Source organism: Pogona vitticeps, chromosome 6, assembly GCF_051106095.1.
Source record: "Pogona vitticeps strain Pit_001003342236 chromosome 6, PviZW2.1, whole genome shotgun sequence".
Lineage (NCBI taxonomy): Eukaryota > Metazoa > Chordata > Lepidosauria > Squamata > Agamidae > Pogona > Pogona vitticeps.
In genome coordinates this window covers 16,935,401-17,079,579 of record NC_135788.1, presented here as the reverse complement: position 1 = coordinate 17,079,579, position 144,179 = coordinate 16,935,401, and the positions used below count along the sequence as shown (strand labels likewise).

The following is a 144,179-nucleotide window of genomic DNA, read 5'->3' as shown; positions in this document are numbered from 1 at the left end:
AAACTGCTAAAGGCTTCATGAGAACAATATAAGGAATTTAATTATGAGGATTTGCAAGCAGAGGCATCTTAATGATTGTATTAATTTAACATTTAAATGCAGCATTAGATTGCTATTGTTCTAAGACCATGCATACAGGGAAATGAGGAGCTAAAGATACAAATTCACCAATTTTGAAATTGTAGACTGCTATCAGGAAGCTTCCCAGGGCCAGTCGTACGACTGGGCAGAGGGAGCAAACTGTCTTGAATAGCAAATGCAGCGGCAGGGGGACAAGTGTATTAAAAAGTAGCATGGGCAGGGAAGAGTAATAAGGCATTCTCTGGCGTTCCTTAACTTACAGGGCTAAAACGGGTTTCCTGGTTACCATAGGCAGGAGGAGGAGTGAGTGAGAAAGGACCAATATATGAACTGGTCAGGAGGTTCAGTAGCTGCAGTCTGACATTGCCACCTGAGAACATTTAAACCTCTGGGTTTCGCCTCTAGGTGAGAATCTAGCATTTCTCCTTCTTGATAAGGGCTGGGGAAGAATCGCCCTCCAGATGTTGTTTGATTACAGCTCCTATCCACCTTTTTAGCCAGAATCATGAGGAAAGAATTGGATTTCCAGCCCAGCAACTTCTCTGTCCCTGTCTTAGAAATAAAATGGTCCTGTTTACTTCAACATTAAAACAACTGGAGAGAAATAGTACAACTGTAGTGATTTTGCCTGCAGAAACAGTCTTATATAGTAAATGTATATACAAATATTTGAAGAACTGTTGATGTTGTTATGGGCCACCAAGTTACCCGCAACTTAAGAAGACTTCATGGATGAGTGCTCTCCAAAGTGTCCTGTCTTCAACTGCCCTGCTCAACTCTTCCAAACTCAAGCTTGTGGTTCCTTTAGGGAGCTAATCCATCTCACATGATATTTGCCTCTTCTCCTGCTGCCTTCAACCTTTCCCAGCATTCTTGTTTTTCCAAGAGAATCCTGCCTTCTCACAATGTGCTCAAAGTGGAACAGCCTTAATATTTTTTTGCCTCCAGAGACAGTTCAGGCTTGATTTGATCTAGGACCCATTTGTTTGTCTTTCTGCCAGTCCAGGGTTTCCACAAAGCTCTCCTCAAGCACCACATTTCAAATGAAAGATTTTTGGAGGTATAGAATAGGGACAGAAGCCCTAGTTTATAAAGCTCAGGACGAAGATGGGCTTGCATTTCCTCATCAGTATGAGAAGTAGGCTGCAGAGAAGTTATGTCAACTGGCCCTAAATTAGGAACTGTAGATGTTTTGGACTTCCGCTCCCAGAACTCCTAGCCCTCTGAGCCAAAGACAAGGGATGGTGGAGAACAAAGTCCAAACCTTCGAGAGGGATATCCTAAACCTTTAGAGCACATAAAACTTTGTAAGTTCTACGTAGAATTGAGACTCTGATCTTCTGGTTCTATTCCTGTTGGAGACTGGACATGATCATGACTATTTTGACTTTGGATGTGACTGTTTGAAACAATGTAGTCAAGCATCCAAACCTGCCTCCGAGGTTCTTACTCTAATACATTCTTCTCCATCCCCACCCCCCACCCCCGCATTTGTTTTATTCACAGGATGATCAGCTGTAACAACTTCCTGCTATCTCATTATATGACCCAAGTATTCTGGTTTCTCACACTTCACATGTTTTATTATTCGGACATTCAAGCCCAAGTGTTGCTTGGATATTTTGGTCCCGATGAAGACATGAACAGAATTGCAGTATATAGAAATCACAAGCGGAGTAAGGACAAGATAGACACTGAAACACATAGCAGATATTACAGCGCCACCTGCTGTTTCATTGCATGGATGCCTCGAATCCTGGATGGCCAGCCCATTTTCTTCATGTTGGGAAAATTCTTTCTCAGGATTTCTGGTAAGCAAAATGAAAAGCAAATTTTTGGGGCCTAAGGGGCAATAGAGACACATGGTCATTTTGAATTTTAACTGAATCTTGATAACTTTATACCACAATTAGCATAAGCTGTGTTATACTACTACACTAAACATGTATGATCCCCAAGGGTAAATTATGTGGCAAGCCGACATAATTGTTTTTAAAGGACATGATTGAAATAAAAGCTTTTCACATGAAAGGAATGCAGAATTTATATTTTCTCAAAGCAGACGAAGCCGTTCCTGCCTCTGTGCTTGATAGATGTAATTGTGTGCCTATAAACTGCCATTGTGCCCAACCAACATGGGTGCTGATGGTAGCTAGAGCACAGCACATGTAGAAAACAGAAGGTTGGGGGGGGGGGCGGTAGGCTGGCATAATGAACATCCTGAGGGTGCCACATCCTCAGTCAGACCAAAGGTCATGTCCTTCTGTTGCCAACTGTAAGGCTGGCCCAAGACATTTTGCTCCTTGAGGCACAGCAAGAAGTGACACTTTTATTCACTCAGGTCAAGGTGCATGATGACCTAAACTAGCTAAATTATTTTTGAATAATATTGACAGAAAATCCTGCAAATGCCTCTTCCTCATCCCTGGTAGCAAAATAGACAATAATAACCAACTAAGTGACTAACAACCTGTTTCCCTTTCATGATACCTTGCTGCTTAAGGCAGTTGTCTCACTCTACCTCAGGACAGGGGCCAGCTCCGCCAGCTGTGGCCACCTCGACACCCCTTTGGAAGCTGTGGAGGAACCAGGGAGGACATGATGACTGGGCTGTCCCCTGTGCCGGATGCAGCATTTCACCCCTGGGCCATCTGTGGCCACACAGAAGGAGCTTGACCTCCAGAGGTAAACCTTCCCAGGTACCAACAACCTCCCCCAAAATGGGTGCTCCGGAAGATGGACTGATCTCTGCAAACCACACTTGATAGCTATCACTTCCAAGGGACACTGAGCTCAGAGATCCACCTTTGTGTCCCTCACTGACCTAAAACGGAGAAGGAAAAGGCAGGAGGCAGACATGATCCTAAATCACTGCACCCAGTGATGAAATTAGAGAGGTACAGGACCTTAAACCTTGTCCTGGCCCTGTTGAATGAAAAGGTAAAGGTTCCCCTTGACAATTTTTGTCCAGTCATGTTCGACTCTAGGGGGCGGTGCTCATCCCCGTTTCCAAGCCATAGAGCCAGCGTTTTGTCCAAAGACAATCTTCCGTGGTCACATGGCCAGTGCGACTTAGACACGGAACACTGTTACCTTCCCACCGAGGTGGTCCCTATTTATCTACTCGCATTTGCATGCTTTCGAACCACTAGGTTGGCGGGAGCTGGGACAAGCGATGGGAGTTCACTCCGTCGCATGGATTCGATCTTGCGACTGCTTGGTCCTGCTTGACCCTGCAGCACAGGCTTCTGCGGTTTAGTCCGCAGCGCCACCACGTCCCTCTCTGTTGAATGAAACTCGGGGTATAATTCCATAAATTTCTCTTGATTCTAGTTCTCAGAATAACCGGGAGTTATTCTGCCGGGAGTTCTGGAAATACCTCTCCCAGAAAATTCTAGCCAGTTGAAATGTAACATTTCCCCAGGTAAACCAAAATGTTTTGGGCCTACTCTATTCTCTCCACATATTTTTCAGAAGTATTGAAGAAAAAACCTGGAAGGAGGGGCAGATCATGTTTCAGGACATTGTGGCAGCCCTCCCTTGGAATGCCAAAACACCAACATCTAGAGTCCAGGGGTTCAAGCCCGTCCCCTCACAGCATCTTGACAAAAGGAAGTGACACATAAAATTACACAACAGAACAAAAGCAGAGGTATTAGAACACCTTTAAGACTATCAGATTTATTCCACTGTGAGCTGCTGTAGTTACAATCACTTCATGGAAATGTACAGAAAAATAAATGTTAGCCTTAAAGATACCACAGTAATTTTCTTTTGTTTTGTTATACATAATGAGAGAGACCTAGCATGGCTGCTGCTCTAAAAACACAGAATTGTATATACTTAAGGCAAAATAGGAAACTCTGAATTCATTTTAAGTAACTGATATCTAGTAAAAACATTTTCTTTGCATTTTAGGAAAACAAGCTTTGCCCTTTTTTTCAGAACACAATTCCCTGAAAATTCTATGGGAGATTCTAAAGCTGTAAAATTACATGCTGGAGGTAATCAAAGTGTATTGCCAAAATAGACATATATAAATAAATAACTAAAAATGAGGTGCTTACCCCTTTGGGTTGACTACAAATAAGCTAAAAAAGGCTGACTGCTCCTTTTCTTTCAAGTTAGCTATATTGGTGGTGAATGAATTTCTCAAAATAACCCAGCAGCTTAAACCTCTCTACTTCCACTAAGGAAAATGCAGCGCTTGGACCTGGGGGTGGAGAAACATAAACAATTCCATCTGTGTTTCCAAATGCAGAACTTAATTTACTGCAGACAATCTTATATTTACTGTAAACGGCCACATTTTGTTAGTGAAAACAACACATTGCAGTGAAGAAGAAATTATGTGTCTCATCTAATCAGATTGAACACAGACGCCTGCTGTTGGAAGATGCTTGGTTTAAAAGACTTATTTTTCCGTGATGTGCCAATCAGAATTAAAAAGAAAAAAAGAAGGAAAAACTTCCTTAAGTTTGTGTCGGTATAAGAAACTCCATGAAAGGCAAGAAGCCAACCCAGCTGCCACACGGAGTGCAGTTGGTTAGAATCAGACCTTCAAGGTTGTTTTTGAAGTGACCCAAACTCCTAGCTGGGGATTCTGTGATTTGTAGTAAAATGAAAAGATGTATAAACTCTGGTCAGAAGATGAATGGCAAACTGGAAAAAAACAGATTTCAGCAGAGTAGAATATTTCATCATCGTGGATACTACTATCACATGTTTATTATTGCAGGCTGTAGAAACTGCTGAAAAGATTTGTCATTAAGAACACACCACAAGTACTTCTCATGTTGATTGCAGCAATTTGACTCCCGCATAACATCTAACATTATTATCTGATCACACTTTCTTTGATTGTGTAAGCCATCTTGAGGGCTTTCATACTGGAAAGGCAGGGTGGAAGTGCCTTAAGTACTGTACATGACTAAACGAGCCAGAATATCTGCATATCAAAGGCAAGAAGAAGGAATGATGTTAAACAGTGTGTGTTCAAAGTTTCTTGCCCTTTGCAATTTTCCTTTGAAAGCTCCCCCTCTCCCACTTCCTAACCAGGTTTATTAAATGTTCTGGAGCCCACCTATGAGAAAGTGGGCTCCTCTCCTTTGCATTAGGAGAGGAGAATCAGTGAATGGAAGGTCAATGGGAACTCCGTGCTAAGGAACGGAGATGCCTTAAACCAACTTGAACAACTAGTCCTTCAGCAATACTGTATACGGTGATGTAGCTTGGCTAGCCTGTTGCAGCAGAACGAAGGGCTTGTCTAGATGGGGAAAGGTTCTGCACTAAATGAGCATGGCTGTTTTGGCTCCTATGGAAGAGGACCAGGACTTACTAGTACAGTGGTGCCTCGCTTAACGATTTTAATTGGTTCCAAAAAAATCATTGCTATGGGAAAACATCGTTAAGCGAAACGCGGTTTCCCATTGAAATGCATTGAAAACCGGATAATCTGTTCCAATGGGAACAGATTGCCATCCTTAAGCGAAAATCGCCATAGGAAACATTGCTAAGCGAAACACGGTTCCCCAATTGAAATGCATTTAAACCTATTCAATGGGGGGAAAAATTACAACAAATTTATAAAGAGTCGGAACAAAGTCAAATTAGTGTAACAAAGGGTTTATTAAGTGCACTTATGATTTCAAGCATTCTAAACATTTTAAAACATTTTTAAACATATAAAAAACAGCCAACATGAGGCTGTCAAAGCCATCGTGAAGCGAACCAGGGGGACCCAAACTGTCATCGCTATGCGAAGCATGGTCCCAAACATTGCTATGCAAAAATCGCCCATAGGGAACATTGTTAAACCGAGCGCAAGATCGCTCCGAAAAAGTCATCGCTAAGCGAATTCGTCGTTAAATGAAGCGCTCGTTAAGCGAGGCACCACTGTATTTGCACCAATTCTGCACTTCCAGAATGGAAATCCTTACAAGTCCAGGTCTTTTCTTCAGCTTTGCCTTCCACCTTAAAAGTAATTTTAAAAGCTAGTCAATGTGGCTTCCAGTTAGGAGACTATGGGACAGAAATGAACTCTGTGTAATAAGTATTTGTTCACTAAATTCTTGTCTCTCCAAACAACTACCATCCCTGCTACTACACAAACACAAAACCCACTTTCTCTGGAAGAATGAAAAGGCAGGGGAAATGGCACCTTGTGTTTCTTGAAAGTAGAGTAGGATCCTGAAGTGACCTGTGCTGAACCATGTACTTTTGCTAGAACAATGCTTTATCTGGACAAGCCCAAAGAATCTGGTGGGGCCTCAAGGACACAGATTTGATTTGTCACTGTCTTCCATGAACTGCAGCCCAATTCTTCAGATACAGGTCTGTTAAGACCAGTATTCTTCAGAGGTGGTGTTGGTCATGCTGGCCAGGGATGGTAGGAGCAAGTCATTCAACACATCTGGAAGATCTCAAGTTTGGAAAGACAGCTCTATGTATGGCCAGACAGCAGTTTTCTCCAAGGTTTTCTATTAATGTTTGATTTATTTCTAACTTTATCTGGTGATGCCAGGGATGGAACCTGGGACCTGCTGCATGAAAAGCATGCGCTTTGCCACTGAGCTGTAGTGCTTCCTTGCACAAGTTATGCCTTGATGTGCTGTGAAAACACCCTTAGAAACAAAGGACCTTGGAAGACAGCAGCAACCATTCTTACCACTCTCTTCCTCTGAGCTGGCTATGATTTCTCAACATTATTAATTTCTACAAACTTGGCCACACTGTTGCATCCCCTTTCCTTTGACCAATCCGTGGTATCGGGGCACACAACATTTTCCTTTCAGTGGTCCCCCTTGGCTTAACAACAAAGATTTTGAGAAATCAGCCCCCCTCCAACCAACAGCAGCACAGTCCAGGCAATGGTGCTTTTAGTCACATCTTTTTTTAAAAAAAAATATTGTTTGCCATCTGCCTCTGTTTAAACTGATGTTCGTCAATATTCTGGAGGATGGTGCGGAATAAAAAATGTGGAGTCTTCCAGCCAAAGGATGCGCCGAGAACAGAACATGACAGAGACAAAGAAAAGAGCGAGGCTTTGAGAAGTAAATGTGATTTTTATTTTTATGGAATGCAAAATGAAAGGCAAAACGTGATTTTGTCCCTGAGGGAAGAAAGAGGTCAAGCCCCTCGAATGATTTGTGAATGCTGTTGCAGTTCATCCTGCAGCATCAAAAAAATGGAGGTTGACAAGGTCAAAGCAAAGCTGTCCCCCAAATTGAAACCAGATCTTAATAAGTTTCTTTTTTGAACTACAGCCACTAGAATCCAACAGCCAGCAATGCCAACGCAAAGCTGTCAACCAAATGGAAGCTCAGGCTTGAAATTTTCCTTATTTCTAGACTATCATTCTCAGGATCCCCAAGCCACGATGATCAAAGAAAAGTCACTGGCAAACTGGAAACTGAAGCTTGGAAAAAATGGCATTTTTGGAGTATAGCATCCAGAAACCAGGCTATGAGATTCTGGGACTGCAGTCCAAAAACAGAAGCTTTTCACACTCTGATGGAAATAAATCACAGCATGTGTCCTGTGCCCATACATGTTTGGGAGTTGGCAGACTTTGATATTTGATCATGACCTTTCACCTGGAAGCATCTGGCCCTGATCAGGCTCTCTCCTAATGGGAAGCCCCTGAGTTTGGCAAAAAAAGAGAGGGGGGGGAGGGAGAGAGAGGAAAAAAACTGTATCTTGCAGGCAGCTCTGAAGGAGAGACTCCTGTCCATAGCGTGAAAGCATGAAGTGACTTTTTAAAAGAACCGTCACAGCAGGGCCAGCTATGCAACTCGTATTACAGGCAGACATTCCACTAAGCCCAATGCTGTAGCAGCTGTCATGTTTGCTCCCCCCCCCTTGTGAAGGGGGGGAGGGAGAAGCGGTGTGACATGTATGTCCGTTATTCGCCCTGTTTCTCCTCCATTAGAAACAATTTTTGCAAAGATTCCTGGACTGCTCTGGAGATTGCAAGATGGTGATGTGTGTGTGTGTGTGTGTGTGTGTGTGTGTGTGTGTGTGTGTGTGTGTGTGTGTGTGTGTGTGTGTGTGTGTGTGTTGGGCGGGTGTTCTTCACCCTATTATTTACTCTATAACTATAGACAGCAACTGTAAGTAAAGATACATTTTTTCCCACTTAAAATGCTTCCAGAATGATTTTAAACATATAAAGTGCTAGTCACCATGAAAAGGGGTGGGCTACTGAAACTTAAGCTGTTCTTTCATGCTTAGTCTGTGCAGTTGTTCTTTGTATATGATAGGCTGCTAACTATAAGAGGAATCAACCAAATTCTCCAATAAAACATTTATTCACAGCAAAGCTGTACTCAAAACCTATCCAAACGGTGACATTTCCCAATTTTACTGCCCAGTAGAGATAAACACAGCAAAAGGCTTTTGAGACTGAAGATAAGTGTGTGGGTGTGGGTGTATAAGGCCATGCGTCCTCATGTGATTACAGCTAGAGATAGACTTTGCTTTTGAGTTTTGAACATGGTTTGGAAGAGGTATTGCTTCTCATAGTATAGATACATAGGAGTCCTTCAGACTGGCATTTGTTCTGCTATATGGTGCACTTTGGGGGTGGATTAATTTACTCTTTTTTTTCCTGCAACTATACAATGCAATCACTACAGCAGATAAAATTGCCTCAATTTGCCCCCAGGGCACCTCAACCAGTACCTTGTTGAGCCCCTGTGAAGGACTTCTGTTTTGTGTTTGTGTGTGTGTGAGAGAGAGTGGGTTGCTGTGCTCTAGTTTAGTCAATTTCAAGTGCTTGTGATTGCTGGGAATGGATTAAAATCAAGCCTTGCAGCGGTCAAAGCTGCCAAGGCTTCCTTTCCAATTTGAATTCCCATTATCGTGAAGTGGCTTAATAAATAAGCCACTTCAAAATATTGGCAAATTGAATGCTTTGCCTGTTCCTCTGCAGAGGGCTAGGGGAAATTAAGGTGTTTTCTTTACTCTGCTAGACCATCATTGTTGCACTTTAGAGTAATTCACTTTTTAAAAAAACGTTGACTTTGTGTGAAGTGCCAATCAAATCTGTAGTTGCAGGAGTTTCTTGATTGACACAACATACAAAGCAAACAAAAAATAATAATCTAAGGGATTCAGTGCATCAGTGATGATCTAGCACAGGCAAAAAACCAATAATTTCACTTCCCCTGCCACTCTGCAGAGGAGCAAGGGAAGTGTTCAATTAACAGTAGAAGGAGCCAGAAGTCTGCTTGAGGTTGAAATACCATTTGGACATGAGAATTGTACCAAATGACTTGTCACTTCTCCCCCTAACCTCTAGCAACGCTCTTTAGACAACACTAGCCTGCACTAAAATGGCAAGTGTAGTCAGATAGATTTCAAAATATTCTCTTGTTAAACAAGCTTTGGAGGCTTTCTAAGCCACGCCAAAACCTGCAATGACTGCCAGCAGTGGGCGTAAAAGGAGTATATACACTATGAGCTCAGTGGTTTTCTTTCAAATCATATTTTGCTCCTTACATCAAAGTGCTATCCAGCAAAAAGAATTGAAACCCACTTTTGCTTCATTTTTAAGCAGTTCCAACCTCTTCCCTTTTCTTGCAAATCTGTTTCAGATACTGAAATTGGGGTAGGAGACAGGGAGAAAAATGGCTTACATCTGCAAAATACAAAGAGTTGTGCTGTGGGAAGGTAACAGCTTTGTTCCCCTCCACTGCATGCCCTTCATTGTGGAAACCAGGCTTCCCCAGACTGACCCCCTCCAGATTTGTTTGACTACAACTCCCATCACATCCAGCCAGACAAATCTGAGTCACACTCCTGGGAAACACCAGCTTGGGAAAGGCCAGTACTGTATTTTCACTCAGAAATGAACTCTCAAAGTTCACTGCTTGAGTTAATAAAGCTATTGCCACTTCAAAAGTTTGTTTTAAGGGCTTGTTTCCCTCTTCACTTGGTCCCTGTCGCTTAAAATGTGTGTATGAGATAGCATCAAGTCACCCCGTGACATCTCTGATAGGGTTTCTTAGGGATATGAGATATTCAACAAGTGGTTTAGCATTGCTAGACCCCAGTAAGCTTGTATGGCTGGGGTGGGCATTTTATTTATTTATTTCATTTGCATGTCTCCTTTCTCTCTGTTAAGAGACCCCAAGCAAGTCATGTTATTTGAAAAAGAACACAATCTAATAAATTAAAACACCAAAATGTTATTAAACATGTAACAATGTTTAAACTGTTTCTTAAAACTGTTAAAAACCTCTGTAAAACACATTAAAAATACACATAAATAGAAACATTGTCCAGCACACCGGACCAAAGACTGCCTAATTAGTTAAAAGCTTTTCTAAACAAGATTGTCTTCACCTGTTGCTGGAAGGATAAAAGGGAAGAGGGACAACATAGCCTCCCAAGGAAGACCATCTATAACCTGGGGGCAATCACAGAGAAAGCCCTTGCTCACATTCCGGCCAGATGTGGATTAGAAACCAGCCCTAGTCTGACCCTCTGTTCACGACACTACATTGGCTCTCCACATTTATAAATTCCATATAAATCCATGGCTAAATGTTTTCAGTCCATGTGTCTGGGGAAGTGGATTGTAATCCCTAAAAGCTTACACTGAAATGCTAGTCTTTAAGGCAACATGATTTTTTTTTTTTTATTATATAGACAGGCAGCCAATTCTTAGTTGATTTGCAGGTGAAGAATGCAGATGTGTTGGCTCAAGTGCAAAATGTTACGACCTCGTGTGTGGTTTATTAGCTCCTTAAAAGCAGGGAAGCCACAGTGAGTGACCCAAAGCCACATGGCACACAAACACAAACAACGAAGCAATGGCTGTGTGTGCAGCTGTCTGTGGTCAGCCACAAGGCTGGTTTTTCTCAGCTTGGACAGGGGACTTGCTGTCCCTATTCAAGTTCTTCTAGTTCTGTTGAACATTTAATTTCCACTCATGTGGAATACACTTGGCTCTGGCTTTACTATATTAATGCCCATCCCATTTCTGGCTGTTTCTTTCTGTCCCTTTTAGATTCTTGCATCTTCTGAACACCACACAATGCTTTAGCACTGAGAAAGTCACACTTCCAGTTAAAGAATTAGGGTTGCTATTTTTCTCTTCTTTCTTCACTTGATTGCCTTTCTTCCATCAGAGACACTCAAGGCCAGTAAAATAGAAATTTCAGGCCAGTAAAATAGAAATTTCCAGGGTCAAAAAATGGTAGCTAGGGCTCATCTACACGTCCTATTTCCAACCCCCATTACAGTGATGCCTCGCTAGACAGTTACCCCGCATGACAGTTTTTTCGCTAGACATTGACTTTTTGCGATCACTATAGCGATTCGCAAAACAGTGATTCCTATGGGGGAATTTCGCTGGACAATGTTTGGTCCCTGCTTCGCAAACCGATTTTCCCTAGATAACGATTTTGACAGTTCCCTCCGCGCTCACAAAATGGGTGTTTTCAGGACCTAAGCTTCGCAAGACAGCTATTTAAACAGCTGATTGGTGGTTCGCAAAGGAGCTTTCCTATAGCCGATCTTCGCTAGACGATTCTTCCCCATTAAACAGGTTTCAATGCATTCCAGTGGGGAAATGCTTTTCGCTAGACAATGATTTCGCTAAACAGTGATTTCAGTGGAACGGATTTGTTACATACAGCACTGATGTTACCTGTCTGTCATGGGTTGGAGGGAAAGTTCCATCCTATGGGGAGTGGAAGGCGGGACATCAGGAGGAGGGGCTGTACTGTATATATATGTGGAGCCTGTGTGGTGAAGGAGGAGAAGCTGGAGGAGAGCTGAGAGAAGAAGCTGGAGTGGGAGTCTGTGTGTCAGACAGGGTACTACTGTGTGTCAGTCAGTACCAACCTGATAGGTTCAGGTGTCTGTATGGTTAGCCAGAACTGATAGGTTCAGGGTCTGTGCTTTATTTAAAGGTGTTCTGTGTGAACCAAACTGGTGTATGTATGATTGAGACTAAGCCACGTTACTGTATCTTATTCACTTGATCCTTTTATTTTCCCTGTGTGTTATTTAAATAAACCTTATTCCTTTGTTTGTTAAAAATCCATCCCTGGTCTGTGTGACTTCTTATAGGGAATGGTTGGTGGCAGCTTAGTGAAACTGTGGTATATCCCAGTAGGTCTGGGGTTGTCACATTGATTGGTGTCCAGCGTGTGGGATACGACTGGTCCAGTTGTCCAGTGGTCCAGCAAAGCCTTGGCAAGTGTGCCCAGAGCAAGGGGGGTCTAGTCAGGGACAATCTGAGAGCGCGTAGGTAATCTTCTAGGCTTACCTCACGGGGAGGTAGGCTAGTGGAAGAACGTGTAACCTCAGATTGGTGGGACTAGATTAGGGTGCTCTGAGGCAACCTGTTTTGGCGGGAAAAAGGCTGAGGCAAAGCTGAGTGAAGTAGCAGTGATCTAGCCTGTCTGCTGAGAGGCCTAGCAGAGGGGGGTGGACTCTGGCTGGCAACAGTTGCAAGTTAGTGCTGAAGAACAGCAGCAATCTATAGAAGGCTGGTTCTGAGGCAAAAGAAAGAAAGAAAAAAAAAGTGGTCGCTTTATTTTGAGGCTTGACTTTTGAAAGCAGCTTGTTCTGGGGGGGGATTATGCCCTTGACTCGAAGCCAACTGGCAGAAATGGGTGAAGCGAGGGAACCCCAGGTAGACCAAGGTTCTGAGGATGACTTTGGCTCAGTGCAGGATGAGAGCACGGGAGAGCAGAACCCAGAACTCAGGAAAATGCTCATAGCCCAACAGCATGAACTGAGGATGAGGCAATTGGAAAAAGAAGAAAGATTAGAGAGAGAGAAAATTGCTCTGGAAAAAGAAAGGATGGCGTTTGAGTTACGAAAATTGGAAATGATGAACCAGAACAATAATAACAATAGAGATTCTGAGGGAGGCCAATTGTCTAAAACTGACCTGAAGAAATTCCCTGTATACCACAAGGGAGATTGCCCTGAGGTGTTCTTTTCCCTAGTGGAAAGAGCGTTTGTGGACTTCTCAGTAAGGGAAACTGAGAAGATGACCATCATGCGATCTTTAATCAGTGGCAGCCTGGCAGAAGTCTATGCAGAGATGCCAGAGGAACTGCTAAAAGATTTCGCAGAGTTTAAAAAACTGGTGTTTGCCAGACATGGGATAAATGCGGAACAGCTGAGGCAAAGATTCAGGTCACTCACCAAGAAACCAGAGCAGACTTTTACCCAAGTGGGGGCCCAACTGGTGAGGCTGCTAGAGAAATGGCTATCTCAGGAGGGAACAGAGACCTATCAGCAGCTTAAAGACCTGATAGCGCTGGAACAGTTTTATTCAGTCCTGCATGGGGAACTGAAGTTCCAGGTGAGGGAAAGGAAACCTAGATCTGTGGCAGAAGCGGCCGAGATCGCAGATTTTATTTCCCAAATAAGAAAGCCCTTAGGTGAGGGGAAATCTATAGGTAAACCTAAAGAAACCTACAGCAAGTACTCTCAGGGACCAGGAAAAAACCAGCAAGTGGGAGGGGCCCATGGTGAAGGGAAGCCCTCAGACATGAAACAAAGACCTCAGATTTTGGAGGGAAAACCAAAACAAGATGAGAAAGACTCCAAATACAGCAGAAAATGTTATTTCTGTCAAGGAAAGGGCCATCTAATCTCAGAGTGTGAGAAATTAAAGCAGCTAAAAGGAAATGTGCCTCATGATTCGAGTGGAACCAAGCCAAAAGCTGTGTTCTGTGTCCAGAAAGAGCAAAGCTCCTTGTCACTGAGGGAGCCTGTTGCCATGGCTACTCAATCTGGAACAGATACATCTGCTGATCAGGCTGGGGAAAATGGTCCTCTTGTGGAGGTCAAGCGCTGCTTGCTAGTGAGAACAGATTCACAGTTGTTTGAAACCGCAGGGGTGGAAGTAGGAATACTTGACCATCAGTATAGGGGGTTAAGGGATACTTGTTCCCAGGTGACCCTGTGCCATCCAGATATCATTCCTAGGGAGTATATAATCCCGAATGAGAGCATGAAGGTGGCAGGGATTGAGGGGCAGGTGATCTCACTGCCAGTAGCGGAGATACCTGTGAACTTTCAAGGCTGGAGGGGAGTTTGGCGGCTAGCGATTTCATCGACTCTGCCAGCAGCCGTGCTCGTGGGAAATGACCTGGCTGAACATGTGAAACGGGTGCTAGTGATTACACGCTCACAAACCACCACGGGGACAGTTCAAGGGGGTACTGATGAGCCCGAGACGGAAGCAGGTGGGGGGAGTTCAGAAGCTGTGGTGGAAAACTTAACCACGGACAGCAGATTTGGCCAAGAGCAAAAGGCAGACGCCACTCTCCAAAAGTGTTTTGAACAGGTGACAGACGCTCAGCTAACACCTGAAACCCCAGTGAGATTTCGAGAGAAAAAGGGAATTTTATATAGAGAGACCCTGAGGAATATCTCAAAAGGGGGAGATGGGATCAGAAGTCAGCTGGTGGTACCTGAAAAGTATCGCCCCATGATCTTACAAAGGGGGCACTCTGACATGTTTGCTGCGCACTTAGGGGTGAACAAAACACAACAGAGAATCATACAGAATTTTTACTGGCCTGAAATAGGGAAGCAGATCAAGGAGTTCTGTAAACAATGTGATGTGTGTCAGAGGCAGGGGAATAACCGTGACAGGACCAAAGCAAAGTTGTGCCCTTTGCCTGTGATTGACACTCCGTTCAAATGTATAGGGGTGGATATTGTGGGACCTTTGCCCAAGGCCACAAAGAGGGGGAACAGGTTCATTCTCACCATTGTGGACCATGCCACGAGGTACCCTGAAGCCATCCCCTTGACTAACATTGAAACTAACACAGTGGCAGATGCCTTGGTGGGGTATATGTCCAGGATGGGATTCGCCTCAGAAATAATCACAGATTTGGGCGCATCGTTTACATCGAAGCTCATGAAACGGTTATGGCAAATCTGTGGAATTAAACACAAGGAAACCACTGCCTATCACCCTGAAAGTAATGGGTTAACGGAGAAGTTCAATGGGACTCTGATGCGCATGATTAGGGCTTACTTGGCGGAGAATCCAAACAATTGGGACCAGAAGCTGCAATCCCTTTTGTTTGCATATCGATCAGTGCCACAAGCCAGTACCGGGTTCAGTCCGTTTGAACTTTTATTTGGGAGAAGGGTGAAAGGGCCCCTTGATTTGATCAAACAAAATTGGGAGCAGATCACCCAGGATGACCCACAAGACGTTGTGACATATATAGACTCTTTAAGGAATGACCTAAAGAGAAACCTAGAGCTAGCAGCAGGGACCCTGCAAGCTCAAAAGGTCAGAAAGAAAGCTTGGGATGACCAGGAAGGCAGGGAGAGGCACTTTAACCCAGGGGAGGAAGTGCTTTGGCCTAGGCTCTGCAAAGAGAGCAAGTGTCAGCTGGGTAGCCCAGAAATAAAATACTTGGGTCACATAGTAGGGGGAGGAGTGATCAAACCCCTAGAGGCCAAGATAGAAGCAGTTCGTGATTGGCCTAGACCCAACACCAAGAAAAAAGTCAAATCATTTCTTGGGTTGGTGGGCTACTACAGGAAGTTCATCCCGAGGTTTAGCGAGATTGCGGCTCCGCTGACCGATCTGACGAGGAAGAAGACTGATGACCGCATCCCGTGGACCAGCGACTGTGAGGAGGCGTTCCAGAGGTTGAAGGAGGCCCTCATCAACTATCCAGTGCTGCGTGCTCCAGACTTCGACCGGGAGTTCATCATCTACACCGATGCGTCTAACAGCGGGGTAGGAGCAGTTCTTTGCCAGGAGGATGAAAATGGTGACCAGCATCCAGTGTCCTACCTGAGTAGGAAACTCCAGAAAGGTGAGAGACATTTGGCAACCGTGGAAAAGGAGTGCCTGGCCATAGTCTACGCGATCCAGAAGGCCAAGCCTTACATCTGGGGAAGACATTTTGTTCTGTGCACTGACCATTCACCACTGCAATGGTTAAAGACAAGGAAAACCCACAATAGTAAACTTATGAGGTGGGCTTTAAACCTGCAAGACTATGACTTTGAAGTGAAGGTGGTCAGAGGGTCAGTGAACTGTGTTGCTGACGCCTTGTCAAGAAGACCCGAAGAATGAAGACGGCGAAAGAAACATGGACTATGTATATATTTTGGTGACTAAAAGGTTAAATGTATCTGTTTATTAAACATGCCTGGTTTGTATGAATAAATGTAACTTGATGTATTGTAAATGGTAAATGTTTAAATGCCTAATAGATATGTTTATCCTAGAGTAAGTATGGTATTGTATGTTATTGTATAACTGTTTTTGTATGTTTTGGATCCAGGTTGTTTTTTGGAGAAAAGCACTTTAGCTTTCCCCCTACAAAACAACTTATAAAGAGGGGAGGTGTTACATACAGCACTGATGTTACCTGTCTGTCATGGGTTGGAGGGAAAAGTTCCATCCTATGGGGAGTGGAAGGCGGGACATCAGGAGGAGGGGCTGTACTGTATATATATGTGGAGCCTGTGTGGTGAAGGAGGAGAAGCTGGAGGAGAGCTGAGAGAAGAAGCTGGAGTGGGAGTCTGTGTGTCAGTCAGTACCAACCTGATAGGTTCAGGTGTCTGTATGGTTAGCCAGAACTGATAGGTTCAGGGTCTGTGCTTTATTTAAAGGTGTTCTGTGTGAACCAAACTGGTGTATGTATGATTGAGACTAAGCCACGTTACTGTATCTTATTCACTTGATCCTTTTATTTTCCCTGTGTGTTATTTAAATAAACCTTATTCCTTTGTTTGTTAAAAATCCATCCCTGGTCTGTGTGACTTCTTATAGGGAATGGTTGGTGGCAGCTTAGTGAAACTGTGGTATATCCCAGTAGGTCTGGGGTTGTCACAGGATTATCATCGTCTAGCGAGGCACCACTGTAATTTAATTTGTTTAAAGGATTTACATGATGTTACCAGAAATTCAAATCGATCCCTTCCACTTCTCTTTTACTTCAGAATTATTTATGCTCAGTGAGGAACTGGTTTTGTTGTTTTGTTTTCTGCAGCACAATAGTTTGTCCCAGATGTGTCAGCTCTATCAGTTTCTTTATCCCTAAGAAGAGCAGTTCCTATGGAGTGTCCACAGTTCAAATTCTCCTGACATCAGCTGGGCTGGGTTGGGTTTGGGTTTATTTGCTTTTCTCCAAATCAGAAGCCGCTGTTTCTTGGTAGGCCTACTTCCTGCTTGTTAAATAAAACATTCAATACATCTTCCTCTGTCTTTTTTGTCTTTCTGTGTCCTCCTTTTGGTACCCATGTATCTGGCAACCCTAAACTTGATGGCGCACAGCAACAACACTGTGAGTTCAAGTCCACAGATATTTCTGTTCGGGCAGCCCTTCTGGTAACGCACGAGCCTGTTATTTAGGGCTTCTTCTTCTTTTAGGACTGCAGGGAGAAAAAGAAATGGTACCCTTTTTAAAATTTCCAATTCAAATACGTAAGGGCAGTCACCTAACTTTGCCGAATGGTGGGCCCAGCTTCGCTGCTTCTCTCTGCAGTCCATTAACCCTGTGGATCAGGTCTCCCCCACATGTGCTGAATAGTTGTTTTGTGTTTTATCCAGGTTTTTAACTAAACAGATATTTGCCTCTTTCCCTCTTAAAGTAAATAATAAACGAGGAGCTGCCTGTTCCCATGGGGGCTGACCAGAGGGCAGGTATGTCTGTTGTGCCATGAGGAGCCAAGCCTGTGGAGAGCGCTGTGGACAATGTCGTCGATTTGAGGTACGACCAACACACAGGACTGGGACAGCCTTACTTTGTGGGAGTCCCAGTGTAATTTGGCCCCACTGCCTGCTCTGGGTAAGATTTCTATCACCAAACATATTTCTGTGAGGAAGAAATCACCCCATATTATTCAGCCCAACCACACTCAAAAAATACTCTGGCAATTACTAGGAAATTACACACTTGTAGCATGTTGACTTTTGCATGTTTCCTGGAGTAGAATGTAATCACTAGTCACCTAGAAAATTGAAAACTACTGAAATGCACTACGGTCATGGGGTTTCTTTGCATTTAGGTTGTCACAATGTCGAGCTTCACACACACCTCCTCTTTTGTCCCCTGTGGAGAAGAATTTCAAACTCCTTCATTTTATTCTTTTGCATTCTAGTCTGTAAGACAGCAAAAAAAAAATCAGAGCTAAAGCAGCAGTCACAAGAACTTTGTTGGCCTCATTAAATTAATTAGTTTGATATATGACATGAGGAAAAGCAAGAAAAGGTGAGCTTGGGTGATGTTTACTATCTCAGCCTGTGGTCTGATCACACCCAAGCGTGTATCTCCACAGAAGAGGGGGCTGGATTTTGCAATTAACTTGCCTTCCTGCTGATCCTGCCTCGGTGGGACGTAAAATATTCTCGGACCAACTCAGCTCAAATTGAGCGTTTATTAATTTCCATCCAGGAAATTACTGGGGGAAGGTTAACGTTGACAGGATTGTGATTTGTGCCATAACATGTTTTTTAAGATATCCCCTGAAGACATCAGTATGAATGAGTTGCTATCAATTTTGGAATAAATATTGCTCATTAAATTGTCATTACTTTTTCAGAAACAGAGGAGGGGGGCATTAACCTATTTGGAACCCAAGTGGAGTGGGGGATTCTGGGATTTGTAATCCAAAAAAGTAACATTTCCAAGCTCTGATTTTCACCTATTAAGGTCAAAAACCCAGGAACAGCTGCACCAAAGGATGCACTCCAGCTTCTGCTACAACCACCAACATACTGGGAGCAAAGTTAAGGATAGTTACTTTAGGACTGCAAAACCCAATGAGTTTTGTTTTCCTCTTAGTGTCCTCAAAGTATAATAGCCTCAGTTTAGTCAGTTTAGCCTCAGATTTGATGTAGAATCCACTTATTTGTATTCCTGGCAGTCCAAGGTATCAGCACAGTTCTCCAAACAAATTGATTTTTCCTTGACGCATTCTTCACTGTCCAGCTTTCACATCTGCAGTGTTTCCCAACCTAGGGAGGTCAAAACACCCAAGGGGGTTGCCCAGTGTTTTCGGGGGAGGGTCATGTTATGTGCATGTTAGCCCTTGTTAAATCATTCATTAACTCAGTTAGACAGGTCCTAGTAATATCATAGAGGCAGAGCAGATAAGAATTAGACAAGGACTTACAGAATGCAAAGCTGCCTTGTTTCTCCAAGACATGCACAGAAGCAGCCTGAAATATATAGTTTCTTCTTCTTCTTGAAATCACAATTGAGGGTGTCCCCCCCCAAAAAAAACCCAAACAAAATTTAACCCCCATTTCCTTTGTTACAAAATCTCATCCCTGCCGTCATAAATAGGATCGTTCTCTCTGATAGTTTTCTCATCTGTAATATGTGCAAACCATCAAACCAACGTGAAAAAGAAATTAACATCATCTCCTCTGGAATTCTGCAGTTGTAAAAAAGAAATCTTAATCGCCCTGGATTCTCTCAGAAGATTACCATCTTCTTTTCCAACATCAGTCCTATTCATAATCTCTTTGCCATGTCAGGTGGAATCGTTAATCATGTTGTACATCTGCTGAGGGTTTCAGAACCAGGCTAGTTCAATAAATTATTATTTCGAAACCCTGTTTTTCCTGATCTGTAACACTGGATTTGTGATAATTTAGATTCTTCCCAGAATGCTATTTTAGACTGCATTAACAGAAATATAGTCTCCAAATCTTGTGAAATACTAGCTCCCTTCTATTTGGCATTAGTTAATGCCAAATACTCCTCTTAAGTATTGTGTCCAGTTCCGGACACTGCACTTTAAGAAGGATACAGACGAACTGGAACAAGTTCAGAGGAGGGCCACAAGGATGATCAGGGAACTGGAAACCAAACATTATAAGGAAAAACTGATAGAACTGGGCACATATAGTTGCAAGAAAACTGAGAGGAGATATGATAGCACTCTTCAAATATTTGAAAAGTTGTCATACAGAGGAATGATGTTCCCAAGCATTTCAGAGTGTGGGATATGTAATAAAGGAAGACAGATTTTGGCTGAATAACAGGAAAAACTTCCTATTAGAGCAGTACCACAATGGAACCAGTTACCTCAGAATGTGGTGAGCATTCCAACACTGAAGGCATTCAAGAGAAAATTGGACAACCACCTGTCAGATCTGCTTTGATTTGGATTCCTGCACTGAGCAGGGGGTTGGACTCGATGGCCTTATAGGTCTCTTCCAACTTCATGATTCAATGATTCCATGTCTATTTGACCTTGTGAAGCAAGATTGATTCAACAACCACTCACAAAGATTGTTGAGATCTCTTATAAATCAGGATGTTTGATTTGACTCTTCCCCCTCCTCCTGCAATTTTTCTACGCACTGTAGAATATTACTCTGCTCTTTATCATTTTAGAAATCCAGCATCCTACCCACAATAGAAACAGAAGGTCAGGTGCACTTTTGTGAGGGATAACCAACAGAAATCTATCAAGAGTTATCCTTGTTTTCTTTCATGCTGTCCATTGGCCACAGATGACAAAACTTGGGTTTCTGACAACAGTGTGTGGGGAAAAAATGTTTTGGATTAAAATTCCTAGAATTACCCACTGGTTAGGCTAGCTAGGGAATTCTTGGGGTTGTAACCCAAAGCCGTGTGGTCTGAAAGCAGCAAAACAAAAATAAATAAATAAATAAATAAATAAATAAATAAATAAATAAATAAATAAATAAATAAATAAATAAATAAATAAATAAATAAATATTGTGGCATCCTCACAGCTAACATAGTTTCGTATACCATGAGGTTTCTGGGGTGCTGTGTCCACCACGAGACCTATAAAGTCTTCACAAGGGCATGAAAGCAGCCCTTGTTAGCTGTGGGCCTTTCCTCTCCAGCCAGCGAGGGATACTCAACAGCTGCTCTGTAATTATGTGCAGTGACTCGAACATGACCTCATTTAGCTTGATAAATTAACACAGTCTTTCAAGGCTTTCCTTAAGAGAGCAGTAGCAGGAAAGTCAGGAATGATGTAAGTACAGTTTATTCCACACACTTATTTATGTAGGCAGGAGATCCAGAGAGTATTTATGGTGTGGACAAATTTGGCTTAAATCAGTTGGAACTTTGCACTTTCTTTCAAATAATCACTGGAATTATCACATTAGTTTTGGAAGCTGATATGAGTGAAACTGACAGATCGAAGTCCTGAGGGCTTAGAAGGCTTAATATTATCCTCAAAACTCATCCCTACCAAATGTTTTCAAATTGACATCACAGGCTTCTGGATTATGTGCTGTTGGCACTGCGTGGCCAGCCTTGTTTTAGAAATGGAAAATAAAATCAACCATTACCTAACTGCTTGACACAGGCTATGCAATAAATCAAAAGATGTTTTGAAGGCATTGGTAAAATGTACCTTACTAAATCAAATCATTTAACCTTCCTAAATCAAATTATTTAACTTTCTTAAATCAAGTTATAAATGTTTGTCTTTTCCCCTTTGTTTCCTCCAGAGATACTTCAATCCAAATTGAATGAAGGGCCAGCTTTACCGTTCATCTTTTAGCACCATAGTGACTGATGTGCTTTGAAGTGTACTCTCTTTCTTTGGACTACAACACCTATATTCCCCCAGCAATCATGGCCAACTGGTTAGTTACATTTCAGATCACTAGGACAGGACTTTACTATATCTGGAGTTTGATTTCCACCCCCCTTCTCTGCCCATATTTTCCCTTGCGGGCCATATCTTTTTCATTGGAATGGAGGAACTTTGGCCCTCCAGCTGTTTAGACTTCAGTTCCAAGAAGCCCCAGACAACATAGCTAATGGTAACATTGGTTTTGGAATGCACTGCCCTGAGAAGCCAGATTGCCTGATGATGGAAGGATGAGAAAGGAGGGAGCCAAAGACCTTCCTTTTCAGGCAGACTTTTAAGTAATACCTAAGGAACAGTCTGTTTTTGAAACTTAGATATTTTTAATCTTGACAAATATTTGTGTTTTAATATATACTGTAGTTCTGTATGGTATTTTCAACTTGCTATTATTGAATTATTTTTATTGTTGCGAGCTGCCTTGGATCCTCTATGAAAAGAAAGGCAGCGATAGGTAGGTAGGTAGGTAGGTAGGTAGGTAGGTAGGTAGGTAGGTAGGTAGGTAGGTAGGTAGGTAGGTAGATAGATAGATAGATAGATAGATAGATAGATAGATAGATAGATAGTGTGAGTTGTAATCCATACCATCTGGAGACCCAATAGTTCCTTAGTTCTGTCCTAGGGTGGTAAACCTGTCATTTATTTTGGATCATTTTTATCTTTTGGATCATTTTACTGGAGAAGCAAGTTCAAAGTAAGCAAATCTTTTTAAAAAAGCACCCATATATATTGGTGCTACAATTCATATTATGAACATGAATAAACCAAAGCTTAGTCACAGCAAGGCCTTTGATAAGCGACCCTTGACTTCAAGCAAATGGAATGACTTTGATTGACAATCCAGACAACCTATACTGTTTCCCCCAAAATAAGACCTGAAAATAAGCCCTAGTATGATTTTTTCAGGGTACAGTACTCATAATATAAGCCCTATTCCAAAAATAAGTCCCAGTTAAGTGAAACCCCACCCTCCACCATTGTGCAGCAACCATAAGATGACATGACTGTATTTCAATAACTGTAATTGTTGTACATGAAAAAAAAAATCCCCTGAAAATAAGGCCTAATGCATTTTTGGAGCAAAAATTATTTTTTCTTATTTTCAGGGAAACATGGTATTAGCCCAACACTCCAGGAGTGAAATGTGTGCAGTCAAGGTTTTCAGAAGAGACCAGGTACTGTAAGTTATTCTGCCTCTTTGGTCATCCCATTCTCACTTTTTTTTTGAAACAAGCACTACATGTGTCTTAAAATAGGGTGTGACAACATTGGCAATTTACCCCTCGGTTTGTGTTGCAGCTGCCATGTTTAAAATGTAATTATTTACCAACAACTTCATGACATGAAGTCCAGTCCTTTTCTATGGGAAATGGTTTCTTTTTCTTCAGCCAGCGGGTGTATGTGTGTCTCATTTTGCACCAAATCAGCTGGCATTGCTTTTCTCCATTTTCTGCTGTTTTTGATCGCCTGTCCTGTTGCAAAGGGGCAGTGGCAGAGGGGCAGCCCATGTGCTTCCTGGCTTGGGTTTCTTCATGTCTATGGTGACATTGACAGTTGCCTCCAAGCAATTTTTTTCAGTTTTTAAAATTATGCTTCTAAAATTTAGTGCTGCATCAGAGAAGCACTATGTAACTTTCAAAAAAAAATTAAAAAACAATAAAATAGAACGAAAGGAAAGAGTGGGAAAGAGGGCAGTATTAATAGGGTGTGTTCCCCATAGAAACTGAACTGATTGGGAAGTGCACTGTGGACCACAATTCTTTGGAAAAAGATTAAAACCCAAAGGCAGTGAATAGAGAGAACACATGAACAGTTTCTTCACCTCACCTGAAAACAGATGGCAGCAATGTCATAAAAAACAACCTGCTCTTCTCTTGGCAGCAGTAGGAGCGGTACCACCCCTATCAAAAGCAACAGGTTAGGACAATGCCTTGCCTCCATGAAGAAACCCAAGCCACGAAGCACATGGGCTGCCCCTCAAATTTTACAGGGAGAGCAGCAGCTGCTGCTTGATGCTACATGTCAGCAACTTGCTTTGCTCCCGTGCACCCTCTTCCACAGAAACTGTCAGCCTTGGCCCACCCACCCAACTAAGCTGTGGGAAGGAGCCAGGTGGGTGAAGGTTTGCCCCACCTCAGTCAGCTCTAGACAAGCACCTGGCTCCTTTTTCTCCACCATTTCTCCTGCACAAGTTCTTGGCGGCACTCAAATCCCTCGGAAGAAGGCGGCGGTAGGGGCAGGAGCGGCAGCAAGCGCAGCACCCGGCAGTACTGTAGCCCGCCCGGTAGGAGGAGCGCCCCATGGTCTCTCTATAGCCGGCGCTCGGTGCGAGCGCCTGGCTCTCTCGGCTTTCGCTGTCGACAAACGACAGCAGTTTGAATTTCCCGCTTTCCCCGCCTCTCCGGCCCTCCCCCCCCCACTTTTTGGTTCGTATGTCAATTCTCCGTTTGCAAGTCCAAATGGATTTTTGCGGACGGAGAAGTACGCAACTCAAAAAGTACGCAACTCAGGCCGTTCGCAAGTCAAGACCCCACTGTACCAAGATGTGTTTCCTATGCCAAGTGCCTCATGCTGCATTTACAGTTAGTGGCATGTCCAATCCTAGTTCTTCTATTCCATAACAGTGCAACTTTGGGGCTCTCCCCTTGGACTACACACCTAAGAATAGGAAAGCACTTCATGGTTTAATGCTAAACTATACAGGTATGTGAAAACGTTAGCCCTCTTTATATTTGTACAAATAGGATCTCAAATAATGAAGTCCTATCTCTTGCTACTTGCAGTCTGCAAAAAGACCTAAATTATTTTAGTTTAAGAATTTTATTACTGTTTATTGACTATTTTTAAAATGCACCATCAATACACAAGACACACATTAAAGTGACTGCTGAGTGAGACTTATTGGATAACTTTTCACCAAACTTAATGTTGGGTTTGTTGGAGCCCAAACATTTGAACATCCCCAGCCACGTTACTTTTCAGTGTTATTATTTCATCCAGATTCCCTGTTTCTGTCTTCAAAACAGTCAGGAGCATTCGAGTACTTTCCAAGATCTTCTCATAGGCCAGTTCAGTTTCAGCAAGAATTTTATCAAGTTTCTTCTGTGCAGCAATTTTCTCCTCCAAGCGTTCGCAAACAGACTCCAAACGTTTTGTTAGTTTCTTGAGTTCATCCTGGGTCTTATTCTTCTCTTCTTCTGCTTGACCAATCTGCTTATTCAGCTCTTCTCTTTGGATACATAAGTTTTCCATGTATTTCACAAGTTCATTATTATAGCTTTGTAGAACAGCCCCCTGATGAGTCATCCTCTAGGTTCCACCTTGTTGGGAAAGGAGGAGTAATTTTCTTCCGCTGGTTGTACATGCCACCATCAGCTTCCTATTTCAGATTTCAAAAAGGAAAGAACCATCTGTCAGTACTGCTATGTCAAGCCAGCATGTGCACAAAGCAACACAAATCAACAGCCAAAGATTACAATGTGATTAAAGAAACCATTTTTTGTAAGCTTCCAAGAATCCTATTTTGCCATCACTCAATGCTGTGACCTCTTAGATTTGCTTGGCTACTGATATTTTAAGCAGCTGATGGTGGTGTTCAGACTTCACCAATCCCATGAGCCACTGTTGGGCGGGGGTCATTCATCTCCTCCCCATCCCAGTGATCTGCTCAATACTGCCAGCGTGGAAGCTGAAGAGCCATTCAGTGAAACTCTTCAGGACTGCTGGTAAGAAGGGGAGGCTTTCCAGCATTTGTGCTGGAAAAAAGTTATCACAGGAACTACAGTGGTGCCTCGCAAGACGATGTTAATTCGTTCCACGAAAATCACTGTTTTGTGAAAACATCATCTTGCGAAATGCAGTTCCCCACTGGAATGCACTGAAATCCATTTAATGCATTCCAATGGGGAAAATAGTCATCGTCTTGCGAAAATCACCCATAGGGAAAACTTTTTTGTGAAGTGTGGACCAGCTGTCAAAATAGCTATCTTGCGAAAAATGGTCCCAAAAAAACCCCATCTTCTGAAGCACGGACTGAAACATCATCCAGTGAAAATCGCCCATAGGGAAAACCATTTTCTGAAGCGCTACAGCAATCACAAAAACTCATCGTCTCGCGAATAAACCATTTTGCGAGGTACCACTGTATTGTATTTATATCTTTCCCAGCATTCCAGGTTCTGTGTGGAAATGTGGGAGAAATGATGGTGTAGGAGATTCATTCTTGTATATCCTGTCTCTTACTAGAATCAAAGCAAAAGCAAAAAGCATGTTGCTTATATACCGCCCCATAGCACTTCAAGCACTCTCTGGGCGGTTTACAAGTTAATTATGCAGGCTACACATTGCCCCCCCCCCAGCGAACTGGGTACTCATTTTACTGACCTTGGAAGGATAGAAGGCTGAGTCAACCTTGAGCTGGCAGACCTGGGACTGAACCCCAAGTCGTGAACACAGTTTTAGCTGTAGTACAGCAGTTTAACCACTGCGCCACAAGGCTCAGGTTCCCTCTGGGCTACCAGACAGCTGCTCAATTCTGCTGGCAAACAAGGTGTATGAGAATTAATTCTCGTCCTGTGCAGCTTTTGCAGACAACAATTCAGTGACATTTTGAGGAGACCTTACAATGGGCTCCAGTTGCTCACTTATTTCAAAAATGTTTGCTCAATGACTTTCCATGTAAAATGAAGTGCACCATTCATTTGGCTTTGTTCTAAATGCATGCAGCATTTTTCTCTTTTCTCAAACATTTTATGTGCATATAGTCTACTGAAATCAATGACACTTGAAATAGTAACATAAAGGGTAATATTGTAACTCCCACTGTATTCAAGAGAAATTACTCCCAAGCAAGCGCATGTAAGATTGTACTGTGATAACTTTTTTTTTTAAAAAAATGAAGGATTGAGGGAAACCAGAGGGAACAAAAGTCCAACAGATACTTTAAATGAAATCTGTTTAAATAATTCTATGGGAAGCCAAAACAGATACAGGCAGGCATCCCAGCACATGAACATAAAGGACTGGGCACAGATTGTTCTGAACTGCATTGATCTTATTTTATGCAAGTTAGGAAGAGCCCTGCTATAGGTAATGACCTGTCACTCTCTCACACCTTCCTTCCCTCCTTAATTGCAACTTTCCCTCGTCCTGCTTGCAGTTACCTCCAGCGGGGCGGAAGCAGTCATTCACAAGCTGGACTGACTGCCCGGCGCTGTTCTACAGCTGTAACCAGAAACCACTGAGTCCCAGAAAAGAAGAATCTAGTCTGCAAACCAATACAGCCATGTTCCTTATATGCGGCTCCTGGCCACATTTTCAAAGCACCCAACCAACAGAACCTATAACAAATGGAAGAAAGTTTGTAGGTGTGTTTAACCATGTAAAACATGTTGTAGCATATATTTGCACAACTGAATAGGCAATTGCTTTAATAGATGTGTAGGTGAATTGGCATTTTGTGCATGTATATGCATAAGGAACATAAGAACATGCATGCGTATCTGAACTGCTATTACGAATGTGCAGTTGAATGATTATGCACAAGTATTGAACAATGAGTCTGTAAATATTTATCAAATAAAGGAGCATGGAGGAGGAAGAATGATATAGGCAAAATACACAATCCTATCTTTTCTCTTGCTCTCTCTATTTGGTCCACAAATGTTTGTCTATTACACTAAGTCTTCTCCTCCTCTGATTCCAAAGTGTTGTTAAGCTGTTCCACATCTATATACTGACTTGGAAATATAAATACGTATACAGTCTGCTTCCTCATTGGCTTGATGCTGGAAAACAAGTATGATCTGAGACCAACATGTGCATTAGACAACCAGGATTGATCAGATTTTGGATTAGGCCATTGGCTTACAGAGCTTGGTGATGGTTTCTGACAAGATTTCATTTTGTCATGATTTATGGATGCCAAGAATGTGGGACTACCAAAACATTTGCTTTGTTACCTGCAAAATGTTTACAGTAAAATGCAGTTACAATCCAAGCTTCAAGCTGACACACATTTACTGAAAATTCAGGAGAACTGAATTTTGGAATAGTTTTAAATCTCCAGGAGGTTCTTTCCTCGAACTCTGCAAAGACTACTAGAACTTTTACTAGAGTTGGACTATTCACAATGCTGGTGATACAAATATTGGCACCACAGGGTTCTTGTGGAGATTCAGCCCCTGCCCCCTGAACCAGCCCGTCCACTTACTGGTTGTTGTGTGGTGCGCGTGGCTGTTGTCCAATCATCATGCCAATTGCAGAAGCAGCCAAGCCGGCGCTTCCCCCTCCCTGTGCAGCCTACTGCCTAACAGCTCAGTAGGGAGACTCTTCATCCCATGTCCTTATCGGGGTGGTTGGCTGCGCGGGGAGAGGAAGCACTGACCAGGTTGCTTCCACAATTAGTATGACAAGGCAGATAACAGCTATGCATGCTGAACGGCAACTGCTGAGTGGACTAGCTGGTTGGGGGGGGGGGCTGGATCTCTGCAGCACTATTCATATCCCCAGGGATACAAATACCCCAACTCTTATTTGTACCACGGGCGATGGTGGATGAGCCAAGAGGCCAGAATTTCAGACCACAACTTCCACAATACCTTAGCCACCTGGGGGAGCTTATGCGCTGTACAGCAGAAAATTTTCCAAGGTCTATAACAGGCTGGCATTTTACATCTCAGCTCAACTATGACACTTATTTGGAGAAGCTCATACGAATCAAGCAACCTATAATACATGTCTCTCAGAATGCTGATACTATGGACGGATCACGAGAAGGCAAGTCTCTTTAGAAAAGACAAGAGTGCTAGGAAAATCGGAAGGCAATAGGGACAAAGGAAGACCTAGCATGAGATAGCTTCACCCACTAAAGGAACCACAGCCTTTCGTTCGCAAGGCTGTTAACAACAGGACCTTTTTTTTGCAGGCCATTAATTCATAAGGTGGGCCATAAAGTGACTCGACAGGACAGAAGAAGAGGAAGATCACCGGAGGGGGAGGGGCCACTTTCAATTCCTCTCTCCTGCCGCTCCAGTATGTCCAGTGGCAAGCAGTGCCTGCTCCACTGGTGCGGCAGAAAATACAAAAAAGATAGCCAGAACGGACAAGGGCATCCAGGGGCAGAAGTCAGAGGAGCATTCATGCAGGCGGATGTGCGCGCGCGGACATACAGAGCGAAACAAGCATCCACACGTGCACACCACCACAGGAGGGACACACAGGCAAGGGTCCGAACCTCCTTCTCTGACGACGACGAATAAGCTGCCGGGGGAAGGGGGGGTAACCGGAGCCCAAGAAGACCGCTTGGCCCTCGTGAAGCGGCCTCCGGAGGCTTTTCTTTTCCAGGGCTCCGGTCCCGAGCGAGGCCAGCTGCCTACAAGCCAACGGGGCTCGGCCGGGGGGAGGCTCCTCACGGACCGAGGGGGGCAAAAAGCTGCGCCGATTCGCGCCCTCCTCCTCTCTGGGCAAATCCAGGAGCTCAGCCGCCCCCTTTTCTCTTTCTGCCCTCAAAACGAGAAGGGGCGGAAAAAGGCGCGGCGGCAGCAGCGGCTCGGTCCGGGCAGGTGCCTCTCTCTTGGCTTCCGCGGCTGGCAGCGGGGCTCGCCCGGGCCCACAACCGCCCTCCCATCCCCGGGGGGGGCGCCTGCCCGACCAGCGACCAAGGAGGCCGCGCGGCTCCTTCCGGACTCGCTTCAGAGCAGCCCCTCGGCACCTGCGGGGCGGAGACTTCGGCGGCAACAGCCCCAAACACAGCTGGTGGGGGGGCGGGGGAGGAAAAGAAGGAAACACCCCTGCGCTTGCGCACTGGAAAGAGTGAGGCTGGCATGCCCTTCGCCTTCCCCCACTTCACCCCCTTTTCCCGCCTTCAGAAAGCAACCCCCCCCCCCCAAAGAGGCTAGGCAGGCCACCGCGCTAGGCTGTATAAGCCGCAGCGACATTTTGGGCGTTTCCACACACAGAGACAAGGAAGGAGGGCTGGAGATTGATAGCCCGGCGCGATGCACGCTTGCTCAGGAACGAGACCCATTTCCGAGCGCAAGCAGTCCTGTTTAAGCCAAAGAGATTGTGCCTATAGGGCACTCTGGCTAGCCTGGGAGTTTTTTTTTCCCAGTCAGCGACCCACTTTGCTGGAAGGAACCATGAAATGGGAGCTTCCAGCCGAGTCCCTTCCCAATGCGACATTTTAAGCCCCTTCTTTTGGACTCGCCCCAAGGAGGCTTGTCCTGGAGACTCAAAATGGTTCCTGGCTCTACATCCCGCAAGAAAAAAAAAGGACTCTCGGCATCCTTTCCAAAACCGCCGTCCATACCCAGTTTTTCCCTGGCGCTTTATCCTCTCTCCTGAGCATGCATGCGAATTGTCGTCCTTGTTAAGTGGAGCCGAGCCGGGCGGAGAAAGGCGACGCCCGCCCCCCCGCCAAGACAAGAGCGGCTCCGGCCATCTCGAGCAAGAACGAAAGGAAAGTGACCTCAGCCAATCAGAAGCTCGGAAGTGGCTCCACCAGTAGGCGCGCAGCTTTTTCAGGGCTTCCGAATGGGTTCAGAAAAGCGGGGTCACGGAAATAGCCGAAGGGGGCGGCGTTCTTTTTTTTTCTTCCCCTTCCTCCGGAAATAGCCGATGTCTCTCTGGACTCCCAGCGGAGATCAAGGGGGAGGGAACGGCCGATGCTCTCGCCGAAAGCGAAGGCCTGGCGGGCGGGACGGAAATGCCTGACGTGTCGTGAAACTCGAATGCCCGGCCTTGAAGCGGGGGGTGGGGGGATAAGCCTCGGCGTATAAAAATCCACCGCGAAGGGATTTCCGGGACCTGACGGAAATTGCCGATGTCTGCCGAAGAAGAGAGGGCCTCGGCATCCGGAGGGGAGGAAGGCGGGCTCTAGCGCGAAGAAAGAGGAAGGAGGTCATTAAAACAAAACAGATCGAAGGGGGGCGGAGCTTGGGCGGAAAGAGCCGACGAGAGCCGACGTTAAGCGAAGGCGGCGGCGTCTGTGGTCCCCGGATGTAGTTGGACGGCGGTAGTGTTGGGAGCAGTGGCTGAGGGAGGAGGGGGGAGGAGGCGGCGGCGGCGGCAGCAACTGAAGCAGCGGAGGGCGAGCGAGCGAGGGCGGGCGGGCAGGCAGTGGCAGCGAGGGGGGAGGGAAGACGTCGTCGTCGTCGCCTTCCTCCGCGCTTCTCTGCCTGTGCGCGGTGTGGGTTTTTTTCCCCCGCGGCGGCGCCTCGCTCTCTTGTTTCTCGCTGGTGCGGAGAGGAGATGGGCCCGTGAGCGTTGCTTCCCCTCACAGCCGAGCTGCCTGAGCCGCTGCTCCTCCTCCTCCCTCCCTCCCCCTCCTCCTCCCTGCCCCCGGTCGGAGCGCTGCTTCCTCCCCCTCCCCCTTCGGCGGCGCCCGTGGCCCGGCCGCGCCCTCCTGGTCCCCTCAGTCTCTCTCACACAGGCCGGGCATTGATGGTAATGTATGCGAGGAAACAGCAAAGACTCAATGATGGGTAAATAACCCTCCCTTCCTCCCTCCCTCCCCCCCCCACCTTTGCGTTCCGCCTTCACCGTCTACGCTTCTCGCCCCCCTCCCCCACCCTCGCCCCGACACCAACGGCCGGTAACGGCCGCTCGGTAACGTAACATATTTTTCTTCTTTTTTCTCTTTTCCAGCTGTCACGACCGCAAGGGGGACTCGCAGCCCTACCAGGTACCGACGGCTTCGCCCGCCGCAGTCCCACACCGATAGGCCTTTGCGGCGGCAACTGGAGTGTGGGAGGAGGGCGAGCGGAGCTACTCGAGCGCAGGGTTGAGCCGCTGCCGCTAGGCCGCGCAGAAGCCACCCGCTTCCCTTTCCTCTGCTCCGCGCTCGGCGCACGGGGGAAGGGAAGCGGGGGGAAGAGAGAGAGAGAGAGACTGGCCGCTATGGCAGGTTTTCTTCTCCGAGCGCGAAGGCCTGAGCGAGGCGGCGAGGGGAGTTTGGCGGGGCGGAGAAGCTAGAGGCCTAGGCCTCATACGGGACGCGGGGGGGGGGGTACCAGCGGCCGCATTGTTTTTCGTTCCTGGGAAATCGGTGAAATGAAGGGAAGTCACTGAAAACTAAGTCAGAAGAGTCTCTTGGGATCTGTTTACCTCCTGTTTCCCATTTCTGACCCATTAGACATACACTGGGTAGGTTCTAGGTCGTGAAATGAAATTCCAACAGAATTATAACTTTCCAAGATCATTTTGCCAGTGCATGAAAATTTTAAACCTGTAGGAAGTAAAGATATCTGTAAATAGAATTAAGTTATCTTTAAATACGTAAACACTTCGCTCCTGCACAAAAACTCAGAAGTGGGGTTTAAATAGGATTATTTAAGTATTCATCCATATCTTAGTGGTCATGTGTTGAAAAAATTGACCACTGGAGGCTGCAGGTGGTGTCAGTCCATACAGTATAAATGTTCACCACACAGAAATTTGCATTGTGAAAATGTTGAGAAAAAGGCGGCTGACGAACACTTCTGTCAAAGTGTGTTCAGTATACACAAGGTGCTGGGGATGCTAAGTACTAGTATCATACTTGTAACATTGTAGATTGTGTTCCTTTTAATACTCCTGCAAAACTCCATAAATTTTGTTTGCAGATGAGAATTTTTCATAAATTGCATGTAGCCAACCTTGCTTTGTATACATTCTACTGATTACAAGCAAGTATTTAAATTGTATGGAATACAGCTTGCCTGAGTGTTCAGCTAAGGCTGTTAACTTCTGCAAAAGTGTTTTAAAAGAAGACAGTTTGCAGCAGTGGTTCCCAAGCTTGGGTAACCGAGTTGTTGGACAGCAGTTCCCAGAAATCCCAGCCAGCACAGCTGTTGGTGAAGGCTTCTGGGAGTTGCAGTCCAAAAACACCTGGTTTATCCGAGGCTGGGAACCAGTGGTTTACTGGGATAATTGAGTTGATTGAGGATCAGCTGAATGCATTGCTTAAGAGGGTGTTTTAGTAATAAAAATATTTCTTGTTGATAATTGGGATTAGGAATAAAGGACTCATTTGTTACTAAATTTGTAAAAGGATTAGAGATTGGAGAAGAAGATGGTTAATGAATTTTAGAAGTCAGATGTGTAATTGTAGGCTATTTGATTCCACTGGCAAGTTTTTCATGCTGCGTAGTGTTTTTTCTTTAGTAGAACAAAATATAGTCATTTGTCTATATCTTGTAATTTCTTGCAGGCTCTTAAGTATTCATCAAAGAGTCACCCCAGCGGTGGTGATCATCGGCATGACAAGATGCGAGACACCACAGACCCTTCACCACCAAATAAAATGTTGCGACGATCCGATAGCCCTGAAAACAAGTATGGTGACAACACTGGACACAGTAAAGCTAAAAGCATTCATACTCACAGAGTTAGAGAGAGGGATGGTGGTGAGTTAACTTGAGCTGAATTTTGTTCAAAGTATTACTAGCTTGCATCAGAACAGTACTGAGACAAATGACTTGTCACATTATTTCAGTTTACCCTGTTTCCCCAAAAATAAGACCTAACCTGAAAATAAGCCCAAGTATGATTTTTCAGGATGCTCGTAATATAGGCCGTAACCCAAAAATAAGCCCCAGTTAAGTGAAACCCCGCCCTCCACCATTGTGTAGCATTGTGCACCAATCAGAAGAAGATGACTTCTCCTTAAAATAAGCCCTAATGCCTTTTTTGGAGCAAAAAATAATATAAGACCCTTGTCTTACTTTTTGGGGAAACACAGTACATATAAAACTCCCTTAAAGTGAAATACACTTTTACAATTTTTCACTTCATTTATTTTATTTTGTTGGCTTTCATCGTAATCAGAGCATTTATTCTGTAGTTTTCTTTAGTTGACAAGTTATATGGGAGGTACAACACCAGGAGCTACTCTTAAAATACACATTCGTTTTTATTCAAATCAATACAACAATTGCCTGATATTTTGGAAGTATTTATATTATTTTGCTAACAGAGAGACAGCAGCTTTGTGAAGCATATCTATTTTAGGATACAGCACACATTTTGTTCCTTCAGTCAGAAAAAGGATCAGAAATTCCGAGCATATCTTTCATATAATAGGGTTGTGATTAAATATTTTTGAAAAAGTGTTTGGTTCACAAGATAAACTATTTTTTCTAATGCATTATAAACAAAAATTGGCTTCAGTTTAAACTGGAGCTTTAGAGCATACTTAAATCCATAGTCCTTTGTCATGTATATATTTTGTTAAAAAGGCGTTCTGTGTAGATGTTTTTGGCATCTCTGTGTGATTATTCCCTGTTAGTAGGCTTTAGGCACATAGGTTGTATGTTTTATTTGAGATCAAGATAGCCGATCTGAATCTAGACGGGAGAGGAAAACTGAATCCCTTATGGGCATGGCTTTCTGTAGTGTTGCTTATATGTTTATTTCATTTATATACCACCCCATTAATGTATCACACTATTCTGCGCTGTTAACAATATGATAAAATCCAGTGGAACGTAACAAAACAAAAATGAAAGAATACAATCAAAGTCATAGAATGAACAAGCAAGCAAAATTTGGAGCAGTTACCTGGAGGAGCATTACCTGGGGGGATCTGGTGATGCAGGTGGGTGATCTTGGGAAGAGATACTCTAACAAGTAATGGGGTCCCAGACTGCAGGGTTTTACAGGTGAGCATCAAAACCTTGAAGCAGATCAGAGATGCAACTGGTAACTACTGCAAAGGAGCCAGGACTGGGGAGATGTGATCAAATACCACCTAATGTGAGATGGTGTGGTGGCTTCTTTGTGAGAAATACATATTCTGAAATAGGAGAAGATGGAAATAGGAAAATTGTATCCAAGGAAGAGAGGTGGGGAAAGGTAGAAGGTAAAGAACTGCAGCACATAGATTTAAGCAATTAAATGAGGCCTTTATTGTGGATTGCTTAGCTCGCAAAAGGAAGGTTGCTGCTGTAAGGGGTGCAGAAAGATTTCTTCCCACACAGTTCTGTCTTAGACATGTATATTTATATGGTACCATCCATATACATGATGTTTTTTGATGAATATAAGAACAGTTATCATAATGGGTAAGAAAATACTGGGGCACTAATAGATGAAGGAAGTAGAAAGTGAAGTGAGAAATTATGGGATTCCTCATTTTCAGGCATACTCATTAGGGTAGGAAACTAGCTTTTCATTAGGAAATGTCATTGTTTAAGTAGGAGATAACGTTCTACAATAAGCCAAATAGTTATTAATTTTATAAGTGGAATAAAATGCTGGAATTTATATTGGCATAACTACAGATGTCAGTTTGTGCAGTTAATTTGTTAAGTCAATGTAGACATTTGCTATCACACCCAAGTTATGCAGTTGGTGCACAACAGAAAATATCTACACTGACTTTAAATTTGTGATTGTTTATCACTAAAAGGTACACTGAGTTAACAGTGGCAGATACAACTAAAAGAATCATCATCATTTATGTTTGGAACCTTTGATTCACCCTAATTGAGCCATATCATAGGTAATTTACTGTAGCAGTAGCCAAAATGCTGCTGGTGTAAAGTTGCACTGAGGACCCAGATAACATCACCCTCTGGTACTGATATTATTCAAACTTCTTATCCCTTGCCTTCTGAGGGTTCCTAGGGCTCCCTTTTACCTGTGGAAGACTGGGAGTCTTGAGATGACGGGGGAGTGGTTGAACCTGTAATAAATAGTAAAAATTGCTGCTGACAGTTCTGATAACATAATCTGGCTCTGCACAGAATTTTGCCAAATGAGTAGTAGCTCTGGGAAAATGATGTTAGTAATTTTAGAACTGCATTGCTGGAAGCAACCCTATGGATCATGAAGTCTAGCCTCTGTCAAAGAGGCACAGCAGGGAATTAAACTCCGAATATCTGGCTCTGCAGCCAGTTGCCTATATCACTGAGTTATCTAGCAGTTCTGTATTGTCCCTTGAGTTGGAGAGGAAGTTCATCTGTCTCTAGACAGTTGAGGGATACCAGGTTGACTAGCTAGAAGGCTTCATAATTGGTATTTATCTGTAGAAACAGTTGTGGTATTTTGTGTCATTCAGTGTACTCTACCACAATATTGTTCAAGCAATACGAAATGTTGTATCTGCTAGGGATGTAGGCTTTTATGTGCCCAATGTAAAATTACTATAGCTCCTTTGTGGAGCCTTTCCCCTCTGTATTTAGTGTATTTGTCAAAATTCAATTGGTAAATGAGTTATTCTTGACAAATTGGTAATACTTAGAAATAGTTATCTAGTATTAACGTAACAAGACTAGATATATACTGTTTTTTGTTATTCTAACAAATACTGTATTCTTATTTTATTCTGTGGTATACCAAATAATACAATGCTGTTATGCCAAAAGTCTTCAGTGCTGTGTTCTGTAGTCTAGACCAGAGTAGACTGTCTAAGGATTACTGTACAATTTGAAGATTGAAACAATCGGCTATAATCTTACTCTCTTCTATAGCTTTTGAAATGAAAGAAGGATTGTAGTGGCATTGCACATCTACATAACATGTAAAGTTTTCCTATTCTGCTATTTTGCCATTTTATGCTACTTCTAGGTGAACAGAGCTCCTTTATCAACAGTACAGTTCAATGATAGAGGGTGTTGGTGTCCCACATTTCCAGCTTCTCTTAGAACAGTGGTTCTTAACCTTGGGTTATTCAGGTGTTTTTGGACTGCAACTCCCAGAAGCCTTCACCACCAGCCATGCTGGCTGGGGTTTCTGGGAGTTGCAGTTCAAAGACACCTGAGTAACCCAAGGTTAAGAACCACTGTCTTAGACCCGTCATTTCGTCTCAAGACTTCTTGGGTATTTTGAGCTGTTTAGGCTCTTTTCCAGCATTAGAATGGCAGTACTTGGGGTTCTTCCTGCTTTTCTACAGAGAACATCTAAGCAAGAAGATAAGATAAATTTGAAGCAGAGTAGATTAATGGACATTTAGTAGTAGTTATTGAATATGCATATGTTACAGTCATCCACATTCATAGATATTGTACATTTTACTCTTGAGTAAACAATCAATGTATTGTCTTTTGCAAAAAAATATATGGTAGTGTCATGTTTTTCAGTGCCTAGATATTGTTTGTGCTATGATTTTTTTTCTGGAAAGATAAAATACATTGTCCAAATTCTATTATTTACACCTATTGGTGTAATCCAATGGACGTAAACTATGGTGACAGATTGCCACTAGTTGAGAACCAGCAACCTGGCAAGCAACAGTAGATGCCTCTGCTAATTTCTTAACTTGGGACAATTTACCACTGAAATATACACCAGTTGTACTATGCCAGTGTGGAGAAACAATAGGATTTTGGCCATTATATGAGATTGCTCTAAAGTGTCATCTTCTTTCCATAATCTAAATTGTTGATTTCAGTGTACTTGAAAGTAATTTCTATTGAAGTCGGTGTTAGTAATTTCATTGTGACGAGAAAATAGAAGGTAGAAGGAATGCAGTATTAAGGTACTGACTCTCCCTAGGAAAATGCTGTAGGTCTCCTGTTAAATTGCTTGTAACTTCAAAATTGAAGATAAGAATTGGTGCAGTTAGAAGGGATTTGTGTCTTTTGTTCAGTTTCTTTCTGGATTTGTGTCAAATTTGTTCTCAAATGCCTTTTATAAGGTACTTTCTTATTAGAAGAGTTTCTTAAAGTAGAAGTCTTCTAGTGAAGAGAGGGGACATTGCGTGGAGTCTGGAAATCAATGAAAGGTAGAAAAGATTGCTTAATTGTCATCTCTTTTCCAGAACTGTGTTCATGTAATGGGTGTGCAGAATCTCTTGAGAAGAGTAAGCACTATGATAAGCTTTGTTTTGAAACCCAGCGCATAATTTTATAGAAAAGAGCTAAAAAAAGTTTTTTGGGGTTTTTAACCCTTAATTTTTTAGGCTTGGTGTAGGAGCTAAAGGTGTCTTGATGCCTTTAAAAAGCTTTAGCTCAGTGATTCCCAACCTTGGGTCCCCAGATGTTCTTGGACTACATCACCTAGAAATTCTGGCCAGCACAGCTCGTAGCTTTTGAGAGTTTTAATGCAAGAACATCTGGGACCAAGGGTTGGGAATCACTGCCTTAAGAGCTGCAGTATGTCCACCCCTGTTTCTATGCATCCTTATCTCATGGAACTTCGAAAAATGTTTTTAAGACAGGTTTTTCATAATGTACACATTGATTGGTTTAAAATGTTAGTCCTTATATTCCTTCCGTTTTGCAGTTTAACAGTATGACTGTTCTGAATCAACAGTTTTGTGAGTTCAGGCTCCATTTATATGCTTGTTTACCTGGGTATAATCTCCCTGACCTTATGGGATTTAACCTCTGAATAGATTTCTACAGGATTGCTCTGTCAGTGACTTTGCTCCTGTTGAATATTTCGGTCAAGAAGCAATTGAAGTAATCAGGGTGGATTTTGTTTAAATCAAGTCAATTTAAATTGCTAGTGAGTAAGACTTGATTTAAATCTTGACTTTTAAATGTAAAAACTTATTCTTTCTGGTAGTTATATTCTTTAATATTTGGAACCAGATGAAGATTTTATATTTAGAATAATGACCTGTCAGATTAGCCATCCAAGTGGTCGACCAGACCAGATGGGCGGGATATAAATCAAATAAATAATAAATAAATTAGTAAAAATCTATATCAGAACTGATTTTAGTTTAATAAATTTCGTATTTGGAGAACTACTCAAATTTTATTTAACTAAAACAGTAACAACATATAACATACACATTCTTGTATTTGATTATACTTCAGTGTTTATTAACTGAAGTGGTTAAACAAAAAAAAAACTTTAAAAACAAATATTTTTGAACCATCTTCAAGCCTAGCATTTAAGGCTCAGTAGGAACCCCCCATCCGTGGGATCAGAATCTGCTGATTCACTTACCCGCTGCCGAAAATAGTAAATACCTCCCCCCCAACCTATTCAAGAATTTCAGAGCTAAACTTAGTTTATTTTATACCATTTTTACTTTGTAAAAAACTGCATGTGATCTCAGGGATAACTTGGATTAATTGAATTAGTTTATAAAAAATGTAAATATTGTATGAATATTCAGCCTCACGCTGCATAACTATGGCATGAACTATAGTGTGTCTTAAATAGAAAACTATTTACATACATTTTCCCTCCAAAAGCATTTCATTAAATAAATTGATATAAATTTAAAAAATCTGATTTTAAAAAAATTAAATAAAAATTGTGAATTTTAATCCATCCTGGCAGTAATTATCTTTGAATAAACTAGATAAGGTGCCAATATTTGACAAATACAGTTTAGAATGGTTTAGTTCAAGTGGAAGCCAAAAAGACTAAATACAGTGGTGCCTCGCATTACGATGTTAATTCGTTCCAGCAAAATCTCTGTAGAACGAAAACGTCATAATGCGAAATAAAAAAGCCCATAGAAATGCATTAAAACCCAATTAATGTGTTCCTGTGGGCTTGAAACTCACCGTCCAGTGAAGATCCTCCATAGCGTGGCCATTTTCACTGCCCGTGCAGCGAGGAATCCGTCCCAGAAAAGAGCAGGGGGCCATATTTTTTACCTGGCGGCCATTTTGAAACCGCTGATCAGCTGGCCAAAAATCGTTGTTTTGCGAGAATCGGTTCCCGAAGCAGGGAACTGATCATTGCAAAGCGAAATTGCCCCATTGAAACCATCGTAAAGCAATCGCTTCTGCGATTGCAAAAAGTTCGTCGTGATGCGATTTCGTCGTTAAACGGGGTGCTCGTCTTGCGAGGCACCACTGTACTAGAAATAGTTCTCTGTTACTGAAACTAATATTTTAATTAAGGTTTCTTCACTCTTTTATTGTTTTAGTTTGTGAGACTGATGATACTCTTAGGTTTGCTTTATTTTCATTGTTGAACAAATTGTGCAAAAATGCTACATTTCATGTAGGGGTCATTGGGGTGTGGAGCTTTGTGTCATCAGTATGCTGATGACACGCAGCTCTACATCTCCTTTTCACCTATTTCAGTGGATGCCGTTCTGTCCCTTCAGCGTTGCCTGGAGGCCGTACTGCAATGGATGCAGGAGAAAGGGTTGAGGCTGAACCCGACAAGAAAGAGGTCCTGAGGGTGGATGGCCCCTCCATTGGTGGTTTAGGGCACTCCCTCTCTTTTGGGGGGTTTACTCGCCGTGAAGAGTGAGGTTCGCAGCTTGGGAGTACGGACCTGATGCTCACCATGGAAACCCAGGTGGCATCAGTGGTCCGCTCCGCCAATTACCATCTGTGGTGGATTGCCCAGCTGCGTCCCTATCTTGATGGTGGGGCCCTCACCACTCTGGTCCATGCGCTCGTAATCTTGAGATTAGACCACTGTAATGCACTCTACGTGGGGCTACCTTTGAGATTGATGCGGAAGCTTCAAATGGTGCAGAATGCGGGAGCCAGATTACTTAGTGGAGCGAGAAAATCCAAGCATATATCTCCCATTCTGGCTGCTCTGCATTGGCTGCTCATTCGTTTCCGCATTGATTTCAAAGTGTTACTGATGACATACAAAGCCCTAAACGGTTTAGGACCTCGATAATTGGCAGAACACCTTCTCCCACCTAGATCTACTCGAGCCAGGAGAAATGGCTGAGGGGCCTGACGCCGAGAGAGATCTGGAAAGAAAGAATGAGAAACCAGGCCTTCTCGGCGGTGGCCCCTCAACTTTGGAACAGCTTGCCTACAGAGATCTGCCTGGCACCCTCACTGGGTGTTTTCAAGAGCCAATTAAAAACTTGGCACTTTAGGCAAGTCTTCCCTCATGGTAATATTTGTCTTTTTACTTTTCTTGGTTCTGCTATTTTTCCTCCCATCTTGATTATAGTACTATTTAGATTTTAATTACAGTGGTACCTCGCTTAATGAGCGCCCCGTTTAATGATAAAATCGCATAACGATTAGGTTTTTGTGATCGCAAAAGCGATCGCATAACGATGTTTTGAATAGGAAAAATTGCTTTGCTATGATCGTTAAGCTGTTTCGCTTACTGATTTTCGCATAGCGATTTTTTCCAACAGCTGATCGGCGGTTCTATAATGGCCACCGGGGAAAAAATGGCCGCCTGCTCTTATTTGGGACGGATTCCTCGCTAACCGGACAGCGAAAATGGCTGCTGTATGGAGGATTTTAGCTTAAAGGTAAGTTTTTACCCCATTGGAACGCATTGAAGGGGTTTCAATGCATTTCAATGGGGTTTTTAAAAATCGCATAGCGATGTTTTTGGTTAGCGGCGATTTTTGCCGCAGCGATTAACATCACTATGTGAGACACCACTGTATTTAAGTTGCTTGTGCGCAATGTATTGTGAGCTGCCCTGAGTATACTCTTGTCTAGAAGGGCAGGATAAAAATCCAATAATAAATAAACAAATAAAAATGTCACAGATTATTTGTAATAGATAACTGCAGTTCTGCTCATAGTTTTGAGGAATAGTAAACCTTTTGAAACTATATTTCATGATACCGCACCCAAGTTCATTTATTCTTCATTTTAGGATTATATTCCAGCATAAGTACCACTTCCCCTTATGGCTGACATCATTTGAACTGCTCTTTTATAGAAGCAGGCCACATCAATGACCAGAAACCCCTTCCAGGGAAACTGAGGTTTTGTTGTTGTTGTCGTCGTTGTTGTTGTTTTTTTGAGATGTTATTCAATCCCCACCCCTAAATATGGGCAGAAGCAGTTTTTGTTTGTGTACAGATCTGATTAGATCTTGTCTTTTGGAAAACTGCATTTGAGTTCCCCGCTAATGCCAGTGTGAAATGTCTTTTGGGCAGACCCATTGTCCAGTGGCTGGGTTCAAGCTGTGGTGTTGCACTAAATAAAGGTGAGTGCTACAAGCTCTGCCATCTTCTGGTAAACTACGAGCTGTTCCCATAGAATTTGGAATTAGCCGTTTCTGTGGATTGCGAAAAGCTACCATGGTGGTTAGAGGACTTGGACCTCTGAGGCAGTGAATATTAAATTGAAGGATAGAGTGGTTTCTGTTGCCCTTGTGGATAGCTTTTGTTAAAGAAGTTGAATCCCAGTGTAATGGACATAGGTAGCTACTATTTCATTTCTGACCCTCGTTTTGTGGGTTAGTTTTTGGAGAACACGTGGGATTACAACTACAAGTGGTCTGGAAAGAAACTGGTTATTTGAATTGATTCTAGATCATGTACTGGCCTGGTTTCAGGATAAGAACAGCAGTGCTTACCAAAGTGGATGACACTGAAGGTGAAGGTAGTTCTAGGTCTCTTTCTGACTATCTTTACCACTCACTGAGTGAATGAGAAGATTGGGCTTTGGCAGAACCATATTGAGATTGTAGTGAAAGTCTTTTGAAACCTAGTCACAGAAAGTATTACTGAGGAATTTAATCCATGGCCTTTGGTTTGGAGAGTGCCTTAGAATTACATGCTGTTTGCAGTGATATTTAACATTTTCTTGAAACCACTGCAGAACATTATCCAGAGTTTTAGGTTGCACTACCACCATTATGAAGTTCTCATTCTTTGTTCTCATTAGCAAAAGCCAGAGGGCTCTGAAATTCTTGAATAGTCTTCTGTAGGTGGTTTGGCAATGGATAAACATGAATGAAATTGAACTTAACATGGATAAGATAGTAGTGTACTTGAATGGGGAGTGAGCTGGTCTGAATGGAGGTATACAACTGATCGTTGCTGGAATTGTATCTCCCATGACTATTGGGTTAGTTGTTCTGTTGCTAAAATGTATTTTACTAGCTCTGGATAGTTCCATCCCTGTCTAGGGCGGTCCAGCTAGCAGCTGCTTGGGTGTTGATGTGGGCCAAAAGTGAGAATATGAAACACCATTTTTTATGCTCATTGTTGTGTTTCAGGCCCAGTTCAAGGTGCCAGTGTTAAACTGTCCCTAAGCTTGCAGATGTGAAGATTATATTAAGCACCAACTTTATTTGTAGACCTGCTGGTGAGATGTGAGATTGGCTTGAAATACAGTCTTATCAGAAGTGGTACCATGTTTGTGGAACCCAATTGCAATTACTTTATGTATGGTTCATATAGTTTGATCCTTCAAAAGGCTGAAAATCACGTTCTTCTAATACTATCGCTCATTCACTTAGTAGTTATTTTAGTTATTTCATTAGCTAGTCCATTGGCCAAATGAAGATGCATTTACCAGAGGAGAGTTTGGCCCTCAACTGAATTGTTAGCATAACTTACTGCTCAAATGATAATTTTAGAGAATTTTGCTAAAAATTCTCTCCACTGATATTTGTATACTCTAAATTCTTATGTTAATTAATTCTGTATTAAGAGTGATAATAAACAGTGACATATTATTATAGCATATGCTATCTGTTTGCTAAGTGATATGCCCTGCAAAAATTTAGATATACTATATAGGTATAGTATACATACAGTGGTGCCCCGCATAGCGACGTTAATCCATTCCAGGATTAACGCCGCTATCCGGAAACATCGCTAAACGGAACTGAAAACCCCTCTGTTTAATGCGTTCCTGTGGGGGATAAACTCACCGTTAAGCGAAGATTCCCCATACGGCCACCATTTTCGCCGCCTTGGTAAGCAAGGGCAGGCTGCGAAAACGGAGTGGGCGGCCATTTTATTCTTCTGGCGGCCATTTTGGAACCACCGATCAGCTCTTTCCCAAACATCGCAATGTGAAGATCGGTAAGCGAAATGCTTACCGATCATCGCAATGCGATGTTTGCCCATAGAAAACATCGCAATGCGATCACATTAGCAATCACAAAAATGCGTCGCTATGCCAATTCGTTGTTAAACGGTGCACTCGTTAAGCGAGGCACCACTGTATCTGTGTATAGAATTGTTATCTATAAGTGTAGCTAAATTTCACCAGCTGCCCTTATACCATTTGGTACAATGCATATTGGCTTACTTTTTCTCAGCTCAGAGTGCTGGTGCTGACCTTTCAAGCCATAATTGCTTTAGAATATCATTTCTCAACAAGGTGCCCTCCAGGGTTACAGTTTGCATGAAATATTTGGCCCAGATTTATACTAAAAATGGCAAATTGCATTCTTAGAGGCTTCTGTGGATGACGTTTGATATTTTGGGCCTAAATTTGGGGAATGGCTTTAGCCATGAGCTGCACTTGTCTATCCTCTGCACTAATCTGTAATTTTTAGCGGAGATGTATGTAACTGATGCTTCCCTTATGTTTGTGTCCATCATCTCTTGACTATTGGCTGTACTAATGAGGACCTTGCGGGAACAGTGGTGGGAAGTATCTGAAAGGCAAAGGTTTATCTACCCTTAGTTTAATATGGGGTGGGCAGAGTGAAGCCTATGAGCCATATATAACCTCCAACACACCCAACATTTTTAAAAAAATGAACACATTTTTGAGCTTAGAGTCTCCATTGAGCGATGGTATGGGCAGAAACACCTTTTGGTGACTAGAGAGTATAAGAGACTTTGTCAGTAATAAGACAGGCTCTTTTAAAGAGAGGTTTTTAAGGTGGACAAAACACTGGCCTCCAGGGTCCATGGGCTGGGTCTCTTGGATCTCTTGGGTTTTTAGACTTCTGAATTGCAGCCCAGAAACAGAAGTCAGCTCACTTGAAGGTTTTGCCTTGTGCAGAGAAGAGCTTTTGAGTGATTTATCTGTACCATCATGTTCCTTCAGCCTATGTTTCCTGTGGTTTATTTGTGGAAGAAAGAAAGCTGATACTTTGTGGGAGGCATAGTCACATTGCCCATTAGGTTGTTCCAAGGAGCTACACCTTCAAGGACTGCACCTTCCATCCTCCAGAACTATACTGTCCACCATATAAGCTTCTTGTTTCTTTTTTTAAGTAAATCAAGGAATTAGGAAGGCTATAGGAACTGGATACTGCAGATGGATCACTCAAAAGGCCTCTGTAAGGGCAAAACCTGTAGGTGTGCTGATTTCAGTTTCTGAGCTGCAATTCCAGAAATCTGGAAGAACACACTCCTAACTGCTTGATTTCTGTTCAGCATTATATGAACAAACAAAAAACCTTTTTTTCTATAGTGTGGTAGTGAAATGAGATATGGAAGAATCCATTCCTAGTTTTTAAATATCAGAGCTTAATCTGGAGAAATTCCTATATTAGTTTAATAAACCAGATCCAAACTGTGCTTTGATCCTGACCTTTTGGAACAAATGTTAGTTTCATTTAAACACCAAAATAGACAATCAAGAGTCTCAGCACTTACTGAACTTTGGCAATGGCAGAATGGAAGAATTTAAAGCATATTTTGCTGCATTTGGGCTTGGTTTGAGAAAGGATATTTGCTAAGGCACTTAATTTAAGATTTTTCCAACTTGAGACTAGAGATGGGGTCTTTGTATACAAATGCCCCCGCACAGGTGGACATAATGAGGGTCTGCCCCCCCCCCCCCGGGGCTGGATTGTCCACTCACCCTTCTGTTGCTTCTGCGGGCTCTGCACTCCCTAGCTCTCTGGAGCTCATGGTTGACTAGCCACATTCAGAGGGCCAGACGTTATGGCCACCTGTGCGGTGGTAGTCGTATACCTGAGACAGAGTGAAAATTGCAAACCCAGCTTTTGTCTTCATTACTGGTTTCCAATGGTAGAAACCATTCTGATATTAAGGAAAATGTTGCTGGATTTCTGTTTTGTGAACTAGGGTTAAGCGTTGCCATTTTGCTAACAAGAGAGTTGAAGGCTTAGATTGCCATTTGGCAAATGAAACTCATCTGGTGAATGGGTTAGGTATCTAAAGCACAGAATGACCCCCAACAATTGTTCTGCTAACGAAGATTCAGTCCTATGCATACATACTTGGAAGTAAGTTCAAATTAATGCTGCAGGATATGTTTCCAAGTAAACATGAACAGGACTGGACTGTACATTTGTATTTTTGCTGATGTTTATATGGAAGCAAACTGCAAAATGTGAGTGGAACCTGTGTCTGGGTGAACGACATAAGTAAATTATGTTCTAGAACAGTGGTCCCCAACCTTTTCTAAACTGTGAACCAGTTGGAGTGGGTGGGGCGTGCTTGCACGCTCGTGGGGGTGGGGTGCACTCGTGCACATGCGTGGAGGTGGGGCGCACATGCGTGATTGGGTGAGGTGGATGAGCGGGGTGTGTTCACGCAGATGCGTGGGGGGTGCTTGCGCACATGGGGGCGTGGGGATGGGGGGCACCAGTGTGTGGGGTTGCGTGAAGGGGGGAGATGTGTCTCCACGGCCCGGTCCTGCCACGGCCCAATACTGGGCTGCGGAACAGGAGTTGGGGACCCCTGTTCTAGAAGACAACAAGAAACTACAACTGGTAAGTTTCTTGTGTAGATTTTAATCATTTTATTTGTTCTTGTGCAAGATGAAGCAAATTAACAGCAAACCCACAAAGATTTATCTGAAGTTTTCCTGATAATTTTATGCCCCACTCTGCCAAAAGTATACCCTGCATACATGTTTGTGTGATAGAGCACAAAGTTGAAATGAATATTATGGGCCGCAGATGTGTGCTGCAATAGAACCTGATATTTCAGTATTGCTTCTGTCATTGAATTAATCAGCACAGACACACCCACAAACTGAGACCTTAAGATTGGTACTTGTTGCAAACAATGTTTGTTCTTTCAGTCTGTGCTTTTGTAGAGACTTTTGAATCTCAATTTTGGGAGAAAGGCAACAATGGTGTAAAGTGCCTGAGATGGTTCCTTTACTATCTGCAGATAGTTACCTGGTTAAGTATAGGCTGTCCTCTGCAGGTAGGAAGATGTGTTAAATTGATATTTATGAGTTTTGTGTCGGATAGCTTGCTAATATATCTTGGGAATATTTCTTTTGACATATTTGGTGAGCTTGTTGATATTCTGTTTGCTTCTGAAATACAAGGTTGATCTGGGCTATAGACTTTTATTTATCAATTGATTTATTCCATTTATATCCAGCCCTTCTCACAATCCAGGGACTTAATGTGGCTTGATATAATTTTCCCTCGCCTGTCTCAGAGTTATGAAGTCATAGAATTGTAGAGCTGGAAAGGAGCCCAAGGTCATCGACTGCAATTATTTGATGAGCCAGGAAATCCAAAGCAAAAGCATCCCTGATTAGATGGCCATCCACCCTCTGTTTAAAAACCTTCAATGAAGGAGAGTCCACCATCTTCATAGGTAGTCCATTCCATTGACAAACAGCTCTTACTGTTAGGATGTTTTCCCTAATGTTTGGTCAAAATCTCTTTTTCGTAATTTGAATTAATTGCATTGGAGCGCATCCTCTCAAGTGGCAGAAAACAAGCTTGCCTTCATGTTGAAAGATAGGTATCATTTCTCAATCTTTAGTTTTCTAGGCAGAATATAATTACCTTCCTCAACAAGTCTTCATACCGCTTAGTTTCCAAACCCTTTACCATCTTGACCACCCTCATCTGGAATTGCTTCAGATTGCTTGTATCCTCCAAAAACTCTTGGGCATAGAACTGGACACAGTATTCCCATGAGGTCTAAGGAAAGCAGAACAGTTTTATAGTTTTACTCCCATGATCTGGGCATTATGCTTCTGTTGATGCAGCTTAGAATTTTAGTAGTGGAAATTGAATGTATCATGTTGTTGACTTGTGTTTAGCTATTAAGATCTTCTGATTCTTTTGATATTTTAGGTGACAACATGCTATATTTGTACATCTGATTTATTCTGTCTCAATATAGAATTTAACATTTTCCCCTGTTTACATTCATCTTATCTTGGCCTGTTCTTCTGTTAAGGTCGTTTTTTTAATCCAGATGTTGGCCTGTGAAATATTAACTGCCCCTTGCAGTTGGTGTTATTTGCAGGTTTGATAAACCTCCTTTCCACACCCCCATCCCTGTGATTGATCAAGGTGTTGAGCAGCATCACCCAAGACAGGCATCTCACATGTCAACCAGCTGCAGATTCAGCCACCAGTGGCATTATCTAGCCTACATTTTATATCTCTGACCACAAGAATATTACAAGAGACCTTACTACAAGCCTCTCTGAAATCAAGATATCCTGCATTCAAAGCATTCATCTGATTCACCAAACTTGTGACTCTGCTATAAAAGATATAGTTTGGCCTGACATATTACAGAGAAAAACCTGTGCTGGGTCTAGTGATGACCAAGTTCATTTCTAAAAGCTAGCAGTCTATCTGTTCGAGAATCCTTCCATTTATGGATGTCATGTTGACTAATTGGTAATTGCCTGGAACTTTCGCCGTCTTGAAGATAGGATAACGTTTGTCAACCTCCAGTCTTGAGGGATTTCAGCTGTTTTCCAAGAATGGTCAGAGGTTGTGGCCAGAGCCTCTAAGATTGCATTTGTAAGTTCCTTTAATAACTTTGGATAGAGCTTGTTTGGCCCTGCAGAATTGAATTCATCTGAAGTAGCTAGGTATTTCTGTTCTAATTATTTTAATACTTCAGATACTTGTAAACCACCCAGAGAGTGCTTGACGCGCTATGGGGTGGTATATAAACAGCAGCACACTTTATTCTGCTTGTGTTGAACACTATTTTCTTTTTAGAAGAAGAGGGAGGCAGAGTAGATATTTAGCAGCTCTGTTTTCTCTTGTCATCCAGTAGTATTCCTCCTTCCCCTCCTTGCAGTGGAGATTTTGCTTCCTTGTTTTTGTTCTGATAATCGATGAAAACCTTTTCTTATTTCAGACTTCTCTTGTAAACCAAGCTCATTCTGAACTTCAGCCTTCCTGATGACCTTTTCCCACTTATTTATCATAGATATTGTTGTTAGGCCTTCAGTGTCTCATGTGTAAGAATCTCTTGTAGAGAGTAAGTTTGTTTTCTTGATATTCTGAGAGTCTGAAGGTAATGAAGTTAGGTAGGTAGTGACTAGGTCTCAAAGGCGTATTGAAGCAGAACCTTTTCATGGATTTCGATGCTGTTCTAGAAGCCTACTTCACTTTAGCAGGGACTGAAAATCCTGCTTTAGACATTCTTGGATCTCCTTAAATATTCAGCCAGAGCTGCTTCCAGTAGTTCTTGGCAGTGGGTACTGACAATGTTTTTAAAGGCTTTTTGTAGATAAAATCATGCTGTAGGCCTTGGCTGGGGTTTCTGGGAGGTACAGTCTGCAAAGATCTATCCAGGATTTGCTTATGTGGCGCAATGAGGCCCATCACTTCTACACTGATCCTTGCCCTTCTTGGATAATGAATCTGCCATGCAGGAGTTTATTAAGATGATAAATGGCAAATCCTGTTGCTTGACCTAGTAAATTGCACTAGAGTAGGTCCATTGGGCTAGTGGTTAGTCAGCTCCTCCATAAATTAAATTGACTTAAGTGGGCCTACTGTAATTGCATCTTAATACTCTCTGTTGTCATTTTTTTTAAAAAAGGAATTCTAGAGATCTTTGAGAAAAATAATACTTTTAGTTACTTTTGTTTATTTTAGCATAACAACCTTGATTACATGTTTTGAATAGTTTAAGAGACTGGTCAGAATCTTGTTGGAATTGCAGAACAGATACAGGCAATCACACAAGCCAGCCATGATGCTTCACAAGGATTTTATACTTGTAGTACATAACAACTTTTCTGTTGAAAAGGCTGTGGGTTTTTTCTTGAACTTTTATGTTCTGTTCTGAGGCTTACCTCAGAGGGTTTTATATTTCTGTCCCAAGCTAATGATGACTTGCTTACTTGGTTGAGTTAGACTGCCATTGCCCTGTTGTAGCTAAAAAAAAACTATTGTTCAGAAGTGCTTCTATCAGTACTGAGAGGATTGGTTCTTGAAGATATTAAGACAGGGGTGGGCAATTAATTTCTGTAGGGGGCCACATGAAAAATCTGAACTGTATTCGGGGGACGAACCAACTTTACTTAAAAATAAAATGAAACCCATTGGGTGAAGTGCTGCGGTGAACGAAGACACGCACATCTGCAGGCCTTCTGACAGAGGCCATCACAGTGTAGGGAACAGGGCGACACACAACACATAGGAAACAACCCTCCCCAAGGTGTCAATAAAGTATTTAAATGCAGAACCTCCACCCCCTCACAACAACAACAACAACAACAACAACAACAACAATAATAATGGTAATAATGGTAATAATAAATGTAATAATAATAAAGGTAATAATAAAGGTGATAATAAAGGTAATAGTGAAGTATCCAGACTTATGGAATCCGTGAACTGTGCCCCCTGGCCTCTTTTCTCCTTCCAGGTCCCCCACTTTGAAATGGGGGAGCCCACTTTTCCTTCAGGTCTGCTTTGGGGAGAAGAGTCACCTCACAATGGGTGCACCCCTTTTTGTTGTTGTTGTTGCAGTGCTGGTGTTGTTTTTGCTCTTTCTCTGGAAGATACAGCTAGAACTCTTCCCCCCCCCTTCCTGAAAATTTTGTTCTCTAAGAGACTCTATAAAGTACTCTCCACTCCCCACTCCATCTGGAATTAAAACAAAAAACCAATACTCCAAGGCTGAAAAGAAATTTGGGATTTAGTGGGGGGGGGGAGAGATGTTGGACAACAGGAGTCATCCTGCTCCCAGAGGGCCTGCCCCCCGCCCCTTCCAGCCAAACTGTGGTGCACAGCAAGTTCAGGGTCATGGGGTTGGTGGCGGTGGTGGGAGTTTGGGGGGGGTAGTGCTAATCAGATATCTCTGGAGTCAAAGCCCCACAGCCCCCCCTTTAACCATGGAGGGGGAGAACTGTCCATAAAAACGGAAACTCCCAATTTCTGCCTCTCTAGGATGCAGCACCCCCTTATTGGGGGGCCATGGGAATCACCTTCTTTTTGGTCCTCCTCCCTTCGATAAGGCTCTCCTCTCCTCTTCCCTGGTTCCCTTCTGCTCCTGGCTGCCAAAAAACAAAAACCCAAACCGTTGATCTTCCTCCTGCAGATTGGGTGGAAGCGACACAGGGACACCCCCCCACGCCACTGCCATTCCCCCGGCTCTTTTCTCCCCTTCCTTCCTCCTCTCTTCCCACAGTCCTATGGCGTGTCTTCAGTCATTCGAAGTGGCAGGCTGGTTGGATGGTGGGAAGAAGGGAGTGAGCGAGCGATGCATAATCTGTGGTCCCCATCTCGGTGGATTCTCCGGGGGAGGCGATCACAGGTGGGGCGGGGGGGTAGGGGAACGCTGAGGAAAGACAATCGATCTGGTGACCCCTCTCCTCCCCTGTTGCCGCCCCCTCCCCCCACCAAAAAAGCCCGGCAGGGGAGGATGGAGGCGGCGATCTGCCGATTGCCAACACCGCAGCAGGGTGAACCGCTCCTTTCGCTTCTTCGGCTTGCCTCCACCGCCTCTCCACGTGCGTGCACCCTATGCCAACTGCACCCAGTGGAGAGGGGTTGGGGTAGGGGGGTGGACGGTGCACGGAAGCAGCGGTGATCCCTGGAGGGGATCTGCCATGTCAGATCTCGCAAGTTTTGCTTACTGCTGTGCTGGGCGACCAGCAGGCTGGACAGGAGCAGCCCACGGGCTGCACTTTGCCCAGGTCTGTGTTAAGAGATCATAGTCACAGATTTATAGTACTTCAATATTCCTTCTTGTGCTTCTTAATACCTAAATAAAATAGCTGAGAGAACTTTCTCAGAAATGTGGACAAACATGTAATAATCAGCGACTGAAATTCAATAATAAGTTGCAGCTAGGGACGTGGTGGCGCTGCGGGCTAAACCGCAGAAGCCTGTGCTGCAGAGTCAGAAGGCCAAGCAGTCGTAAGATCGAATCCACGTGACAGATTGAGTGCCCGTCACTTCTCCCAGCTCCCACCAACCTAGCGGTTCGAAAGCATGCAAATGCAAGTACATAAACAGGGACCACCTCGGTGGGAAGGTAATAGCGTTCCGTGTCTAAGTCGCAATGGCCATGTGACCACAGAAACCTTCTTCAGACAAACCCTGGCTCTATGGTTTGGAAACGGGGATGAGCACCACCCCCTAGAGTCTAACACGACTGGACAAAAATTGTCAAGGAGAACCTTTACCTTTACTTTAGAGTAAGCCCATTGAATCAGTGGAACTACAAAGAAGTTGACTCAGCAAATCCCCACTGATTTCAGTGGGCCTATTCTAGGTGCAACTTAACTAACGGATTTTAGCCAGTATGTGAATGATGATCTGTTATTTCTAATTTCTGTCCTTAGCTGAGTAGTGGAAGTTCTAAACTGGTGTCGAGCAGAGCTTCTGAATTTAGGCTGAGGTGGAGAGTTAAAATGTAGGCAACGTAGGGATGCCTTTTGGTAATGTTGCAAATCTTTCATTAGTCATTAGCTTACAGTGCTGCTTCGCTTGATGAGGATAATTCTTTCTGTTCAAATCGCTGTTAAGCGAAATCCTCGTCAAGTGAAATGAAAAAGCCCATTGAAATGCATTGAAAACCGGTTCAATGCATTCCAGTGGGCGAAATACCTCAGCGTCCAGCGAAGATCCTCCATAGGGTGGCCATTTTCCGGTGCCTGTAATGCGAGGAATCCATCCTAAAGCACAGCAGGGAGCCATTTTGAAACCCAACAATCAGCCGTTTTTGATCGTCGTTGAGCGAAAAATCGGTTCCCGAAGCAGAGTGAAAAAAGCCCATTCAGTCATTGTTTAGCAATCACAATAGTGATCGCAAAAAATAATCGTCAAGCGATTTCCGCGTCTAACGAGGTAATAGTCAAGCGAGGCACCACTGTATTTTGTAGGGAGTGGTGTTCCCACTGAAGCTTGTAGTTTACGAGTACTTCTGTACTTGCACTTGCAAGTGGATACTCAATTGATGGCAATAGCTCTGAAAGATTTTTACTAAACCTATCTTGTATAGTTATGGTGCCCTTTTTGGAGAAATCAGACCTGGTCTCAAGTCAGTCATAGATTAACTTACTTGATTACTACAGTGGACTTTACATTGAACTTCTCATGAGCACTGTACATAACTTGCAATTCATCCACCCTGGTTGCAAGAGTTACTGATCATAGTACACCAGTCCTATGCCAAGTTTACTGAGTACTATGCTTCCAGGTTCAAATTGGGGAACTTTTTTGGCTTTTTAAAAGAGCCATGTGCTGTCAACAATATTTCAAAATTCATATTTTCTCATATTAGCCTGCCTAGGACTTTTGCTATATTTCAGACTCTCTTTTGGCTTTTCTTATCATTTCATATTATGTATATGAGTACCTAGATGATTTCCTGAGCTGTGATGATCAGGATTTGGAAGAACTTCATGAAAGACATAGACATGGCTACCTCCCTGTGTGCCTGTGTTTGGGCTGGCTGTGATTATCTTTTTATTTGTGTCTTTTTGGTAAGAATCTAATTGAGACACATTTTGCTACTGCTTTACATTGTGATTTTGCTAGAGTTCAAAGGTATAAGTTGGTATTTCTCATGCTTCGGACCCCAGATGTTCTTAAATGATAACTCCCAAAGTCGGTGACCATTAGCAGTACTAGTTAGAGTTTCTGATAGTTGTTATCCAAAAACAAGTGGAATAGCAAATTTTGGAACTGCTGACTTAGGAGATAATACTATTTTCAGCAACGGCCATACTGTTGATTGTTTTCAATGACAGGCAGTGGGGGTGACAGTAAGATGTTGAAGTAGCAGGCTATGTGGCTACTATGTTTCAGACAGCAAAATGTTTTAGTCAATATTTATTATTTTGTTCTGCATTATGTTGAGATTTTGTGGAGGTCTTCATCCCGTCTTGTATGTTTTGGAGACTGAGATATTCTACAGTAGATCCTGTATTTTCATGGCTGAGTAGTAAACTGTAAGTGATGGGGAACTGGACTTTTAACCATATTGTCCAGCCTGTATATGTAAGAGGTAGCAATCTGTAGTGTTCTGTAAAGTGTGGTAGCTACTGGATGTGTGAATATTTTTCTTTTTGCCAGGAAAGAGAATTTGTGTACAGTGGTGACAAAATGGTGTTGTGGTCATCTTAATCAACTCTGGTTTTTACCTATGTAGCAAAATCTAACTATGTGACGAGGTAAGTGTTATCCTTTGTTTGGATCTTTAGGATATTTTGTACTGAAAACAGTTGGATTTAGAGATATCAGAATATTTTGGAGATAATTTCTTACTCCTTTCCTAGTTTTTCGTATATTGAGTTTTGCTGTGATAAATTAGTGTTGATGCTCTGTTATTTCTAAACAGATTGAGTGCTTTCTTAATGGCAAATAAATATTTCTTTGTAATATAATATAATTGAAAAACTTTCTACTTTCTTGGAGCATAATTAAAGTCGACCAATTCAGTTAGACACTGACCCAAACAAGTTAACAGATTTAGCTTCTAAGTAAAAAGGTTAATAAAACATGCTCCTAAGTTGATCCAGACTTATGGCAGTCTTTTCCAGGTTGCCTAGGTATAGAGTACTCAGCAGTGGCTTTACCATTCCCATCTTCTGTGGGCACACTTGGGACTATGCAGCTTGCCCAAGGATATACAGGTGGCTCTTTACTCAGGGGATATCAAAGACCCAACCTCTGACTGTACAGCCAAGTATCCAACTCAATGAGCTATGCGATATAATATATAAAATACCAATTTTAATGTGTAGTGTACATTTTGTAGGAGCACAGAATATTACAAATGCGGCTACCCTGAATTCAGTTACAAATAATTGTAACTGTAATTTAGACAGAGCTTTTAGTTTGCCACTTACTGTTTCGATGACTCACAACCTGTTTCAGTGTTGCTGAATAATGTAATCGTGTAAAAGTACTACAAAGGAGTCTCTGGTATAGTTTTAATGTTTTTTGTTTTCTTCTCTTACTGATTGGATTTTACCATTGTTCAGTAAATTTTAGGTCCTTATTGGAGAAGAGAAATAAGAGATATCTACAGTACATTAAATTTGTTGTTGATATACACTGTAAAGTTGCCTCTATTGCAGTCATGTGAATGACCTCATAGCTGTACATAGTAGTTGGAAGTGTATTAGTGTTGACAATCTTGGGCTTTGATTCCAATGAAAGCTTTTGAACATGGTGATCTTTTCTAGTTAGTTTGTAGCTCTACCTCCCAAGTCTGTCTTTTGATTCCTTGGTTGCAGTCACCATTTGAACTGATGATTGAACCAAGGTATACAAAATCTTCAATTTCTTCAGTGTCAGTCTTAACCCTATGCAGTTCTGTAGTCATGATTTTTGTCTTCTCAGGGTTCTGGTGCAGCCCTGCTTTCGCACTTTCTTTCATCTTCAGTAGTCATTTCAAGTCTTTGCTGCTTTTTGTCAATAATAATGGTGTTTGCCTATCTTAAATTATTGAAGTTTCTTTCACAAAGTTTCACTCCAATCTAATCTAGCTTTCCATATAATATATTCTGCATACAGATTGAACAAATGGGGAGATAAAATACATCCCTGTCAGACACCTTTACTTGTGGGAATCAATCTTGGTTTTCTGTGTTGTGTCCTAATGGCATATTCTTGTACATAATATAGGTTACACGTCAGGTATGTTCCAGTGGCCAGTGCTGTGTTCGCAATATGATTTCTAGTGCCTTTTCTTTATCTGGCTTGAACATCAGGCATTTTTCACTCCATATATACCATGTTTCCCCGAAAATAAGACAGGGTCTTATATTAATTTTGGCTCCAAAAATGTATTAGGGCTTATTTTCAGGGGATGTTTTCTTTTTTTCATGTACAACAACCTACAATTATTCAAATACAGGCATGTCATTTTCTGGTTGCTGCACAATGGTGGAGGGTGGAGTTTCACTTAACTGGGACTTATTTTTGGGATAGGGCTTATATTATGAGTACTGTATCCTGAAAAAATCATACTAGGGCTTATTTTCAAGTTAGGTCTTATTTTCGGGGAAACAGGGTAGTAAAAGTCTGTTGGAACACCTTGAGAAGTGAATGCAATGTTCCTATGGTTAATGCATTCCTTGCTGGAATTGGACATTAAGTCATAGTTTTATCTTATATATTTGTTGTCATATTCCTATAAGGATTTTGACAGATTCTGTCTCTGTAATTTATGGGGAATAGTTTTGTCAATATTCTACCTACTTCTGGTGATTTGTTTCTTCCAAGTGCTTTCAGAGCAGCTATCACATCACTTTCTAAAATTGCAGGTGTTTCATCATAGGATTTGTCTTCAAAAGATCCTGTCATTCTTGCATCTCTTCTATATAGTTCTTCAGTAGTTTGTACCTTCTCTTCATTTTATCCTGGTCAGGTAGTAAATCCCCTATTGGTCTTTTAGAATCCTTTATCTTGATTTAAAATTTCCTTTGATTTCTTGAATTTTTCTTTTTGCCTGTCCTTAAGAAGCGTTTCTTCTATCAACTGTCTATACTTTTCTTTTGGCTGTAGGAATCATCTTTTAGCATTCCTCCCTAATAATATTTTTGGTTTCAATCCATAGTTGTTCTTGTTCACAGTCAGTTGAGTTTAGTACTGGAAATATATTATTAGATCACATTCATCTGAAATGTCATTTAAATCAAATGTTTTCATTAAGATTCTTTTAGTGTTCTTTTTAAGCCTTTACTCTATTATTATTATTCTTGTTGTTGTTGTTGTTGTTGTTGTTGTTGTTGTTAGTAGCAATAGCAGTAATAGTAATAGTAATTATTATTCTTGTTGTTGTTGTTATAATAATAATAATAATAATAATAATAATAATAATAATAATAATAATAATAATAATAATAATAATAATAATAATAATAATAATAATAATAATAATAGAGTAAAAGCTCAAAAAGAACACTAAATAATCTTAATATATGAACAATTCATGGTCATTACCACAATCTACTCCTGGTTTCATTTAGGCAGAGAGAGTACTTTATGGCTCTGTCTTTTCTGTCTACTACTTCCAGGTATGTGTTCTCTTTGATTTTTATATTGACCATCTGGTCACGTCCATGTGAGTAGCCATCTGTTGGGTTATCTGAGACATGTATTTGCAGTAAACAAATTGTTCTCATTCTCCTGCTTCATGTCTGACTCCTACACTAGATTCTCCAACAAAATAGTTCCTGGCACCTATGATTATTAACACATCTTATTGTGATGTGCTGACTTTCTTCCTGGATGCTTGCATAAAAGCTTTTATTTCTGTTCTCTCCATATGTGTAGTAAGAGCATAGACCTGAAATGATGAGTGTGATGATAAGTTTTCCAAGAAGTCTAATTGATATTATTTGTTCAGCCATTGCAGTATAGCTCCAACTGCTTGTGCTATATCTTGCCTCAATATTATAGCCATACAATTTCTTCTGATTTTCTCATTTCTCAAAACACCTTGTAATTGTCCAACTGAAAATATATTCCTGGCCACTTTAGTTCCCTTTGACTAAGTACTGCAGCATTCAAACATTCCATTTCTTGCTTTATGATACTTTAAAGATAGTACTTTTTATATATGTTTTTAAATCGTTTTATTTTCATATTCAAACAACTGTTAGTATGCGCTATCCATTTTATAGACTTATAATCACAGCCTGAAAAGAGATCCTTGCTTACCTTTCTCCTTATCTGCTTCTGCTATAATGGAATTCTAATGGATTGATTTGTGATTTAAGTCATATGTAGGAGCAGACATATTGAGTAAGTGGAATGATTTAAGTTTTATTTCAGTAGGTCTGCATTACATATGAAAGTTGGATTCTAAAGAGGCCCTTACGCTCATATTGCAAATATCCACCGACTACCAGAGTGCACCAAAGAAGATCAATCTATGCTTTATAGACTACAACTAAGTTTTTGACTGTGTGGATAATGAGAAACTATGGGTTGTTCTAAAAGAAATCAGTGTCCCGCAGCACTTCACTGTTCTTATATATAACCTTTTATGGACAAGAATCTACTGCTGGGACACAATAAAGAAAACCAGAATTTTCCCACAAATAATATTTATTTCTGGGTATGTGACAATTTTTTTCTGATTAACCATGTTCTGCTTTACTTTTTCCCACTGCATACGAGAATATGGCAAACTGAGACTAATCCACAGTTGAGTGTTTGGAGCCAGTGGGGACTGTCTACTACAGGAGTGGCAAACCTTTGACAATCCAGATTTCTTGGACTCCAACTCCCATAGTTTATGTGGGTGGATCTTAGAGGTGGGGTTTTTCTTTTTCTTTTGTTTTCATTTTATGTTTATACTTTGTAGTGTCTTGCAACTAGATGAGCGGGATAGAAATTTAATAAATAAACTCTGGGGTTTGAAGTCCGAAACATAGGAAGCCAAAGATTTACCACCCTGGTCTACTATATTTTAACATGTCCTCACCTGACCCCGGGTCATCAGCTTTGTTACATCCTGAAATTATGGTGGTGGTGGCCTTGTAACTTATCAGATTCAGAGGTTGATCAAAGTTTTGTTTCAAGAAACAGAATTATGTTTTGAGCTCATGTTCTTATGCGGAACCATCAGTGAAGAACAAATACAGTACATAAATCAAATATATATTTAAAATATAATGAGCATTAAACTTTAGCCTTATATTATCCCTGCAAAAGAAAAAAAAGGTTGCAACCATTATTTCTGAGAAATGTGATTTTAAAGAATAAAACGGAAAAAATAAAATAAAAGTTTGATATATTACAGTGGGAGGAGAAGAATATACAGTACTTTGTTTAATGTGTACTCAGAATGTAAATCAAGTTTATATTGTTGTAGATTTCCTTGTTGGTAGATTTTTGGGCCTCCCTCGGGGTAGCCACATGTAGCATCAGAGATTGAGAGGTGCAGGTGGCATGGGAAGTTGATCTAGAGAAGTGCTCTTGTTAGATAGCAAGGTCCCATACCGTATAGGGCGTTGTATGTCAACATTAACATCTTCAACCTGGCTGGAAGCTTACCTGCAGCCAGTGCAAATGGAGCAGGATAGGGGAAATGTAATCATGTTTTGATGGCCTAAAAACCAGTCTGGCTGCTGTGCTTTGCATTTTCTATGTCTATATGGGATATTGTGAAAGCGGTGATGAGAGGAATTAGTATCATGGAATCATATAATTTAAAAATACGTGAAGAGTTGAGAAAGGAATTAGGATATTGGAAAGGAAATATTTGATAAGGTTAAAAAAAGCGTGATTACAAAAGCAAAGAAGGAAAGTAGAGAATATTGAATTGGAAAAAGTTCTGAGAAATTTGAACAAATAAATTTTAGAATTTAGTAATAAAACCTCAAGAATGGTGGCCAGAGCCATGCAAGTTAAAAAAAGCAGTTTTATTGGAATAGTTAAAAATGAAGGGGCGAAAGGTGTAATTTGTTGAAGGAAAAGCTGGAAATCTTGCAGGATTTTTGTCAAAAAGTTTTATATGGAGGGTAGGGGCTTTTTTTTTTTTTTTTTTTTTTGAAAGAATTAGAAAATATATGTAGAAAAAATTGGGGAATAGACTTTCAAGATATGAATAGAGCTTTAATGGAGCAAAGGTACAATGAGTAAAAATTATGAAATACTGTTGGGAGCAGAAGATCAAGAGGACTTTCTTAAAATGTTATAGGAACATTATTTAGGAGAAGAAATAAGCATTGAGGCTTGGAAAAATATATGGAATATAAAAATATTGAAATCAGTATATGTAAGGCTAAAACATTTTTAGAAGTTAGAGATGGTATTTAACTCTGGTAAATTTAAATCAAATAGATATCCTAATTTGTTTGGAGAGGTTATCAGAAAGTAGATACTTTCATGTATAGCGTGGGGATGTAGGACTATATTGAAATTTTGGCAATTGATTTTTAAGGAAATAAAGTAAGTAACTGAGTTAAAGAGACATGTCCTTAAAAAGTGCTTTTATCAATATTTGATAGGGTGCAATGTAACTGGAAAGAATTAATCTCCAGTGTATTAAGAGGTTAATTGCAGCTCGGAATTGGAACACATTGTATGATGTTTAGTTAAATGAATGGTATAAAGAGATTTGAATATAGCTATTAATGACAAGTTAACATGTAATGTTAAAGTTAAGAATGGGTTGATATTTAAGAACAGATTTATAAGGGATAATTCATTGATTTTGTATGAATAAAGGGGAAAGGACATAAACCTTTGTAAGAATCAATGCAGTTTTGGAAGGGTGTTGCCCCCCAGAAAAGGGGGGGGGGGGAACGGCTTTAACTCCCAAGTGGTGCTTGGAGGGAACACAATTTTGTGTTACTCTGGTGTAAAGGAACCAGACATTTAATGCTCTGTATCTGTAAATTTGGAAATATAAAAATATATAAATAAGCAGAAAGACTACCCAGTTAAGTTATGAGCATGTCAATTAAGAAACGATTGGGGGGAGTGGGGAACAGGTTGTTTTATCATGAACATTGTGAAGGATGTTCATTAGGGCTGGAAAGAATAAAATGAAAATATTTCTGTTATATGAAAGTATTTCAGAGGGAAAGAGGCCCATGAGTTTGGAGGTGGGAGGAGAAGGAATGATTTTTGAAAGAAGCCTTAAATTATTTTATGTCCTAATTTGTTCCACAGGTTGGCCAAAATTATGTTGTGTCTTTATGGCCGCAGAAAGTAAGCTGCTTTTCTTGCAGAAGATTTTTGCTGTACATCAATAAGTCTTTTTTTGGGCATGAGCCGGTCTATTGGATTGGCATGCCCAAAATGTTCAGGAAGGTACTTGTTAATTCCCAGTGAGAAGCTCCTGTGAATTGAGTTGTTTGCTTTGTACAAGTATAATGATATAACAGGATTTTGGCCTATGGATCCACTTACAGTGGGGTCTTGACTTGAGAACTTAATCCGTATTGGAAGGCGGTTCTCAAGTCAAAAAGTTCTCAGGTCAAATCTGCATTTCCCATAGGAATGCATTGAGAACCATTTGATCCGTATCTGCTCTTTTCCGTCCATAGAAACTAATGGGAAGCTGCTGTTCTGCCTTCGACCACTAGAGGGGGATATTTTGTTTCTTTTTTTCTTAGGTCAAGAAAGGTTCAGGGAAGGCAGGGAAAATACAGTCCAGGCAGTACCAGGCAGTCTGAAGACTCCCAATCCACTCTCTAAACGCTGGGAGGAGTGAGGAAGCAGACAGGCACCCTTTTCACTGGCCAACAGTTAACTGAAAGTTCAAATTTTGCACTTTTCCTGCCTCCCACGTGGTTTTTTTTCAGTTCTTAACTCAAATCTAAGTATGTAAGTCAAGTCAATATTTTCCTATGAGAGTGGTTCTTAAGTCAAAATGTTCTTAACTCAAGCCGTTCTTAAGTCAAGACCCCACTGTACTGATTATTCTGCTTGTTTCACTTGCTGCAGAGCACAAAGAACTGCTTTATTGGATATATGGTTTTACTTTAATATAAACTTAATACATTCTTTGATACCTAGATGTGCTTCTATTTCAGATTTTTGTACTAACTAAAAAAATACTGACCTATATCTATATAAAATTCTAGGTTTTAGAGTCACTTGAAATTGGCTTAGCTGTTTTGTAGAACACATTATTTGAGTTGCTTATACAAATACTGTTCTGTTCTAACTGCCGAATAGTTAAGATTTCATAGGTTGTCATAGTTCAGCTTCCAGTTTGTTGTGGAATTATCTCCATTGCTCCAGCATTCATTTTGGTATTGTTGTATTGGACTGCAATTTTATGAATTAGTTTCCCTCAAACTACGATCGTTAACTGCCCTCTCAAGTCTTGTAAATTGGCTCTGTGTTTCCTTTATCCAGCTACTTTGATATTTCTATTTTGAGAGAGAAGAGTACGTGTGTACTGTTTTCAGATCTTTATTGTAATTAATTGAGGCTCCCTGGACAGATATGTATTTTGGTGCTCTCAGTCATGTCCCTTTACACAATTAAAGGGACACTTGCATTTATGTGAAGTTTTAATAACTAGAAGTCCTGATGAATTCATTGTGACTAATTGCCATGTGGGTGTGTAGAAGTGTAAATTTTAAACCATATTTATGTTGCTCACATCTCTTACAGAAGTTTCTAACTTATATCTGGGTAGTCTACTTTGTCTTCACACATCCCTTAAATGTTAAGCACATCAGTGAAGAAAACCTGCATGGAAACAATGTAGTACAGGCTTATAGGACTGTTTTCTGTTTTAAGGCAGATTAAACATGTTTAATGTTTATATGGAAATTAATTCTAAAATGTTGTTCATGTTTTTAGGGACCAGTTACTCTCCACAAGAAAATTCTCATAACCACAGTGCTCTTCATAGCTCAAATTCACATTCTTCTAATCCTAGCAATAATCCAAGCAAAACCTCTGATGCAGTAAGTATTGATTATGAACATAATCAGCCTTTTTTGTCTACTGTGTTAATGTATATATAGTGTTTGCACATTTCTAGAAAGCAAAGGTTGGAATATTTGCTGATTTGACTTAATAGAGGTCAATAGGGCAAAACTGTTCATATTGTGGGCCAGTATGAACCTACAGTTCATTATGGGATTCAAAGCACAGCGTGTGAGTGATTTATGTATGTTGCAGGAAGTTGTACTCTTGCATATTATTTTGAAGCTTTTGGAAGCTTGCAGTTTTTGAACTGTGGTATAATATAGGAGTACAGAGAATTTTAAAAAATACTATAACTTATAACAGTTATTTGAAAACAATAGGTTTGGGACCGCCATACTGGATTGTCCACTCTTCCATATTCTGTTCTGACACTTTAAGTTTCGGGGATTTGAATGATCAGCGTGTTAGAAGTGAACTTTAAAACAATCCCAGATTCCTTTTTCAAAACACTGATTGAACACAATTCTGGAATATTTTTGATTTTCCCAGATGCACTCGAACTAATTTATGATTAGAACATGTAACAAGTTGATGAAGATGGGTAGGGGATTATGGTTTGCAGAACCATGTGGCTCAGTATAAAGTCTGGTGTTGTTACAGTGGCACAGATTTCGCTGAGCAAATACTCTTGTTACTAAATGAAGTGTGGCCAGTTTATAACTTCATTACAATGCATGCAATGTGTTGAACTGAGTTTCTCCTAAAAATAGTATATTTAGGAAAATGTGCTCTAAAATCCAAAATTGGGGAAATGTTATTTTTGCAATATTGATCTGATTCCATCACTGTTGTTATTGCTCTTCCCTACAGTCCTATGATTCTGCAGATGATTGGTCTGAACACATTAGTTCTTCTGGCAAAAAGTATTATTATAATTGTCGAACAGAAGTTTCACAGTGGGAAAAACCAAAAGAATGGCTTGAAAGGTAAGTGATATATATTAGGTGTAGTGTAACATGTTGCTTTTGATGTGCTTTTTGACTGTTTGCTTTTTTCACTTCAGAGAGCAGAGACAAAAAGAAGCAAGCAAAATGTCTGTCAACAGTTTTCCAAAAGACAGAGATTACAGAAGAGAGGTGATGCAGGCGACTGCTGCTAGTGGGTTTTCTAGTGGAAGTACGTATGTTTTAATACAGTTAGATCTTTGCCTGTTCATTTTCGTTTTCTTTCCAGTACTTTTACTTCAATTTTTAAAATATAAATATCAAGGCCCTCCATAAATCCTTTATACTCTGTTTCCCCAAAAATAAGACTTAACCTAAAAATAAGCCCTAGTTAAGTGAAAGCCCGCCCTCCACCATTGTGCAGCAACCAGAACAAGATGACATGCCTGTATTTGAATAAAGATTTTTTGTACATGAAAAAAAAAGTCCCCTGAAAATAAGCCCTAATGTGTTTTTTGGAGCAACAATTAATATAAGACTGTCTTATTTTCGGGGAAACACGGTATTAAACTTCCCCCCCATTAGAACCAAAATAGATCTTTTATTTGCTGTTTTATACTGAAGATTGAGGCTAGTACCCTGTTAGCTTTTGTGATTGTGTAAGGATAGCCATACAGATGATGTGAGCTGTTTCTTTGCTATCTCATGGCAAGACTTCCTCTTGTTGTATAATTAATACATGACTGGTTATTTGATAGGTAGATTGGAAAGTGTGGAAATTCCTCTCACAGTATTCTTATATGTGCAGAAGACAGGAGTTAGTTTGGGGCCTAAAACTTTATAAAAAGCACACCTTCTGTGCATCAGCATTGTCATCACAGCAGCACAGTGAATCTGAATATAAATCATAGTAGATTTCACATGTTAAAAATCAGTTTTATTATCTGTCATTACATTCTTAATTAGGATGTATTGATGTAGGATACATCAGCGGACTTCTCAAAACCTTTTTGGCATGGTATTTGCAGATGTGGGGATGTCAGGAGAGTTCATTATGATGGAAGCATCACAACATTTAAGTACTTTAAAAAAACCAATCATTGGTGGTTGCAATTGAAGGTAGAATAGAACAAGTCTTGTTGTTTACTTGGTCACTGTTGGAGCTCTAACTGGGTCTTTTCTGTTTCTCGTTGCAACATTGTGAATGTTAAACAAAAGTGGAAGAGAAGCATTCCAGTGATGCCGCTAATATGCTCCCACAGAATATTTTGTCTCAGACAAGCAGACACAATGACAGAGACTACAGACTGCCAAGAACAGAGACTCACAGCAGTTCTACCCCAGTGCAACATCCCATCAAAACAGTGGTTCATCCATCTACTACCCCAACTTCTGTTCCTCCTAGTCCGTTTTCTCTACAATCTGATCACCAGCCAAAGAAATCGTTTGATGCAAATGGAGCATCTTCCTTAACAAAACTGCCTACACCCACCTCTTCCATCCCTTCACAGAAAACAGAGAGAAAAGGTAAGTTCCCAAATACTTTTTTTAACATTAATTTCATATTTATGTAATCTTTAACTGAGTTTACTGTTAATTCCCAAAGTAGATGTGCAGAGCATGTACTACCATCTGCTAGATTAAATTCATGAATGGCTTGTCTGAGAGAAAAGGCATTTTTACTTGTGCAAAGATCTCGGGTTTTTGCCCCCCTTTCCCCATTTCATGTAGTTTTGAAGGTTTCTGGACCTTCAGGAGTGGCTTTTGGGAATGCAGGAGACCATAAGTGGGTGGAGGAGCAGGAAAATCTTAACACACACAAGTGTTCTGCTTGTCTGTCTTTAGAGCCATTTATGTTTGGTTTTTGCTACAAATCTAGCATGTTTAGGCTTATAGTATGGAAACTTTGGTCATTTTTGAACAGTACAATAAGACGGCACTGGCTTGTTGGTTATACATAATTGTGCTGATATGTGCTGTCTGGTTTGTCCTGTTTAAAGTGGAGACATGTAATGAGCTCTCATAGTTCTCTGCGGTGGCTTTGTCATGTTATCCCAGCTAAGGTGGCTGCTTTCTCAGCAAGTTGTATTTCTTTTTAGGAGCCACAAAATGTTAAGCAAGCAGAGTTCTTAGTATTATGCTAAGTCATTTAAGCTTTTGACTGTTTAGTATTTCAGGGTCTTAGTCTGTGTCAGAAGCACCACTGTACACTTAATAAATGAATCAGAGCTTTTAATGGGCAACCTCAAGGGCATTTGGGGCAACTAACATCAAATCTTCCATGGTACATGTTGAGAGGCATAGGGTACACTGATAAAGGTGTGAAGTTGCCTGTTCTTCACATTTGCAAAGGAATAGATTTGTGGAAGACCCCCTTATCCTTAGGGTTCACCTTGGTTCTGCCAACTTCATTCTGTAGCCTGTTGAGTGACTTTCAAGCAATCCATTTTTCCTTATCCTTTCAGAATAGTATACCACTGATAGTGGCTAAATGTGGATAGTAACAAAAATGACTTACTTTAGTGGTTACTGTGTCTGTTTGGTTTTGCGTAGAGGTCTGAGGAATGAAAAAAATTGGAGGGGAAAAATCTCTGCTTCTCTTAAGGTCTGTAGTTACAAAAAATAAGATAGGCCTGAATCCAGTTATTATTCCCAACTAGAGTCAACCCACTGAATTAATGAGGACTTGGTAAGTTTACATCTGTATCAGTGAATGTACTCTAGTTGGGAATTAACAGTTAGATGTAGGACCTGGAAATGTTGAAGGAAAACCATTGAAGTTTGTGCAAACAGTAGTCAATAGCCCAGTGCATCTGGAGGATTGAGGAAAGTTATTGTGAAATATTCACATTCAGAATGACATGTAGACCTAGAAGGTGGGCTTTAATACGGATCTGTTTCAACCACTATGATAACTTCAGCTGTCCATGTGTTCGCATCTTAGTTTCCATAATTTCCTCACCCTTGGCTGTTTCAGCTGGGGCAGATGGGAATTGTGGACCAACAGTGTTTGGAGAGCCAAAGATTCCACATACCTGCATTATGAGGACTGTATACTGTTCTGGGATTTGTCTTTACAAGTTTCTTTATGATAAAGCTGAGACCTTTTCCTAAACTTTGATAAAGGGAGCATTTCCCCCCCCCCCCCCCGGATGCTGTTCATAGTTTCTATTTTCAAATTTTAATATTTTTCCAAGTGTCCAAGCTAACAAAAATATAAAGAGCAGGTACTCTCTGTTATCTGTTATCTTTGTCTTGGGGAGGTATTCTTTTTTTCGGGGGGGGGGGGGGGAAGAGATATTTGATCTTAATTTAGGAGTTTTAAAATATATTAATCTGTTATTTTTAAATATTTTATGGAATAATGTTAGCATGAGCTTTTGTGGATTTAACTCTTTTTAAAATAAATCTTTTCATCTTAAAGGTACCAGAAGATTCTTTTGCTAGAATAGTTTGACATAGTTACTCCTTTAAAAAAATTGTATTGAATTTTAATATTTTATTTGTTTAAAGCTTATCCTGCCTGTTTGCCAAAAAAGGCACTTTATAGTAGCATTATTTCATCCCCTTAGACCCTTTGGGGATTGAAAAGCAAACTACAGTGGTGCCTCGCTTAACGACGATAATCTGTTACAGGAAAATCACCATTAAGCGAAAACATCGTAAAGCGAAATAAAAAAAACCATTGAAATGCATTGAAACCCGTTCACTGCGTTCCAATGGGGGAAAAACTCACCGTCCAGCGAAGATCCTCCATACAGCGGCCATTTTCACTGCCTGTATAGCGAGGAATCTGTCCCTAAATACAGCGGGGAGTCATTTTAATTACCCGGCGGCCATTTTGAAACCGCCGATCAGCTGTTAGAAAAACATCATTTTGCAAAGAATTGGTTCCCAAAGCAGGGACCCAATCATCGCAAAGCGAAATTCCCCCATTTAGACCATCATTTTGCGATCGCAAAAAGATCGTCGTAAAGCAGATTCGTCGTAATGCGGGGCAATCGTAAAGTGAGGCACCACTGTATAATGTAAATTACTTTGCAGTATGTGGGGTGGGTGGAGATAATCTACCACAGTACTTTGTATTATAACTAATGTAGGATATGTGTTGGGATTGTGTTTAGATGAAAACAAATCTTTTTCATTTTAGAATCTGTCTCTATGGACAAGTCTGTATCCCACTCATGCACAACCCCTTCCACATCATCTGCTTCTGGCTTGAATCCAGCTTCTGCACCAACTTCATCTACTTCTGCAGTCCCTGTTTCTCCTGTTTCACAGTCACCGATTCCTCCATTGCTTCAGGACCCAAACCTCCTTCGACAGTTGCTACCTGCTCTGCAAGCCACCCTACAAATTAATAATTCTAGTGTAGATATATCCAAAATAAACGAAGGTAAGACATCTTTACAGGCTTATCCACAGTAGTATATACAACCATGGAAATGCTAATTCAGTGTGATGGGTGATTTCATAAGAGCACTTTAATAAGTTAACATACAAGAAACTTGTAAAATGAAGGTAAATTTAAATGCTAATTGGAACTGTTTTATTTAGTACACATATTCAGAGGTACAATGTGTAGAAAATGTGTCAAAACATTGTCTAAGGAAAATCTGGAGTGGGGAGGCAGGTGAAAACTGGTTAATGAAAATAGAGTACTTAACAGTATATCTGCTGGTTTCCCTGCAAATACAATCTGTGTTTTCTTTCTCCCATTTTGACTTACTCCCAGTCCCAGAGACCAGTTGCAGAAATATGAATTAAAGCAGCCCCGGGAAAGGATAATTTCTTGGGGAGAATTGAATTAGATACTATCCAATGATTTCCCCATGCAAATATCATTATTCTGCATTAATCTTTCAAAGAAAAAGGGGTTGGAGAACTTTTATGTTGCCTTATAGTACATAGCTCTTACCTTTAGGAAGCAGAAACTAGGTGTGTTACTTTAAATCAGAGTTATTCTGTACAATTCCATTACACTATGGGGTTATCTAGCTGGACTGCTTGGTCTAAATTTCAAATAATGAAAGATGAATAAAACACTGTGGTTTTGTTTTATAATGTATAGTAGTAGTCCTATTGACCTCAGTAGGGCTTATGCCTCAAGAGCTGTCCAGGTATGCAGTACTAAGAATCTGTTGCAGCAAATGAGATGAAAAGAACTTTCTGCATTCTAGTTAATCCAGATTTCAGTAGTTTCAGCTATGGGGTTTAATTGTATCTTATTTTATTATTTGTATTTATTATATAGTTCATGTTTTATGTAATTCTAAAGTGTAGTACATATATGTAAATGTAACTATAGGCACAGTGTGGTAACCTTTGCACCTTCCCTATCCCTATATACTCAGAAGCTTCTTACTTATGGCTCAGTGGTAACTAACTGCAAAGGACAACCTGGATCAAAAACCTAGTATAGGAGAATAGCAAATGCCCAAGATACTAACTTTGAGATTGTTAAGTGCAGTATATTTGTTCAATTCTGGCTCTCTCAGTGCCAGTGTACTTTCTTAAATTAAATCCCAACCATAGTAGACCGTAAGTAAATCCCATTTATTTGGTAGGTCTGCTGCAGTTGGGACTACCAGTTAGACTGAATCAATAATTTGAGGTACCTCCTAAAAACAGCCATGTCATGGGTGGTATTATATCTCTTTGATGTCAGTAGGAGTGGAAGATAGAGCAAGGCCCCCTTCATTGGTTGTTGTAGGTTTTTCAGACTGCTTCGTGTTTTCTAAAGGTTGTTCTTCCTAATGTTTCACAAGTCTCTGCACAGACAGAGTTCTGACTTCTGTCCTTTGAAGATGCTGGCCACAAAGATTGGCAACATGTTAGGAAGAACAACCTTCAGAACACAGCCAAAGAGCCCAAAAAACCTAAAACAACCATCAGATCCCAGCCATGAAAGCCTTCAAGAATACACTCCCTTCATTGCCTTGGTGGACTTACTACTGTTTTTCTTCTTGCAGAGTATAATCTATTAGTAATCAGCCACAATGCAACTGACATAAGGGGGAGCCGCAAGGCTTCTCGGTTGGCCTGCTGAGTGCTTATATTCTGTGGTACTAGTTACTCGGCACCTTTTCTTTCAGAGACAAGAAATAGATGTAAAATGTATTGTCAGTTTTGTTTCAAAAATGAAACTCTAATTATATCAATTTGTCTATTAGTTCTTACAGCTGCTGTGACACAAGCCTCTCTGCAATCTATACTCCATAAAATTCTCACTGCTGGACCATCTGCTTTTAATATAACTTCCCTGATTTCTCAAGCAGCACAGCTTTCCACACAAGGTATATTTTGAAATGCTTATTTTTGCAATCCAGAATGAAATAAAAAATCCTATTGTGTGAGTTTTTGCTAACTAGTGAATCTAAATGCTTTCAGACCAGACTAGTGTAAAAACATTAGGATAATAATACAGAGTATGTCGTTTACTGTGACATTTTTTGGGGGAGGGTTAAAGTTAAAAATCTATTCACTAAACACCACATTGATTTATTGAAGCCAATAACATTTGCACTACATGCATTGTTTGATTGACCTATGTGCACGGCATAGTATTGTTTTTCCAAACATATTTTGTTGCCTCTGTTCATGTCCATAAGAGGAGCCAAGAGGTATTGTGGTTATAATAAAATAAATAGTAATCTATCTAAAGATCTGTCTAATTTATTCTGAATAAATTTATTCTGCTCAGTCAGCAGCAAACCATTTTCACTGCTTAATTTTTCCAATAAGTGTCAGTACGTGTTTAGTAATATTCATATTTGCAGTCATAGCAGAATTCATGGTGAAAACAGAAGTAATATAACCATGTTGCTGTGCATCCTGATTCCCCATCTGCTATTTTAAAATAAACTTTTAGGTTACATGCATTCTATAGGATATAAATATACTGTTTTCAGGCTATTATAACAAGTATTTTGGAATATAGGTGCTTACTTTGTTTTTTGGAAGTATCTTAAACATTCTGATATCAGTCGCTTTTGAGGCTGAGGTGTCTAAGAATAAAATTTACACTGTAGTGTGTGAAATCTTTTCAGCAAAACTTTTAGCAACCTTGAACATTCCACCTGTCATTAGGTAAAGATACTACATGGTTTTTAAACTGTTTATTACCTAGGTTTTGGAAATAGTTGTACCTACTCTTTTACTGCTGCTAAATATTTTGACTTTTCAGTTGGGGTTTCAGTATTTTATATAATGTCATCTGGAGACTTAGCTCAGAGTCTCATAGTTTTCTCATTCAATTATAAATCCTACTTTACACCGCTTTTGTAAGCCTCCCAGCTTTGTCACATAAAGCTACTATGAAAAATACATATGCACAGATTCAGTAGAATTTTCTTAAACTGTAATGATCTTATTCACAGCTCAGCCATCTAACCAGTCTCCAATGTCTTTAACATCGGATGCCTCATCACCAAGGTCATATGTCTCTCCAAGGATAAGCACGCCTCAGACTAATGCAGTTCCTCTGAAACCTTTGATAAGTACACCTCCTGTATCATCACAGCCAAAGGTAAGATTTTAAAGAGTTCTTGGGGTGTGTGGTGTGACGGTGTGCTTCTAGTGAATATCGTTAAGGCTAACATGAAACCCCTAGCATTTAAATATTTTAAATGTTTCAACTCCACCGCCGCATTTTCCTGTATCATGTAAGAGAGCAAAAGCATAAGCATCACCAGTAAGTTCCTATTTTAGCAGTTTAAATTGCTTTAAAATGTGGAAGAAGACAGTGGTGACAATGACAATGCTGCTGTTGCTTTGTGCTTGTAACAGGTGGCTAAGAATGAATTTAGCTAGCTCGGGGGCTTTGGAAGTGTTGAAAGTACTGCATTACTGGTAAAGAGAGAGGCAAGCTGATAATACATCACTTAAATTACTAAAATACACGCACATTACATACATACAGTGGTGCCTCGTCTTATGAAATTAATCCGTATTGGACCGGTGGCTGTAACTCGAAAATTTCATAAGTAGAAGCACTGTTCCCTATAGGAATGCATTGAAAACCATTTAATCTGTTCCAGCCAAAGAAAAAAAAAATTCCGGGCTTCTAAAGCTGCACCCGCTGCCCTCTGCCTCCCGTCCCCACGGGGACAGGAGGCAGAGGGCAGCGGGGACAGGAGGCAGAGGGGGCAGCTTTGAATTTCCTGCCCTTTCCCCCTGCCTTTCATACGTCGAAGCTCCGACCACAAGTCAAACCAAAATTTTGCAGCTGGAGCTTTTCGTACCTCGAAATTTTTGTAAGTAGGGACGTTTGTAAGTCGAGGCCCGACTATATCAAAATTTCTATGTGTGTGAACATCCTGCTGTCACTAGAACCAAATACTGTGTTTTCGGTGCAAATTAATATTTGCCAGATCCTAAGCTCCCTCATTCCCTTGATGCCAATGGAAAAGGCCTAAAATTATACCAGTTCTGAGCCTGACATATGAATTTCCCTTCCAGTGGAAAGTGGAGTCTAAATGTTTCTCTGTCTTCTGCTTTGGCTATAGGAACACAGTAGGATGTAGGAAGTGATGGTAGCTCTACCGCAAAAAATCTTGCTATCACTCTTACTACAAAAGGATAACACTGTGTGTGTTCTGAGTCCAGACACCTTAGTTCACATCTTGCCTTAGTTATGAACTTTGTAGGTGGTCTCTGTCAGCAGTTGAATTCCCTGGCTTATTTTACAGAGTTCCTGGAAACATTTTACTAAAATAATGCATACGTAATATTCATGAAACATTTTAGAGTGCTCAGAATGATACACTCATGGAAGGTGCTGGTTCATTTCTTCTTTTGTCATGTTTCTGTTATAAAGTACAATGTAGGAATTGGAACAGGAAATACCTTCATACTGTTCTTGATCAGTAGGGAAGTTCCTTAAGTTTGAGTAGTTCAGAAATATAATCAGATTTTGAACTTTCAGGTTACTACTTCAGGTGTTAAGCAAGGGCCAGTTTCACAGTCCGCATCTCAGCAGCCAGTGAATGCCGACAAACAACAAGGTCATGAACCAGCTTCTCCTAGAAGTCTTCAGCGTTCAAGGTGAACATTACATTGATTTAAGCTTTGACTTCACCATATTGTAGCTCATGAATGTTGGTTTCCTAGTGACTCCAAACTGCATGCTCTCTGATTTACAAATAGATTTATCCATGATTCTTGCATTCAGCGTAGACAGAACATAGTAATCTCAGAGCTACATCCAGTGTTGTTCAATGGGACCTTCATCTTATCTTTCCTCTTGCAGTTCCCTGTGCTCTTTGAAATTTGCTCATCAATGCGCTCTAATCTCTGAAGCAGGTTGGGGAGGTGAGGGGTGGAATACAGAAGAGATGAGGAGCCATTGTGTTAATGTTTTGTTGGTGAACAAATTGGATTTCACTTGCGAAATGGATCTGGAGGACAAATTATTTACAAATTATTGGTTATTGAAATTAATAGGCTGTTAATTTTTAGTTGGAACTTATATTTAATCTTTATTTTTTTCATGTTTTAATCTTAATTGTATTTTAAATCATATATTGTTTAATTTGTCTTTTAATATTTAACTTACTGTATTTTTAAATTGTATGAATTTTAATGTTGGGAGACGCATTGAGTCCCTTGTTGGGAGAAATGCGTCATCATCAGCATCATCATCATCATCATCATCATCATCATCATCATCATCATCATCATAATAATAATAATAATAATAATAATAATAATAATAATAATAATAATAATAATAATAATAATAATAAATGAGCCAACATTTGACTGTTCTGGAATGTTGTTTGTCTTTTAGAAAATTCTGGAAAGAATTGCCGTAAGTCAGAATTGACTCTATGGCATATTATTATTTTGTTTTAAAATTATTTCTTGGCATTGGATCATAGCTTTGAAACATCTTGCCAAGGAAGGCTCACCAGGCCCTTTCCTAATATCATAATAAAAGGTAGAGAACTTTTTAGTCAAATAAATATGGTTTCCTGTGTTTAGTGGAATTTGTTCCCTGGTAAGAAAATCCACAGTGTCTATAATTATAGGATAAAATATCAGTTGTCTAGATAAGCATATACCACAAATATTCATTAAAAGGGAAAATGTTTAGAATGATACAAACTTCTATAGCTGCAGCCTACTTTATTCCATTACCAATATGATGTCCTGTTTTAAGCTTGAATTCTTCCTTCCAAAGGAAGGCTAGAAATGTATCACATGCTACCATTTTTCTCAGAATCATTATTGAAAGAACAGTAGCATTTTCCAAAACTCAGTTGCTACTTGAAACAGCCTTAAAGAAAATTGGGTGGGGGAAGAATAGCTGCCGTCATCCTTTTCTTGTGTAGGGAGCAGTGAATTCCTAACTACCACTGAAAATACTAAGACTGTTTAAAAGTATATGAAGGAAGCAAGAGAAACTCCGCAGCACTTTGGGGACTATTTAAGTATATACATTACATTTTGTGTTCTACATTCATAAGCAAACTGTAAACCTTCGACTCATACCAGTTGTAGGTAACAGCAAACTATACTCTGTCAGTGCAGCTGAACCTAGGGAAGGAGACCCTTTATGAACTAGAATCAAAATTTGGCTTGGAATGCTGGTTGATGGGCTTTATTTTATTTTATTTATTTATTTTGGTCAAATTCACACTCATTGGCAAACTGGGACTTGCTACTTACCATTTAATTTTAATTGCTGTTCTAGGCTAATGCTCTTTATATAATGTTATGCTGAAGCTCTGTTCTGAACAATAGAATAAAGATATATTTCAACAGTAAACTAGAATGTGGATTGAAATTAAATATCTGCAATAATAGATTACTACTTTTAGTTGAAAAGGAGAATTGTTGTATACTTTAATAGAAATGAGTCTGTTGATTTGAGAATTCTGTTCTGTCTCTCATAGAATCCCCATGTTAGTGTTATGCTCCAAAGCAGAGTACTGTATTCATATGAGACTGTAAATTGGAAAGGGTGAACAATATTAAAAAATGAGTTAATGTGCCAGTCATTGTCCACTGTTCATATTGTCATTCCACTCAGTATGAAAATTACTGATTCTGTACTGAAAACTAGCACAGATTATTTCAGCTTGAATATTCTGTTGGTGTGATACCTTGGTTACAGAACTGAAGAATGTTGCCAGTCTCTGATTCAAGCTATGTGGTTCATGTAAGGAATGGCCACGAATAATAAGTATCTTTGTGACTTAATAGTGGGAATAGGAGACTTCAGTATAGCCTTCTCTAAACTGGTACCCTCCAGATACATTGCCTCACATCTAAAAGACACCAGGTTCTGGAAATTTATTTTAGCATAAATTGCAGGATTTGACTCAATAGGAGGAAAGTTCCATGTAGGATCTTGGCAAGGATTGGAACCACCTGTTTTTATTGTATCAGAATTTGTGTTTTTCTGATAGTCATGTGGGATTAAACCTAGTTAAATATAATTTAAATCTAGTTAAATATAATTCAGGAGAGTCCATTTTTCTCTGCACCCTCTTTCATTAAGATAGAATTGGCCTGAAGAAGATGAAAGTGTCTGGAAATTTTTTTAAAATTTGCATTTGAGTGGATTTATGTCTAAGAGTTTGGGATGTACATTCAGATTCAGAATTCACTGAATAATGTTATATTTGGATAGCTCTGCAAATATACAAATTCAAATTTGACTGTTCCAATTACTTGTAATAATAATTCCTAATATTCTGAGTCTTGTTTTATATATTAGAAAGCAAAAGGTTTGGCTTCTGCTTGTTAGAGGTAGAATATACCAGATGGGCGGGATATAAATCAAATAAACAAACAAACAAACATGGAACTATTTCTCAGGTATCCTGGAGTGTTTTCTTGAGAAAAGAAACTTAAAACCACTCTGCCACCACCAATGGTAGTGGGGGCAGAGAACTCAGTGCCCCCTGAATGGGATTGTAATGGATTTCCCAAGTGAAGGGGACTGGGATTAGAGCAAAACATGTAAATTATGTATGTCTGCACTAGTGAAATCTAAAATCAGGCACAGACACCAGAAGGGTTTTTTTTCCACATTGGTTCTTTCCAATTGAAAGGTGGGCATAGCTGCTTGTGAACTGCTGGATAACTCAGTGTTTATTCAGCTGTATAGCCAAGGGTTGGGAGTTGTGCCTCTCTGATTGAGAGACCCTATGGACTCGATGATCCATAGGATCTCTTATAGATTTGCAGTTTGATGCTAATAATGATGATATTAATCTCCATAACATTTGCTGTTAGGATATTCCCTGGTGCAAGCCTGCATTGCAGCAGTTTTCTCTGTTCTTTGTTGAACTATCAACTGACATTTGCATTCTCTACATTTCTTTGTATATTGTTTGCTTAGTATGGTCAGGAATAAGAGTTAGGATTAGCAGATTCATTGATTAATATACTATGAATCAACAGGGAAATATATTATGCAGGCCTGCATCCCCTCACATGGAGGCATCAGACATAAGGGAACACAACAAGGGCAGGATACAGGTGGTCCCTTTTGAATGTAGCTGTGAGGAAGCGCAGCCACATAACTCACAGCATCCAAGAGGCCCTGAGGAACGTACCGCAGCAGTGGAGTCTAGCTACAGAAAGGAAAGGTCTGTTTGTCACAACCAGTCGGGCAAACATGGCAGTATTTCAGGGTAGGAAGATGAAAAGTGTGCGATGTATGGCCCACACTTTCAGCTTCATAGTTCACGGTGCTTTGCAGGGTATAGAAGACACATTCGTACCTAATATAATTCAGTGGGCCAGAAAGGTGGCAGGTCATTTTCACCAGTTTCTGAGCAGTGGATGTTGCAGCATTAGAGGCAAAAACTGGGATTGCCACTAATCCAAATGTGGCAACTCGATGGAACTCCATTTTCTATCTGCTTGAAAGAGTGCTGGAGCAGCAAAGGATACTCCATGATTTAAAACTGGACATTGCCAGTGGTGTGGCTGCTCCTCTTGTTAAAGAAGAGTGGGATGTTATGGATCAAGTGGTCTTTTCCCTCCAAAGCTTTGAGGTCCTTAGTCTATGGAGGAAAATCTGTGTGGATTGTTAGTTGCTTCTGTGTTCAGCTGCTCTGCTACATGATTGCTATTGATATCCAGCATGTATAACACAGCAAGGAGATGTCTTTTTATGATGAGTTGAATGCCTTCTCTGTGTATCCTCCACCTGTGTATAACTTTTTAAGTTGTTTTCACTTCCTGTCTGTAAACAAACCTTATCTACAGGGTGCACGTTCTAAGAGCCTGGAAATCCAGCAACATTTTAAAATGAAAAATTCTGTTGTACCTACAGTGAATCTAAGGGTCTGCAGTTTCATATCTGACTGCCATTATTATGGTTTTCATTATTGTTTTGACTATCCATTTTGAAAGCTTCTAGGATTCTAATAATCTGTACAGTGGTGCCTCGCATAGCGAGGTTAATCCATTCCGGATTAACCCTCGCTATGGGAAACATCGCTCAACGGAATGAAAAAAAACATTGAAACGCATTAAACTTGGTTTAATGCCTTCCAATGGGCCCCAAAACTCACCGTTGAGCGAAGCTTCTCCATAGGGGCGGCCATATTCGCGCCCTCAGTAAGCGAGGGCACGGCGTGAAAAGTTCTGGCGGCCATTTTGGAACCACCGATCAACTGTTCCGCTTGGCTTCGCTATGCGAAAATCGTTCAGCGAACCGCTTAACGATCATCGCACAGCGAAAAAACCCCATAGGGGCCATCGCTGAGCGAATGCTCCAGCGATGGCCCGGACCCCCTCGCTATGCAAATTCATCGCTCAATGGAGCGATCGCTAAGCAAGGCACCACTGTACTTCTAAACCCAGTAGACCAAGATTTTATTGTATTCAGGATTCTGGATTATTGCTAGATTACACTATTTATCAGAAAAGTGTACTATAATGGTACTGTAAATGCCATTTTTACATGCAACAACTCCACTCAGCTCATTACATCCCCACAACCTTTAGTCTATTTCCATGCCAAACTGGCAGACATGAATGAAATTCTTCAAAACAGTGTTATATCATTGACCTTGTTCTCAGGATTAGTTGGAAAGCAGCATGTTATTTTGAAAACAGTTATAATGTTAACTTTTCCCAAGCCATAATTTTAATCATACATTCATTTTTTACCTTTTCTGCACTCCCTTTAATCATTTTTAACATCTTATAAATATAAAATTTCAAATGTTGACAGCCAATGTATTTAACAAAGTGACAAGAAGCTGTAATAATATTAAAAGCAATAAGAAACTGAAACTTACAAATGAACATTATAAATGGCATTCGATATGATATAACTGCAGGGCTTGAAAAATTTTAGACTGTCTCACCAGTCAGTCAAAAATTTCACTACTCAGCATGACTGGACTGTAGCCTTGCAATTTATGTTAACAAATTTAAACTAGGCACTTGTTCACTTTTATTTCTACTTAACAATGCGTACAAACCCAAAATAAATTGTATTACATACAACATATTTGCCTATGTCTTCTTAGTAGAAAATGCACTGCTGTCAGAGGTGTTGCACTTGTGTCCTTGAACATACCTGGTAGTTTTAGCACTGAAGTACCATTTATTGATGACTTTTAGTAGGGTTAAACTGTGGTAGTGGAGGTCCATTTAGATTCACCATCATAAAGTCATCTAAGCTTTCAGTCTCTAAACACAATCTGAATTTATTTTTGATCAGGTTTATCTGGCTGAAACCCCTTTCACAGCCGACTGTAGAAACTGGTAGAATAGAGGCAGTTTTAAGGAGCTTCAGAAGAACAAGAAACCTACCTGTTTCAATGGTGGTTCATTGCCTTTCCCAGTAAATCCACTGATGACAGACCTTTTGCACATATTTTGAATTCATACCATTCATCCAGGGCTTTCTGAATTATGTTTTCTTTACCCTTGTGTTGCAAAAGGTCTTTGTAATGAGATACAAGTTTTTTACCAAAACTTCCCAAGGACGTTTCTGGCCATGTGAAAGTATCGAATATTGACACAGATGTTAATATGTTATCTGTAGCAGTGTTCAAAAAGTGCATCTTTATGTCAGCCATTCTCTTTGGGGAGAAAGGTATATAAATATATATTTTTAATTAATTAATTAGTAGAATTTGGTGCAGTTCTCCAGCGGTGGAAAGGTAGGGAACTGGCTTTGTCGCTCCCTTTGAATTTCCTGCCATTTCCTGCCTTGGACTGCAATTCCCAGAAGCCTTCACCACCAGCTGTGCTGATTCCCAGTCTAGGGTCCCCCCAGGTGTTTTTGAAGTGGAATTCCCAGAAGCTTTCACCAGTAGTTGGCCAGCACAAGAACCAGTCCAAAGGCACCTTGTTGACCCAAGATTGGGAATCACTGATTTATACCCTCAGACTTGGGTTGCTTTATTACCTGAGTCTCTGTGGGGTCATGAAGCTTGTATTTTGAATGCCTTTCTTCTGAATGTCTCCAGCAAAAATAAAACTGAAAGCAAAAGTGCCCGGCCTCTTAAAGAGCCACGGTTCCTTCCCACCCCAGGATGTGTCCTTGTTCCATTGAAATTGGGAGCAGGGAATCTCCATATTCTTCAGCATGGGACTACTGTACATTCTCCTACAGAGCTATATTTCTATGTGCCACTCAAACTTTCTTCTCTGGTGAAGAGGGCAGTTTTCCTTTTTCTATGGGAGGGGGAGGAGAGGACTGCAGGATTAGAGAGAGGCAGAGGGGAAGGAGGGAGGGAGGGAGCTGTGACTTGTTGAGCAGCATTTTTCACTATTTATTTATTTTATTTATTTTATTTATTGTATTTATACCCCGCCTATCTAGTCATTTCCGAGTGGACGAGTGCTTTTTTCAAGCCCTGTATATCTGTTTTTACAGTAGTCAGAGAAGTCCATCTCCTGGTCCAAATCATACCTCCAGTACAAGTGCTTCAAGCACAACAGCACCACAGAATGCATCCGCACGACCGACATGTTCATTAACACCCACGTTAGCGGCACATTTCAACGAAAATCTTATAAAGCATGTCCAAGGATGGCCTGCAGACCATGCTGAAAAGCAGGTGAGTTTACATTTTGCCGTGTTAGTGGACTAAATTCAATTTTAGATTCTACTGGAGTGGGCTCATTAAAATTACTGGGATGTGTGTGTTGACTAACAAGTCTCATTCATTTCAACAGGTCTGCAACTTTGGATAAAATTTGACATGTCCCTGTAGACAGCTAGTGAATCCTGGTGAAATTTAAAAACAAATGTTTTATGCTGCTTATATTTCTTATTTCTGGGTGAGGTGGCAATTGTAATTCCTATTGTGTATAGATAAAATTGCATTTAGGAAGAAAAAATGGAAACAGAGTATGTATTTTTCACATGGAATAATCAAGGATTAAAAGTATTGTACATTATTAGCCAAGAAACAGTTACTTTTCCTGTCTTAATCCTGTGGTTTAGGGTGAGGTTGTGCAACATCTGATATATACAAATTGCCTGGTGACTCGAAACAGTTGTCCTTGTGGCAGGGACTGTCTGACCTGGAAATCCAGTCCCCTTTTCTCTACTGCTTTGAAGGATGACTAGCCATTTAGAGGAGAAGCAAGATGGGAAGTGTGCTAAGGCACAGTTCACATAACACTGTCCTTCCTGTCTTTCCAAGTTCCAGTGCCCTGGGAGCTCTTCTCCCGCTCTGGTAGGAGGCTTGGGATAGAGCAGACAGCAGGACCAGACACTTATTTTACTTCATTGAAAGCCAGGAGCCTCTTTGTCTGGAGTGAGAAATAGTAACTGGGGAAGAGTGCAAGTGCTTTGCAAGCTGTATTTGCCATTCTTTAATTTTACCTCAGTGATCTTCTGAGGTTGAGATCAGCAGTCAGATCTGAGCCTGTCCTGTACCCAAACTGAACAGTTTCTTTTTGGTAAAGCCTGCATAGTGGAGTAGAAATGAAAGCTAAGGAGTTAGGTTAGTGTTATGGTTAGAAAATGTTTTTTTAAGTTTGGATAGAATTGCATATGAATAATTATTTCTCTTTCTCCAAAGTTAAAATTAGAATTATAGTAAAACAAAAAAACTTAAAACATTTTAAAAGTTTGGGTAGAATTCCATAATAATATTTTTTTTCTCTTTCTTAAAAGTTAAAATTAGAAGTATAGTAACACTATTAGAAGTATAGTAATTTTGAACAGCTTGCTTTTGTGTATTCACATTTGTTATTGTGTATTCATGTTTAGTATGTGAAAGCAAGTTGGGGAGTATAGTCCAGAAATCACCAATTCTCAAGGGATATTTCAATTCACATCACCAGAGATGCAATCTGAAAACTCCACTTCTAACCTGAGACTCCATTCCCCTTTTGAAACTTGTTGTAAACATACCTGACCTTCACATTGGGTCATGATTTTTGGAACTCTTGCGTTCTTTGTGGCTTCTGTGAATGCACACAAATGGGTCTTGTCTGCGCCTGCGCTGACATTCTCGGAAGATTCTAGAGCTAAAAGTAACAATTTTGTGGGATGATCCCCCATGAGGCACATGCTCCTCCCACCTAAGATTCCCGTCAGTTCCTTTTTTTCCGCCGAGCTGTATGGTTCTCAGGAGAAATAAAGTGACTTGAGTTAATTGGAGCATTTATTAGATACTTCCTCTTCTGATTTCAACGAATTGAATGCTTCTTGTTTTTTCTAATCATCTTATCAGCGATCCCCTGTGAATTGTTTTGGTTTTTCACTTCCCAGTTTTTGACGCTCTGCCCCCCCTTCAACTGTTTCCCCTACATTTATGGCTTCTTTTGCGCCTTTTAAATGGTGTGTTGGCTGTAACAGTAAGATACTATATTCAGACGGACACGAAAGGTGTCTTTTCTGCCTGGGTGCACAGTATCAAACCCAGTCGTGTGCAGCCTATAAAAAACTTACTTGAGCAAAGGCTCCAGAGACTCAGATCTCACCTCTTGGAGGTTGCAAGGAATCCGGCAACTTCAACTATACCGGCTGTCCAGTCACCAGAGACACTGGTTGAGCGACAACTGCCATCCTCATCAGCTCCCAACCAGATGACCCCATCCCTTAACTCCAAAGAGGGATCGGAAAAGACAAAGTTGTCCTCCAAACCTAAGTTGGTGCCTATGTCGAAGGTGGCCTGAGGGCATGAGGCAACTAAGAAAAAGAGAGAGAAATTGATCATTAAAAAATCAAAGAAAACTAAGGCAGTGCATCTCGCTCCTCCTAGAGAGTTATCACCATCTCTAATCTTGGAGGAGTCGTTGAGAGAGGTGTTGGAGTCGATATCTGAAGGGGAGGAAGTATAAATTCCATCCGCACAGGCTCCAGAACCGATCGGTATCCTTTCCTCTCTAACTGGCCATCTTGAGACTGAGCTGCCGTCCAGTCCGGCCATGGCCCATTCGGGCCCTACATCAGGGCAGGCGACTGAGAGTGAACCTTCGGAGCCAGAACCACCTCCGCAATCTCCCAAGAAATGGAAGGAGAAAAAGCATATATCACCACCCACTTTTATGAGGGGATGCTGATAAGTATTGAGCCTTACCCAGAAAAAAATTGAACTAGGAAGCTGTAACTGCCACACTATTCTACATACAGTGGTGCCTCAACTTACGAAATGAATCTGTATTGGAACGGTGGCCGTAAGTCAAAATTTTCGTTAAATTGAAGCACCATTTCCCATAGGAATGCATTGAAAACCAATTAATCTGTTCCGGCTGAAGAAAAAATTACCAAATAAAATACTGTACTGTAAAAACAGAACAGTTTTTTAAAAGCAAAAGGCAGCACCTTACCCTGCTGCCGCCGCCCACCGCCACTGCCGGGAAGCGAGCCACTGAACCATGCTGGCCAGGCTCTGCCTCCCTGCAGCGGCGGAGGCAGAGGGCAGCGGGGGCGACTTTGGAAACCTGGGAAGCCGAAAGCTGCCCTGACCGCCACGCCAGGTGCCGGCTTCCCGGGTTTCCAAAGCACTGGCACCTGGTAGGGCCACGTTGGAAGCCCGGGAGGCTGAGCCTCCCTTTTCGTAACTGTTGGGGCGAAGAAGCAGCCTCTTTGCCATCAACAGTTTGAATTTCCCGCCCTTTCCCCCTGCCTGTTTCTTTTCGTAAGTGAAAGCTCACTCCACCAGAGCGCTGTCCACCTCGATTGCCTTTCAGCATGGTCCTGAAGTTCCTGACATCTGCCGTGCTACAACATGGTCCACTGCATCGATCTTTGTCAGGCACTATCGCTTAGATGTGAGAGCACGCAACGATGCTGGATTAGCATCCAGCCTACCGTGACGTCTCATCTTGCCAGTAAGTGAAGCTTGCTAGTTACCCTTTTGTGTGCATTCACAGAGGCCACAAAGAAGAAAAAGAGGCTACTTACCTGTAACCATAGTTCTTCGAGTGGTCCTCTGTGAATTCACACTACCCACCCATCCTCCCCTCTGTCGTCACGGGTATCTTATTTATTATGTAACACCTGTGCCCGCCAGACAAATTTTAGGAACTGAGGGGAATCTTGGGAGGAACATGTGCCTCATTTTTTACTTTTAGCTCTAGAATCTTCCGAGAATGTCAGCACAGGCGCAGACAAGACCCATTTGTATGCATTCACAGAGGACCACTAGAAGAATACGGTTACAGGTGAGTAACCTCCTTTTTATTCTGCACTGCATAGCTCTGTGATGTTGACCAATGAAGATTGTGGGTTGAAAGCTAGCTTCACTCTGTTTCAGTAAATATCTGAAACTTATTGAATAAATAGGATAAGCTCCATGTCACTGAAATGTTACAATTTTCAGTGGATGGCAGGAAACGGTACAGTGGTGCCTTGCATAACAATTTTAATTGGTTCCAAAAAAAAAACGTTATGTGAAACATCGTTATGCGAAACACCATTTTCCATAGGAATGCACTGGAAACCGGTTAATCCGTTCCAATAGGCACGGATTGCCGTCCTTAAGCGAAAAAACCCATAGGAAACATCGTTAAACGATACAATGTTTCCTCCATTGGAATGTATTGAAGCTGACTCAATACATTTCAGTGGCTTTGCGAAGTCAATTTTTGCAAAATTAAGTGTGTCATAAAAGGGTCAAAAATGGTTTTAAATGCTTGGATTAGCTTCTGCACCCTCTAAAACGGATGCAAAAGTTAATTTGGCTTTGATCTGACTTTTCGTTAATTTATGGTGAATTTTTCCCCCCAACTTTTGACAGCTGTCAAAATCTGACAGCTCCATTATTTCCTATGGGGGAAGAAAAAATTCACAAAAAATTAACGAAGACTCAGCAACTGTTCTAAATGCTTAGCGAAGTTTGGGACCATGCTTCGCATAACAAATGCGATTTTAGGTCCCCTGCTTCACTTAACGATGTTTCTTTTTTCAATTTAAAAAGTGTCTTAGAAGGGTCAAAAACGGTTCTAAATGCTTGGATTCGTTATAGGACCCCCTAAGTCGTGTGCAAACCTGATTTGGCTTTGATCTGAACTTTCGTTAATTTATGGTGAATTGTTTTCTCCCCCATAGGAAAGCATGGAGCTGTCAGATTTTGACAGGTCCATTGGTTCCTATGGGCCGAAAAAAAATTCACCATAAATTAACGAAAAGTCAGATCAAAGCCAAATCAGGTTTGCACATGACTTAGGGGGTCCTCTAACGAATCCAAGCATTTAGAACCGTTTTTGACCCTTCTAAGACACTTTTTAAATTGAAAAAAGAAACATCGTTAAGTGAAGCAGGGGACCTAAAATCGCATTCGTTATGCGAAGCATGGTCCCAAACTTCGCTAAGCGAAAATCGCCCATAGGAAACATCGTTATACGGTGCATATTATTTTCTAAAAAAACACATCGTTATGCGAATTCATCACTAAACGAGGCAATCGTTAAGCGAGGCACCACTGTATTTAGTTTCTCCACAGTGTTGTAAGTCCTGTGATATTCTTCATTTTAAAAAATGTATGTAGTTTGCTCAGTGTTTCTTTATATAAAGCAGGTGCTGCAAATCAACTTTAAATGTTGCTTATAATTTTATTTTTAAGGCATCAAGATTACGTGAAGAAGCTCATAACATGGGAAGTGTTCATATGTCTGAAATTTGTACTGAATTAAAAAACTTAAGATCCTTAGTTCGTGTATGTGAAATTCAAGCTACTTTGCGTGAGCAAAGGTAAGACTTCATTCTGGACGCATCAGCCTAATTTCCTAAACCTTGAGCTGTTTTGGTTGCATAACTTTGATAAAATGACAGCTACTGAGCTACATTCCCTAGTGTTTAGTCAGGGGCTGGAAAGTTTGACAGCTTAACATACAGGATGATGCTGACTTAAACAGGCATAATACCTCCCTCCACAGCCATTGAACTACTGAAGGTATCCTTGTGTGCTCCTGGATCTTGAACAATTATTTAGCCCATTATGTGTACCATTAAGGTAGGTCAGCCATTTCTAGGCCCAGTAATTTTGTCCTTTTTGTAAAATAAAAGCATATACACTATTTCACAGTATTTTCTATCAAACTGTTGTAGATTGAATAACTAACTTACAAATATGCATGTCTTTTGTTAAAGTACTAATTTTGAATTCTAAATGCTTGTCTGAAAATAAGCTTGACATGCCACTTACTTTGTTACTAAATGTTTTCTTTTCTTTTGTAGGATACTATTTTTGAGACAACAAATTAAAGAACTTGAAAAACTAAAGAATCAGAATTCCTTCATGGTGTGAAAAGTTGTGAATAATTGCACATGGGTTTTGAGTACGGAAACTATAAAACTGGTTGCCCAGTCTTAACATTTTTGAGCTGCATATGAGTAGACTTTGGACCGTTGAGTTGGGCAAAACAAAATGACATGGGAAAGGGGACGAGGGGAGTCACTCATGGGAAGGATACAAGGAGGATTTGTAAAACCCTTGAAATGTAGATTTCTTGTAGATGTATTCTTCACGTTGTAAATATGTTTTGTAGAGTGAAGCCATGGGAAGCCATGTGTATCAGAGCTTAGACATCCAAAACTAATCAATGCTGAGGTGGCTAAATACCTAGCCTTTTACATGTAAACCTGTCTGCAAAATTAGCTCTCTTTTTTTAGTTAATTTATCATTCAGAAATCTTGCATTTCTTGAAATTCAATGCAAGCGCCAGGCGATCTGTGTCTCAAGGCTGCAACAGTTTGAAACAGTTTGGGTAATGTACAAAAATATCATGAAACAACTGTTTCCACACTTGCACCAAATCAAGAGCAGTGCTTTTCCATTTCTGTTTTACAGAGCTGTGTTTTTCATTTTCTGTGTTCATTTTCCCCTTTAAATCCTAGATCTGATTTTATCAGTTTTTTAATTCTTCTAATTTCCTCCTTTCCTAAGGCACTGTTGCTATGGCACTTTTCTATAATCTTTTCATTCCTGTGTACAGTAGCTTAAAATTGCAGTGATTGAGCATAACCCACTTGTTTGTATAAATTATTGAAATGTATTTCCATTTGCACCCTGTAAGAATGAACTGGTAATACTGCTGGGCATGTGTGCTTGAAAGTACATCCCTTTCTCAGATTATACGGAAACAGCCCAATGAACATGTCAACATGGTGTGGGAGGGAAAGAGGAAAAAAAAGCTAGCCAGATGTGAATTGTATCTGTTGTAATAAACATGTTTAAAACAAACAAAAAAACACACACACTGGTTTTCATTTCCTTTGGTCAGTACATACTAGAATCTGGACACTCTGGGGGGATTCTTTATCAGAGCTGTTCTTGTTGAATACTTTTCTATTGCAAATACATCCTCAAGGGAGGTTTCGTTTTAAAAATTGTAAACAGGAAATTGTGTATAAAATATTTAATGATATTCAACAAGGATCAGTGACACCTTCCCAACAGTTGTCATATGTTAACTCCTGGTTTTACCTGTCTTGCTATTATGACATTTCATTTCAAAGGATGTTTGTGTTGTAGCTAACTGTTCAAGTCTGGTGCTGACTGCTGTTCTTAGCCATCACAAAACGCTGACTTTGTGTAATTGGAGTATCTCACTGTTTGAAAATGGTGGGAAGGCTCAGCTTTGTATATTGTTTCCTAAAGTATATTAAAAATAAAAAAGAAACTATTGCTACTACAAAATAAACTTGGGTTTTCTTTCCAAAAAGGTGTTAGTCATAACTTGATGCTACAGATCTTTCTACATATCTAAAATCTGCCTACTTGAAATTCGAGGTAGAGCAAGTAGGTGACTATTGTATTGCTATGTTGCTGTTCATGTGTTGACTTCAGCTCATTCAGTGCACTGAGTGTGCTTATCAGTAGGTTTCCTACAGAATCCTGACTTTTGATACTTAAGAATGCCTTCTAGTTAGGCCTGTGACTCTGTTGCCTTATGTTGAGTTATCCTGTACCTATGTCTTTCTCCTTTGCATAACAGCGTACTATAAAACAGCAGTGTTGTCTTGAAATATTTAAACAAATGCTTGTGAAACTCCCATTTCTGCTTTTGTGCTGTTTGTTAGAAACAGCAATCCTTATTTTCCTCAGTTTTTGCACTGTGCAATAAAGATATTGACTGACATTACATCTATGATTAAAAGTTCAGCTTAACGTTCTTGAATAAAGTCCACTGTGAGAATCCATTCATTCTCTGAAATAAAAAGAATGAATCCACCTGACCCATCTAGTCAGCTGAAGACATTTTTACTTGCACAGGCCAACCAAGCAAATGGCTATTTAAATGTCTTAAAACATGTTAACAGACGAGTCTTGTAAAGAAAACTTGCAGTTTTCAAGAGTTTTGGACTGATGAACTAACTGGCAAAGAACTACCTTACTTTGTATCTTCTTATGGATAGACTTGCCATTTTCCAAGCATTGGATCTGCTCTGCCTCTCAGTGGTACTTGGCTGGACTGCCTTCTGTTGTTTCAGAAGAAGGTTCTGTAGTCACAGCTGTTTGTGGCTTTTGTCTTCTGAAACTGATTTCTATGTGAGAAATAAAATTGAATAAAATATGCTGTTCTAAAAATAGTGGATATTTAAAATTTAAAACCCTGCTGTCCACTCATACAGGAACAGTTTGTGTTGCTTTTCTTGTTGTATGTTAAACGTCTGTCTAGTCTGAAATATTCTTCCTGCTATCTCAAATGATATTCGGAATAGAGCTCTTAGGCTAAATGAATCTTTTGAAATGACCCGTGTATAGTGTTTTATACTGAAATGCTTCAGAGATTGTAAGGTACTTAGCACTTCTTTTGTTCTGTTACTTGAATAGATTAGCTTTGGTCAGATTAAAAATTGTTTACTTGTTAGAGAGTACTCTTGGAAGGAAATTTGTAACCCAAAGCAAAGTTATATGTGAAGGCAGCTATATGCAGATAAAGGTCTTAACTGCTCCCAAATGTTCCCTCTCTTGTGTGTGGGTGGCACGCAGGTATACGTGCATCTTTCAACTGGCTGCTCAGATGTGTCAAATTCTTAGTTTGTCCCCTCCCTCATTAAAATATTCTTTCTCTAATGTTGCTGCCTAGAACAAATGATGTAAGTAGGTGATGAGAAATCATTTGGAAATATAAGCATGTTAATTTTTAAAAAGCTGCTTCACAGAGTCCTTTTCCCAAATGCAGACTGCAAATGGAATTAAATTCAGATTTACTCACATTAAAATTAGACCCATTTATGTAATAGAGGTAAAGGTTCCCCTTGACAATTTGTCCAGTTGTGTCCCACTCTAGGGGGCGGTGCTCATCTCCGTTTCCAACCCATAGAGCTAGCGTTTGTCTGAAGACAATCTTCCATGGTCACGTGGCCAGTGTGACTAGACACGAAACGCCGTTGCCTTCCCACCGTGGTGGACCTATTTACTCGCATTTTGCATGCCTTCGAACTGCTAGGTTGGTGGGAGCTGGGACAAGTGACGGAGGCTCACTCCGTCACGTGGATTCGATCTTACGACTGCAGGTCTTCTGACCTTGCAGCACAGAGGCTTCTGTGGTTTAACCCGCAGCGCCACCACGTCCCATTGGTTTATGTAATGCTTTAAGTAAAAGCAGATCTGGATAAAACCCATAGTATGGTGTGTGCACCTTATCACAGTGGTAGTTCACTTAACACATTCCTGCCTGGGCAGGTTGATAACTCTTGGAACCAGACTGGAATTGATGGGTTTGTTGAAATAAAACTGATCAAAATCATCCTTTTCCATTAAAATCCAATGTTTGTAATAGATCTTGTATGTTGCTTCTTGAATCGTTTAATTCCATTAATATCAATGGTAGACGCAGACAGTGGTATATAACTTTGGGGAGTTCTGTCCAAGTGGCACATGTTCAGACATCCTACTCCCTTGCAAAGTGTCATTTCACGCACAAAGGATTTTATAGGCAATTTAAGATGGTAACTCCTAAGAACTGCATTATGATTTGAAGGAGATGCCTTGTTTTATGGGTCCTACTTAGCTGATGTGCTTTCCATCCAAATGGCATATTTTCAAACATTCTCTTACTCCTTCAAAGCGTTGGACTCAACTGACTACGGACAGGGCAGATTGAAAAGGAGAGTTCTCATACAGGCAGCTGAAGGATTCATACAGACCAAACTCAAGACTAAAGTTTCCAGTTGGTCAGATCATTGTGCACACTAAAGCATTTTAATAAACGGTACCTATATCTGCTGCTTCAAAATGTCAGTTTGTCTACATATTAGTGAAATGAAGCACAGCTCAGTTGTTTAGGGGGGGAATAACCCAACCATGATTTTGAAGAAAAACTAATATTTTAGCTGGAAGGCCTGACCTTCATATAGGTCTTCAATTTTAGGAAGTGGCATTGTGGATATCAAGAAATGGGTGTAGGAACCAGCTTCAGTGATGCTAGAATACCAGTAGAGGTTGGAATCTCTGGTGTAATAGTGAGCTCTAAACCTCTTAGTATTCATCTTGACAAGCTTTATACTGTAGTCACTTAGCTAAAGCAAGTGAAGTGTGACACCTAGAGGCCTGAATCAAATGAGGGGAAAAAGATGAACAATGAGCAATGAAAGAACTGAAATGCCAGGGGAAGGAACAGTGTTTCTGAGTTATACATGGGCTGGATAGCTTAAAATAAAGCAGGCTTGGGGCTAGATTACCATCAGTGAGACCAGCATCCAAAATACAAATAAACCATAAATATGTAAGATATGTTATTCCAAGGACCTGCATTACTGTCACCCTAAAAGCATAAATATAAAATAACTAAAAGTTTAGTAACACAGTACTGAATATGTTCACCTCTTGGAAGATGGTTGCAGTTAACCAAAACTAGTTATAAATTTACTAAAACTCTTCATTAATTTTGCAAGTGGCTGCACAAAGGTTGTCACAGTAAACAGCATATGCTTTTGAATGTCTAGGAGATAACCTTAAACAAGGTTCAATTTTTAAAAATCTGAATATCAAGACGAAAAGACTAATGCAAAAGAACATAAGTTTCTGTTCCTCCAGAATTATAACAGCATTTTAAACTCCCTCCTAGACTGCTCAATATTTAGCTGGGAAATTTTTTTAACTCGTATGGTACTTTTGTATTGAAAGTAAATACTGTATTGTATTTGCGAAGGCTTTCACGGCTGGGATCTAATGGTTGTTGTGGGTTTTTCGGGCTCTTTCGGGCCGTGTTCTGAAGGTTGTTCTTCCTAATGTTTCACCAGTCTCTGTGGCTGGCATCTTCAGAGCACAGCCCAAAGCTGTGATACTTTGGGCACATCATAAGGTGACACAACTAGCTTGAGAGGACAATAATGCCGGAAAAGGGGAAGAGGAAGAACAAATATGAGATGTGGTGATTCAATAAAGGAAGCTATGATATATGATGAGCAGGACCTGTGGATGTCACTAATGCATAGGGTCGCCCTAAGTCAAAAGCAACTTGATGGCAGGTAACAACAACGTGCAGTATGTGCTTTGTTTTTGGCACAGTGCAGTGCTTTTTGTCTTCCTTGTGCACCACCTCAGTTATGGCTGTGCTTGCTTTTCGGTAATGTAGAGCATCAATTTTCTTGCAGTCAGCAAGAAGATTGCAGTCCCAAGAGTTGACGGCCTAGCTCCATGAGATACAACTTCAAAGGGCTGGTCCAAGAAGACAAGGGAGGGGGACTTGCATGTATTCCCAAGTGATGGCGCAAGGGTGAACTATAACATTTCATTGGTGATAAGCACCAGAATCCACTAGATGGCAGTAGTACACCAACAAATGAGATTCCCACTATTCTGCCCCTACTCTGAGCATATTGGAGGACAAGAGGACTCCTTTCCTCTGGATTGTGTATCTCGGTCTTTTGATACTTCGTCTACTCCCGATCTCTTTTACGTTTCCTTCTGACCTGATGCTCTTGTCAAATACCCCAAGGAGTATGTGTGTGAATGCCTACGTCTGTGCCTGTATATCTATGAATGCTGCTCTGCTGGCCAGCCTCCCTGTGTGTATGTGAACTGCTGATTTTGCCCTTGGTTTTGCTTATCACCTCTGGCTATGCCCACCATTGGCTGCTGTGCCTTCCACCCCACTAGCCACAATGGGGCATCAGACACCACTGCTGATAGCCACTTTCAGGTGTACTCTTCCTTCCCTTTGGAAATATTGAATGGAGCAGAAGTGAAGATAAAAGATGTCTGTGTGAAATCTTCTGAGACATCCCAAGGAGTGGTTTCGTTTACCACATATAATGTTATGTGCTTTAAGGTTGCTTCCAACTTACAGCAACCTATGAATTAGTGACCTCCAAAAGATCCTATCAATAACAGCCCTGCTCAATTCTTGTCAGCTCAAGAACCTGGCTTCCTTTACTGATTCAATCCATCTCATATTTGATCTCTCTCTTTTCCTGCTTCTCTCAGTTTTCACAAGAGCATCCTGGTCTTTTCCAGTGAACCTTGTCTTCTCATGGTGTGCCTCAGTCATCTTTTTTCTAAGAGGAGAGTTCAAGTTTAGCTGGATCTAGTATCTATTTACTGGTATTCCTTCCACCAATTCTACCTCCTCATTTGTCTGAAATCTTTTTAAATATTTGTATATTTACTTCTCTTAGCTTTTAAATACTGTTTTGGTGATGTAAGCCGCCTTGGGACCTTTTGGGAAGAAAGGTGGCATAGAAATATTTTAAATAAATGAATAATAAATAAATCTCTAGCCACATGTTGTGATTTCTGGCTGGCATTCACTATTGGTTCATCCTGCATTCATAGATGTAAAACATACAAGGAAAGTACAAGGAAGGTATGGCCAATGAGGATTCTAGAATCCTCTAGATTCTATCTTCCTTGTATGTTTTACATCTATGAATGCAGGATGAACCAATATTTACTTGTCTATCTCTTTAAAATATGTATATGCCACCTTTCTCCTAAAGAATCAAAGGTGGCTTACAATGTTAAAAGAAACAAACTTTTCCAACCTCTCCTTAAGCTTCACATGGGAAAACACCCTCAAAGAGTTTTAAACTGGTTCCTGTTGAATCCTCACATTGTCCCACACTTTCACTTTCAGACTTCTTAAGAAAGTCTGAAACTCAACAAAGCCTGACTCCCAGCACTGAAAAATACAGCCTGCAAAAAAGTCAGCCACTCTACTCAGCCACAAGGGCCGGTGATCACTGCACACAAAACACTAGCTAACAACACTGACCAATCAGAGGGACAGATCATCTCCCCCCCTTATCCCAACAATACACCCATAACAAAAAATAACCTGATCACCATAATCTCCTAATCTCCTGAAAAGGACAAAAAGCTGATCCCACAGCTACAGATGCTCAACTATCCCACACACTACACCAGAATACAGACAGAGTTCTAACTCCTGTTCTCTAAAGATGCCGGCCACAGAGAGTAGCAAAACGTTAGGAAGAAAAACCTCCCGAGCATGGCCAAACAGCTTGAAAAACCTACAACAACCATTGGATCCTGGCCGTGAAAGCCTTTGAGAATACAGTAGAACTAGTAGTGATGTATGGAAGTGAGAGCTGGACCATAAAGAAAGCAGACCGCCGAAGAATTGATGCCTTTGAATTGTGGTGCTGGAGGAGGCTCCTGAGAATCCCCTGGACTGCAAAGAGAACAAACCTATCAGTTCTAAAGGAAATCAACCCTGAGTGCTCACTGGAAGGACAGATCCTGAAGCTGAGGCTCCAGTACTTTGGCCATCTCATGAGAAGAAAAGACTCCTTGGAAAAAAAAACTTGATGTTAGGAAAGTGTGACGGCAAGAAGAGAAGGGGACGACCGAGGATGAGATGGCTGGACAGCATCTGCAAAGCAACCAACATGAATTTGACACAACTCCGGGAGGCAGTGGAAGATAGGCGGGCCTGGCGTGCTCTGGTCCATGGGGTCACAAAGAGTCGGACACGACTAAACGACTAAACGAACGAACGAAGTCTTGCTTTGTGCTCTGAGACTTTCCATTTAAATGGACAAGCAGAAAGAGGTACTTTAAATTCCAAGTTCCATTTTTATTGTTAACAATCCTAGGTCAGCTTACAATGAGCGGGGGGTGGGGAATATTCTGTTATTCCAGTTCTCATTTCTATGGGAGAGTAATAGCTGACACAGAAACAGCATAAACAACAATAAAATCAAGTGATAACAATCAAACACCTCTTGGCTACAGCTAACAAGAACGCAGCAACTTTGCCTATTATCTCAGGATAGCTATCAAAATGGAAGCCATCTTTAAAAACAATTTATGGCAGAGCAGATTTGCTACCCCACTCACATCAGCGGCACCCACACCAGGGCTGCAACAGAAGCTGAGTTCACTAGCACTGAACAACGCAGAGGTGCAGTCTTGAGGACCAAACTCCCCCCCCCAGCCCCAGGACACACTGGACCCAGAAATGGCCATTTGGGTCAATTTTTTAAAGTTTTGCTTTCAGAAGCATGAGCAGGCTTAAAAGATCCCTCCTGAGCTTTGATCCAAGTGCCACTGGGATCTACAAAACTGTTCCTGCAGGTCGTTCGTTCGTTTAGTCATTTAGTTGTGTCCGACTCTTCGTGACCCCATGGACCAGAGCACGCCAGGCCCTCCTATCTTTCACTGCTTCCCGTAGTTGTGTCAATTTCATGTTGGTTGCTTCGCAGACACTGTCCAGCCATCTCGTCCTCTGTCATCCCCTTCTCCTTTTGCCGTCACTCTTTCCCAACATCAAGATCTTTTCCAAGGAGTCTTCTCTTCCCATGAGATGGCCAAAGTACTGGAGCCTCAGCTTCAGGATCTGTCCTTCCAGTGAGCACTCAGGGTTGATTTCATTCAAAATCAATAGGTTTGTTCTCTTTGCAGTCCAGGGGACTCTCAAGAGCCTCCTGCAGCACCACAATTCAAAAGCATCAATTCTTCGGCGGTCAGCCTTCTTTATGGTCCAGCTCTCACTTCCATACATCACGACAGGAGAAACCATCACTTTGACTATGCGGCCCTTTGTCGGGAAGGTGATGTCTCTGCTTTTTAAGATGCTGTCAAGGTTTGTCATCACTTTCCTTCCAAGAAGCAGGCGTCTTTTAATTTCGTGGCTGCTGTCTCCATCTGCAGTGATCATGATGTTGCCTATTTCTGAAACCGGAGATGATAGTGACTTCTGTGCTGGCTGATGTTTTATGATTTGATATCACAGAACAAGATTTGCCTGGGAAGCTGGGAAGAATGCTCAGCTTGCATTGCATCTCCAGAAAGGCCAGGATTTAGTTGGCTCCCCCCAGACTTTGCTTTTGCAAATACAAAATGCATTAGCTCCTAAGGGCTTCATGTATAAATATGTATACTGCAAAAGCACGCTTGTGTCTCTCATGCCTGCATACACCTTGCAGAAGGCCAGCTGAAGCCTCAGATCTCTGGAGTGCAACCTGCCTTCTTAAACCTGGGCTCCTCTGGTTGTGTCCCATCATTCTTGGCAAACTTAGGGACAAATACTAAATGGGGTAGGAAACTGCCTACTGGATCTCCAGAAGACATTTGTGTTTTAATTCAAAGTAGCTGCTGGGAGGTTTTGGATTTGATTAGTGGGGAGAGGGGTGCAGCCTAAATTACTGCCAACATTTTCACCTTGTGGGCAATTGATAGCAATTAAGGGTGGTGGCAAATCAGAAAAAAAAAAGAGCAAAACCCGGCCTTTTGCCCCAGGAAAGAGCTAAACTGCTGTCTTAGCTCAGTGGATGATACTGGGGCAGCCACCAACTTGCAGCCTAGCCTCCCCCACAGAGCTGCCAAGTGGGAGACCAGAAGGGGTCTGAACGTCTTTGACAGAACTTCTGAACTGCTTTGACCGAATGATGGGTTGGATTGAAATGTTGGTGGGAAACAGGCTGAGTGAATGTGTGTGTGTGGGGGGGGTAGGAGTTGCCAGTTGCATCCTAACACATTTGGAAAAGGCACAAAATAACGATCATCAACTCAGTTCTGACTTAGGGTGACTCTTTTTCAGGGTTTTCCAGGTAGGGAATACTCAAAAGTGGTTTCCCATTCCCTTCATCTGGGGAGCACCCCAGGACAGCTCGCCCGAAGTCATACAGGCTGCTGCTTCTTTCTAGAGGCCGCCTTGGGGAAAATACGTCTTCCCAACCTTTGGCTCCACAGCCAGGTGAGTAAAGCGCTGAGCTATCCAGCCCAAAAGGTTCGTGGAAACGTGACGAAGACAGTCATGATGCACTGCTTGGAAAAGTTAAGTTTTTTGGATTACAAGCCTCTGTACACAGGTCGCCAAGCTGGCTGAGAAATTCTGGCTGAGATCAAAGCAACCTACATGGTTTCTCTGTCATCGAATCACCTCCAACTTACCACGACCCTATGAACGGAGTGACCTCCCAAATGTCCTGTCATTAACACACCTCTTGTAAATTCAAGGTTGTGGTTCCATCTTCTGTTTGAGCTTTCTCTTTTCCTAATGCCCTCCACTTCTTCCAGCGGTTATTGTATTTTCTTTCTCAGTGGTTTTTTTCCTGTTAAATTTTCTGTATTTCTAGGTTTTTTCCCCTTCTCCTCCCCATCTGTCTCAAATAGGACAGCCTCAGTTTTCACCAGCACCACACCGAAGTGTGTATAGGGTTTAGTGTCCCATGGCCAGCTCTCTCTCCGGAAATATGTCTGGCTGAGGGGGCAATCTCTCTCCAACTCCTCCATCACCACAAAAAAAAAACCTGTGAGGTGGGGTCCAGCTGAGAGACTGAAAGGCCCAGGCTCACGCAGTCAGTTTCACGGCTCAGGAAAGAGCAGCACCTACATCTCCCAAGCTCAGGGCATCACTCTAATCAATCACTACCTCATTCCCTCCCCCCTCCCGCCACCCCCAGCCCTGCCTTGGTGGTGGGACGCAGCCTGCGGGAGCTCGTCAGGAGGAGGAGAAGGCAGCAGACCAGGCCTGGCGGGAGCCTCCTTCCCTCCCTCCTTTCCTTCGGGGCTCCGGCAAAGCCGAGCGGGCGCTGGGGCCGCGGCATCATTACTTCCAATTACGATAATAGTCGCCTCTCTCTCTCTCTCCCCTGCTGGCTGGCTGGGTGCGCGTCATTCTTTCGCCCGCCATTTCTCCCTCGGGGGTGGATCGGTCTCCTTTCTCCACCTTGCGCGCACGCTCGATGCCTTCCCGCCGACTCGCTTCTCGAAAGCCTTTACTCCCAGCACATTTGTGGGCGCTCGAAACAACGAAGATAGCCTTCCCCAAGCCGCCCCCCTCCAAAAAGAGGCGAGACTACAAACCCCATCACTCCCATGGAAGCGGAGTTTATGAAGTTTGTAGTCCAACCCCCGTGGAAGGCGCCAGGCTTTGGGGGAATATCTACCGCACGGGTGCATCTTCCGCCTGTGCCTACTAACAACCACCGTCGAAGCCACTGGAGGGAGAGGAAGGAGCAGCCCCTCCCTGGGCGGAATTCCGCCCCTGTGATCAGTGGAGAAAACTACTTTCCGACCATTGTCACCAAAAATCTTGTGCTTGAGTATGCCTTTTTCCTTCTCCCTCCCAATCCCTTTTCCGGTGGAGCTAAGCCTAGCAATATAGGGTGTTTTTTTTTTCTTTTTAATGTGCCGGAGGGATCATCTGCCAGCCCCTTTAATTTTCCACCATGGGTGGAATGGGGTGGATTTCCCCGGCAACAATATATGTTTCTAAGCTATCTCTGCAAGAATTCCAAGTCTTTTAGTAGGCTTGGTCTTGAACGAACAATTGAAACCAATTAGCCTTACAAAAAACCTGCTCCTGGTAGAGGCGAAAACTGTGAAATTCTGGTTCATTTCAGTATGGGAATCTATGACTAACTCTGGCCCATCACATTTTTTTCCACTGCTGTTTTTGTGCTGGGAAGAACAACCCCGTGAGGTATGACAGGATGAGACAGCACAAGGTTGTCCAGTAAACTCGCTGGGGGAGCAGCGATTTCATCCCCAGCTTTAATCTAACTCTCTACCATACTGGCAGTCCAGTGGGATTTGCAACCATGTCATAAATACACCATTAAGGAGAGCCAGGATCAGCCCCATCCCAAGCAGGAATATTCAAGGATGGTGCGGAGACCAATTCATTTCCGGTGTGCTCATCTAAATGAACGTTAGGTTTTATGTCATTTCAAAGGGGACGGGAGGGCTGTGTTCCCTCCTTCCAGTGATCCTTGCTGCAGTTAGAGATATTTTGTGCACCAACCTCCCTTCCCACGTCCTGCCTTGCTTGTATAGATGGGAAGGCCTGATGGGGAGGGAAGAAACCTGACCCACTAAATCTGAAGGAAACATCTCCCTCTTCTGCTTTCCTCCAGGTGTACTGGCCTATCCAAAAAAAATGCAAATAGTAAATGCAAAGGAAAATCAAGTTGCTTCTCTCGGAGCAGGCAAGTTCTTATATTGGAAACTAGTGTCCAGAAAATGAACTGGAGATGCCACATATATTCTGGTGCCATTGGTGGCAATGTATATTATTTCACTTCCTCTGGAAAATGATGGATTGCTTCTGGTCATACTCCTGCTCCTGTCAGTCAGTGGGGCCCTAGATTTCCATCCCCAATGCCTGAGGTGGGGGGGGCACATCGTAGAGGCTGAGCAAAGAAGTGGATGTAGGAAATGCATATGTCAGAGAAGACACAAAACAAAAACAATATACGTAAGAGGCAAAAATGTGAGGGTGACCTAAAGACTGACTGCTCTATGTTAATGTGACCTTTTGTGGATCAAGTCCCACTTCCTCAAACCCCACTTGGAAAATCACAGCTAGGTAAATGTGTGTGTGAATCTGAATTAAGAACTTTCTTTGGTTCTCTTCCCCTTTTGTATTATGCTCAGGTTTTACCAGTAAGCAGTCACAGAATCAGAGAACTGGAAGCTTGTTGTTGTTTAATCATTAAGTCTGACTCTTTGTAACCCCATTGACCAGAGCACGCCAGGCCCTCTTGTCTTCCACTGCCTCCCGGAGTTTGGTCAAATTCATGTTGGTAGCTTCAATGACACAGTCCAACCATCTTGTCCTCTGTTGTCCCCTTCTCCTCTTGCCTTCACACTTTCCCAACATCAGGGTCTTTTCCAGGGAGTCTTCTCTTCTCATGAGATGGCCAAAGTATTGGAGCCTCAGCTTCAGGATCTGGCCTTCCAATGAGCACTCAAGGTTGATTTCCTTTAGAATGGATAGGTTTGTTCTCCTTGCAATCCAGGGGACTCTCAAGAGTCTCCTCCAGCACCACAATTCAAAAACATCAATTCTTTGGCGGTCAGCCTTTTTTATGGTCCAGCTCTCACTTCCATACATTGCGACTGGAAAAACCATCGCTTTGACTATGCGGCCCTTTGTCGGCAAGGTGATGTCTCTGCTTTTTAAGATGCTGTCTAGGCTTATCATCGTTTTCCTCCCAAGAAGCAAGCGTCTTTTAATTTTGTGGCTGCTGTCACCATCTGCAGTGATCATGGAGCCCAAGAAAGTAAAATCTGTCACTGCCTCCATATCTTCCCCTTCTGTTTCCCAGGAGGTGATGGGACCAGTGGCCATGATCTTAGTTTTTTTGATGTTGAGCTTCAGACCATTTTTTGCACTCTCCTATTTCACCCTCATTACGAGGTTCTTTAATTCCCCCTCATTTTCTGCCATCAGAGAGGTATCATCTGCATATCTGAGGTTGTTGATATTTCTTCCAGCAATCTTAATTCCATTTTGGGATTCATCCAGTCCTGCCTTTCACATGAGGTATTCTACATAAAAGTTAAATAAGCAGGGAGACAATATACAGCCTTGTCGTACTCCTTTCCCAATTTTGAACCAATCAGTTGTTCCATATCCAGTTCTAACTGTTGCTTCCTGTCCCTCATATAGGTTTCTCAGGAGGTAGATAAGGTGGTCAGGCACTCCCATTTCTTTATGAACTTGCCATAGTTTGCTGTGGTCCACACAGTCAAAGGCTTTTGCATAGTCAATGAAGCAGAAGTAGATTTTTTTCTGGAACTCTCGGGCTTTCTCCATAATCCAGCGCATATTAGCAATTTGGTCCCTAGTTCCTCTGACCCTTTGAAATCCAGCTTGTACTTCTGGGAGTTCTCGGTCCACATATTGCTGAAGCCTACCTTGTAGGATTTTGAGCATAACCTTGCTAGCCTGTGAAGCTACCTCCTGCCAAAGCAGGAAATCTATAACTGACAGACAGGCATCCATTAAAATGTTTAATGCAGAAGAGTCAGCCTAAACTAATCCATTCCCTGTTGAATGGCTTTTTCTCCCAAGATATTCTACTAATGTTTAGTCAAAATCTCCTTTCTTGTAATTAAAATCCCCTGGTTCAGGGCCTACCACCTGGAGCTGCAGAAAACACAGGTGCTAGTTTTGTTATCTACCTGTGATAGCAATTATTGCTGCCATTGTCTCTCTCTCATTCAAATGAGCCTGCTAAGCCAATCACTCAGCAAATACCTAACCTTATCCCTCTGTCTGTCTGTCTGTCTATTTGTTTATTTACCCACTTTGGCCACTGCTGGGGAAAATCACTACTCAGGCTAGCCTAAGAGCTAGAGACTGGTCTGGATCACTAGGAAGCTTAGGGGTTGAGTAGGGATTTGAAGAAGAATTGATGCTTTTGAACTGTAGTGCTGGAGGAGACTCCTGAGAGTCCCCTGGACTGCAAAGAGAACAAACCTATCCATTTTGAAGGAAATCAACCTTGAGTGCTCACTGAAAGGACAGATCCTTAAGCTGAAGCTCCAGTACTTTGGCCATCTCATGAGAAGAGAAGACTCCTTGGAAAAGACTTTGATGTTGGGAAAGTGTGAAGGCAAGAGGAGAAGGGGAGGACTGAGGATGAGATGGATGGACAGTGTCATCAAAGCTACCAACATGAATCTGACCAAACTCCGGGAGGCAGTGGAAGACAAGAGGGCCTGGCGTGCTCTGGTCAATGGGGTCAGGAAGAGTCGGACAAGACTTAACGAATAAAGAACAACAAGGGACTTGAATCCAAGTCTCTCTGCTATTTGTTGAACACCCTGTTACACCATATTTCTGTTCCTGTCTATTGACCCTTCCGCCTATCTGTCTGTCCGTGTAAGGATGAATGGATTTGCAAACCCTGTGTTGTGTGACTGCAAATAAACACAGGCTGAGAAGTCAATGTGAGATTAAATATGAGCTTTGATCTTCTACCCACTGACTCCTGCAAGTAAACATGCAAAGGACAGGCTTCTGCAAGGGCAGATCAGGGCAAGGTGGTGGTTCTCTCTTTTCTGAGAGCTTTTTTACACAACCAGAGGAAGAAAATGCTAACTCTGGGGCTCTCCAATACCTTTGCAGGTTGTAACCCACAGAGGCTGCCTGAGTGATTCATTAAACATTTCCTAGACTTCCTTCTTCTAACACCACGCTGGCATTTCATGCCTTGGAAAAATCATTTCAGGGCGGAGAAGGGAAAGCACACCACTGTTGGCTGAGCAATTTATTTGACAAACTAATTTGAGTCATCTAGATACAATAGTAATCATCATTGCTTGCTGATAAAATCTGAGCATTATGTTGCAGATACTGTACAAGCAGAGGGAGAGATAAAACAGGAAATGCTGAATCTGCATTGGCAGGAAAGCAATTGACTCCTAGGCAGAATGGCAAGAATAATAATGACGGTGATCAGGTGAGTAAAGGTGAAGATTACAGAAGATTGCATAACTGCCAGCCACTTCCCTGCAAGAGCATTCCTGCAAGTTAAAAATACATACTCTGTTCATGGTCTTACAGGAACACTGTCTCTGTCTCCACACAGCAAGGATGGGATTGTTCTTGGACTGCAGCTCCCATCAGCTCTAGCTAGCAAAGCCCATGCTGAAGGATGCTGGGGATTGAGACTCATGATCTGGAGGGCCATTAGATTCCCCATCCCTGCTGCACAGGCTAAGGACCAGAAGCTAAAGGTCCTCTGGTGAAATCTGCTCTCTCATGAATTCTGGCTAGGGCTTCAATTGCCAATGACAATCCAGATGCCATATTGCAGAGCATTGCTTTGGAACACAGATCTCAAGGTCCTGTACAGCCAGGGTGGCTGGAGGATTCTGACAGTTGTAGTCCAAAAAATAACTTCCAAAACCAGGTTGGACAAATCATAGGATAAAGATAGTAAGTGCTGCCTCTCTCTCTAAGTGAGAGCATGCATTTGTTTTGGATGTGGGACATTAACTGTGCAGTGCTAGACACCATTACTCAAAAAGCATATCTGATTCTGCTCAATGGAGCTTATTCCCAGCTAAGGGGGCAGACAATACATTGAGCACACACAACGTTCTTTTCAAGGCCAAAAGAGAAGAAAAACTATATTACAAAATGTCAGTGCTGGTCATGTTGCTGTCTGTTCATGCAGCAGTGTCAGACTTTAAAGCCACTGCCTTAGATGTCTTGATGAGGGACGTGGTGATGCTGCGGTTTAAACCGCAGAAGCCTCTGTGCTGCAAGGTCAGAAGACCTGCAGTCGTAAGATTGAATCCACGTGACGGAGTAAGCCCCCGTTGCTTGTCCCAGCTCCCGCCAACCTAGCGGTTCGAAAGCATGCAAATGCAAGTAGATAAATAGGGACCACTTCGGTGGGAAGGTAACAGCGTTCTGTGTCTAAGTCGCACTGGCCACGTGACCATGGAAGATTGTCTTCAGACAAAACCCTAGCTATATGGGTTGGAAACAGAAAGACCACCACCCTCTAGCATCGGACACGACTGGACAAATTGTCAAGGGGAACCATTACCTTTACCTTAGATGTCTTGATGACTTCCTGGACAGGCAAAGAGAGCAGAATGAGATGTTTCACTTCAGCATGCACCAAGTCCTCCGTTCCAACAGTGGGCCAGAGTCTCCTGTAGACTTCAGGAAGCTTTGAAGGAACAGACACTCTCCTTTTGTCCAGGGCACCTTGAAGATTGGCGGATGTGACAGCAAATCAGTTTTGCTTACTCTGAGACAGGGACCCCCCTCCAAGACGGCAATGCCCGGCTGCCTTTCAGGAAACATGTGGGAGGTGGTGGGAACCTGCATATTCAGGCTGGCTAAGGAATTCTGGGACCTGCAGTAAAAAAAAAAAGAGGAACTTTTAAAGCTTTGCTCTGGCTATCTTCTGTCTGTGTGTTTGTGAAAGAGAGCAACAGAGAGATTGGGATGAGACGCAGGGCCTTCTGTGCTGTGTCGTACAGGCTGTGGAACTTTTCCCCCCTTGAGATGTTCACCTGGCCCCATGACCTTTAAGCTCTAGGCTGGGGGTGGACAAAATGTACCCCTCCAGAAGGGCTGGGTTGCATTTTCAATATTTTTCACTATTAACAGTGCAAGCGAAGAGGCACTGCAGTCCAACATCATCAGGAAAGCTGCATGTTCCCCATCCTATACTTTAAAAATGATTTTTAGAAAAACAACTTGGCTTTTTATGTGTTTAAAAATCCTTTATCTCCCCTTTGTTGCTTGTGCTAGTACTTAATGCTAATTATTCTCACTTTTGTTGTAATATAAAATGAGTTTATAGCAAGCTTTCCCTCTCTATCTGTTATGTGAGCTACTTGGCGCCAGAGAGAATATAGGTGAGAGATGAATGAATGAAAATGTATCTCATTCCCTATACTCTGGTTCCCCATCAGTGAAAATGGAAGTCTTGATAAGGAAATTATTATTATTATTATTATTATTATTATTATTATTATTATTATTATTATTATTATTATTATTATTATTATTATTATTATTATTACTACAACAACTACAGCTACAACTACAACTACAACTACAACTACAACAACAACAACAACAACAACAACAACAACAACAACAACAACAACAATAATAATAATAATAATAATAATAATAATAATAATAATAATAATAATAATAATAATAATAATAATAATAATAATGCAGTAGTAGTATTGTCCTCTATACCAGAGTGCATTCCAATAGTCAAAAACAGTTAAAATACAACAATAACATAATTACAATGATAAAAACATACAGTAAGCAATGATCATTCAATAAGGCAATAAACAAACAATCAAAATAGCTATATAACAATACAATAATTAAAGTAGAGTAATTCTATCCCAATAATTGCCTGTTTCCATGGTCAACCCCTGTGGTTCCAGGCTGAACAAGTAGGTTTTTGTTTGAATTTGTTCAACTCTGATTACACGCGAAGGTATTGCAGAAGGGAATTCCATAATTTTGGGGCCAGATGAGAAAATGCTCTAAGTCTGGAGTTAGCCACCTTGGTTCAAGGGACTAGGACAGGACCTGGAAATGTTAGTCTTATTTTGGACTACAACTCCCAGAATTCCCTAGTCAGTTTGGCCATGCTAGCTGGAGGAACCTGAGAGCAGTAGTCCATAACGAAACTTTTCAAAGCTCTGGTCTTGCCTGGTACCATGTACAAAAGACCTGATCAAATGCCTATGGCTAATACCCAGCAATAAGCCATTCTGGGAATTTTATTTCAAAATATCTCACCTATTGATAAAAACACTTCAACAGGAGAAAGAGGTTGGGACTCTGATTCCCCACTGTGTGTTCCTGAAGCTGCTGGACTCAGTGACTCATAGGGCCCCTTCCAGCTTTGCAATTCTGTGATCATCCATCCATCCATCCATCCATCCATCCATCCATCCATCCATCCATCCATCCAGCCATCCAGCCAGCCAGCCAGCCAGCCAGCCAGCCAGCCAGCCAGCCAGCCAGCCAGCCAGCCAGCCAGCCAAAAAGATAAACAGCAAATATTTTTCAGCATATTACACAGATTGCTCACCTGATACTATGATGTCCCACATATTTAGTACTTGATAGACTGCCTGAATTGTTTAATTTATTACCTGTCTCAGAACCTGATATATCAGGAACCATTCTTCACATTTTATTAGACAAAATAATGTACCTAGGTGAATCACCCGGGAACCTACATTTTCCATGTGGAATACCAGAACATAACTATCACTAGGAACACCAGTCCCTAGTGAGAAAACAGGCAGAATTCTGATGAACCAGGCCTTGCCTTTCTTTATTCCTATTTATACTGAATGGGCTACATGATTCCTTTGACAAGCATAGATCCGTTTTGCTGAATTTGTCTGCCCAGAAAGTCACACCAGTGAGCTAAACCAACTCCCTTACAGCTTGCATCCACTCCCCACTTTTTTAAAAGCAAGCCTGGGTTTTTTTTTCATGGATTACAGTAATTGCTGGGTGAGTGTGCCTGAAGTCTGGGCTGGGCTGGGTCTTTTAAGCTGCATTCTTCCAGGGAGTTCAAAAGAGATACAAAGAGCCAGATACCTCTTTCGGTGGAGCTAGAGGGTGTGCTGCAGGACTTAAAAGATGCCTGCTCCAAAGTTTCTTCAGCATTCACGCCAGGCTCCAGTTCTGAACTGGGTGGTGGGAAAGACGCCCTTGGGTGCCTTCCGTCTCAGCCACACAGTCATTATGAGTTAAGTCTCTTGGCTGCTCTCCTTAACAGTTGTAACAGACACATCACAACGCCTTGGGCCTCTGCTCCTTGCTTCCTTGGCGTTATCTTGCATTCCTCTGAGCCGCAGAACATGTCATTAGTGCATCTGCTTTGTGCAAGCATTCACCTCCGACCCATCATTCATTCCCATTGCAAATCATTTATGCTCATTTTTATTTATTTGTGTGCTCATTTCATAGGATCCTGCACTGCCATATTCATTGTTGCTATTGTCAGCATGTTCTGGCAGTTCTAGTGTTGGACTAGGATTCAGGAAACCTGGGTTCAGATTCCTACTTGGCCATGAAGCTCAATGGTTGACCCAAAATCTGTCATAGTCTTTGAGTTTAACCTTCTGTGCAGGATTGTTTTGAGGATAAAGGAAGGAAGGGCTCCTAGGTGGATAGGCATCAATATCTTTGTCATCATTTCAATCAAAGAATTTAAGGCTGTGCGCTGGGCCAGTTTATTCTTACAGTAAATCCTGATGCCAGGTTTAGGGCATGCAACAGTGACTGATCAAGATATTTTACTCCCTGAGGCAAAGGATAATTCCTGCTGTAAAAGTCAACTGGATGGAACTGGCTATACTATATAATCTACTGTACATGCAATAGATTTCTGCAATAGATTTCTGGGAGTTGTAGTTCAAAACCACTTCCAAACTCTGATTGGGACACAAAGTTAAACCACTGTTTAGTATTATAGGAATGAACCTCTTGCTCTCACCCTCCTCTCTCTTTTGACTTGGCCAGACGGAGAAGAATGGGAGCTTTTATTTTTGTACTTGTTTTGTCCCAGTTGAGAATGGTGTTTACGGTTAATTAAGGTCTTTCTGCCCATGCTGAAGTGGTCATGCAATATATTCCAATGTACAAATTTCTTGCTGTTGGCAGTAGCACTGGGTGAATTACAGTCACATCAGTAACACAGCATTTAGACAACCATTTTGCCTGGGGTTCAAAGTAAACCCATGCATACCCAAGAAGAAAGCGATTGGCCTCAGATCACAGCACCGATGTATCCAGCCTACTGAGAATTTTTTCTGGAGGAGGAGAGCATCGGAAGGAAAGCTGATAGTAGAATGGCAGATACATGATGGATTTGGTATGTGTAACTTGGGCCACTGAAACTAAAAGGTACTAATTAAGCTTTTATAGCTAAAATATTCTGCCTGAAGTAGCCTGCTGCTTAGGAGAGTAAATTGCAACTTTTTCTTTCCTTTTATGCCTCTGGTCTTTCGTTGTCTGGATGGAAGGCACCATACAGAGATAACATGCAACACACACAGTGGCTGAAATCCAGTTGTTTAGCATAGTACGTTGCAACTAGAGTAGGCCCACTGAATCAGTGGGAATTTGGTGAGTTAACTCCTCTATACATTCAACTGATTCAATGGGCCAACTCTAGTTGCAACTGGATTTCAGCTACAGAAAGCTTGCCCTAGTATAGCATAATTTTTACTCCCCCCCCCCCCGTTTAACAGCTGATACCACCCCTCCCCTATTAACACATCAGAAGCAACTTTTGAACACTCTCCCCATTTCAAAATTAACTCACCATGTTGCCTGGAGCAGCACTGTTTTTAGGAAACAAAACTACAGCTTTGCCTGGTTCACAAACAGCTGGTATAAAAGCCCCTTGGATCCTTGCCAAGACCTTAATAGCCTTGCACATTAACCTTTGAACAATAATGATTAACACAGCGTCACCAAAGAATCAGCCAGAAGATGAGGAAGTATACATGCTTCTTCAATAGATATGGCTGTATGAGACGGATGGGTGAGAACTAGATTTAGCAAATTTTGTAAAAGAACTTTCCCAAATATGCATATTGTTCATATAGTAGAATGAAACAAGAGTGTTTTCAACCTCAAAGGCCAAGTGTTGGAGAAAGAAGAAGCAGATTCATCCATCCAAACATAGGGCTTTGAGTGTTTAGTTCTTAAAACAGTACATCTTCAGTTCACCAGTTCACTTACATTCCACGTTTGCAGAATTAGCTTTGCCATCTCTCCACCTCTGCTTCTCTCACTGAAACCTTTAACAGAATTACAACACCTTTCCATGCTGAGAAAATCTGTGGTCTTCTTGAATTTGACTAGTGCACAAAGCTGAGAATTTTGCTTCTTTTGTTTTTGAGAAGTACTTAAGAAAATCCACACACTTCTTCGGAAATCTGATAGAAAGGATTCTGAGATCTTGAAAAACTGGACAAATGTGCCCATTCCTATTATTTGAATATTTGGCTGCCACTGGAAAAAAAAGTTATGTCCACATCAACTTCTAACTGCTTTGACTATTATGGGTGAACTCATTATGGCTTAAGACCGGGTCATGATGCTTTGTTTTGTTTGATGCTTTCTTTACAGTTGAACAAAAGGACAGATGGTGCCACTAGAAGAACTTGAGCTGCTCATCATCATCTGAAAAGCTTATAGGAAGGGCCTGAGTGGCTTATCTCATTATTACTATGCAGGCCAGATGGTCATCTGAGCAGATTGGCCATGGTCCTAATGTAAGATGTAGGTAAAGCTATCTACACAGATACTGGAACTTGACACAGATCCTAAGCATCAGTGGACCCTTGACTTACAGACGGCTTGACTTACAGACTTTTTGAGTTACAGACTTCTCTGGCCACAAAATTTAGGTTTGACTTCCAGACTGAGATTTGACTTACAGACCAGAAAAAAACCAAAATGGAACAAAAACGGCCTGTTACGGGATTAATCGGTTTTCAATGCACTGTAGGTCAATGGAGACTTGACTTACAGACTTTTTGACTTGAGAACCGCCTTCCAATACGGATTAAGTTCTCAAGTCAAGACCCCACTGTAATGGTGCCACCATTGGCTGTATTTATGAAAGTATTCCTTATAGTTGTAACACACAAAGCTCTTCGTCTGTATGTGGTGGAGAGAAGGGATGAATCTACTATGAAACTAATGAAGGTTAAGCTTCAGGACCCCAAATCCTGGAGGGGACCCAGAAGTAACTTTAGTCCATTTAAAAAATAATAATACTGTAATTCTGTTGATCTGTCATGGAACAACCCCATTGAAGAAGATGCCAGTGGTTACCCAGATATTGTTGCTGGTTGTGAAGGGTTCAGGTAGTTCAAACTTCAAGGAATGGTGGAAAGGGAGCGAGGATCAACTCTAGCCACTTATTCACCTGACTTTGAATGGATTTGAAATTCACCTATTGGCATCAAAGCTTCTGAAGGATGTCAGACAGCTTCCTCTTTTGTGTTTTGGAAGAAATACACAGTGTCTAACTAACCAACCTTCAGATACGAAGTCTCTTGTTTTAGGGGTTAGGCTAGATCTGAAGTGGCCAACCTCCAGCGGGCAGAACACACCCATAACTCTTGCTCTCATGCCCAATGAACTTGCCCCTGCCATATTTATCTTTTTAAAAGTCTCTCCTTTTAAATACTGAAAGCGCGGGGGGGGGGGGACTTATTCACACCCTCTAGTGGCCAACATTTTCAAAATATTATGAAAAAAATTACAAAAAGTTTTAGGAAGTGGGTGGATGCTTGAGAGAACCCCCCCCCCCAAACAAAGCAAAATTGCCTTCCAGAGGGCATAAAAATATCTAGGAATTCTTTTTTTTTTAAGAGGTAAAGGTAAAGTTTCCCCTTGACAATTTTTGTCCAGTCTTGTCCAACTCTAGGGGGCGGTGCTCATCCCCGTTTCCAAGCCATAGAGCCAGCGTTTTGTCCAAAGACAATCTTCCGTGGTCACATGGCCAGTGGGACTTAGACACAGAACGCTGTTACCTTCCCACCGAGGTGGTCCCTACTTATCTACTCGCATTTGCATGCTTTCGAACCGCTAGGTTGGCGGGAGCTGGGACAAGCGACGGGCGCTCACTCCGTCGTGTGGATTCGATCTTACGACTGCTTGGTCTTCTGACCCTGCAGCACAGGCTTCTGCGGTTTAGTCCGCAGCGCCACCATGTCCCTCTTTTTTTTTTAAGAGAGTGAAAAAAAATTGGAAGCAGAGGTTAAATGCCTTTGGGCTTCTGTGGACCTTCACACAGTCCCATGCCCTGCACTTTGCCCATCCCAGACTAAATGGTGCAGGCCTCTGCCAAGTCTGATAGTCTTGTCATTTATCAGTACTTTTTTGTAATGAATGTCTCTTTGACCCTTTCTCTGTGTGATCCCCACTCCCCAAGCATGTACCCAGTAGTGTACAGAGTCTTGAAATTCTGTATAATGCATCTGATGAAGTTGGCCATGGCTTGTGAAGGCTCATGCTATAATAAATATATTTCCCTTTAAGCTGCTACAAGATTTTATCCTCATTCTTGCCACTTTTGTGATTCCAACAGCCCAGCCTAAACAGAAGTGAAGCTCCTGAATACAACAGGACATACTGTATTGGGTGATGATGAATACATTGAGCAGCCCTCTAAACCAGCAAAGGATGCGCGCTTACTCTAGGAAGCCCCAATGAACGCCACAGGATTGTGTTGTGGTTGAAACCAAATTGCAGAACTGCATTTTAGTGCCTCGTTCCCCATCCCCTCCAGCGTTGTAGTGGAACAAACTACAGAAACTTTGAAGGAAGAAAAGAGACAAAGGCAGAAGGGACGAGAGGAATCTTGCCAGCTTTGGTCGGTGAGAGAGTTCCCTGATAAATGAATTAGCATCTCGGCAAGGAGATCGCTTTGGGGCTGATATCGATCAGGCCCAGGCAGCGTGTTTGCCTGGGATTGTTTGGAGGGGGGGGGGATAATTGAGTGTCAGTCTCTGTCTGTGTCGTCTTGCTGGCGCCGGGCGCTTTTTTGCATTTGCTAATTTTCACTCGCTGTCTTCTGTCGGCTACTCCCGGCACATCTATATCCCAGGCTCCTGCTGGTCAACCCGTCCGTCTGACTAGGCTTTATTGATCAGGACGAGAAAAATACACAGAGCAGAGGGGAGGGGAAGAGTGTGTATGTTTGGGGGGAGAAATGCTTCTGTTTCACCTCCAGGAAAGGAATTTACTGCGGTTATCAGGCTGTCTGCTTGTTTTGCAAAGCCCGCCTGATCCTAGCCTCTAGTCCCCGGGGCTGGCTTAGCTGAACGTCTCCCCAGCCTTCTGGCCTTCGTAGCTTCTCCAGACCTTGCAGGATTGTAGGCTCTTAACAATTTGGGGAACCACTACCCCCCCTCCCATTCTCCTGCCCCGATTCCACGTGCTGTGGGGGTATAATTGAACTCCTCGGCGGGAAGTGGTTGGGATTGGGGCTCTCTCCCCAAATTAAAAAGAGCAACGCCTTAAAAAGCACATCGGGACGTGTCCCTCCCGGATCCCCAGCAGCTCACTTAGCTTAATTGCAACTCCCCCGTTTGCACGCCTAATTACAACGCCCAACCCAGGAGAAAGTTAAAGGCGATCCCCCCTCGGTGACATGTCCCAGGCACGCCCCGGTTTGTTGCCGAGGGCTTCTGGTTTTGAGTGATGGGGCGCCTGCACCAATGAAAGCAGTTTGAGGGAGGGGAAAAGAGGAGGCGCAAGGGGCGGGCCCAGGTGGGCCAGGCGGCGGGGCGGTCGCCTTATTTACCGAGAGAGCGCAGGGCGAAAAGTGCAAGCCAGGCGGCGGCGGGTTGCGTGCCTTTCTCCCCTGTCGTTGGAAGGCCGAAGGGGGGGGGGGGGAGAGCGTTTGCAGCGTTGGCGCACGACGGCGATCCTGCTCCGAAGCTTCCCGTTCTCCAGATGTGGTTGCATCTGGACTTGGATTCTCCTCTGGCGTGAGCGGCCTCGCCTCCCTCTCTCCGCCGAAGCTGGGCTCCTCGGAGACCGGAGTGGGGTTGGGCGATCCCCGCAGCGAAGCCCCAGGCGCTCGGGAGAGACAGGAAAAGGGGTCCATGCGCTGCCTGGCCGGTGCGTTTCCTCGCCGCGTCGTAGGATAAACCCAGCAGCGCTGGAGGGCCCTCCGGAGCAGGGAGGACTCCGGCGGTGGCGGCGAGGAGGAAGGCAAGCGGGAGGGTTTAAATGGATCGCCACTCCAGCTTCGTTTTCATCTGGCTGCAACTGGAGCTGTGCGCCATGGCCATCCTGCTGACCAAAGGTGAGCCCACAGCTGCGGTGTAGAAAGGTTTCCTCCTTCGGACTACAAATCCCAGAATCCCCCAGATTGGGCGGATCCTGGGAGTTGTCGACCGAAAAGTTTTTCCCGGCTCCGGAACCAGACAGAGCAAGTTCAGAGGGGTCCCCCCCCCGTTTCCTTCGGTGGAAATTATTCGTTCTGGAGGGGGGATTTGGGGGGCCCGCGGTGGTTGTTTAATTCCGAGCTGCCGGGAGTCTGTTATAGAGAGAAAGGTTGGAGCGGAAACCAAGGGCGGGTTCACAGAACAAGGCTGGGCGAGGGTGGCTGAGAAGAGCCAGCGTCCCTTGTCCGTATTTTGACACGCCAGTCTGGATGCGACCCTGGATGATTTCCTTGCGTCTGCCGCCTACGTTTATGTGTACCCTGAAGTCTTATCCCGCAGATATTAGTGGGGAATTATTCTCAAAGAAAAAGGGTTCAGAACAGCAGTCTTAAGTTCATCGAGGCGGCGGTCCTGCTGAGTGCAGTTCTAATGAAATTCTGCGTCAGCGGGGGCAGGATCGCGTCCTGAACTGGTTGCCTGGACCTTCGTGCGGGTAAGACTCCCGTGGTCTCTGACTGTGCCCGGTTTATGAACGTTTAGGCTGCCTCCCCATCATTGGAGTCACTGCCGGGTTCCTTAGAAACCTGGGAGACTTATTGAGATTAAGAGGGAGATGGGGAAACCAAGGGGGGGGGGATACGTATGGTTTTGCAGGGCGACGCGGCGGGCTGTTGAGCGCCTGTATCCATGTGGTTTCAAGGGAGGATCTCGATCGGTGCGGGACGATAGATTAGTAAGAGTTGAAGTGAGGTTTGTAGGGTCAGGGGAGGGCGATCTTGGGCGGGTATTTTGAGGCTGTTTCCTCCCTCCTCTTGATAAACGATTGGGTGCAAGATGGGTGGGGAAACGGAGACTAGGCGGCGGAGCCGGGAATCGTGTCTCTTGGTTTATTATGAACTTAAGTCACGATCCGAAGCGAGTGGGACTTAACCCCGCAAGGGGTGCTTAAGCCCCGGCACTTAGATGTTATGTTGGTTCTTCCGGGTGCTTCGAAGCCTCATGTGTAAACTAGCGAGTCGACGTAGTACCTAATTCCGACCTTTTTTTTTTTTTTTTTTTTTACAATCCAGCTGCGGATTTTAAGTGTGCGTAGCGGCTTGCTCTCTCAAGTAAATGCTCGTAAGGACTGCCGCTGCAAACGCATCTCTGTTTCATGTAGGGCTGCAGTTCTGGTCACGCTTTCTTCTTCCTGGCAAAATCCCTTTGGGTTCGTTCTCCCGGGGCTTCCTTCCGAGCAGAGATGTTTGGGGTTGAACTAGAGAGCCTACCAGAAACCCGACATTTCGGTTAAATCCGGGAGGGTGGCTGAGGAGTGGGTGCCATTCCGGACCCTGCCATGAATGAGTGGCCTGCTGCGCTCTCCCTCTTTTATCTCTAGGCAACCTTGACTATTTTCTCCTGTCGAGAAGCACAAAATGAATGCTTCCCTATTCCATGCTCTACGAAACTGCTTTTTAAAAAATGTTCTTGGCATGCGAGATAAGCTGCGGCAAGACCTGCGAACGCCAAGACCCAACGCCGAGCATGTGCCCCTTGCCATCCGAAACTCGCTCCCAAGCCTAGAAGAACAAAATGGAGCTGGCTTCGGGTGCTCTCCTCATTTATCCCCCTCCCCCAGTGGGCCCGGATTTCGGTCGCCCGGCCAACCCCCTTGCCCGGGTCGATGGCTTTCCGCCCGCCAGTGGGACTCTCTCGAGTTTTAGCCCTCGAACCCAAGCCTAGTTAGCGGCGTCCCACGGAGGCTGGGAGCGTTAGGGCGGTTTCAAGGGATGGTAATTTACTTCAGCCGGGCCGCCGAGGGTGGTCTGAGGCGGTGGGGGTGTGTGTGAGGCATTTGTGAGCCCCTCGCGGCCGGGCCTCCCCTTCCCCCCCCCCTCCACGTTTCTCTGCTCAGAAAGCAAGAAACGCGGGCCTGGGCTTTCCCGCCGCCCGCCTCCCTTTTGCGCCCCTTCCGAGCGCCTGAGGAAGGCCGGTGGCGGCAGCGGGGCTTCTCTGGAGCTCCCCGCCAAGCCCAGTAGCTTGCCCGCTGTGTGCCCCCGCGGGCTCTCGGGGGCAACTCCGGGCCTCCCTTGCCCGGCCTGGGCTTCTCTTCTCTCTCTCTCTTTCTTTCTTTCCTTCCCTCGCTCCCTCCTTCCCTCCCTCCGTCCCGTGCGCTGGCGGGCTCTGTGCGCGCGGGGCCCGGCGCTTGCCTTTGAAGCGCGCTGCCAAGGCTTTGTGAGCGTGTCAGATTTCCTCCTGGGCCGGGCCTCGCAGGCCAGAACAAGCTCGCTTGTTCTTGGAAGTGGCGCTCCCTGGGTTTCCTTCCCTTCCCTTCTCTCTCTCACTCTCTCTCGTTCTCCCTCCTTCCCCGCCCCCTGCGTGACTGGCTCTATCCTTGCCCTCCTTCCTTGATGCAAGTCAGACCTTAGGGGCAAGCGGTTGTCAAAATGTTTTTGTTAAGCTGCCTTTAATGCACTTCTGAACGGTTCCAGCCCTGGCCCTCTCCCCCTCACACACACACACATACATACACACAGAGGCACACTCCTCCTATCCTGGCCCTCTTGAGCAGAATGTCTCTTTCTCTCTCCTCCTCACACACATACACAACACACAGAGGCACACTCCTCCTACCCACCCTTTGTATCCCCTGCTTCAATATTGGGAAGAGGCTGGGATTCAGCACCTTCTCCCCCTTGCTTCCTATTTTTTTTCCTTAAAAGAGCTGAGAAAGCCTGAGGATAAAAATCCCTTCTGCACAACTTGTCCAACTAAAGGTGGTTCTGGTTCTCCTTTCTTCTGCATCATATTCTTTCTCTCTCTTTCAGGCTGCAGTCCTGTGCACACAACTTGGTAGGAACTTAGCAAGGTCTACTTCTGAGTAAACCTGCACTGGATTAGGTTGCACACACCCAAAGCCCTTAGGAGATGCTGCATAACTTCCACCTCCCACCCCCAATAGCAGGAGAGGTGAACTGTTCTTTATTTTGTTACATCCCTTAAAACTTCCTGTTCTGTTCCTTTTCTCTAGCATAGTAAAAAAAAAAACCACACACACACAAAACACACACAGCAGCAACTTCTCCCCTACATATAAACAGTAACTTTAAAAAAAGGGGGGGTGGGGGATGTCTCCCCATAATTGCCACGTTTTTGTGGAGAGAAGGTTAAAGGATAAGCTAGCACAGGGCTGATGTGCTGCAGTATTTATTTATTTTGGAAAGAAGGGTGTAATTAACCCCAAATAACAGCCCTTGAAGCTAGCAGAGAGAAGTCTTTTGGCCCCATCAAAGAGGGGCAGAGCAGGGAGTGACTGAGAGTAATGTGCAGTTACAGATACTGAAACTATGTGTCTGATAATGATATAATTAGGGGATCACAGACTTCTGGCTGCTGTCGACTTCAAAAGCTTTAAGAGAAGCCTGCCGTCTCTGCTGTAGCCACCTTGACTAAAAGCAGACATTTTTCTTTAATAGCTACATACAGTAACAAGAAAGAGGAGGGAACAGAAAGAGCATTGTTCAGTGTCTTAAAATACCAAATACCCTCCCTGGCCTTTTGCATAGCTCAGGAAGAAACTTTATGAATTGACAGAAATAAAGTCTTGGTTTCCCCCTGCCCAAAAAGATACTATAATACAAAACCTCCTTTCTGTTCTACCAGAGGGGTAAAAATGTGGTTCTAATTAAAATGGAGTTGTAATAACCTGATGACTAGCCCATCATGTTTTGTTTATAAGATTGTCTTGGGTCAGGAAGAGATAGAGTTTTTATATAGGGTCGTATAGTCTACTAGAACAGAAACATGGTTTTATAATTTATTTCCTCTGCTTGTTACTTCATAAAATGGGAGAGAGTGTAGAACTACAGTAATTTGTAGAATCCCATCCTAGCCTCCCCCCCCCCCCGTATCTATCTATAACATATTGTGAGTGTAAAAATCTGGTTCTTTTTTGGATGCTTGCTTAAAAGGGTTGTTTTGAAAAGGGAATTGGGAAGTTGGAGGATGAGGATGGGGAAAACAAAAATTTAAAAAGAGGAGAAGGGCTACAATATTGTATTTTTCGGTTCCAGCTTTCTGCAGAAATTCAGAGTGCCCCAAATAAGATGTGGAATAGGCAACATTAGATTGTTGGTATGACACATCCCTTTAAACAAAATCATCCCGGATATCTAGTTTGATAGAGAGCCTCTTGGGGAATTAAAAAAAAATGCAGACACAATTTCATCTGATTGGTGAAAGATGTCAGACACAGCAAAGTGCTTTCTGTCAAACTGGTTCTTTAAATGTTTAGTAAGCTTCTGAACTTCATGAATCTTTCAATGGGTAAGGCCTCCAGGCCTAGCCTCTCCCCCCCCTTCCCCCCACCTTACATGCATAGAGAGCAGACATGTATACATCCAGGCACTGTGTCATTTGGGATTGATTAAAGAGGAGCAAGACTTTCCAGTACTCAGGCTGCAACAGTGCTCAAATCTGCATTGTTGTAAGAAGTGACTTGTAAGTAATCCTAGCATGGTCGTTCTGCTGCAGAACTTCCATCCGCCACCCAGGAAGTGGTGTGTGTCTGTATGTTCATAGTACAGCTGTTCATAATTAGTTGAATCTGAGGATCTGTTTTCCAAAAAGAGAAAGAGATCTCTTATGCCTGCTCCTCATTGGCATATAGGTAACACATTTCCTCCGGTGATAGCGGTTTCTGGAGGTTAAGATGAATTCAGTTTTCCCCAACTTACTACATTCCATATTCTGAATTGATAGGGAACAAATTTAAGGGTGAAATGTCTAGAAAAGAGCATGGCTTCCCTATGTAGAAAAAATGAAGACATTTTTGAAGAATGTAAAATGAAGGGGTTTTTTTAATGAAAGGGGCTTTTTTTAAGTCTTCAGATTTTTTTTGGTAAGGTCTTCTGTGCATTTTTGTTTCCTTCAAAGAGTAGAGGAGTTCATTCTAAATGTTTATCCTTTTTTTTGACCACATAATGGATTCGGGGAAGGGAGAACATGTGGTGCTTAAAGAGGGTTTCAGTCTCACTATTGCACCCTTCCTTCCATGTATGGGCTTCCATTTAAGCTGGAAATGGTTGATTTTGGCAGCTGTACACCCACAATTTTAAATGACAGAGTTCCTGTCTTATAATAAAGATGAAAATGTTATTTTGCCCAGTAAGTCTTTGGAATGAGGAAACTGTGGAAAGTGGGATGAATGGAACAAATGGGTTGTATTCAAAGCTTGGAAAAGTAACTTTCCAGCTCCTATGAGCTATAGTCAGAGTTACAGAATTCTGGGACTTGTAGTCCAAAAAAGGAGGACTTTTCCCAGACTCAGGTTATATAACTGTTGCCATCAAGTTTTTGTGAATTTCCCATAGGTTTTGTTAGACTAGGGAACAGAATGCCAAGAATAGTCTAATTTGACAGGGAAATTCTTGTGTTACAAAGCTAACATTTTTTTGACTCTGGACGTGGCCTTCTTTAATGTGTGATTTCTAGTTCAGCATTTAATGGCCAAAACTCTGTTGCTTAGCATAATAAATTACACTAGTGTTGGCCCATTGAATCATTGGGGAGTTGGTGAATTTACTCCTCCATAAGTTCCAGTGATTCAAATGGGACAATTCTGACTCTGACTTACTTGAACATAGTAAGTCACAACTAGAGTGGGCCCACATGAGTCAATGAAACGTAGAAGTTGATTCACTAAATACCCACTGATTCAGCGGGCCATTGTAGTGTGATTTATTACACTAAGCAACAGGATTTGGGCTAATAAATAGTTGGCTCAAGCAGTTAAATAATGGAACCATCACTTCTAAAGATAGCAAACTATTTGGCTATTTTGATTATGAATGCATGCATGATGAAATCTAAGTACCTTGTTTCCCCAAAAATAAGACCTAACCTGCAAATAAGCCCTAGTATGATTTTTCATGATGCTTGTAATATAAGCCCTACCCAAAAAAATAAGCCCCAGTTAAGTGAAACCCTGTCCTCCACCATTGTGCAGTAACCAGAAGAAGATGACATGACTGTAAAACAAAACATCCCCTGAAAATCAGCCCTAATGCGTTTTTGGAGCAAAAATTAATATAAGATCCTGTCTTATTTTTAGAGATACATGGTATGTTCTTGTTTACCTGTTTTACATTGCATTGGTGAATAGGTGAAATTGATACCATGTATCCCTTTTTTGTTTTTTAACTTTGGAAAATTAATATTTTATGGGGAAGCATTTGCTGTATAAAAAACAGTTGCAGCAATGGCTAAGAGTAGGCCCTTGTAGTCTTTCTTATAGTTGTCTTAATGTTGTACCTATCAGGTAAACTTTCTGCATTGTGTTGAGCAGCTTCTCTGTACCATAGTGTTTAAAGGGTCTAACTTAAGTTTTGCTAAGAGGAAGTGAGCAGTAAGTCATCCATGTGCAATCTTGTGGGGCAAAACTGTCGAGATGCGCTATAGTTATCACTGAAAAATCTTTAAATTCTGCTTTGATGGCCATCTTAGATAGAAGGCACTCTGGGATGTACTTTTCTTGCAGCACTATATATTTTAAGACACTCACATGCTCTAGCTTTTCTGCTTTAGTATGTGCAGGGACCTCATCATACATTGGCCTTCCACATCCCCTTTCTGCACTGTGTAGATCTGTGATCTGTGGCATATTGGTGAAAGTGCTGGTCAGGGATTTAGGAGAATAACAGGCGGAAATCCCTACCAAACCATGAAACTCATTGGATAGCTATAGCCACTCACTTTCTTCCAGATGATCTACTCTCAGTGTCTCTGTGAGAATAAAGTAAGGAGGAGGGAGAGCAGAGTGGTTCAGTGAAACTTATTTCTGCTGGATTACAGTGCTCATCATTCTTGGCCATTGGCCAGACTGACAGAAGTCAATGGGCTTGAAATCCAAAGCACCTGGAGCAGATAAGGTTGGGAATGGCTTTGTATATTTGTATTATATTCTATCAATTCTCCAAGATGTTCCTCTGTGGATCCAGGACTACATTTTCTGGGGGAATATGATCTCCACATGATGTAGAAGACTTGAGGCTGCCACATGGAAGTCTTTTGTAATGATAACTGAGTAACAACTGTGAGCATGGCAGAGAAATTGTAAATTATCAAATCAGGCATGGTTCTGGGGTGTTCAGACATGGCCCATACAAATGCCTCTTACAGTTACTATTTTTTTAAAGAGACAAACTATGCTGTTCTCCTTGTCGTTTATTTGTTCACTTCCATGATGCCAACTGCTGAATGGCTTTTCATGGGAGATACTCCACATGACTCACGTCACAATCCTTAGTCATGATCTGTATAAAAACAAACGGTTGTAAATGCCCATGACGTAACATATCTGATTCCCCCCCCCTTTTGTTGTTGTTGCAGGTGAAATTAGATGCTACTGTGATGCCGCGCACTGTGTCGCAACAGGTTACATGTGCAAATCTGAGCTCAATGCTTGCTTCTCTAGACTTCTTGACCCACAGAACAGCCATTCTCCACTTACTCATGGCTGCTTAGACTCTCTTGCAAGCACGTCAGACCTTTGCCGAGCCCACCTGGCCCAAAACCACTCTGGCGCTACTGTACCCACGTTGGAGTGTTGTCATGAAGATATGTGCAATTACAAAGGTCTCTACGATGTCCTCTCTTCTTCCAGAGGAGAGCTTCCGGGTAAGCAGAGCTGTCGCCTGTGTCCTAGGACGAGGCTTACTTGCAACAGCCAAGACTCTCTTTAAAAAAAAAGCTCTTTTCTTCTCTCCTAATGATTTTTGCCTTGAATGTAGGCTGTTGGGGGAAGCATGTGCTGAGAGGTACCTCTGCCAAATAACCTTTGAGTCTCATTTGTATGAGACACAAAGGCTGTTCCTTCGTCTCTTGACAAATATGGCATCTAACCTGGGAAATCTTGTTTAGGGAGAGGCACTAGTTTTAAATTAAATGTGTCCCAATATAGACTGGCAAAAATAACACTGTTTTTAATGGAGAAGTGCTGGAGGGGGAACAACATACTTCAAATCCTGCTGTCTGTCAACTCCCTCTCTCACCAAAGTGAGAAGATGAATGAAAGAAAGAGAGAAAGTGTGGGAGATCCAAGATCTGTTTAAAAGCCAGTTGAATCCAGGAGCGGCGGCCCCCAAAAAGTAACTTTTGCAAGCTCTGTTTAAAATTAGGCAGACAGTTGGCCTGACTCAGCAGTCTTGATGGTGCAGCTCAGGTGATGCCCTGCAGGTTGAGGGAGCATCAACTGACTCTCTTAACTCTGGGTGTATCCATTTAATTGAATCGGTGGGGGCCAGGTGGATTCACAACATCAAAGCTAATGTTTTGTTGCATAGCAGGTTGGATCTGCCTTGGTGATCTGTGACTCTGCAGGATGTTTCTGGTTTCTTCAAACCTAGAGCTTTCCTATTGATTCGGGCTTTGTCTCCATGCTAGGATGCACTCTGTTCTTCATTTCTGTCAGTTTCTGTCTTTGATATTTGACTCCATGTTTAATGTATCATTCTGTTTGGTTAAGCAGAAATAGAAGGCAAAGTGCATATCACTTACATGAATTGTTACGTATTTTGTGTTATACCCACTACAATTTTACTTGATTCTGAGCTAATAAAGATTCAGTTGCTTTTTAAAACCAGAATTTTTGAGAGCCAGTGTGATCTAGTGTTTAGATTTGTATTGGACCACATCTTGGAGCTTCAGCTTTTAGTCCCCACTGAGCCATGAGCCAGGTGACATTTGGCTGGCCTCTTCTCTCAATCTAGCCCATGAACCCAATTTTATCAGGTTCTTGCATGCTTTAGATTTCTGACCGCAATGCCTGAAGTTGAGAGTTCAATTCCCCATTGTGCCTCCTGCAGGTAGAGCCAGCCTATGTGGCCTTAGGGAAACTGCATAGTCCCAGGGATGGGGGTAGAAGAAGGGAATGGTGAATCACTTCTGAGTATTCTCTATATTCTGGAAAACCCTGAAAAGGTTCACCATAAGTCAGAATAGACTTAATGGCACATGATGATGATGTGAGGATAAAAGGAGGAAGAAAGTCTTGGCGTTCACTAGAGAAGAGGTTGGGACATCTATTTTCTTTTGGAAGTTGAGGAAACAACATAATTTTAATAGGAAAACACCATGCTTCTAATTTTGAAGAGGGATCAAGAGGCATTTATGCTTGTTTATGCAAAAGGTAATTTAATAAGCCTCTTGTAAAGCTTTGCTATATGCCTGGCTCTTTTGCTTGCATGCAAAAACTGCCATTTCAGGAGTAAATACTATTAAATCGCTCTCTACGAAGTCCTTCCTGGCTTGCAAAGCAGTTCATAATTCTCATTCTTGCAGTCTCCTAAAGAAGGTGAGACTGAGAAATAGCAGTGCACCCAAGACTCACTATGTAAACTACATAGCTGGGGCCATTTCATGAATTGCACATTTCAGATATTGCCCTGTCTATCTCTACTCTGTATATGTTGCTCTGCTTAACAAAACAGAATACTGACTAGAGTTTAGAAAACCTTTTTGGATTACAGCTCTTTCAGCTATTGTGATTAGTAATTTTTCCAAGATGACCTATTGCTTTTCAGTAATGGGAGCATCTCTGATCATGGAAGTAACCTTCCATTTTCTGCAGAAGTTCTAACCATAGTGGCACATTGTTGCATAAATAGCTTCAACATGGGGGGGGGGATACCTTTGGTCTACTGTATTTTTCAATCTACAACACCCACAGTCCCTTACCACTGGGCATATGGGGGATTGAAGTTGAATACATGTAGATGACAAAAGATTCACATTCATTCTGCTACAGCAGGCGTTGACACTAATAAATCCAGGTAAAAGCACTTGGTTGGATTTCTTTAAGTCCAGGATATGGTGGTCAGTGCCCAAATTTAGAGGGGAATGGAGGGGGATATCTCTGAATGAAATATTATACCCATCTCATCAGTTTTAGTAAACATTGGCTGAAATATTGTTGCTTGGTTTAGTGAGTTGCACTAGAGTAGGCACCGTTGAATTTGGGATTTAGTGAGTCAACTCTACAGTGTTTGTAAGTTCAATTGATTCAAATGATCCTAGTCTAGTTGTGACTTCTCTGTTGAATCAACAGAACTGAATCCCAATGATTCAGTACATCTACTCTATAGCAAATTACTACACTAAGTAGTAGAACTGTAGTCTGTCTTACCTCCTCCTCCCCATTAGCTAAAAGTACATCATTAAAAGTTGGGGTTAGCTTTCCCCCTCTTTCCTCTCAATTCAAATAGTGGTATGGCTCAGTATTTATTGTAATTACGATTTGTTTTCTAATGTCCTTGTATGGTATGAAGAAATAAAAAACAGAACATGATACTAAAACAATACAAATACAGAATCACAATTCTCAAAGCATAGTCGTAAATATCTGCAAAACAAATAGTACTAAGAGTTTTCAGGACACCAGTCAATACAGCATAGAAGAAAATAACAGTCATCAAAGGGTTGCTTTTTTAATTGAAAAAGATTGAATTCCATGAACTGTAAAAGCAAAGTAAAGTTCACAGATACAGGGCCAATGCTAAGAATGTCTTGCTCCAAGTAGTCATAAATCTAGCATTTCTTGATGATGAGTCTGAGACCCAGCCCCATTATTAATGAGTAAGTGGAGTTACTTTCTGTCTTGAAAAAATTAAAATATTTTTCACTCTCCCCCCCCCCCCTTTTTTTTTTTCTGGCAGGTCAAGGGAGCAGGTATCAACATGACAACAGCCGAAACCTCATCACGAAGGTGCAAGAGCTTACCTCCTCAAAAGAACTGTGGTTCCGGGCCGCTGTCATTGCGGTCCCCATAGCTGGTGGGCTGATATTGGTGCTTCTCATCATGCTGGCTCTGCGCATGCTCAGGAGTGAAAACAAGAGACTGCAAGACCAGCGGCAGCAAATGCTCTCACGACTGCACTACAGCTTTCATGGCAATCATTCCAAAAAAGGGCAGGTGGCCAAGTTAGACTTGGAATGCATGGTCCCCGTGATGGGTCATGAGAACTGCTGCATGGCGTGTGACAAGATGCGGCAGCCAGACCTCAGCAATGACAAAATACTTTCACTGGTTCACTGGGGAATGTACAGTGGGCATGGAAAGCTGGAATTTGTATGATCTCGTCCTTTGGGTTTTAAATATATATATGTATGTATTAAAAGGTCTGTTGTTAAAATTACTAGGAAATTTTTGCAAAGACTTTTGGGTTCTGCTGGACAGGAGCACTTTATATGGGGAGAAGCCTACAGTCATGAAATCATTTTTTAAGAAAACAAAGAATGTTTGACAATTGAACCTTGGATATGTTTTCTGAAGGATTCCAAACATTGTCTTATTTGCACAGAATAAATACACTCAAATGTACTGTTTGCTTTAAAATTATGAAAGCAAAAACGAGGAGTTACACACACTGTTACCAGGGTCATTTGAGCTGGGGGGAGATGTGAAATGAGTTCTACTATTAAAACTGTATGCAAGTTCTGATGTAAAGATTTTTTTAAAAAAAACACACAAATACATATTATATATATATAATATTTGTCTGAAACCTATTTGTGGTTTTGTGTATGAAGCAGTTTATTATACAGCAGAAGCGCCATGAAGACATTGGCTTGGAGTCCCACACGTATTCATGTAATGTGAACCTAAGAGTATACCCCAGTGATATAAATTTCCACCCCTCCTTTGTTAACCTTCCATTGCTTAAAAAGTCCAAAATAATTTTCTTTTGTCATAAGCCCTATTTTTTGTGGCTGCTTTGTCTCACTATTGTGTTCTTGGAGATATAACATGCTGTCTTTGATATTTGTGGAGAATCTATAATTTCCATTTCTATTTTTGCACAGTATTAAATACATGTTCCAGTCTTGCTTGGTGGTGGTGGGAAAGAACATTTTCCAGATGTTTTGGACATCAGTTCCCAAAATCCCCTACCATTGGCCATGCTGGCTGTACCTTGTGGGGAAATAAGTTCAAAACAGCTGGAGGACTCCGAAGTTTAGAATGTCTAGAAGAGGACAAGCCTGCCCAGGTTCTGTACTTCGATTCTACATCTAAGCACCTACCCTTCCGGCCATGTGTATGAATAGATGGGTTCTTCAGATCACTTAGCTGGAAAGGATACACAGAGCAGGAACACATGTTCACAGATTGTTTGGGTGATGAACGACTTGTGTCATGTAGCGGTTAGAGTGATGAAGTAGAACTGAGGCAGTTTGAGCCCAAATCCTTACTCGTGGCATGAAGCTCTTTGGGTGGCCTTGTTGACTTTATGCCTAACATTTCTCACTGGGTTGTTATGAGGTTAAAAAGGGAGAGGAGGGCCTTGAATGTGAGTTTGATCTTCTCAGAGGAAAAGAGATAAAATATATATACCTTGAAAGACTCTACAGGGCTTTTTTCATGGATATGATGAAGCCAGTGTTACTGTACTGCTATCCAGTGGTGGCTTTTCGGAAAGGAAAAAGCGTTTTCCGCTTGTGTGTAAAGCAAGGCATCAAATTTTGGCAGATCCTCTGTACTTTCTGTATCCTGTCCTACACTATCCCAGGAGTTGTCCAACTGAAATGAACAGGAGGGGACTGTAGTGGGTAGGGGTGAGGAGCAAAAAAAATGAATGGCTCCTCTTGAACAAGCTGAAGCATCTTCAGCCATCTTTGAATTAAAACCCTTAATGTGAAATATGCAACCAGAGGAAATGTTAGCATCTAAAATGCTCTGGCAAATTTAGTTCTAAGCTGACATAGAAGATAACTGTAAAACTGGTGCTAGGCATACTTCATTGGGAATGCTCTTCCAAAACCATGACACAATCACAGGAAAGGCACTTCCTTTAATATTTTTCTTCAGGAAGGCATATAGAGAACTGACTCTATTAGAATTTCTTGGGATATGTGTATTTGGTGTGGGCTACTACAGGGCAAGAGATCAACTTCAAATATTGGAATTAAATTAGCTTCATGCACAATTATATGTTAAAGCCCGTTCTATAATGTGAAGTAACTTTGTTCATGTGATCTAGAGAAACGTAGGTGTGCTTATGCCACTGAAATGGATGGCACTTCAGGGAGACTAATTATGAGAAGATGGGAGGTGTGAGTTACATTTGAACTATTTTAGAGGCATTCAGAAGCCATGCTTGGTTCTATAAGGGCCATACAGTCAGACAGCCCTAAAGAAGGAAGAAATAGGGATGTGCCAATGTTTTGATGTAGCAGGAGAGACCTAAAGACAGAAGTATGGCATAAGCCCATGATAGGAATATATGAATTACATGGCGATACTATATTAAATCATCTGTCCATCCTGTTTTCTACTTTTGACTGGCAGGGGCTTTCCCAGATCTCAGGGAATAGTCTTTCTCATCACCTACTCAAGAAGCCAGGGCTGGAGTTTGAGATCTGCCCCATGCAAAGTACAAGTTCAGCCATTGAGCTATTGCTCTGTTCCAGTTTATCTGTGTGCCAGTCTCTGCACGGATATTCAGTAGATGGACCGGGGCAGCTTGATACCAAAGGCATTACTTCGCATGAACTGAGAAGCCCATTTTCTTTGGGAGACAGGAAAGGGTGCCATGCCATGTTTCTTAGGTCTCTCACTGGCACTCTTCAACATACGACTGCCCAAAAGACTGTTACGATTGGTTGTGTCAACTGGGACATTTAGCCGTCTTGAACTCAAATGTCCCTCATGATAAATTCCTGTGGTAAGCAAAAAGTTGTGTACATTTCCCCTCCATAACAAACCTGTGAGGTAGATTGGCTGAAGAAAGAATGATTGGCAAAAGGTCAACTGGGTGATTTTTGTGGTTGAATGGTGACCTGAACTGGGATCTCACAAATCCCAGTCCATCATTTGAACCACTTTACTTTCATTCCCACCTTGGATGTGTAATTTGGCAATTTGCATTTTCCCACAGGAAACAGTAAAAGAAGTGCGTTGACCAATACTGAAGAATATATTTGAAGACATTTAGGCACACATAGGAGAGCTCCTGTCCAAAGGCAACATGTTTCTTACACCAGCATGATGATGTCAGTGATGATGTGGATATGTGGTGCTGTCAAACTATTCCAAATTACAGAGACCAGCTCAAGGGTTTTCTAGGTATAAAGTGGCTTCCCCTTGGGAATCCTGTAATTACCAGGGAATGAACCCTACTTGAATGTTCTGGGACTGACACATACAAGATTGCTCTGTTAGATTAATATATAGCTCTGTGATTCTAGGAGGCTGATCAGGTGAGCAATTGTGCTCAGAACCACATACAATTCATGCATTTTGATATCTGTAAGGACAGAAGCGAAAAACCATATAGGAAAGTCTAAAATCCAATGTCTGACCATAATGTATTTTAAAGGATAGTTTTGAGCATATTTTGCTCACTTGGCAATTGCTTTTACTGAGTGCAACAGGACTGATTTCTGAAGGAAATAAGCTTGGGCTACCATGCGTGCTTTGTGTCCCTCCCTCCTTTTTGCTTGATTTTTTTCTTCTTCTCCTAGGCAGTAAAGGTTGTGGCTTTTCTGTCTCCCAGCAACTGTATGTGTCTTCTTGACTCCTCTTAACTGATTCTATTAAAAAGCCCTTACACGACAGGGGGTTTGACCTTTTCCTGAAATACCAAGTGTGTCTACTTTGGAAATCACAAAGGCCCCCTCCTCAAAAGGGCCTGTAAATCTGGTTTCAATATTGGGTGATTACAGGCTGAGCGGGAAGCATGAAAGTAACCAGCCGCCTCTGGTAGCTATGCACTGGACAGACTTATCTGGGTGGCGAATCTGGGGCTTGCAAGCTATCTTACTGATTCTAGTGTTTACAGCTGCCAAAGCCAATAAATTCAGTCCAGATTAACTCACATGTAACAGATCAGAATCCATCCCGTAAGGCTCAGGGGGGAAGCCTTTGGTTTCCTTTCCTTTAGGACAAAGAGTAACAAAGATTCCACACACACCCCTCCCCACACCCTCTGGTTTTCCTTTGCATACCAACCCTTCTTGGAGGCTGCTGGAAGCAAACCTTTTGTTCTCCTCCACACAAATCAAGCGGCAGTTTTATTACAAAGTAAAAGTGGTTTAATTACATGCCTTTAAGATTTTAGCCACGTTTTCTAACATTTCAAACTTGCAGGCTGAAATCCTATTGCACTTGGCGCAGTATAAAGTTCTGCCTGTAGAAATTTGGAGGAGGTTACACCCAGGGAATTCGCATTGTGAGCTTGATTGTGCAATGGATTGCACAACGAGATGTACAACTCTGTGGAAATGCTTGCTGGATAAGACTGCTGCCTTCACTTGAATGTCACAATCACTTGTACAAGGTCCAGTTACAGTACACAATGGGATTTTGGCCACAGTATTTTAATGAATTTATTTATATTTTGCTTTTACAAAGTTCTCCAAACCGGCATAGTGGGGACAGGTAGGTTTGTTCCCTTCTAGCAGCAAATGTTGTACTCTCTAACTTTTCTGTGGGCAGAAATCTGGTAGTGCCTGCCCACAGACACATACCTACAGACACCTTCGTTATGCTCATCTGCAACAAGTCTAATCCTCCAAGGTTCCTTGGATCCAGACTTAACTCTTCCAGGCCTTCATTTCCTGTTACAGTGCTTCCTGGATGTGGTAGTCCCTATAGGCTCTATAGAACAGTGGTCCCCAACCTTGGGCCTCCAGATGTTCTTGGACTACAACTCCCAGAAGTCTTCACCACCACCTCTGCTGGCCAGGATTTCTGGGAGCTGAAGTACAAGAATATCTGGAGGCCCAAGGTTGGGGACCACTGCTATAGATGACTCTCAAAGAACTACCACTGCCAGGGAGCACTACAGCAGGAAATGAAGACCTAGAAGGCCTAGCATAGCTAACTCGGGATCTATGGACCCTTGGAGAACCAGGCCTATTGCAGTTGACCAAAATGAAGGTCCCTGTAAGTGTGGGTCAAGAACTCTCCTTGGGGAATCCTTGGAAAATTCAGGGCGTTGGAGTCTGAAAAACTAAACAAAAAGATATGGCTCACCCCCAAGTACGACTTTGCTTTTTGACTCAGCTTGGACAGTTTAACTGGCCAGTCTTTAACTGGACATAAGGCCATTTATTCTTTCTCACTCTAACTTACTTCAGACGACAGTCTCAATGATAATCCCACATACACTTAGAAGAATGCTGGGAAGTAATGTGATAAATAAATAAGAGCAAACTATACTCCTTTATTCAGTAATGCAATAATGTTAAAACCAAGCTTGTGTACTGGGTTCAGCCAAATCCCAAATTACTAGCCAAGTGGGCTTAATTCATTTGAGGTCCAGAATCAAAATGGATTGTCCAAGTTTGGTTCTCATCAGGAGTCCAACTTGAATTAGAGGAGGCATAAATCATTTTAGCCTTTCCCTTTAAAACAAACAACAACCAAACTTAAAATGCAGATCCCTAAAATTAGTTGTAAAAATATTGGCAGGTTTACTCCTCTCTTTAGTACTTTCCATGCTTCCAAATTCCATGTACATCAGAGCAAATTATGTAACACAGACACAAATTATAACCTCTTGGTTTTCCAGTTGAAGTCAATGAGAAGCTTACCCATTGATTAAAACCAGAGTCCCCCTAAATCAGTCTCCCTCCCTCAGTTGGGACAGACGACCCTATCTTGTCCAATCACTGTAGACAAAATTACATTTTTGGGGTACAACTCTGTAAATTCCCTAACTAAGAGAATTCTAGGAACTGTGATCCACCAAAATACCATTTTCAAACTCTGGATAATATAAATGGTTAGTAAAACTGAAGTGCTGAGAAAATAATAAAATACATGATACAGAAATGTGTGTGTTCTGTGGTATTTAAATGGAGGGAGATTTTGGACATCAGACCAAGGGCAGTATAAGAAGATTAACTTCCTGAAGAACAAAGAACGGTTGTCACAAAGAGGTCTTAGTAATGAAAGCCAGCCCAGGAGAAGGGATGTGTCTGAGGTAAGCAGAATTCTCACATTATTGGATTTTTGACATAGTTTCCCTTGAGGCATCGATGGATTCTCTTTTTGTCAGTGCGTCTGTTCCTGTATTGTAAGCAGTGGGGCTCTTCTCGCTTTAGCTACAGGCTTTCATTACTAACAGGGTAGGTTGAATCAAGGATCTTATGATACTGATATATATATATAAAAACAGGAGGGGGGGAGGGAAGGAGTCAGCAGATTAAGGTTATCTCTCTTGGGGAGTCTACTGTCTCCGGCAATATGAATTCTGGCTCCATCCAAGTAAACAAACATTGTCCTTTCTTTTGTTATAGTACTCCTAGGCTTTGTTTCTAGTTCTCATAATCCCGATGGGGAAAGCCTGAAGTAAAACAAACAGAAAATTAAAATAGCAAAGAGACTGAGATTCTCTCTCTCTCTCTCTCTCTCTCTCTCTCTCTCACACACACACACACACACACACACACACACACACACACACACACACACAGAGAGAGAGAGAGAGAGAGAGAGAGAGAGAGAGAGAGAGAGAGAGAGAGAGAGAGAAAGACTAGGGAAAAGACACTTTGCCTCCATTTTTTGGGAAACACAACATAGCACATCATATGGATGCGGGTGTGTATGCCCACACATTCCTGCATGCGTTTAGGGAAAAGGCCAAGATCCACAGAATGAGGTAACTCATAATGGTGGGGGTAACCCAAAATATGCTTGCACACTTTCGATTTCTGGTGTATTGTGCTCTTTACCGTTATATAGTTTTTACTTTGTACTTCATACCTTACTCTTCATCTTAACTCCCTGCCTTTCCTCCACTGAGCCCATATGGCTTTCCTCTTTCCAACTCTCCCCTCTAACACAACCTTGTAAAGTAGGCCAAGCGAAGAGAAGGTGACTGATACAAAGTCACTCAATAAAGTTCATGGCCAAGTGGTGACTTGAACCTGAATCGCTGGAGTTCTATCTTAATGCTCTAACCACTACACCATACTGGCTTCCACACTGGCCTTCAGTTTCATCCTGTTGCCTAAGATGGGACGGCAGCTGGAAGGTAGGGTTTCCAGGTCAGCAGCATCTCATTTTTTGAGATTTCAGGTTCAAAGCATGAGACTATCTGTGAGATCTGAAGGGTGGGTCCTTATGATTTCACAGAGGCAGAGCAGGCAAGGTACAAGGGGGCTGAAATTGCCTGTGAGCCAGCTCACTCTGGGAAGGTGGTCTTCTCCTTGCTTTATTCCAAATGACACAACAGCACACGCCCACTAGCTGTCTTCTCAGTTCCTTTCTGTTGCTTCTGGGTTTTGGGTGGGTTGGTGTTGCACAAATAAAGCCTTGTGCCAGCTGGGCGTCCAGACTTTGAGACCAACTCTTACCTACATAAATTCAAACTCTTCCGTTCCTGTTGGCCTGAGAGTTGTGTTCCCCCCCCACACACACACCTGGAGACTTGGAGAGGCACCACAGTTCCTTGGGAGTCCAACCACTGCTCTGAGACCTAGCAAGTCTAACTGGAGAACTTTTACTGGAACTAATCATGGTGTCCATCCACACCTTTGCTGCAGGTGCCGTCTACGGCTCCTCCTTGTGGCGCGTTAAGAAATCACCTCTCCCCGCATCTAGGTTTCAGCATCCAATGGAAATGTTCAGCTCAAAAATTAAGACCATCCTTTGACATCTGTCTCCAGGTGGCCACATCATTGAAGGGTAAGCAGGACAAATTAGATTAAGAAAGGCTGAGGCATATCTAATCTGAGAGGTTTCATAACACCGACAAAAATGTGTGTTACTGTATTCCAATGCAATTTTGTTTCAGGAACATACCATTCATTATTTATGTACAGAAGCCCAAGAATGGCTTTCTATCTTTGCAACTTCATTAATGCCTTAGCTAGATGAGGAACAGGCAGGAAGGAAGAGGAGGAGAAAGGAAGCAAGCACAAGAGTAGCAATGCAAATATCGATTTAAAATGGGGAGGAGAGGGAGAAACACTCTCAGGCCCATCTGCCAATCTATCTTCCTGCCCTCTGATCCATGTATGTATGTATGTATGTATGTATGTATGTATGTATGTATGTATGTATGTATGTATGTATGTATGTATGTATGTATGTATGTATGTATGTATGTATGACCAATAAATGTATTGGTGCTGTATTCTAGCGCAGGGGTCACCAACTCCCTGTCTGCGGCCCAGCACCGGTCTGTGGGCTTCCTTTAATTGCCCATTTCTGCTTGCAGTCCAGGGGACTCTCAAGAGTCTCCTCCAGCACCACAATTCAAAAGCATCAATTCTTCGGTGGTCAGCCTTCTTTATAGTCCAGCTAACACTTCCATACGTCATGACAGGAAAAATCATAGCTTTGACTATTCGGACTTTTGTTGGCAAGGTGATGTCTCTGCTTTATCTAGCACATGAGGGGAGAGGTGTTCCATCAAGCATTAGGATCCCAGAGTTACATGTTTGAAAACAGTTGTTTGAATTGGGTCTGCAAATATATTAGCAACCACTGCATATGCTTTGTCAAATGCTGGAGAATATATTTATATGCTTATGTGTGGCAGAAGTAACTTTCTGTTCTATAGTCTTCTTGCCACTATTAACGTGATACCTCCTATTGATCTCCCCTGTTAATTACACGGAGCACACAATACAGCTGGATTCTCGAAGGCTTTCACAGCCGGGATCCGATGGTTGTTGTGGATTTTCTGGGCTGTTTGCCCGTGTTCTTAAGGTTATTTCTTCCTAATGTTTCACCAGTCTCTGTGGCCGGCATCTTCAGAGGACAGGATTCAGAACTCTGTCTGTGCTTTGTTGCAGTTTGTTGGATAGTTGAGTATTTCTAACTGTGGGAACAGTTTTTGTCCTTTTCAGGAGATTGGGTGATTATGGTGATCAGCATGTTTTTTTGTTGTGGGTGTATTGTTGTGATAAGGGGGAAGAGATGATCTGTCACTGTGATTGATGGGTATAATTAGCTGGTCTTTTGTGTGTAGTGATCACTGGTCCTTGTGGCTGGGTAGAGTTCGTTGACCTTTTGCAGGCTGTATTTTTCAGTGCTGGGAGCTAGGTTTTATTGATTTTTAAACTTTTTTCTTTTTTTGTGTTGAAGGTCTCCTGGTGTTTGTGGGTTTCAGTGGCTTCCCTGTGCAGTCTAACATAATGATTGCTGGTGTTGTCCCGTATTTCAGTATTTTGAAATAGAATTTCATGTCCAGCTTGTTTTAGGGCATGCACAGCTACTGCCGATTTTGTGGTTCCAATGTATACCTGGCCACAACTGCAAGGTATCCGATATACTCTTGCGGTGGTAAGGGGGTCCCTTTTGTCCTTTGCTGACAGGTCCACTACAAAAATACAACAAATGTTACGGCCAGCAGTTGTGGCCAGGTATATATTGGAACCACAAAACGGAGCATTCACACCAGAATCAAAGAACATGAGAGACACTGCAAACTAAAACAACCAGAAAAATTGGCAGTAGCTGGACATCAAATTGGTTTGGTGTAGTACTGACTGGGCGGTGGTCTGCCCCTTTCATCAGGGCCATAAGATTTATGCAGCCATTTTTCATGGCTATCACCAGCAATGAATTAACGTCATGCAACAGGTTTCTTAGGATTTTTATTAACCAAAGCGTATTTCACATGCAGGAGTACAATATGCTGCCAGCTGTTTGTTGGAGGCCTGCTCCAATTCTTTGACACAAAATGGATTACTTGATTCTCAGTAGTTCACTTGAAGTAATGTGAACACATCGAGAGCAGAATTAAACTTTTGCTTTCGTAAGCAAGTTAAGAAATAGAACTCAGTAGAATGACTTCCCAAATTACAACCAACAAATGTTTCATTCTGGGAAAGGATGAGGTGTGTGATCGTGGGTGGCATTCTGGTGATGTACTAAGCTAGATGTAATGGTTTGGGCAGTGGGAAAACCTCCCCCTAATCTTTCTCCATAACCCGCTCATAGTATTTTTAAAAATTAATTTTAAAAAAATAAAAATAAAAAAACTGCCAAGTTTAGCGCTGGATCACTTTATCATTGCATTGATATACTAGTTTAGCACTAGATCATATCTGCATGACTAAAAAAGGAGAAATAAAAATCAATATGAAATAGAAACAATCCAGCAAATTACAGCAGACTGCTATGTTTTTGTGGTGGGTGTGTATATGTTCTCATGTTATGGAGAACTTTGGAAAACTGTCCCTTTACCATGCAACACTTGAAACAGCCCTCCGGTTTGGGCCATAGTAAGAGAACCAGGAATTGGCAGAGGGCAGGATCAAAGGAAGGAGGGCTGTGGGCTGTGGCGTGCCCTCCTCGAACCTCATCAAACTGAGGGGGTCAGTGTAGACACTGGCACCAAAACAACCCACCAGCCCAAGAGAAGTGTAAAATAGCCTGTGAATCAAACTACAGTGCTCATGCAGTTGTAGCCTCAATAGTTATTAAAAACCTGTTTGAAAGGGCAGGGGGGTGGGGAGCAAGAGGATAAAAGAGAAAGAGACAATCAAACCTAACCTCCAAAGGGAGAGTATTCCACAATCTGGGAGGGCTTTCTTCTGTGGCTGCTCCCAGTTTGTGGAATGCTCTCTCTTAGGACGTTGGGTCATCTATCTTTCTGCTGAGAGTTGACGACCCACCTCTTCCGGCAGGAGTTTAATAACTATGGCTGGGTCCCTGGATGCTCTTCCTCTTCCTCCTCTTTCCCCTAAGTTTATTTTAAAGTTTTAAATGCTTTCTAATTAATTAATGGATTCATTGTTGTTGTTGTTGTACATTTAATTGGTTTTGATCTGTAATTGATAATATAATTGTTTTAACATTGTAAGCCACCTTGGATCCCCTTATTGGAGAAAGGCAGCCTACAAATGATAGATAGATAGATAGATAGATAGATAGATAGATAGATAGATAGATAGATAGATAGATAGATAGATAGATAGATAGATAGATAGATAGATAGATAGATAGATAGATAGATAGATAGATAGATAGATAGATAGATAGATAGATAGATAGATAGATAGACAGATAGACAGATAGACAGATAGACAGATAGAGAGTTGTGGATTATGAAAAAGATATCTCCTTGAAACCTGGAGTAGCTGTGGGCAAGCAAAATATATGGTATTTATTGCTTAGGGTGGCTTAGCATAGCTCATAGACTGAGAAGAAAAGGGTGTACTTTCCTCCACTCCAAAAGGGTGTACTTTCCTACATAATCCACAAGCTGTCAGGTATTTAGAATGGGACATATTATTTGAGCTGATACAGAGCAGCTTGCTGTATAAATTTTTTTGATCAGGAGGCTCTTAAGAGTCCCCTGGACTGCAAGGAGAACAAACCTATCCATTCTAAAGGAAATCAACCCCGAGTGCTCATTGGAAGGACAGATCCTGAAGCTGAGGCTCCAATACTTTGGCCATCTCATGAGAAGAGAAGACTCCCTGGAAAAGACGCTGATGTTGGGAAAGTGTGAAGGCAGGAGGAAAAGGGGACGACAAAGGATGAGATGGTTGGACAGTGTCATCAAAGCGACCAACATGAATTTAACCCAGCTCCGGGAGGCAGTAGAAGACAGGAGGGCCTGGCGTGCTCTGGTCCATGGGGTCACGAAGAGTCGGACACGACTAAATGACTAAACAACAAAATGTGCTGCTGATTCATTGGACTGAAGTGTGTCTGAAGAAGTGGTCCATGAAAGCTTGTGCCATGGGATTTGTTACTCCAAGATGTTTTGTTCTTGCTGCAGCTGACTACAGGTTAACTTGGCCACTCCTCTGGGAATGTCTAATTAATCAGATGACACTTCAAAAACAGTTAATTGTTTTTAATATAGCAACTCATGAAGCTGCAGACAGCAACTACTGTCTCAGGAAAAAAGTTCTTTCGGTCTCAGAAAAGGGAGTGTCTTTTGAAACACAAACAGGACCTGCTGTTGGAACAGGTTCCTTCCTTCCTTCATTTATTCATTCAATTTATATTCTACCACATTAGTGCAAGCAGTGCTCTACATGTATTGTGTAGACTGGAATATCCTTTGGCCTTAAAAAAAAAAAAAGGACTGCTTTATTGCTATGCAAAGACATGCAGGTTTAACCGCCTAACTAAGCAGCTGATCCATTGAAACTCATCAAATTAATTGGCAAAGAATACTGAAATTGGAGAACGGTCCTGGTCTGCAACCCAAAAAGCATATCCTGCCCACTCTCTAGATCTAGGTTCCTTGGCCAAGCCTGCCTTGCAAATAAAATGGGAAGAGTTTTGTAATGGTTTATCTGGATATCATTTCAAGGAAACAGGATGTCTAGAATATGGAGCAAAATGGTTATTTAGGGAACCCCGCAAGAAAAATGGCAAGATAATTATGAAAATGAACATGCTTCTGTAGAAAACAACAAGGAAAAAGTAAGGATATGATGATAGTGGTGGTGATGGAGAGAACAGGAAGTTGACGGAATACATAAACAGTTCTTTCTTGTTAAGAATACTTCAGTTCCATGAAAGAAAAATCTTTAAAAACCAATGGATACATACTTTATTTAGTTATTAAAGATAAGCAAGAACAGGAAACAGAACCAGGTAATTCAGGGTAAAATAAGTCTGCTATTTCCTTGCCAATAAAATAAAATGGCAAGTGGATTTGGTAGTCGGAGTGCATTGTTTTGCTACTGCTGAACTAATCCCAGTGCTGCAGTCCAGTTTATAGTGTCTTTGTGCACAGAGAACACTATCGTAGGTTTCCCTGTACTACAGTGGCATATTGTCTCTGTGAAATTTCTGGATGAAATAAATAAAGCAGAACAAAACATTGGCAGACAATTCAGTCCAGGAGTCAGCCGTGAAGCTGGAGAAAGAATCATAGAGTTTTGTGAAACCAGCAACTTATTTCTTGAAAATACATGCTTCAGATAACCAAACAGATGATTTTACATGCATATTTCACCAACGGCAAAATATAAATTTAAATAGAAGTTAAATAATTGGGGGGGGGTGGATGTTGGAGAAGGTCTGTTCTTGCTGCAAAAACAAGACCAGGAATGGACTGTGACACAGACCATGAACTGTTAATATAAAAATTTAGAATAATGCTGAAGAATACTGCTAAACCAATTATAGGACCAAGTTTTAGTTGTGTGCCACCCTGTGTCCCTTTCTTGAGAAAATAATATAGATGAAGTAAGTAAGTAAGTAAGTAAGTAAGTAAGTAAGTAAGTAAGTAAGTAAGTAAGTAAGTAAGTAAGTAAGTAAGTAAGTAAGTAAGTAAGTAAGTAAGTAAGTAAGTAAGTAAGTAAGTAAGTAAGTTTTCTTTCTGAACAGAATGCTCGGCACAAGTAGGGCTAGCTCAGCCTCAAACATTTCATTTGAGACCTTTCTCCCCAAGTGAGACAAATTAAAGTGTCTGTAAACTGACTGACTGTCAGTTGTAACTCCCAGAACGGAGAATTATGGGATTACTTGTAGTCCAAGAAATCCAGGGAACCCATCCCTAGGAAACACCAAAGACCTCAGTAACAATGGAACTATTGCAAGCAGAGTGATGGAGCAGAAATGGAAGATCAGGAAACTGGACTCTCAGAAAATGACATTAATGAGACAATGTGAATGCCCTCTAAAGAATCTAAAAAACATGCAAGTACTTCTGTCCTATATCAGTCAGGATCATAAAAATGAAGCAGAGGAAATTCTTTATGTTGTTTCCGGATATGTTGTCGTTAGATCCAGCAAAAAGAACTGTTTGATCTCCAGGAAGTGGAGCAATTTTTCTTTAAATTTGGCCTGAGCTCCTCCCGATGCTACAATGCTCTGACAAGCGTGCTTTGTACTTCCAGTGCTATTAAAGAAGAAAAGAAAATGAAAAGTGGAGCATTTTCCCATCAATTTTAGTTCCATATGGCAAATGCCCTCAAGATGTAATCAGTAATTACATAATCTAGTGGAATGGCTTTGAAGAAACATTTCCAGTCTGTTGCGTATAAAACAAACTTTTAAAGAGCTATTTAAGCAGGAGACTGGAATGGCTCTCAAATAGATGCCCCCTTGGAGACTATGCTTCCTAATGAACCCACCAGAATGATCGTACGAGTATCTCTGGAACTCTCTGATTTGCATTCTTTGGCTCTGCAAGGCATATAGATGGGAAATTAGAATGAATCCTTTACAACACGGGTCCCCAAGCAGCAGTCTGCAGCCCGGTCTCGGGCCATGGCAGGACCAGGCTGCGGAGACAGATCTCCCCCCACCCACTTGCACTAACCCCTCCTCCCACAGCCCACCTGCACACCCAGGTGACCAGCCCACCCGCACATGCGCATGGGCAAGCCCCGTCACCCGTATGCATACACATGAGGTCACCCCGCCTACCCACACACCCAGTGCGTGCCCCACCCACGAACAAACCCCCCTCCCACTGGTCTGCAATTTGGAAAAGGTTGGGGAACCACTGCTATACAATATGCTTGGCAAGTAGCAGGACCTACTGAATTCATGCTGCAGAAGTGTTCCTGTCAAAGCCCTGGTTGATCTCTGAAATGAGGAAATGGCCAGGGCTGTTGACACAATCGTGCCCGAGTGTCGCTTCCCACAGAGTAGAGCCAGATCAGCCCCCTGGTAAAGAAGCAGTGAGGCAAGGATTCTTTCCTACTGCCACTGCATCTGCAGAGTCACCCAGCAGAATTGTTTTGAGTGCTCATGGGTGTAATATATGCCCCACCTAAAGAACACAGTGCTGACTACTCAGCATCCACTGTGATGCTGTGCTCTGACTTGGAGGCTGTAGTTCAGGCCTGGGCAAAGTGTGGCCCGAGGGCCACGTACGGCCCGCGAGCCACTCCTGTCCGGCCCGCGGACAGTTTTGAACATCAAAACCATTTATAGCTTTTTGTCTAAAGTTGATCAGTTGCTTATCTTTAACACACTGCAAAAAACCCTCTTTAGTATTTGTGAAGATTAACAAGTTTAAAATAAAAACTGTTTCATTTTATTTTTAAGTAAAGTTGGATCGGCCCCTGAACACAGTTCAGATTTTTCACGTGCCCCCCCATAGAAATTAATTGCCCACCCTTGCAGTGTAGTTGATACAGGTCCTGTGAATGTAACTTTGCCCCTCCTTGTTCCATTCTACTGATGCAGCCTGAGAATGTGGACAAGATTCTTGGAAGGGTGAAAGCCACCATGTGTGTGCTAGATCCTTACCCTTTCTGGTTCATAAAAGCAGCCAGAGAGGGAATGGCTGAGTGGATAGGAGGTGAATGCCTCCTTGCAGCCAGGTAGGATCCCAGCATGCTTAAAGGAAGCAATAAGACTATTATAGAAGAAGACCTCCTTGAATCGCACTTTACTGCATAATGATCCGCCAGTCCCAAATATTCCACTTCTGAACAAGGTACTGGAGTATGTGGTGGTTTGTCAGCTCCAAGGATTCCCCATGGTATTTGACATCTACTTGAAACCACTGGATTTCATCACCAGTATGCTGATGATCCAATGAATTCCGAGGAAATTGCCTAGGTTCTAAACCAATGTCTAGTGTCAGTAATGGGCTGAATGAAGGCAAACAACTGAAACTTAATCCATACAAGACAGAGGTGAACCTGGGCAATTGGAATAAGGTTATACTCTCCCTAAAAACTCAGACCTGCCGCTTAGGTGTTCTCCTGGAGTCATCCTTGAGCTTGGATGCCCAGGTTTTTGCGATGGCCAGGAATGTATTTGCATAGCTAAAACTGGTGCGCCAGCTGTGCTAGTTCCTTGAGATGTCTGATCCAGCTGCAATGACACATACCTTAATTATATCCCACTTGGTTTATTGTAAATGGTCAATGTGGGGCTGCCTTTGAATACAGTTCAGAAACTTCAGCTGATTCAAAATGCCACCGCCAGACTGCTGACTAGTCCCACTTATAGGAAGCATATGCATATAATGTCTCTGCTACAAGAACAACATTAGCTGTTGGTCCATTTCTGGGCCCAATTCAAAGTGTTAGTTATTGCCAATAAAGTCCTATACGATTTGGGTCCAGGCTATCCGAATAACCAGATCTCCCCATACAAGTCTTCCCTCTCTATAAGATCTTCAAAGGAGACTATCCTCTCATTTCCATTGCTATTGCAGGTTCATTTGATGGGGGACACAAGAGGGGGGGGGGTTGAGGTTGATTCCCTCCCTTTTAGCTTTGCTTTGTCCACAACCATCCACAGCAATTATGATTTTAAAAGGAAGCATTTTAGATGATAGATAGCTGTTGCTAGTCTGTGTTTCTGAGATTTTTTTTAATTGATAAGATTGCTACTGGAATCCCAAACGAGTTGGATTTTAATTCAGATGCCTTTCAGGGTTCATGTATGCAGCCACAACAGAAAACATGGCATCTTGAGAAACTGGTAAATGAGAATAATGATTTGCAGAGCAACTGTTTGTAAAAAAAAAATGCTTTCTGGTATAACGTTTTGGGTTGTCCGACATAATATTGGTACTGTATTGAATTTACTTTGATACTTGTTCCCTCTCTCTCTTTTCATGGACAATCGCGGTGGTGTTTCATAGGAGTGCATTTGCATTTGTGTACCGCACCCAACCTTGTTCAGAGTTATTAGATTCTGAAAATCAGCTTGTGCTATACCTTGAGAAGGGCCTCTCTTTAACAGCATCAAAAAGAGTTGTGCTTCCCACCCTTTTAAACGAATTTGGGTCTCTGTTGATGGGGGACAATAAACCCTTGCAGTTTGAAGTCAAAAGCCCTTAGAGCTTGCCTGCAGTAAACACAAACACATGTTTAGCGCTAGACACAAAACTACCATAGCCAAAGCGGGCAAGTGCTGTAAATTTCAAACGTGAAACAGATGCAAGTTAATTAGCAGCATGAAAGTGATGACAACTGAAGTGGAACTCTTTGAGTGAAGGGACCTGTTTGTTCAGCCATTATTGTAGCTTTATCTTTTACATGGAATTCTTCTGTTGTCCCTGTAACTAAGTATACATTGCATTGCTCTGACTATGGGCGAATAATAGAAGTATGTATTTCAGCATCTGCTTTTATTACTTGGGTAACTGGGATACTAAGGACATTTTCACAAAGGATACTTAATCTAATGTATTCGTGAAGGCTTTCATGGATGGGATCTTAATCTTTTCCCCCCTTTTCTTTTGGTATTTTCAGCATCTATAAACTGAATTAACACATTACATGGTCTGGGATCTGCATTCCATTCTTAGACAGTTCTCTTTTGCTTTATGTGATGCATTAACAAGATTCAGAAGCAGCCAGATCAAGACTGGAAAACAATATAGCAGTGAATCTAGACATTCACATGTACGACTGATTTTTCATGAAATGTACACCTTTTACATGTCTGAATCATTTTTCCATGTTCAAAAAATATGGACATACAAAAAGTCATTCCCCACCTGTGGAAAGCTAGCATTTCAGGAACAGAGCCTGAAGTCAAGCTGTCTCCCCAACATATAATTTCTGTTTTCATGGAAAGGTTTATTTCATTGGCTGAGCACTCAAATACACAATTCCATACTTACAGCCTGATGCTTAATGTGGTTCTGTTGTATGGATTTAGAGTGTGTCATCATATATTTTTCAGTTTAACAGCCTGAATATCTTTCCTTAATAATACTTCTTGTGCCTTTATAGCTGTCTGATTCAGTGAACAGATGATTTATTGCACCAAGTCTGAGACATCAAGACTCACATCTCTCAGTAATTCTGGGATCACTTATCTTCCTCGCCTGCTGTAAGTCTGGGATCATGTCACCTGGCTTTCTAAGCCTGCTCTCCCTTGTGGAATGGGGACGGCAATATTCTCCCATGATGCTCAAGCAATACACTAGGCAATAATCCCCCCATCAACATCATTTAAAAACCAAACCCTCCTAGGAGCTTCCAAAACAATAATAAGCAAACCATGGTTTCTAGAGGTACAGTTTAGCATTAAACCTTGGTTTGCAAACTTACTTCAAGCCATGTTTCTGATTCTGATTTGCCAGCTGTGTGTGTGTGTTTAGTCGTTTAGTCGTGTCCGACTCTTCGTGACCCCATGGACCAGAGCACGCCAGGCCCTCCTGTCTTCCACTGCCTCCCGGAGTTGTGTCAGGTTCATGTTGGTTGCTTCGCAGACACTGTCCAGCCATCTCATCCTTGGTCGTCCCCTTCTCCTCTTGCCATCACACCTTCCTAACATCAAGGTTTTTTCCAAGGACTCTTTTCTTCTCATGAGATGGCCAAAGTACTGGAGCCTCAGCTTCAGGATCTGTCCTTCAAGTGAGCATTCAGGGTTGATTTCCTTTAGAACTGATAGGTTTGTTCTCCTTGCAGTCCAGGGGATTCTCAAGAGCCTCCTCCAGCACCACAATTCAAAGGCATCAATTCTTCGGCGGTCTGCTTTCTTTATGGTCCAGCTCTCACTTCCATACATCACGACAGGAAAAACCATAGCTTTGACTATTCGGACTTTTGTTGGCAAGGTGATGTCTCTGCTTTTCAAGATGCTGTCAAGATTTGTCATCGCTTTCCTCCCAAGAAGAAGGCGCCTTTTAATTTCAGGGCTGCTGTCTCCATCTGCAGTGATCATGGAGCCCAGGAAGATAAAATTTGACACTGCCTCCATATCTTCCCCTTCTATTTCCCAGGAGGTGATGGGACCAGTGGCCATGATCTTAGTTTTTTTGATGTTGAGTTTCAGACCGTTTTTTGCACTTTCCTCTTTCACTCTCATTACAAGGTTCTTTAATTCCTCCTCACTTTCTGCCATCAGAGTGGTATCATCTGCATATCGGAGGTTGTTGATATTTCTTCCAGCAATCTTAATTCCGGCTTGGGTTTCTTCCAGTCCAGCCTTCCGCATGATGTGTTCTGCATATAAGTTAAATAAGCTGGGGGACAATATACAGCCTTGCCGTACTCCTTTCCCAATTTTGAACCACTCAGTTGTTCCATGACCAGTTCTAACTGTTGCTTCCTGTCCCACATATAGGTTTCTCAGGAGACAGATAAAGTGGTCAGGCACTCCCATTTCTTTAAGAACTTGCCATAGTTTGCTGTGGTCCACACAGTCAAAGGCTTTTGCATAGTCAATGAAGCAGAAGTAGATATTTTTCTGGAACTCTCTGGCTTTCTCCATAATCCAGCGCAAGTTAGCAATTTGGTCTCGAGTTCCTCTGCCTCTTCGGAATCCAGTTTGTACTTCTGGGAGTTCTCGGTCCACATACTGCTGAAGCCTACCTTGTAGGATTTTGAGCATAACCTTGCTAGCGTGCGAAATGAGTGCAATTGTACGGTAGTTGGAGCATTCTTTGGCACTGCCTTTCTTTGGGATTGGGATGTAGACTGATCTTTTCCAATCCTCTGGCCACTGTTGAGTTTTCCAAACTTGCTGGCATATTGAATGTAGCACCTTAACAGCATCATCTTTCAAGATTTTAAATAGTTCAACTGGAATGCCATCACCTCCACTGGCCTTGTTGTTAGCCAGGCTTTCTAAGGCCCACTTGACTTCGCTCTCCAGGATGTCTGGCTCAAGGTCAGCAACTACATTGTCTGGGTTGTCTGGGATATCCAAATCTTTCTGATATAATTCCTCTGTGTATTCTTGCCACCTCTTCTTGACGTCTTCTGCTTCTGTTAGGTCCCTCCCATTTTTGTCTTTTATCATGTTCATCTTTGCGCAAAATGTTCCTCTAATATGTCCAATTTTCCTGAACAGATCTCTGGTCTTTCCTTTTCTGTTATCTTCCTCTATTTCTTTGCATTGTTCATTTAAGAAGGCCCTCTTGTCTCTCCTTGCTATTCTTTGGAAGTCTGCATTCAAGTTTCTGTAACTTTCCCTATCTCCCTTGCATTTTGCTTCCCTTCTCCTCTCTGTTATTTCTAAGGCCTCGTTGGACAGCCACTTTGCTTTCTTGCATTTCCTTTTCTTTGGGATGGTTTTCGTTGCTGCCTCCTGGACAATGTTACGAGCCTCTATCCAAAGTTCTTCAGGCACTCTGTCCACCAAATCTAGTTCCTTAAATCTGTTCTTTACTTCCACTGTGTATTCATAAGGGATTTGGTTTAGATTATACCTGAGTGGCCCAGTGGTTTTTCCTAATCTCTTCAGTCTAAGTTTGAATTTTGCTATGAGAAGCTGATGATCAGAACCGCAGTCAGCTCCAGGTCTTGTTTTTGCTGACTGTATAGAGCTTCTCCATCTTTGGCTGCAGAGAATATAATCAATCTGATTTCGATATTGCCCATCTGGTGATTTCCATGTATAGAGTCGCCTCTTGTGTTGTTGGAAAAGAGTGTTTGTGATGACCAGCTTATTCTCTTGACAAAACTCTATTAGCCTTTGTCCTGCTTCGTTCTGAACTCCAAGGCCAAACTTCCCTGTTGTTCCTTTTATCTCTTGGCTCCCTACTTTAGCATTCCAGTCCCCTAGAATGAGAAGAACATCTTTCTTTGGTGTCAGTTCTAGAAGGTGTTGTAAATCTTCATAGAATTGTTCAATTTCAGTCTCCTCAGCAATGCTGGTTGGTGCATAAACTTGGATTATTGTGATGTTGAATGGTCTGCCTTGGATTCGTATTGACATCATTCTATCATTTTTGAGATTGTATCCCATTACAGCTTTTCCCACTCTTTTGTTGACTATGAGGGCTACTCCATTCCTTCTACGGGATTCTTGCCCACAATAGTAGATATGATAATCATCTGAGCTGAATTCGCCCATTCCTGTCCATTTTAGTTCACTGATGCCCAGGATGTCGATGTTTATTCTTGCCATCTCCTGTTTGACCACCTCCAGCTTCCCAACATTCATAGATCTTACATTCCAGGTTCCTATGCAGTATTTTTCTTTGCAGCATTGGATTTTCCTTTCACTTCCAGGCACGTCCACAGCTGAGCGTCCTTTCGGCTTTGGCCCAGCCACTTCATTAGCTCTGGAGCTACTTGTACTTGTCCTCCACTCTTCCTCAGTAGCATGTTGGACGCCTTCCGACCTGAGGGGCCCATCTTCCAGCGTCATATCTTTTAGCCTTTTGTTTCTGATCATGGGGCGTTCTTGGCAAAGATACTGGAGTGGCTTGCCAATTCCTACTCCAGGTGGATTGCGTTTAGTCGGAACTCTCCACTATGTCCTGTCCGTCTTGGGTGTCCCTGCACGGCATAGCCCATAGCTTCTCTGAGTTACTCAAGCCCCTTCGCCACGACAAGGCAGCAATCCATGAAAGAGGATTTGCCAGCTAATTGTTTGCAATTCAGACATCCTATTAAAATATCACTGAGTTTTATTAACTCTGATTTGGTGTGGATTTGTCTGAATAGAGCTAGTCCTGTTATAAATAAGATAGGATTTGTAAGGCAATTGGCTTGCTAGTAGTTGTTTAAATCATTAGCGATGGTCATTGTTTATTGATTGTTCATTTGAAATCTATCTGAATGTATTTGTATATCTGGCCTAAATCCAGTGTTAGCATCTTGACCCCCTGGATTACTGAAACTCAGACATGTATTGACTTACCAGGGTTCCCACTGATTCAGTTGATCTGTTTTAGTTGTGTGCAGCACTAGATTTAGGCACTTGTCTGCCTGTCTCTGCTGTCTGTCTATTTGAATAAAGAATAATTGGTGCTTATTTCAGAAATATCAGTGTGGCATTGAAGGAAGAGAAACCCACAGGTGTGTTTTGTCAGCACATTGGTCAAGCTAGGCTTACTTGCCTGGAATTTCCTTTTTTTAATTAGCCATCATCAGAGATTGAACCCAGGGTTAGATGCATCACTAGATGTGCTCTGGAGAGGTTCTCTTCAAATCACAGAAGCCTGGCCAGTGCGCAGACATTTTGCCACTGCAATCTTCGACTATAAACTGTTGAATGGTATGGAATTCTTAACTGTTCTCCCATAAACAGAGCTCATTAAGAAATTCATAGTTGAATGTTTGGTCAGTGGTTCCTCAGTCAGTGGCTGGGCACAAGAGTCAAAGGCATTTACAATTGCCACCCAAGTTGGAGGAGAAGTCCCTGCAGAAATAAAACTTGAATGGAAAGCATAGCTACTAATTCAGTACCAGATTACCCACGATTAGGAATATAATAATGTCAAAACTATTGTTTTTATAACGCTGTGGGATTCTTTGATTGGAAATGTGTGGATGAGAGGCTGGGGTTGAAGAGAGGCTGGAAACCTATCATCTTTGGGAGGTGGTAAACTTGAAAGTTTTTGTTTTAAAAAAAGAAAAGAGAGGTTGTAATTATTGTGCAAGTCAGCTATTCATTTAATGAAATCACACACCAGCTTAGTGTTAATAGTGGGGTCTGGAAGGATCTACGGGCAGTAATTAAAATGAGAATATGTAGCCTTTGTTGATACCTTTACATTGGGTTTTTGTGTGTGTGTTTTCTCCCTTTAATTACTGCAGTCAAGCTGATATTTTTCCATGGCCAGCTAGAACTAACTGTGAGTTAAAATGGGAAGGAGGATTAGCAGTGGCAGAACAGGAACAGTCTCTTCTAGGGTTGCCAGCTGTTTTGAAGCCAGGGCCTTCCATCGGTGGCCGAGCACATGCCTTGCATGGCTAAAACCCTAAGTATAATCTGAAGCATCTCTAACAAAGAGAAAGAGCCAGCATGGTGTGGTGGTTAGCAAGCTGGCCTGAAACCTAGAATGATCCTGGTTCAAGTCCCCACTGAGCCATGAAGCTCACTGCATGGCCTTGGGCATCTCCTTGTCTCTTAACCTGCCCTACTTCACAGAACTGTTATGGGGGTAACATGGAAAAACTGAGAGCCATTTAGCTTGCTGGATGAAAGATGGGATATAAGCAAAAATAAATAAAATAATATCTTGCAGAGCAGGGTTGCCAAGCTAGTGGAATAATTACCCAACTAAGTGGCCAAAATCCTGTTGCTTAGTGTAGTACGTTGCCATTAGAGTAGGCACATTTGAATCAAAGGAACCTATGGAGGGGTTGACTCACTAAATCCCCACAAATTCTATGGGCCTACTCCAGTGCAACTTACTATGCTGAGCAACAAGATTTTAGCCAATAAAGTAGATCTGTGCAGCTTAGCATCACAAGTGACTTAATGAAAACAAAACAGCAAGCCGGATACAGGCTTCATAAGAAAAGACCTCTGCAGATCAGTTTGACTTAAGTTAGGGATGACTTACATCCATGGTATAGAGTAAGTATGTCTAAATATGGATCCACCCCAGAAATCACTCAATAATAACAGGAGTGAACAGAATAATAAAAGTGTTCAGTTGGCTTGCTTATTAACTGGATGTAAAAACACTGGATTAATTGTAACCATCCTTAACACATTGTTACAGTCAGACAGTCATCTCACATGTTATTTTGCACCAAGTGCAACTTAGTGTGTGATTCTACTGACATTTGGTCTTCTGCTGGGATGAGCCGTTTCACTCCTTTATCTGGCAATCACACAATGTAATTGCTGGAG

General features: G+C 42.0%; 2 protein-coding genes, 2 long non-coding RNA genes and 1 other non-coding gene across 11 annotated transcripts; 3 read left to right on the top strand and 2 right to left on the bottom strand.

Annotated features, from left to right (window-relative positions):
* Positions 1-2,620: 2,620 nt before the first annotated feature.
* LOC144583804 (uncharacterized) lies at positions 2,621-8,424 on the top strand. Its single transcript, XR_013537762.1, has 2 exons — positions 2,621-2,766; positions 3,556-8,424. It is a non-coding gene; the product is annotated as an uncharacterized LOC144583804 (long non-coding RNA).
* Positions 8,425-24,488: 16,064 nt separating this feature from the next.
* On the bottom strand, positions 24,489-30,257 carry LOC110082983 (uncharacterized). Its single transcript, XR_012088228.2, has 2 exons — positions 29,996-30,257; positions 24,489-25,066 (listed from the first exon to the last, which is right to left on the bottom strand). It is a non-coding gene; the product is annotated as an uncharacterized LOC110082983 (transcript).
* Positions 30,258-30,445: 188 nt separating this feature from the next.
* WAC (WW domain containing adaptor with coiled-coil) lies at positions 30,446-85,814 on the top strand. 7 transcript variants are annotated; one of them, XM_020800972.3, is made up of 14 exons: positions 30,446-30,585; positions 31,333-31,369; positions 32,876-33,071; positions 61,711-61,817; positions 62,653-62,768; positions 62,846-62,958; positions 63,945-64,253; positions 66,877-67,122; positions 68,900-69,022; positions 70,106-70,254; positions 71,653-71,771; positions 78,586-78,769; positions 83,735-83,862; positions 84,349-85,814. In XM_020800972.3, the coding sequence occupies exons 3-14, from the start codon at positions 32,933-32,935 to the stop codon at positions 84,416-84,418; spliced, it is 1,803 nt and encodes a 600-aa protein (XP_020656631.3). In that variant the 5' UTR covers positions 30,446-30,585; positions 31,333-31,369; positions 32,876-32,932; the 3' UTR covers positions 84,419-85,814. The 7 variants fall into 7 exon arrangements, with proteins under 7 accessions (XP_020656631.3, XP_020656658.3, XP_072859109.2 ...); XM_020800999.3 differs by lacking the exon at positions 30,446-30,585 and adding an exon at positions 30,633-30,700; XM_073003008.2 differs by lacking the exon at positions 30,446-30,585 and adding an exon at positions 30,992-31,131.
* Positions 84,542-105,320, bottom strand: LOC110082998 (uncharacterized). Its single transcript, XR_002301207.3, has 3 exons — positions 105,166-105,320; positions 100,885-101,193; positions 84,542-86,658 (listed from the first exon to the last, which is right to left on the bottom strand). It is a non-coding gene; the product is annotated as an uncharacterized LOC110082998 (long non-coding RNA).
* Positions 105,321-109,181: 3,861 nt separating this feature from the next.
* BAMBI (BMP and activin membrane bound inhibitor) lies at positions 109,182-121,283 on the top strand. The gene is made up of 3 exons (XM_020800953.3): positions 109,182-109,674; positions 117,125-117,412; positions 120,448-121,283. The coding sequence occupies exons 1-3, from the start codon at positions 109,599-109,601 to the stop codon at positions 120,864-120,866; spliced, it is 783 nt and encodes a 260-aa protein (XP_020656612.1). The 5' UTR covers positions 109,182-109,598; the 3' UTR covers positions 120,867-121,283.
* Positions 121,284-144,179: the final 22,896 nt, after the last annotated feature.

Excerpts from the sequence above, each read along its gene's own strand:
- BAMBI (XM_020800953.3), top strand. The coding sequence starts at position 109,599 with ATGGATCGCCACTCCAGCTTCGTTTTCATCTGGCTGCAACTGGAGCTG. Across the intron at positions 109,675-117,124 it reads GGCCATCCTGCTGACCAAAG|GTGAAATTAGATGCTACTGT; the intron begins GTGAGCCCACAG and ends TTGTTGTTGCAG. Across the intron at positions 117,413-120,447 it reads TTCCAGAGGAGAGCTTCCGG|GTCAAGGGAGCAGGTATCAA; the intron begins GTAAGCAGAGCT and ends TTTTTCTGGCAG.
- WAC (XM_073003006.2), top strand. The coding sequence starts at position 31,129 with ATGGTAATGTATGCGAGGAAACAGCAAAGACTCAATGATGG. Across the intron at positions 33,072-61,710 it reads AGTTAGAGAGAGGGATGGTG|GGACCAGTTACTCTCCACAA; the intron begins GTGAGTTAACTT and ends TCATGTTTTTAG. Across the intron at positions 78,770-83,734 it reads CAGACCATGCTGAAAAGCAG|GCATCAAGATTACGTGAAGA; the intron begins GTGAGTTTACAT and ends TTTATTTTTAAG.